The 111,905-nt window shown below is 39.1% G+C and overlaps 1 protein-coding gene across 4 annotated transcripts; it reads left to right on the top strand.

The window, feature by feature from the left end:
* The first annotated feature begins 829 nt into the window (after positions 1-829).
* Positions 830-92,772, top strand: YAP1 (Yes1 associated transcriptional regulator). 4 transcript variants are annotated; one of them, XM_074169125.1, is made up of 9 exons: positions 830-1,150; positions 4,018-4,265; positions 49,313-49,428; positions 57,483-57,596; positions 70,787-70,968; positions 72,489-72,536; positions 83,269-83,399; positions 88,431-88,543; positions 89,157-92,772. In XM_074169125.1, exons 1-9 carry the CDS (start codon positions 830-832, stop codon positions 89,393-89,395), a joined length of 1,512 nt encoding a protein of 503 aa, XP_074025226.1. In that variant the 3' UTR covers positions 89,396-92,772. The 4 variants fall into 4 exon arrangements, with proteins under 4 accessions (XP_074025226.1, XP_074025147.1, XP_074000334.1 ...); XM_074169046.1 differs by having other exon boundaries at positions 70,787-70,980; XM_074144233.1 differs by lacking the exon at positions 72,489-72,536.
* The last annotated feature ends 19,133 nt before the right edge of the window (positions 92,773-111,905 follow it).

The raw sequence follows: 111,905 nt of genomic DNA, 5'->3' as shown, positions 1-111,905 counted from the left end.
AGGCCGCCCCGCCACCGCCAGGTGAGGCGAGGGCAAAAGGGCCGGCGGGCCGGGCCCGGCCTCCTCCTCGCACCGGGAAGGGCCGGGCCCCACCGCCGCCCCGGCTGCGGCAGTGGACTGCGGGGGTGTCCCGGACGAGGCCCCTCAGGCCCCGCGGGTGGGGGCGCAGCCGCTGCCCGGCGGGGGGCGGGGAGCGCGGCCGCGGCCGCCTGGAAGTCGGGATACAAGTTCGGGGAGGGAAAAATAAAAGTTCTGGTTGGCGCCGCCGCTCCATAGCAGGCGAAGGCGGGCGGGCGGGAGTCGGGAGAGGTGCGGGCGGGCGCGCAAAGGAGGGTCGGGGGGAACGGCGAGCCGAGGCGTGAGGCGACTGGGGGCCGCGCGCAGTGGGGGGTCGAAGGGGATCGGGTACCCCCAGCGCCGGGCGCCCCTGGAGCGGGAGGCGGTGCGGGCGGGCGCAGACAGGAGAGCTGCGCGGCGCAGGCTGCCTGGGTCGGATACGGTGCGGGCGGGCTCAGAAGGGGCGGGGCCGGCGGCGGAGAGTGATTCGGGCGGGCGTAACTCCGAACTTTTGTTTGGAGTGTTGTGTGAGTTAGTTTCCGCCGCCGGGACAGAGGCGCCGGCCGGGCTGGGCCGGGCTCGGGGAAGCGCCGCACGGTCAGAGTTGTTTTGCCAGTTGCTGCGGCCGGGTCGGTTTCCCTGCCGAGGGGCGAGAAGCACCGGCGACAGCAGGACGAGCCGCGGCCCGGGGAGCGGGGCATGCGGGGCTGGAAATCCGGGCTCTGAGCCGCCGAGCCCCGCCAGGGAAGCGCCGGGGGGTCCCGACGGAGCCATGGATCCCGGGCAGCCTCAACCGCAGCAGCCGCCGCAGGCGACGCAGCCCCCGGCCTCGCAGCAGCCGCCGCCGCAGCAGCCCCCGGGCGCGGTGTCGGGAGCCCCGGCCGGCGCGGCGCAGCCCCCCGGCGCGGGGCCCCCTCCGGCGGGGCACCAGATCGTCCATGTGCGGGGCGACTCGGAGACCGACTTGGAGGCGCTGTTCAACGCCGTGATGAACCCCAAGGGCGCCAACGTGCCCCACACGCTGCCCATGCGGCTTCGGAAACTGCCCGACTCCTTCTTCAAGCCGCCCGAGCCCAAGGCCCACTCCCGCCAGGTGAGGGGGGAGAGGGCGGCAGCGCCGCGGGCGGGCGGGAGGGAGGCGGGGGGCGGCCCGGCCCGGCGCTCCCCCTTCCTCCCTCCCCGCCGCCGCCGTCGAGCTCCTCCCGGGGGAGGCGTGTGGGGGAAGGGGCCGGGGCGGGAATCCGCCCTCCGCGGGGCTGAGCGGGGCGGGGGGCGCCCGGCGGGGGCTGCCGGGGCGCTCGCTGCCTTCCTCGCCTTCCTCCTCTCCCGTCCCCATTTCTTCCCCTGGGGGGGGGGGGGGGGGGGCGCCGCGCGGCCTCTCGCCCCGGGGCGCTGAGGGGAGCCGGCGCCGCGGCGGCCGTTGGCCCCGTCCCCGTCCCCGGCGGGGCCTCGGTCTCCACATCCGCTCCGCGGGGGGACCCGCGGCCGCTCGCTCGGCCTCGCCGGGAAGGCGGAGGGGGGACACGGACGGACTTCAAAAACTTAAGTGAAAACCGGAGGGATTTCGCTCTGGGGTCTGTCGAGGGGGGTAACGAGGGTGTGCCAGACTCCCTCCCCCCGCGTATCAAACAACATGGATGTAGCTCTTCCACCATTTCATCGCTGGGTTGAGTGGGATGAACCCCACCACCCCCCTCACCCCACCCCCCGCACTCTTCAGAAGTTCATTCCCCAGCCGCCCTCCGGCTCCGAGCGCCCGACGGGCAGCGGGGGCAGGGCCGGTGTGTGAGGTGGGACCTCCCGGGGCCGGGGGGTGGGTTGCGGGGCAGGGCCGGCCCGGGGGAGGGGGGGGATGCGGGGCCGGGCGGGGGTGGGGGGGATGCGGGGCCTCCGGCAGCGTTTGGTCGTAGAGCAGGGTGACTTTTGCGCCAAGACCGAAACGTTGGTGCGAATACGACGGAAAGTTAACGTGTAGGCTGCTGCTCCCAATTTTTTTGGAAGGAGGCTGTGCCGACTCGAGTGTTTTATTAAGTAATGAACTTTGTTGCTAAGCTGTAAAAGAGGTTTTATTATTGGCTATTGTCACTTTATCTGTGCAGCCAGTAGGAGTGAAACTCGCTCTGTGTACTGGTGCCTGCTACTCTTGTTGTTAAGGGTCTGTCAACATTTCCATTATTAAACTTCTGTTTTGAAGGATTTATAACTTGGCCTCAGAAGTTTACTCCAGGCTGAACCTTGGCACGTACTCTCTCAGCCTAGGAGTTAATTCATTTTCCAAATACTCGAAAAATCAGTCTGGCCTTCATTTTGCAAGACTGAAAAGAAAATAGAAAGGGGTGGGGCTGAGCTGCTTCTGTAGGTTTGCTGGCTTCTGACTTGCAGACCTTTAATAACATGCTGAAATCCAGCGAGGAATAAGGTTATTATGTATAGTTGTGTAAATCTTATCACAGTTCCGTTGTGCACTAGTGTGAAGTGGGATACATCCAGCTAACACTTGGTGCTGTGTCCTGTTAAATGCAGTATCTGCGGTTAAATAGCTATCGCCTTTGAAATGCACTTAATGTGTGTGACGTTCCTGCAACTTGTACTTTTAAGCTTAACGTTATCTTGCTTGAGTATGTTACTCTTCATTTGTAATGCATATTTAGTCGGATCACCTTGTGCCAGTCGGTGGTTCCTAAAACATAAACTTGGAATCCAGGTAAAGCCAGAGAATCAGTTGCTTCATTGTGGACTGTCTTTTAAAATAAGACTGTTTTCATTTTCGTTTCTGTTTACCTGTCCCACAAAAATATTGTGTTTTAACAAAAAAGGCATTAGGTTTCTGTAATTCTTCCTGCTTCTCAAGAATTAAAATGCCTCAAATTCAGTTGATTTGCAGCTTGCCTGTTTTGTTTAAATGTAAGCTAATTCATTTCCAGTTTAATAGATGAAACTTCCCGTGTGCTTGCACACAGATGTAGTGAAACAGAATTGTCAGTCTCCATAAGAGCATATAAGTGGGAGGCCCCGTGTATGGTGCAATACGTTGTGTAGGGAGGTGTGGCAAGGGCTGATGGTGCATCTTATTACAAGTGCCTATGTTCTTCTGGTGTATCTACAAAATCAACTAATTGGTAAATATCTATAAAAAAAGGTCAATATTACTTTAATCCAGTTTTCAGAGCTGCTTTTTCTGTTTCATGGTGGACACGTATTTACTTGTGACCAAGAAGTTCTGTGTACTTCTGACTGGTTTCATGAGTCATTTCTGATTGACTGGTTCAACAGTTTGCTAAAGCTTTGCTTTGGATAAATCATGAGCAAGACTCTTCATAAGCTTCTGATACTCTTAAAGTGCAGTTTGTGTGTGGGTTAGGAAATTTTGTGTTCAGTCTTGTTGTATAGGGTTTTTATTATGGTTGATTGAAAGGGCTCTTCCTCTGTCAGAGCTCACTGCTGTCAGTTGGCATTTCTTTGTTGCTTTTTTCCTTGTGTAATCCTTTAAACCCCTGCAGAGGGTGTTTGTGTGGGTGTCCTTGCACCCCCACACCCCCATTTCAAAAGGAGAATGGGAAATTAACTCTTCCAGCAGAAAGTGGGTGCGATGGGAATGGGTGGGTGCAGTCCAGTAATGAACCATGCAATACACTGTATGAGGTCTGCTGACCTGCAGGCGTGTCTTTTTCTTAACCCTGCACCAAGGAGTAAAACTTTACTTTTCAAAATAAAACTGAAGTCACTTAGCGCTTACTTATAGTTAATATTTCTTGACTTATACAAGGGCTTTTGTGATGCTAATTAACCAACCTACTTGGAGGCTCTCTTGCACAGTAACAACGGGAAAATAACGAGAACTTTAGAATTACTAACTTTAGAATCTCTTCTGAAAGATTCATTTAAAGTGAAATATCTTTTGACAGCTGCATTTCTGCTGAAATGTAAGAATCTTAATGGGAATAATTTCACTCCTGGCAGGCCAGCACTGATGCAGGGACAGCAGGCGCCCTGACTCCCCAACATGTCCGAGCTCATTCCTCTCCAGCATCGCTGCAGCTGGGAGCCGTTTCTCCAGGGACACTTACACCCTCTGGAGTAGTGACTGGACCTGGGGCTCCATCTTCTCAACATCTCCGCCAGTCTTCATTTGAGATCCCTGATGATGTACCTTTGCCACCAGGTTGGGAGATGGCTAAGACACCATCTGGACAGAGATACTTTCTTAAGTAAGTAAAACTTACTTTCAGTTAGCTGTATCTTTGGTGGGGTTTTTGTTTGGTTTTGTGTGTTTGTTTTGTGGGGTTTTTTTTTGAATTTTAGTAAATTTCATTGTGTTTAAAATAGATATTTTTAAAATATGCTCCTGATTTTAAGTAGGAGATCCTGCCATTCCGGTATTTCTCCCATCGCAACTCTCTGCTGTTTCTGAAAACTGTATAATACTCTGAATGTTTATCCTGTCTTAATCTTAGCTGAAGACTGTTATCCATTATATTGTATACTAAAAATCAGCGAAATGCACATAGTGATTTTTAAACAACGTGACTTTTGGATTTGCTGAATCTTGCCAGAGTTCTCATGCAGGTCAAAATACATTTTAACCTCATTTTTATGATACAGATCTAAAAATACAGAGTAACTTTAGAAACTGTTGTAGTGAGAATATATCAGGAGTTCTTATTCTTTTAATAAGAACAATTGTGTAAGTGTGCAATCAAAACATTTTTGTCTGCTCTCTACTCATGAGGAAATTAATCTATGTGATTGCAGCATTTGGGTCTGTAACTCTTAACTCATCCACATTCCCTGCAGTGAAAGGGAAATTGCAGAATGTGTAACATTGTTTCTTGTTCCTACAACTTGTAGCTTTTTCACACAGTGAAATTGGTATCACCTTTTCTGTAACTGAAGGGAGGTTACACATGCCAGCCATCCGACACCTAATCCATCAGGGAGCATTTGCTTTTGTGCTGCGTAGTTTTCTAAAACAGCAGGAGCTTATCCTTCTTTCCGAAAGTGTGCCCACCAAGACGCATAATTGGCCCTCAAAGATTTTGACTGTATTTTGAACATTTTATTTAACTGCAAGTCTCTAAATAACTATTATATGTTATTTTCAGGGCTGGGAGAGGGGAGGGGCAGCACAGTGTGTTGTTTATGCAAAACTTGTTTCAGCCAAGAAAAACATCTTTATCCCTACCTTTCTTGCTAAAACATTGTCATTAATATGTGCATTTGATAGAAGTAGTTGATTTTGTAGCTTCGGGAACAAATCTACATTGTCCACAAGAAAAATGGAACTTGCAGAACTTCTTAAAACTGTTCCTTGTTCCTATAGCAATGATGTTTCCACACAGAGAAATTAGCCAAAAAGAGGCTACAGGAGTTGTCTGACATTATTTGAGCCTAAAGGTTACTTTTTTAAAACAATCATTCTGTATTAGGAATGCAAAAATGAGCATTAGCTATAGATCCTGAAGATGTGATATTTTCTTTGGTGAAGTTTAACAAATCGGCATATTCTAGAATGTGAACTCTTCAGTGGGAACAAATAGAAATTTTTTGGAACTGTGTAAGTTTATGCCATTTGAGAACTGTAGCTCATTGGACCTTGAGGAAAGCACAGGCTGAGTTTTGAAATGAAAAGCAAACTTTGTTTTGACTCTGCTAGTGAGAGCTCTTAAAGAGCAGCTTATGAAATGTGAAAAATAGATATTTGATTTTTAAGTTTTACTGTCGGAAGTGTTTGGTTTTGATAATGCTGTACATTTTGCAGAAAATAAAACTGTTTAAGAGATGCAAAATGTTTTCATACTCTTATAATAGATTTTTTTTTAAATTATGCTCATTCAGGTGAAATCAGAGTGAAAGATTTGTTCGTGGAAAGCTTTTCTGCAGTTTCATTATTACCACAAAAAATCTTTTCCTTTTTTTTTTTTTTCCTGCAAGTTTTTTTGTCCTTTCTTGGTGTCCTGGTATCCATTTCAAAGGGTCAGGTTTCAGCAAGAACAATAAAGAGCCTGAGACTGGAAAGTACACACAAGTCTGGCAAACTCATCTGCATGAGCAAGATCGTTTGTTCTCAAGCAGACATCCAAAGTAAATGATTGAAAGAGCTGCTAGCTGTGAAGGATGTGTCTTGAAGGGGAAAGGAGTGGAAACAAACCAGGTTGTTAGGAAGAAAAATAAAGGCTGTACTTTTTGAACCTCTCCCTGCTGGGTCACATGCTGACCTTGGGAGATTTTAAACAGCTTAATGGGCTGTTTTCTTTTGGCTTTCCTTGGGTGATGGTGTGGTATGGGAGAGTCTAATGAGGACAGTTCTGAAGGCTCTGTTCACACTTGAAGAACATTTGTTATTCCTAAAATGTTGTTTTAATACTATCTACAGGTGAGATCCACCAACTTCATTGGAGTTCGTGAAGACTTGTGAAAAAAACACTTCAAGCACTAGCAAAATGTTTGCATTGTATGTTAGGAAATCCAAAGAAATCTTAGAATTATTTTTGAATAGCAACTTTGTATTTCAGAAGCTTTTTTCAGTGTTGAGTGATAAGTTCTATCTCGTACTTACAGCCCATTAAAACTCACATCTTGTCTATACCTTAAACATTTGCTGGAAGTGTGAGTACTAAGATTCCTGGTGCTAAATACATTTAATGTGGTTCCTTCTACCATATGCAGATTTTTGGTGTCTATTCAAAGTATTCAGCTTTTTTGTTGGATTGGCTGCATTGCTCTTTCTTTCCATTTGCTCTGTTCTGTAGCCACTCCATGAACAGTCTGGTAATCAGGCTCTAGAAAGATCTTTGCAGAATAGGTAACACTATTAGATTTTTTCCAGATGTCAGTAAGCCTTATGGTTATAGTTATCATAATATACTACGGTGCAAACAGAATAATATAAAATTGAGTACCGTACTTAATACAGTCCGGAACACAGTCACTTTCACTAATCAATGAGTCAAGCACTGTAAAGGTAGTAGTTTGCACAAAGAAATGAAAATAGTGTGTGTGGGAGAGAAAATACCTGTCTGTATATATAGATAGATGCACAGAGTTATTTGGCCAGGTATTTTATATATGCACTGCACATTTATCCATGCATACTAAAGGAAGGTTAAAGTGGCAGCTTAGGGTCTGAACCAGAACTACTCTTGTAAATTTGTCTGTCGTCTAGATAAATGGACCCCTTTATGTGTGAATGCCCAACATATGATTTGCTAGAGTTCCACTCATAAGCGTTCATCGCACTGTTATGAGTAGGACTCCCGAGTATAATTTTCCGTTAGAGAAAATGCAGATAATTTTGGTCTGTGAGTTCAGACATATTTGCTATACAGCTGGTAAAACTAATACTACTTTTTACTGAAACAGCTACTTAAACAGAACTCAGAAGACTTGCCTGGTTAGTAAGTGGTCATGTCTGAGTCATCTCAGCATTGCTTTGGCCCATTCTGAAACAGGCAGTAGCGAGGACTGGCGTGGTTTGTGTGGCGATGTCAACTGCAGTGCTTTTTAACCGCTTCCTGTTAGCCAGCTGCTGGTTGACATTGCAGTGAACTACGGAGAAAGATAGGAGATCGCTCTCTAGGCAAAAGATAATATGCCGTGGGAGCAGCAGACAACAACTTGCAGAAAGAAAAAATAAGTTTTTCTCATTCTTAGAATTCCTTTTGTATCGTTTTAACTTAGCATTATGCTTTTTCTTCTTACAAAACTTGTGTAATACCACTTCTCGTTTCATAGTGTGAGGAAAAGTTAACTGATTGTCTAGCAAATAAGTCTTGTAATTATTTTTTCCTACAGGAAGTAGTTCTTGCAAGCAGTTTATCAACAACTTCCTATTTTTTTTCTGTGAAGTGTTGAATGACTTCCTGAAGGAGGCCAAGGTGGTTTTCATTAGTATCTGTGGGTGTGTTTGAGGTGTTTACCCATCTGGCAGAAACCTTAAAAATGGATGGCTGATACACATTTCCTATACATAGGATACAGATATATGGCTTTGGATGTTATGAAACCAAACTGTTTTAAGATAACAGGGAAGTTTGTAGCTATGCTCCCCCCCCGCCCCATCACATGTGAAAGTATTCAGCAACGCTGTTAGATTTCTCTTGCATCCCGTTTTTGTCCCTGACTGAGGAACCACCCACTACACCAGTATCATCTGCTTTCCTCCTCCTCCTCTCCTTCTCACCCCACCAAATTAATCTTAGTCTTCCAGGACAGAAGATGTTTATTGGAAAAACTGCTGCCACATTTGTATATTTTATTGAATACCTTAATTTACTAGAGAAATGTGCATTCAGAATAATCAGATAATGTGAGTCCTTGTGTTTATGGCTCTATCGTTCAGGCTAGTTTGTCATTAAAAGAGCTGTATTGTTGGAAACTAAAACTGCAACTACTGCTTTGGATGGGTTTGTCCACTTCTCATGCTTTTTATACTAAAAAGCAGTTGAAGATGTTTCTGCTTGCTAAATTATATTTACTATATATATTATATATATGTCAAATTAATATCATTTTTATAGTGATGATTTCTGAGTGTTCATGAGAATATACATAAGATCAATGATCTAAAAAAAAAGCAAGGAAATTTGTGCAGGGAAAAATGGGTACTCAGTTTCAGAACAGAGCTGAAGGAAAGAAATACTAGTTAAAACACTTCTGAACTAAAGCATGCTGTGTTTTGGCAACTTCAGAATTTTTTATTTTTTTGTTTGTCTTGGAAGACAGTCATAGTACTACAAAGCGTGTATCTTCCCTTCTACCCCTTACTTGAAGAGTCCTGCGAAAGAACGATGATACAAACTATTTTGAATTTGCAGTTGTACTAAAGATTTCTGTGTCTTTAAAAGGGCAGAGGAAGAATAAGGGCAAAGCTGCCTTATTTGTGTTCACTCTGAGACTGAGATGGGAGGATGAAAGTACATCTTCAGCCCTCTGAACTGGGAGAACTTGCAGCCAACTTAGTGGGTGGGCATCAGTGAAAGCAATGGCAGTCGGTGCTTGGCTTGTGTTTAGTTTTGTTTTGCATAAGAAAAATTGCAAACGATGATATCCACACATTCAGTACACTGCCATACAAGGTGATTTTACAAGACTATTCCAAAACCAGTTTAATATATGTGATTTCAGGTAAACCAAAAACATGCCTTGTGTTTTCTCTAATGTATTTTCCTTTTGTTTCTAAGCATATTGGCACTTATTATCTTCAGAAGAAAATAGCACTAGGGAAAAATATAGGATCTGGGGCAGTTAATTTGAATATTAACTTACAACTATCTCTGATGATTTTATTTCCCCTCCCTTCCCCTTTTTCTTTAAATCGGTTGTTGATCTGTACCTTTCTTCCTCCCACAGGTTTTGCCTTTCAATATATCTCTCATAAAAATTATTTTTGTGCTTTGTAGTGTCTGACTTGGTACCTATTGAAATCTTTCCATAAACTCTAAAGAGGGCTGGATTAAACCTCTACTGAGAGCTTCAAATACTGTAGGGAAGCATAGGCCGGCTGTAGAAAGTACAATGTGAATAAAATTCTTAGAAATCTAAATAGGATCTGAATATACGTGCAATGGAGAGAGAAAGCAGTAGCATACTCAGAAAAATAAGGTTGTATTAATGCGATGTTCGTTAAGGAAGAAACATACAGTTATTTCAAGTAGCAAACATATAACTAAACCTTTCAACTTCCCTTATGGAATTGGTCAAAATTATTTCTGCTTTAGCTGTTGAGAACACTGGTGTGGTTTTGGTTTATGTGCTTTAAATGCCTAATACCGTTTTATAGCAATGCTTGAGATTGATTTTATCTTACTGTGGTCTGAAAACTTCGTATGATGTTGAAAGCTATAATTGTAACTGAGATCTTTGTTAACTAACCTTTTATAATGAGAAATCTTAGAGTCTCTGTGATCAGTAATAAGAAGAGGCTTCTGATGCAGGCTTACGGAATTTCACGTTTTAAAAAGATGCTTCTGCAATTCTGCTTGTTAAAGATTTTGTCGTGTTATATTTGGTTAAAAGTAGTAGTGTCAAGCTCTGTGGGAGCAATTACATTGCTATGGAACCACTTCTGTTTTCTCAGGTCCTGACCTCTTCTAAAGACAAACAAGAATTTGATATAAATCAAGAGGAGTGTCTTCTGGACTCTCTTATCCTTTTGCCTTTCTTCTGTGTGTCGAAGATGGCAAAGAATTATAGTTGTGTTTTTTTTTTTAGTACTCGTCTGGTTTGTAGCATAGGGTAATCTGTAACCCATCAGTCACATCATGGAAATTTCTACTTGATAGAAATCAGTAAAATAATAAGAGGATATTAATTTGAAAGTTCCCATGAAAGTTAAGACAGGCACTATCCCACCAGTTTTTGCAAAAAATACTTCTAATGGGTAAAATGCAATTGAACTGATCGGTGACCTATGTGGGTAAAATCATACCTACTTTTACAAGATTAATCTCTTAGCTTTCCTTTTCTGGAAATAAAGAAAAAAACACAGTAGCTTTAAAATTCCAAATATAAAACCTCCATTTATAGTTTGCTCAGTTTCCCTCTGCAATTGTGGCACAACAGCTGCAAATTTTTAAAAGCTGACACAGAACAAGTAAAGTAGATTTTTCAGTTAGTTTATGCGTTTTTACAGTAGGCTTACAGAGAAAGTAACTTATTAGCACTGGGAATGCTGAAATATTTAACTGTGGGACCTAAGTTGAGTCACATGTGAAATTAAAAAGCAAAGTTCCTAGTTTGCTCCTGAGGAAACATTTTCCTGTATCAGACATAAGCAGTTACTGGGTGATGCCCAGGAGAGCAAGATGTGTTACTCAGGGTTGAGATACAAGATCCTAACTGTTAAAACTAGTCTGATATTGACTACAAGCAGTTTCTTTCAGGCTCTTGATTAAGACTGGACACCTCCCCTGGCAGCCAACCAAGGGGGGGAAAAACCCAAACAAACAAAAAAACACACAAAAAAACCCCACCAAAAAACCAAAAATGAGGTAAACAGCTATAGAGAGCTGTCAACCAAAACTAGAGATGTTTCTCTTCTTTTTATATGTGGCCAGGCCACTGCATGTGTTTATCTTTGTAGCTGGGAACAAATTCAGATGATGTAATTAGATTTAGCTTAACCTTTTGAAACTGATAGCTGCTCAGTTCTCCTGTTAATTTTGTGTCCTTGTATCTTTATAAATACCAACATATTTGCATTTATTGTTTATACAGTCCAAGCATACATATGCAGTAAAACTCATTTATGGTGGAACTCGTTGTCTTTCACTATTTGTGTAAACACTGTTCCCTCTTTCAAGATGTGTTTTTTTCTTTTTTTTTTTTTTCTTTCTCCCCCCCCCCCCCCCCCCCCCCTCCCCCAACCAAACTGAGCTTGATTATGTCAAACCTAATATTCAAATGACTCGGTTTCTCTTGTAAATTCTAAAGAAAATTTCACTTGGTGGAATGCAGGAAATTTACAGGAGATTTCTGTGAGTAGCAAGTGCCCCTATGACATGGTCAAGACACCATGTAGTTGACCCAAGAGAAAGCCAGAATTGTCTATAGGGGAAATCTGACAGCCTGGGGGTTAGCATAATGTGAAACAAAATTCTTGGGAGGAGACTGTGTATTGGAATGTTAACAGATAGATGCCACGTAATGGCAGGAATTACTCTCACAAACAGCTTGATAAACCTGTATTGGGAAATTTACCAGCTAAATTATATATTTTTTTTTTTTTGGTTAAGCATTTAAATAGGAATCTAGAGCATGGGAGAAATTTGTCTTTATTTTGAAAATGGTATCTAATAGCTATTTTTTGGTAAATAAAACTGGACTTTTATTTTGAGAACAGGAGTTTTTGAAAGGTGTGACTAAGCCGTGTCGCTGTTTCGTGGCCTCCTGAAGTGCTTCTTAGAGTCTGTTTTCTGGGATTCACTCTGCGGGTGTTTTATTTGGCTTTTAACTAAGTTACTTCAGGCTGTATTTCAGGCAAGTATTGCTAGGCTTTCTAAATTGCTGGTTAAGTCAAGCTAATAATATAAAGCTGCCTTGTAAAGTAAGACTTTTACCAGTATACTGCCTGTCAGTCACGCCAGTTGCTAAGGAAACAAAGCTGTCTTGAAAACAGTCTTGGACTTTGCTTTAATTTCACTAATGAGACTTTGCTGTGTCATAGTGAAAGATCAGATCCCTTTTGTTGAGTCTCTGACATGCTGTTTGGTAACTTAGATCAGTGTTAGTGGTTAAGTTTAGTTATTGATTATTACATTGAGGTTGTGAAGCAGGGTTTTTTTCTGCTGAACTGTTTTATAGGAAAGTCAAGTAAAGGTCATTTGCTATTGCTGGTTTATCTCCAGTGGGTTCTGATTATGGAGAGCTTTGTTAGAAGTCTGTCTGTACTACGCAAGTTATTTAAATAGTGTTACTGCTTTAAGGATGCCTTCCCCTTCCTGATTACTTGTTGTAACTGAAATGCTAAGTAAACTTCTTGCCTTTTCCAGATATGTTGTAAAATTAGATGCTTATGATGTAATGAAACATTGTCTGAAAGCAAACAAGTATAGGTTGTATGGACAAAATGCATTTCTTTGGGTAAAGGAAAAAAACGAACGCAGGTATGTTTTCTCCTAGGATCTCACTTTTTTTTAAAATTTTTTGTTCCTATTTGAAAAGCTTGGTTGGCAAGTCCTCTGCAGTGAATTTCATTCCAACATTTATATAGTCTCTTTAGAATGGTGAGAAATAGAGTAAAAGACAAATTTCTTTCCGTATTTACTATCTATGCTGATGGTATAGTTAATATAGTTGGTAGATCTAAATATCCAATGCACATGTAATTCAGTGGTGATTTTTATGTTTTTATTTAGAAAACCTTCGTCATTGTCAGAGTAACCAGCTTTGCATGAGTTAAGGATATGACATGAGATAGCCTTTTTTTATATGTCAGACCATTTTAAGTGCATTACAAAGAAAAGATGAAAGGACTTGGAAGGATGTTCTGTGCCCAACTTTTTGTATATTTGTGAAAAAATGTGTTTGTAGAAAAAAAGTAATACTGTGCTTTAATTGGAGTTTAGGTGTCCATTGACTTCTGTGCTGATCTCTGGGTCAGGATGAATTATACTTGTTGAACAATAAAAAGTTTTAAATACTTCCAGTCTTCATGAAAACAGTGAATAGCACATTCCATGGTTACAGGGCTTTGTATGCATGAGCCTGACTGAGCTAAAACTGCCTGCGTTCTAGTTTGTATATGGATAGATTTTTGAGAGCTTTTTGTTACGCTGCTGTTAATATAATTATACATACGTTATCATCAGTGTAGAGCTGCATTTCATTTTCCTGCCTTTTGTCCCTAAACGCATGTACACTTAGTTTCCATCTGTGTATGTCACTTATTTAACACTTGAACTGAAGTAAGCGTTCCCTTTCATAACTGGACTTTAAGGTTTTAACTTTTTATGGGAATCTTATTCTGAAACTATTCTAAAGCAGACCTAAGATATCAGGACCAAATAATTACCAGGTAACAGAGGACAGGAACTTTTTCAGATTTGTAGTATTAGGAGAACTGTTATAATCTGTATGCTTGTGAGGGGGGGTTCTCTCTTTCTGTTTTTTTTTATTACCAAAATGACTAATAACTGGAAAAAATCTATTGGATATTTCACAATATCCTGATAATTTAGTCCCTGGCTAGGCATAAGGAAGAGAAAATGTGAAACAGACCTTACCATAAACAGTTAGTTAAGAATTAACATTTTAGCATCCCTATTAACAAGGTCAAAGGAAGTCTTAATTACATTCTTTTAAAAAACAGTTTGCAATTCAAATTCGTGCCCATTTTTTATTATGCTGTTAGATGGGTCTTGACATGATCAGCTTTGTAGTATAGAGGTTTTTTGAGGAACTTGAACAGTTCGTTGTTTTCTTAATGAATTAAATGTCAGTTCTACGTGGTAATGTCTCCAGGAAAAATCAATCTTAATTCAGTTTCATATTTGTGGTACCCGTTTTCCAACTTCTGGTTTTAAGGTTGCACGGGAATAGTGAGGGGGGGAAGCAAAAGGGGAACTTTTTTTTCTTCTAGTGCAACTATTTGTGTGGGTTTTGCTCAGGGCTACAATTTTAATCCTGTTTATGCTGTGATGGTGAGCAACTCGGAGATTGCGTGTGAACTTTAATTGATTCCTCCCCTCTGCAGTCCTGTTGGAGTAGGAGTATAGACCCTGCTCTGTGCCCAGTTTTTCCCTTTTAAAATGGTCTCTGTTGAACCAAAGAGGAGAGGATTTAAAGGATTTCTTAAGGACTGTCTAAGCCAAGGTAACAGCTAACTTACCAAAACGTTGAGGGAGTTGCAATAAAGTGAAAATTGCTGGTTTTTGAATGGTTAAATTTTATGTCAATAAATTTATGGGAAGGAGTCTTTTATACTTGCAAGAAGCCACTGAGCTCTTGTTTTGTGCAGGCAGAGCTAGTTTGTTTGTATGGGCTTTCTTTGAAATACAGGAGATCCTTGTGCTGATTCTTCTTGCTTTGCCAGGATCTGCACATAATTTGCCTATAACTTTGTAAATTTTTTTATATGAAAGATACAAGCAAACTTAGAATTTTGCTAATGCATGTTATTTTTACTGCATAACTAACTGAAATAACTAGATTCTCTCCAGTTTCTACAGATTGTCATTTGATTTGATATTTGATCGTTATTGCCCTTACCTGCAGTTGTGATACGAAGTTACGGGAGCTTAGAATACTAACCATTCAGTTACATACCCACTGTTGATTAAAATATCCCAGCCCCACCTACCATATGTAGGTAGATATGCATATACTTTGTCTCTCTTCATTTAGTCAAATTGCAAGATAGACCTTCTGTAAAAGAAGTAGATGTACATGTTCTTTTATTGCATAGGATGCTGTCAGTTTTTGACTTCCAGCTGAAAATCTTTTGTCTGTTTTGCGAGCTGCAGAAAAATAAGATGCAAATTCTTGTAAGCAATTACTTTATCAAACTCATGAGTCCAAAAAGAAAAAGGTTTTATTAAGCAAAGATCCACAGACTGCAGTGCAGTAGCAACTGGTACTGGCGCGTTGTGCTTCATCAAACAGTCTTTTCATTTGCACGTCATTAGGACTAGTAGCTTTTCATTTAGGTTAGTATATCACTTGCATACTGTTCGAGACAGTATTTCTGCTAAAGAAAAAACCATTTATTTGTCAAAGCTATTAGGCTGTTTAGCCCAGTGTTTTAGATCAGCTGAGAATTTCCTAGCTGTTATCCCTCTAGTGGATCCTACCAAGCCAATATTTGGCTTTTGGTGGATGTAGCAAGGCTGAACTGCAGAATTGGATAATAATGCTCTCTTGCTTCATATAGGTATCTTTGTGTGTAGTACATCTAAGGTATACTTATAGTGGTTAGGTGAAGGAAAAAATTTGGAAGATGATGTGTTGTTAAAGTGGAGATAGAAATTAGGTATATTGGCAGTAGGGAGGCAGTAGAAGTAGTTATACTGTTCTTCCTAAGGTTTAATCAGCTGTTCTTGATAAGATGTTCAGTTTTAAAACATAGCAACTGCTTGCCCTGCCAGCTTTGCCCTTGTAAGAGAGCTTGTGAGCAGCATCTCTATAAACTATCCGTATTGATTCAAACCAAGTGCCTGTCCAGACCAATATCTTGTTGCCAGTGGTGGTCGTGAGCAAATATCTTGGAAAGACAAAGAACAGGGCAAGCATATGTGATATTTTCTCCGAGAAGTCTCCCAGCTCCCAACTGTCCTTGGAGACTTGTGTTGCCTCCCGTTGAGGCCATAGAAACTTTCGGCATCTGCTGCGTCCTTTGGCAAGGAGTCTCACTGGTGGTCTGTCCACTGCATGAGGAAGCGCCTTTGTTCTGTTTTAAGCTTGGCTCCCGTCAGCTTCATTCAGTGGTGCCCAGTTCTTATTTTGGAAGTGACAATGAACAGTTGATGCGTATTGGTTCTGCTCGAGATTGGTATCTTTTCATCTGGAAATTATCTCTTTTGAAACTTGAGGAGTCTTAACCTGCTGGATCTTACTGGGATAGAAGCTTTTCCTGCAGCCTTTCTGTAAGCGTTTTCCAATTTTTATTGTTCTTCAGATGAAAGGTTAAGAATGTTTTACAATATTCACCATTCTGAACCTTTTGTCTAAAAAAAAGATCAGGTAAAAAAACTCAGTTTATTCCTTCTGCTGCTTGTCCTTTCATTCTTTTTTTTATTTTTATTTTTTTTTTTAATTCAGTTATTTGCAGTTGACCAAGAGTAAATTTGTGTCATTGGGAGACTTTGTGATGCTGCTGCTCTTTTTCTTGCAGAGATCTAGTCTATAGACCCCTGTGGAAGTTGAGCAAGAGCCTACCTCTGGTACAAAAGCTGCTGATTATTCCTCCCTCCTGGTTTTGGTGGTGTTTGGTTTTTTTGGTGTTTGGTTTTTTTTTTTTTTCTTTTTTAAATTTTTTACCAGTAACTGTTCATGTCGTATCAGGACCTATCCTTATCCTGTAGCTGCATGTTTTTGTTTTTTTTAAACACTTGCTATTCCTAATCGGATCTTCCTTATTGGTTTCTGAAACTTAATGCCTGCTATGATTGAAGTTGAATCTTCCATATGAACTTTGGGATGCAAATACTTCTGTTGGTGCATTCACCTTGAAAGGGAAAGGTCTTCTGCACTTGCTTCCGGCTTCTGTCTGGGAGCTGCTCCAACAAAATGGAAGTATGCTGGTGATAAAATGATGTTGTGATGCCATTAAAAAAAAATCCAAGTGAGATATATTTTTAGAATAAAATATCTACTGGGTGATACTACACACATATGTAGGTTTTTACTTGAATGAATATGTCATTAGAGAAGTAAGCAGTGCCAGGGTATTTGGAAGACAGGTTATGTTTCTTCATATGCCTGGTTCCAGCAGTGCTGAAAGAATGTCAATCTCACCCTTGTTTTGGAATTGTCATTTCATGTTCTATTTTTAAGCTTAGCTACAAAATAGCTTTTGTCAATACTATGCCTTACCACCTAGCATCTCAGTACCATATACTGAACACCATATTTTTCTGTGTCATGCACTGTGTCCACATATCAGTTCAGTAACCAAAAGAAAAGTATTGCCTCTCCAAATTTGTGAGTTTAAGACTGTCAGCCAGGTGTAACTGGTGATTTTGTGATATTGAATATGTTGTTTCAAATGTGGCATTCAGTAAATAATCGGATAATAAGGGACAATTGTCTTGAGTCCTAAAAAAACTTGAGTGGTTCTGGTGGAAGCTTTCTTCTCCCAGCAGCGAAGGTTGCTTAAATCTGCATAGGAGCTTCAGGATTGTTAGGATATTAAGTTGGCTGGAAAAGTTGAAGAGCCATGAATTTACCAGGTGATCTAGACATGGTTGGTTTTTGTTGTTTTTTTGTTTTGGTTTGGTGTGGTGTTGTGTCCCCCTCCCCCTCCAAAGTTCACAAACACAGCCATTGGTGTCCTTATTATCTAGCCAACCTAGTATTTAGTGAAGGTTGGTCATCCACCCAGCCTTCTGCTGAAGGCACGAATGTTGTCAATGCTAAATCGGGTCAGAAGTGAGTGTTTAGCCAAGTCTGGAAAACCTCCAAGGATGGAGATCGTACAGCCTCTGTTCCTTCTCTTAATGTGCTCCTTCAGAAAATGGTTCTCTGCAGCAGAGCAAAACATGTAGTGCAACTCCTGATGGACAGTTTACATTACTTTATCCTTTTTAAATGGGCTGTAGTTTCTCTTCTAGCCAAGAAAATGAAATGTCATACTTTTGATAGGATTTTCTTAGGATTAAGGAATAAAAAAAGGCAATTAAGAAGCACTCCCTCAGTCTGCTTCGTATACATAAGATAGTCATGTGTGGTGTCATCCCACGTCCCATCTTATATCAAATAAAATGTCCAAATGTACTCTATGGTCTCGTGTGTGTTCAGTAACTCATACAGGGACTTGCCTTCCTGGAATGCCTGGTTGATGTATATCTGTTTTCCTAGGTTATTGCTTACTGTTGTGATCATATTTATGCAATTCATTTCAACTTGCTTGAAGCTCTGACGGGTTACTAGATGTGTGATACAATCGCATTTCAGCTAGCACATGACATGGCTTCTTTAATGATCTATATGCTGTATGTTAAGTCATAATGGCAGAGAGTCCTATTCAAAATAGAAGAAATTGCTGCTTGTCTATGAAATCATCCCCCATACTTGTACTTTTGGTGTTCTGTAATTATACAGTTCTGTAATTATGTAATTCTCTGCAATGCAAAACGATATTGTTACCATTTTGTGTGGACAAATAGGTGGATTCTACATTACTTTATCCTGGGCAGCTTCAGACAGGATTTGATGCGTTTTTTACTGTCTGCAATAAATATATTTTAGATTTAACTGCAGCCTGTTTTTACCCTTTCTTACCCTGTGACTTACTCAAATAATATTTTGATCAATCTTATAATGTCTGAGTTGAATGTTAAAACTGCATTTACAGGAGAGACGATGTAAATATTTTTTACAAACGGGATTGAAATGTTACTTTTTAATTCTTGAATCAAGTTTTTAAGCAGTATTGTTCTGTTCCTAGTTGCAGACAATTCAATTGTGAATATTAAACGGAGTCATTCCAAGAGTAAGCCAGTAATAAGGCATAACATTTATTCTTGTCTTCCTTGAATCTGGATTCTGTTAGGAACCTCCAGAAAAGCGGTCCTTTTGGGTTTTCAGTTAATCTCTACCCACATCCTAGCAGCTATGGTGGTGCTCAACAAAATTAGCTGTTCTTAATCTAAAATTCAGAGAGCTGATTGACTGCAGTCCTCAAGATAATTAGCTTTAAAAGTGTACAAAATTCCACTCTTTAAAATTGTATTTTGAGATATTTGGTTAAAAAACAAACAAAAAACCCCCAGAAAACCAAAAAAACCCACCCCAGAAAGCTTGTGCTTGAGTTCCTGTAGATATGCGATCAGTGTTTTCTTCTGTTGTTAAATTTGCATTCCCATGTTGTTTACTCCATTCAATGAAATCTGTGCTTCTGTAATCTGAAACATGGTGTAAGATGGTCTATTTCATTGTCTTTAACAGAAAATGTTACTCTTCTGCTAGGAATATGTGGTATATCATTGGGGGGCAGGAAGTGGTACAGATAAGTCGGTGTAACAAATCATTGGTTTGGAGTGTTTTGGGGTTTTTTTGGTCAGGGTGGTGTTTGTTGGGGTTTTTGGTTGTTAGTAAATAAAACCATGCATTAATATATATAGCTTAATATGAACTTCAAAAACAGCAAATAAAGTAATGGGGAAAAGCAGTTCTTAATGAGCCATATGGAGGAAAAAAAAGTTAAAAATCATTGGTGTTTGTCTGGCTTGTAAACTGAAATTGAAGAAGTTTTATTGCAGACATCTGTGTAGAGTTACCACCTTCCTTTTGCACAGACACTGAACTAGGGTGACACAATGGTTGTTCTTCCAATCCCACCAACATACATCTTAGTTACTTTGGGCTGGCAATTAAAAAAAAAAAAAAGAAAAAGAAAATAAAAAGAAAAACCACATACTTTAATGCTGCATAAGTATAATACTTGGCTGTGGTCCAGTATGTGTTCGGTGGCTGGTACTCCAAGGTCTGAGCTTGGCTTTAAAAAGTTCTAACAAAATGTGTAAACCTGGCTTTGCTGCAGTTACAAACTTGATATGTGAACTAAATTCAGCTGAAGTCAGCAAGGTGTGTGTGTGTGGTGGTTTTGTGGTTGGTTTTATTTGGATGGTTCTTTTTTTTTTTTTGGTTTTGTTTTGGTTTTGGGGTTTTTTGTTTGGTTTTAGTTTTTTTAATTAAAAAAAAAAAAATCTTGAGCGTTGAATTGAGCTGTTAGCCAGTATGGTCTGTTATCATATTGTGGATAAAATGCTAACAAAACTGTTTTTAACCAAACTTTGTTGCCTTTGTATAGAATCTTTTTTTTCATTGTGATTTATCAGAATGAAAAAACTAGCTAAACTGGAAGATCTGAAATACTGTGAGTTTTGGGAAGACCATTGGGAGGAAGACAGCTTGGATTTTTGTCACTGCATATAAGTGTTTAATTTTTAAGCTTCCAAGTGCTCAACAGAGTTTCTGCCTGTTCAAACCTTTAACAGGGTTTAAAATCTGCACAAAATCAATACCTTAGTGTAGACAACTTTTAATGAGGGATCAGAATATTAATTTTAGTTTCTTACAAATGTAGATTTTGTACACTTGGTATTCAAAACTTACTACAAGAAAAACATACTGAGCTCAACTAATGACTGACCTACGAGTGATTTTTAATATTCCCATGACAATCTTCTCAGTAATAGCATGTTAAAAATAAGATGGAGAAATAAAACATTTTTACAAGAGCAGAGTGGCTTAGATCTAAAGTGAGGTATTAATATTCTGAGTTGTTCTATTGTTAAGTGGGATATTTAATACTGAAACTAGTGTACTTGGGCAGCACAACTCTTAAGTAGTGGGTCTGTTGTGACTCTGTTACTGGTCCAGGTAAAAACAGAATATGTACTTGTCTGTCCTCTAAAATTTTGTAAGTACACCTGTGCAAGCGAAAATCTCAGATGTTCTGATATTCTGCATTAGTAGAATAAATGATAAGAAGTGAAAGCTTTATTAAGAAAAGGGTAATCATGTAATTTTGTTCATAACTGTATCCACACCAGAGTTTTGGGTTTTGGTGACTTCTTGTTGTTGGTTCTGGATTGTTTTTTTGGTTTTTTTTTGTTGTTTTTTTTTTTTTTTGAACAGCTTGCAAGGAAGTTTTTGAAGAACAGCTACCAGCAAAATTGTAGAGCAAAGTACAAACTCATACAGTAGGTACTATGAGGGAGGGCTTTTAAGGAAAGTGATATAGAAAGGAACTGAAAAATAACGCTTCATTTCTCCCCTGGGTTGAAGCAAAGTTGTTCCACAAAAGCAATAGAACAGGTAATGATTTAGCTTAGCTTTAAATAGTAATGACACTTTGAAATGTTAATCGCATGCCTATACAGTACAGTGTGTTATGCTTTTCAGTGACAAAACTAGCACACTACTGCTTTATTTCCTGTAGTCAAGTTAGGCTTGATAGAGAATTCTAAGAGGAGGGATAGGCTTGTTTTGTGCTGTGTTTTTTGCTCAGGAAATACAGGTGGCTGTTTCGTTTGCCAGAGGCAAAGCAGGATGATGAAGAATCCTGAATGTCTGACCAACAGGAGTTGATGTGGGGAAACAAGAAAACAAGAAACATGTAGGTGCAGGTCTGCTAGTAAAGGAATTTGTCAGGGTTTATTCTTGGAGGGACTGATACTAACAAAGAATTCAAGCCTGTACCATTGTCTGTTTCAGATATTCTGCTAGACACTTAAAAGTGGGAATAAACTGCAATATCTTACAAACTTTCTAAAGTTCAATGCTTTTTTAAAAATTTATTATTCTCTGTTCCTTATGTAAATAGTTACTGTAGTTATGGTTCATCTCAAACACCAGCATAAAAAATGAAGCTGTTCCTTGCTACGCACAGCTTCTTTTTGATTTATGACTTGTTCTTCCAGTTGACCAGCTTGGTTTAAGTGCTGTGCTGTGTAAAACTAAAGTAAACTTTGAATGCTTTAATTAACTTTCCTACTATATGATGATAGAGCAAATAGTTTTGGTGTATGTGTTCATTACAGAAAGATGTATTCAGCTTGTCTGTGAACATTTTATTTGCCAGTATCAGATACATAAATCGAAAGGTATACAATTTTATTTTAACCAGAAGTCAGAATTACAACACAAAAACACAATTTAAGAAATAAATGTCATTAAAATTCTCCATGTTCAGTAGAGAATTTCAATGACTGACACATCCGTGGAATGAAAAGGTATAACATATTAGATATTTTGTGTAAATCCAGTCAAGGACTTTGTATAGCATGAAATTTCTGTTCTTTCAAAGTAGAAATTATCAGGTGTGCCTGAGATCTAAAGGTTGTAGTTCTGATTCTGGATTTTTTTTTTTTAAATTTGAAGTTATTTAATGTATTTTTAACAGTCTTTACAGAGTAACTTCATGCAGCTTAGCCAGTTTGACAAAAATCATAAAGCGCGGGAAGAAATACTATTTCTGAGTTATGTGCTTTTTTTATACTCTCAGTTGTGACCTCTTTTTTCATTCTAGTAGCACAAGATGTGCCATTGGTGGTAATGTCACCCAGTAACAACAGGAGAGAGACAGTAAAAATTAATGACTTTAATTTCCTTTTTCAGTACTGCTCTATATCAAGATGCAAGCTCTTTGATTGTACAGTTAATTGAAGCCAATTTACAGGTTTTAGAGACTGAATACTTCCTTCTTTAGTGAATGATTTGGTATTAAATTAAGATTGATTACCAGAAGTCTAGCACTTTAACTCTTTATTCAATCTGCTTCTACTTGGTGAATCCATTTTAATTCCAAGGTTATGTTTTGCTTCATTCCGAGAAACATACTGGGAACTGAGTAGCACAGTCAGGCTTCTCCTTAAAGAAAAGGGGAAGGATCAAGAGGATAAATTTCTTTAATCAATGGTTATAGCATGCTGTTCAGGGGCAACCAGTAGATTTCTATTGATTGTGGCAATTCAACAACTTCTTATAAGGAAAGCCTGTGTGCTTAACATCTTCATTTTTGGTTTGGCTTTGACTTCTCTGAATAAGTCCATTAGTAGTTATTTGCTGGGCAAATATGTCAGTGGCATAGAAGAAACTAGCAGTTAAGATTGCAAAGCTCAAAGTTGTGGTAGGTTTGATTCTAAAAATAATTACATAATACACAATTCCGTTGTTTGTGGATGTGTGCGTGGTCTTCTGTCTGTTAAGCTGTTTAAATAGAGTTCATACTAAACTTCATGTTCTGTGATGTTGCAAGCCTTAGAACCTTTCCACTGGTTTTGCGAATCAAAATCACACAACTTGGAGTTCAACCTGCTGTTGTTTTTACTAGTTCATCAGATTTTAGTTTGCACAAACAAGTCCAACCTGGCTAAAAAATTCAAGTGGTGCCCTTTTATTTAAACAGATGTGCCTTCCAGCAACAGCAAGAAAATTTGGAAACAGTAGAGATGGCTGTCACCTAATGTGACCTTCTTGATAAAGGCCAGATAATGTCATCTTTAAATTTCATTGTTGACAATATGTACATTTATTCTTATGGAATACTGTTCTACTTAAATGTTTACTTGCAGTGAAGTAATGCAAAGACCATGCAGGAGAAACCAAAGATTATTTCTGCATGAAAAAGGGATAGGATTTGGCAATTAATTTCTCCTGTGAGAGACCAGGCAGAATATTTGATTTGTTTTATTAGAGAAATTTTCCATAGTTATTAGTAATGGAAAATAGATGGAAATAATGTTTAATGTTAACTCCTCTCTGTTGAAGGTATAAACTTACTATTGCTTTTAGTGCTAGAATGCTTTGGAGAACTGAGTCTACTGAAATATGGACACCACTTTATTCATTTATTTATTTATTAAAAAAAGCTTGAATGCTCCTATGGAAGTGAGATTTAAAATTCCTCTTCTTCAATATGGTCAGAGAACATGTGGCAGATAAAAGTGAGTCCCTGCAATCTGTAAAGACAGCAGCTTGCATATTGACTTTACTTTTCAAAGTCAAAGGAGTCTATCCAGACACATTGTAAAGCAGATTTTTAATTGACATATAAAAATTGAAACTTCCCACCTTCTTGGGAAGTTAATTAGACAGTCATGTTTTATTAATTAATAACATTTAAACCAAATTTGAGTTAGTTCACAGCTGTTTGTGGTAGAGAGAGGCAGTGGATTAAATTTGAGGCCTAGTTTTCTTGACAGGGATTTCATAACATTTCCCACACAGTACTTTACTTGTCTCAGCCTTCGGATAAATATGTGTCTAGATTTCTGCGGCTTCAGTAATTGCCTGTTTGTTTGCTGAAGCTCTGGTTGTAACTTCCTTTAGCGAGACCTTTCAAATTTGAGAGGTGGGTAATGCAGTGGATTGTAAGAATAAAAGCTGCACTTGTATTTTTGTTGTTGTTGTTGTTTTTTTGTTTTATCCAGGTTTGATGATCAGTAAATGTAATTGAAGATCAGCACCTTATGACACTTTGGCAATGGTTATAACTATTTAAGAGATAATACACTAAAAGCATGTATCAGCTCTTTGAAAAGAGGACAGATGTGTGCCGATTCTTGAAAGTGAAGCTGGGACTGCTGTTTAAAAGGAAATTTGGTTCTCTTGTGGTTATGCCAGCCTGATAGGCACATAATGTTCCTTTCTTCTCGAGGGAAGCAGAGGAAAACAATCATATGAAGACATGTTTTAACAGTGTCTTGCTCAGCACAACAGTGTTTAGCCATGTTTTGAAGCATTCTGGGAAGTAAGGGCTTGGGCATTATCTATGAGGCCGAATGATGAGAAACTTTGAATAAGTGGTGTGGGGAAATACGTGCTACATACTGAAATTATTGTAAAACTTATTACTGCCCGAGGGTACACTTCACAACAAAAGCATTAATTAAAAGCAGTATTATCCTGGCAAGACATGGAGAACAAGATCTGTTCTTGTAACAGAAGCATAATTGCAGTCTTGTCAAAATATCATTAGACCCTGTGGCAATTGAAAGAACATCTTTCCAACATGGCTTGGCTTTTTGGAGTCCATTTTTTGTGCTTTAAGTAATTTAGTAGTTTTCTATCTACAACTTTTTTAATTTTTGCAGTCAGGTTGAATAAAAGGTGTTTTTGTGAAGATGAGAAAAAAGTGAAACAAATGGGACCAGATGCCCTTCAGCATGTTATTAAAGGAAGTAATGAATTGGTTTTGCGAAGCTGTTTTATCCTCCTACAGTATAAACCTGACGGCTGCTTGGTATGGAAAACTAGAAGGAGATTCATTATAGAGGAAAGACATAATGGTTGTTAATTTAACCCTCCTTTGTTTTAGAAGGCTGTTTTCAACTTGAGTTAATAAAGTGCGAGATATGGCAGACTATCTGAAAAAGGTTTTTATCAGCAGTGTGCTGGATACAACATGCTCAGCAATGTCATTCATGATTCTTGTATTCAAGAAATGTTGCAGGTATTTGAATACATCCTTTTGAAGGCTGTCTTCACAGTGAGACATCGCCATTTAAAAGGGGAAGATGGTTTTTGTTGCTCAGTGCTGACCTGTTGAGATACTAGCAACAAAAAGAGTGAGTCAAATATGATCTCTATTATTTTAACTATAAAAATTTGAAATGTAAACTCATTAAACAACTAGTCTGTACAGAAAAATATATGTACATCCATATATGGATGTCTTTAATCTTTAGCTTGACTTTTAGCCTCTGTGTTTGTGGTAACTTCTGGGTGTTTGTGTGGTTTATAAACATTTAGACCAGCTGATCACAATTGACTTTCAGCTTCTTAAAGAACTCAAGTGCCCTTATCAGAGTTGCTTGGGGGTATTATGAAGACTTCAGTTCTGCTGGTCACTTACATCTGGCAATAGTTTGAGGTGGCACAGTTTAATTATTTTTATTTCTTTATTTGTTATTGTTTCCTAAAGCTGCTCAAGAGGTTTTGAGATTTAATAGTGTTGTTCTCTATGGTGTTTCTTTTCATCAAATTTGGAGGAGGCAGGAGGCATATTAAAAAAACAAAATTTCTTGGTCGATTCTAAGATCTTGAACTTCAGCTTTCTGGAGGCAGTTATAGAAGAGATTGAGCCAGTTTTCTGTTTTAAATAAATAGCAATTGAAACACTTGAATTCCTAAAACATAGCAGTTATTTTGATAGTTGGTGTGCAAATGTTGAAAAACTTATGTTCCGTTTCACTGTTGAGGTACTTCATGAAACTTGTTTACTGTGCAAAACTTCGTATCTTCTGATATCTTTTTTTTTTCCTAAATATGCTTTTTTTCCCTGAAGGAATGTTTCATCAATGTAAATAAAAAGTAGTCTGCAGGAATGGGTGATTCAGTCTGCCTGCAGCATTCACGGTAATCTTTGTTTAAATTAGTTCTTAATTGACAACTTCTCAGACTTTAAACTAATTAGAAGTAGATTTCTTACTTCCCAGGAGTAAGGTTTTGGGAAGAACTTGAAACAAATACTTCATAAGGTGGCTTAGTCAAAATCTAGTACAATGTGAGAGCCACTGCTCCATGCATCGTGTGGTGTATATTGGTGTCATGAATCTGTTTCCAGGCTTTTTCTTCCTTAGTCCCTTCTGTCTTAGATGTCTGAAATAGGAACTTTTAAGAACCATCTAGTTCCCGTGTTCTTTAAAATGCTTGGACTTTCTGATGACTTGGTTTGCGTATGGATATGTGAATTTTAGTGGTAGTCAATATAGTAGCTACCCAAATACATACTCTGTGTGTGTGTGTGTACGGGTGTGTGTATTTTGAAGTTTTCTGGTTTTGGAACAGCTAAGAAAATAAAATGCATAAAAGCTTTCATGGTTTAGAAACTGTAGCCTGTAGGAAAAGATTAGTCTTGACAATGCAGCATTGTCTATTGAGTCAATTAAGCATGTAGGTTTAGCGAGCTTGGGAACAAGTTCCAGCATGTGACATTATAAATAGCACTCTCACATAACAAATGTAGGCTTAGTAAGTGGGCCATAATTTCCCCTGCCACTTTACCAGGTTGTTTTGAGTCAAGTGTACTGATGCAGAATTTGAGTCTTTCTGATGCCTGTCTTGGGGTACTACTGCTACGTGCTCAGGGAGTGTTGGGTCAAAATAAGGCTAAGTTGGTCAAAGTGGTGGCTCTCCTCTTAGTTTCTTGGGCACGTGGTGTTTTGGTTTTTTTTTTTTTCCTGTTTATCCATATGTAGAAATGGAACCTTGTGGCCCGATGACTCAAAAATCCTTAAGAGTAGTGGTGAATCTCTAATCTGTCCCAGTTCTCATTAGCTTGAATACATTCTGAACACCTAATCCTTTGGTCTAGCAGAAAGTAATAACATTTGGAAGAAATAAATGCCTATATATATTGTCATAGCTCTGTTCCCTTAATACATCACCCTCCAAGCTAAAGTCAGCATTCTCTGAGGCAGTAGTTTTCAAAAGACAATCAGTGACGAGGGGGTTGCCCTTTAGATGCAAGTTTAACATTGCGGCAAATTAAAGGATTCCTTCTCTGCAGCATGCAGCAAATGGGGGAAACCTTGTATCTGTAGTAGCTTGTGCCTTTTACATCAGACCTAGCTTCATTGCTGGCCAGCACATTTTGTTTTGTCTTCTGGATTTGGACTTGGCTTTGTACTAGAACAACCTTTTCCCCCCTCTCCTAATCCTGTTGTATTTAGTGGAGTATTACTAGGACTGGGTCTCCTTCAGCATGAACTCCAGGTCAGATTTCTTTTTGCATTTGTGGTAATGGAAAGGCAACAGAAATTCCGGCAGCTTTCATTGCAAGACTCCTGATTTCAGGTTGTGTTTTTAATGTGCTTAAATAGATTTCCCAGTTGGAAAGATGAAACTATGTAATCTCTTGTAAAATAGTATATTGCAGTGTTAAGCGCTGCCAACTTTGCCTTGTCTCCTCCCTACACCACTAGAAGAAGTCTCAGCAACTTTTGGTGGACTGTAACAATTATGATCCCTGTTAAAAATGAATGTCTTGTTATAAAGAAAACATGTGTGCTTTTAGCCTTGATTGAAAGTATAGCTCTCATCAGCTTTTCCAATAGTTGTACAACAAACATACAAGAGCAGTGTGGTCAACTGGCATAATTTACTTTAAAAACAATTAAATTGTATTTTTGGCAACTTTAGGGAAATCATATTCCAAGTTCTGAAATCTTGTGCATTTCAAAAGGACGACATCCACCTTTTAGACCATCCAAGTCAGTGGTTTCCAATGTGGGGTGCATGCATCCCAGATGGTGTACAAGACACTGGAGTGAGGGTAGAAAATGGTTTTTGTACTGCTAATAAATAAAAGTAATAAAATAGTGTTTAGTTCATATTTTTTACTTTCTATTTTTATGTATGTTTTATAATGTACATTATATATTATGTAGTACATGTATATAATTTATAAATATACATACATTGGGCGTGCATACTGAAAAATGTATTACTGATGGGGTTCGTGGTCAAAAAAGTTTGGAGAGTACGATTTTAAGCTACCTCATAACAAGTATTTTGGCATTTGTGGTTTTGCTGGGCTCTTTGTCCTGCTTCCCTTTCCTATTGGAAAACCTCTGTATATTTTTAAAACATTGGGAACAAAGCACTTTGCGCTTTTGTTTTTAGTTCAGGTTTGCCTGTTTGGTTGTACGTTGAGGTTGTCTCTTGTGAACAATTAAATTGTGGTAAGATTGCTTTGATTCAATTGTTCTGGTGTCAAAAATTTTTGGAGCTGCATTTTTATATGATGTCAGAATTGAAATTTCCAAGAAATACTGGCCACTTTAAAACATCACAATGTTAGATTTGTTGGTGTTTATAGGCCGAATACAAAAAATAAAGCCTGTCATAGTTGAGGCTAAAAATCCAGCTTTGGAAGTCAGAAGTGATATTTGATGGGTTGAGCTATCCGTATTGCTGAAACAGGAATTGTTAAACTGCCTGATTTTGATGTGCGTCCATGTTTTTGTCCTTGTTCTTCTCCTTTCATGTTCTGAGTGATCAATGTAATTTTTTGTTAATTTAGAAATTGTGAGCTTATTGACCTGTTGGTTACATTGTAAGTCATAACACTAAAAGAAACTGAGGTACCTAATGAAATGTTTAAGCTTTTTGCCATATGTGAAACTCTTTTCAGTGCAAATTTTGAGAAAGATGGGTGTTCAGGCTGTTTTTAGTAATTTTCCTGTAAGTTTAACTTGCTTAAAAAAAGGCAGTAGCTCTGGGCATCTTTCTGCTGTGCAGTTCAGGATTGATGTCAGCCATTTGGTACTACATCCACTTGATGGATTCTTGTATTGCTTGAGTCTTGTATCAGGGAATTACACAGCATCTTCTTAAAAAATGTTTTTTTTGAAGGGGGGTGCTTTCCCAAGCTGTCTTGGAAGTTCCTTCTGCATTACATACACTGTAACCAGCCCCTTCTTTCTGCTGTATCCGTTCCTTGGCCCAGTTGTGTCATCACTGAAGAATTACAGCAATCTGAACCTTTAACATAAAAACTTACAAAACCATAGTGCTAAACTTTAGCCTTCTCCCATGTTCCAGGTTTGGATGCGGTCTTGGTCTTGCTGCTCATGGAGGGGGTTTTGTTCATTTATTAGTGTCTTCTATTGGTTTTGATACTCTCAGCTATTTTAAGCATTTTTTGTTTTGGTATTTTCCTTCCTTTTAGCTGTGGTGTCTGTAAGAATATAGGAGCTGTGGCAAGGTGATGTCGCTCCAACTTTTCCAGATGCTGAGTTTAATTCCTTAGATAGGAGTGGGTTAATGTAGTCATGAAGTACGTACATCTCAGAAAGTGTGATTACATCAGCAGAGCCCCCTAGTGTGGATTCAGTAGGTGAGGGTTAAAGGAAGTCATTTGCCTTGTATTTGTATCATCTGAATAGCAAAGACAAGGCCAGAACTGCCTTAATCTTGGCACAACCATGGGAGACATTTTGCCTGCACAGCAACATCAGCCAGAAGGATAAGAATTTTTGTCCCATACCAAGGTGGTCAAAGCCGTGCCTTCTAGCAAAATAGCAGGTGTTACTGACTCAGTTCTTTCTCCTCATGGGTTTTATTGTCATGGCAAGTTTGAAAGATAAGTGATCTGTTGGCATTGTAAATGTTTCAAGTAATTTGGTGACCGTGTCTTCTGCTGGCCAGAACATTGTGCACCCGGTGTTTCTGTGGGACCTGAGGAGGGTTGGGTTTGGTAGCTGTTAGGTCTGCTGGCCTTTGCAGCAACCCCCGAAGAGATTTGAGAAATGTGGTAAGGTTTTCAGGCATTTCAGGCAGAAATGCTATCTCTGATTATCTCTGATTTTTTTTTTAAAAAAAAAAAGAGGGCAAGTGTTGGTCATAAAAGCTTTCCTGCAAAAGAGGCATTTGTTACTATGTTCTTGTGCTTTTTTTAAAAAAGTTTCTGCAATAAATATTAATGATGATCGGGTGCAGTTCTTCCCTATATATACCTTTTGCTATTTGTTACAGTATGATTATTGCACAGATTTCTCCCTGCTCTCCTGATGCTTCTGCATTTGAATCTGAACTGGTAGGTGAAATGCTTCTGAAGACCCCTTGAGGTGTCTGTACCTTTTATAAATTTTTACAGGTGAATAGATCAAAGTAACTGGGTCAAAATCCCATTTACACTTCTATGCTTTTATATGAAGTATGATATTCCCTCTTCCTTAATGATGTATTTTATTGTTTTCAGCTTTGTTTCCTTAGGATTCTGGCATTGACAGTCATTTATTGCTGTCTCCCAGTAGAGAGGGTTTGTTTTCCTAGATATTTTGTGAACAAAGGTGACTGGGTAGGAAGAGGAAGCCTGTTGATTCCTCCTATGAAGAAAAAGCTGTAGCATGAGCTTCTCTGTTACTGGATATTGTTAAATCTTGAGAGTACTTAAATTGAAATACCTAGTTAGTGGGGCTGTACAACTTGACTACTTCTGGAAGTACTTTTGACTCCTGCTGACATAATGAACTCAAAACAGCTGCAGAGGTGGGTTCAGCATCAAACACACTGATGGCTGGGTTTTAATTGGTTTCACCTGTCCAAACATATGGGTGATGGCACTAGAGGCAGAACTTGACACCTACAGTTATATAGAGAGGAAAGAACCTGGCTTGACTTTCAGGGTGGTAAGAAAGATTTTTTTTTTTTTTTTTTTTTTTTTTTTTTTTTGGTGTGTGTGTGTGTAGTGCTCAGTTTTATTTGCGAAGTAATATGAAATTGTGCCCCTAAAATACGAAGGTTCAAAAAGCTCCTTCTTCAGTATAAAGAACTTATGCTACTTGCCCCTACTTGGCCCGACGATTAATCTGTTTTCTAGGAGTAAATGCTTCAAATTGGCTAGAGCTTTCAGTGTACACACTACAGGTCAAATTTTTATGTTTAAGAAAAACCTAAATAGTTGTGGATTGGTGGGTTTGAATTTATAGAAGATGGGGAGTGTATTTAACCAACCATCTGAAATGCAATGATTTTTTTGCTGGATATTCCAAGATATTTTTATGACCTAACTTTAGGATCTACAAGTAATTGGGACTGATGCCTATAGATAAGCTTTTGTATGTTCTCTAAGATTTTAAATATGTCTCTGGTGTGATACTGCTCAGGAGCTGGAAGGTGCTACAAATCTGAATCCTGATTAGTTGGCTTCATTTCAGTCTTCATTAAGAGGGTGTGACCTGTGGGTTCCAGTTGATTAAATCCAGGGATGGGGCAAGTAAACATCTTAAGAAATAACTTTTTCCAGACCAAGGCAGACCAGTATGCCTTTGTTTGTATTCTTTTTTTCCTCTTGAATTTTTGTTAAGGGGGGAGTGTATGCTGAAATTTTTGAGTTTTCCAGAGAGAAATTTTTCAGGCTGCTCAAACAAGTAGAACTTCTGAGTGTTTTTTGACTGTGTCTCCATAGAAATTCTTTCCTCCCCCACCACGTTCTTTCATATTTAGTTTCCATAACCAGTGCACTATTGTGAAGGAGGGGAAATGCAGGGTAACTGCGGGGAAGCCAGCCAATCACTCCAGCATCAGAGCAGACTCCAGGGCTTGTGGAGCTAACCTTTGTGACCTTCACAAGGGGCCTCTCCGAGGAGAGCCATTTTTCCTGCCTTGTAATGGTAAAGAAAAAACTTGGCAACTCCTTTGATCAGCAAAGCAAAAACAAGGAGAGCAAGGAGCAAATGGGCAGCTTTGTGCACAAAACTGCCAAGTCAGTGCTGGCTTTCTCTGTGCCGAGAACAGCATTTACCACCTTACGTAGGATACATGCACGCTTCCGTAGGGCCTTGGGATAGTTGTTGCGTAGTTTTAGAAAATCCATCTCTTCAAAACTAAGGGAAAATGTTGGTTGTTACCAGTTACGGTGAAGTGAAAGTGTTTCATCTAATGATTTGCAATGGGAGAGTGAGGGAACTCTTCCTTGCTTATTTTCGTAGGCAAGATTTTCAAAAGAGAAAATTGCACAAGACTTTTAAAAGTAATTCTAGCATCGAGAAGGGGACGTTTCTTGTGTGCAGCTGGCATATATTTTTTGCTGTAAAACTTATTGCTTTGCAGCTTTTGATGATGTTTTTTCTGTTTCTCAATCGATGCCTACAATGTGTTTCAGATGCTTAATAGAAGGAACAGTGGTTTTGCTTTGCGTGTATGTAAAGTGGGGTTTTTTTTGACTTGAACAGACTTTGGTTTAAATCTGTACTTATATTGGGAAAAATTTATATCAGTTTTTAGCTTTTCCTTCGTTGTTCTTACTGTTCTTCAGCTGCTGATCTTCAAATGCAGCTGTCTCCTTCTGTTACAGTTCCTAGTCTCTCTCTGGTAAGTTGTGGTTCTCCTCTGTGATAGTATTCTGCTTAGCAAATTGAGTTAATTCTTCCACCTGAGCTGAGGTGCTCTATATCCTTCTCTGCCTGAGAGTAGGAGAGGGTTCATGGTGTTTTTATTCAGTGCTTCTTTCCATTCCAATGAGAGTCTGCCTCCCAGTTTAATCTCCCAGACCAATATATTTCTGTCCAGTGAACTTGACAATTCGTTCAGTCTCAGCAAGAATTCTTCCTGTGGTTTGTAAACTTGCAGATTTCAACCTCCTTCCTTGGCTACTTCAGCTTCTTGTCATGAAGCTTGGCTCCTTAGGAGATGTTGATATTACCAAATTGCCAGATTCCTCTGCAAGTCATGTTTCTTCTTTTAGACTTCCACTATTCACTTTCTTTTGATGTTTCATCCTTTCCTCTGCCACTCCCTAATTAATCACTCCTGGTACTGTGCTGAAGTGGTTCACAGTGTTTTTCTTCTTTCTTACATGACTGAAAATAAATAATCAGCTCCACAGTTATGCAGCCAGATTAACCGTGTTTTCAGATCTGCATTGTTTTGGTGTGTAGTGCCTTTCAGTTTTATGAAAGTGCAGAAACTTAAATGAGTTTCATGATCTCACAAAATAGCTACAGGTTTTCAGTAATTAAAAAGTTTGTTAGATCCTTGCATGGTTCCAGATAGGATGCAAATCAGTTTCCCATGGGCATGATTGATTTTTGTGCAAACTGTTCTTCAGCAGCTTGCACCTGCAGGACATCCATTGCTCCAACATATGCAGTAATTTTCAGATATGATGCTTGGCATCTGATGAAGATGTCCAGGAAATTGATTTGCTTGAAGTCCCTCATAACCGGTGAATTTCTAAGTAGGTTGTAGCAGAGTGACTCCATCCACAGAGTCACTTCTCTTGTGTGCACTGATAGCGTGATGCTGTCTCACTGCAGTTACTGCATTTAAGGGTGAAATCCAACATTTGCCTACTACCTCCCTTGTTGGTTGCATTGACAAAATCAGCTTGGAGCAGCTCCTGGCCTGTTCTGTGAGCAGGAAGTGTGTGCCCCCAGGTCCCCCTCCTCCTCTCTCATGTTGAAGCAGCGTTGCAGCAGTAGCTCCCAGCCGGCTCTGTGCCTGCTCCAGCGCAGAAGGTGGTATTTGGCTGCTGGGATGGTGCTTGCTGTCCAAGCAGCTGCTCCCTCTAGTTGGGTAGGCGAGTTACCAGACAGGCTGCTAGATCACAGGACTACTGCAATGAAGGTCCGTTTAGTTAGTCGAATAACACTGCAGTCCTGAAGAGCTCAGGATATTAAGTAGTCAAGTCAGAAATGAATGAGAAATGGAGTACAAAGCCTTGGGGACTCTGAAATAGAACCACACAACTTCAGGGCCTAGGCCACTTTCTCAGTTTCATACTCGATATTTTGTCCATCTCCTGCAGCGTATTCTTTGCCCTTGTTATTACGCTATCACATTTTGTTGTTCTTGATATACATTAAAATGCAACTAGGTTTCACATAGATAAGAATATGATATGGTCAGATCTGTAATGGTCCTTTCACTTCTCATTTGAAGATAAACATTTTATAAGAATTTTTTGAAGAAATAGACTTCTGAAAATATATTTAAAGGATAACAAGGTATCAGAGAAGAGTGGCTAGAAGATATAATGTGCCCATTTATAGAACTAGAGTCTAGATCTAGATATCTAGGAATAGATTTATTTCTTTTTAATGTACAGTTTACTTTTAAAAGGTTTTGAGATAAAGTTTAAAACTATGACCTTTGTAGTGATATAAAGTGATTGCAGAATAAATTTTAGAGATAATACTAAGCAGTGCATGTTTGCTACTGAACTTTGAGTGATAAATTCTGGACGGAAGTTGCTGGGCAAGTACCTGGAATTATAAAGTGTTAAACCACAGCTCAGAAAACATTAGCTAAGTGAACGTTTACTTTTTTGGTTTATTCAAGCCTCTCAGTTCAAAACTAAGAAGCTGAGAACTGAAGAGCAGAGTGTTTTTTTCCCTTCTTCTGTAATTCTGAATCCAAAACCCATGTGAAAAAATGACGGCAGTTTTAAAAAGCTTTCCGTACGTGGTGACTAGAAGCATTTGATTCAGATCACTAAATACAGATCAGACATTTTATAAGAATGTTGAGAATTACTGGAGCAGGGCAGACCAAAGGGATTATATTAGCTCAGTGTTAGGTTTTTTCAAGCTAATTCCAGATGAATATGAAGGAATATTAATTAAAAAAAAAAAAGGGGGGTTTCATTCTCCTATCATATCCTCCTTGTTTTGCCTGCAGGTACTGGTTTATATCTTCTGATTACAATCTAGACCACTGAGTTGAAAGGGGAAGAGTGGCTAAATTCTGAAGTTTGCAGTGACAGCGAGTCCTTGCGATGGAGCCCTGTTGTAACTGTGTGTTCATTTGCAGTTCCCGCAGTTTGTCCCAGCAGGTGTATGTCCGGTGGCCTGTATAAAAGCTTGTTTTGTGAGAAGTTGACATGGAATTGGGATGGATATTGTTCCATTAACTCTCTTCTCTAATTTACTACTTACAATTCAGAAAAGTTGTGTCCTGTTACTCAGCTGTGTACATATTGGCACTTCTGAGGACCAGTAGCAGTGTATCTTCCAAACACAGGTTATGAAACAAACACCTTTTGTCTCCAGAATTGTATATGCTACCTACTGGATGAGCCAAACCCCACGCAAAGAGGAAAAACCTTAACAACCTTCAGAGTTTGTGCTTACAATTGTGTTTGGATTGAAGTGTTTAAAACAATTTTGGCTGCCTGGTTGGTGGGCAAAAGTAGCCCTGTAGAATGGTGATAAGAATAATTTTGGCTATAGAAAACCTGTCTTATAGAAGAGATTAAAGGAACTCAGTTTTTCCAAGAGTTCAAAGTGACTTGATACTGATTGAAAAAGCTTCTTCACCATCAAGAGAATTTCTAAAACAGTCTGTCAATTTTGCAAGCAAAAAAAGGAAAAGCTGGAAGTTGATAATGGCAGCATTGGAGCTGAAAGGGAGTGGAGGAAAGGGATGGGTCGTAGGGAAGTGCTGACTAATGGTCAGCAAACACTGTAAGGGAGCTCTTGTGTTAAGAGCTGGCCTCATTTCCTAAAAGGAAAATAAACCCCATACTGTTCAAACACAAAATTCGGATTGGTGAAGTCTCTAAGATGCATTATTGGAAAGGGGGGAGGGACTTTGCTGGAAGAAGAGCTTGATTATAGTGAAGTTCCTAGCCATTAAAAAAGACACACAACTAACTTCTGGTGTGACCTGTGTTCTGATCTCTTATCTGGGTAGGATGTATTCATATCTTTATTGTATTAGGGAGGCCTGTCACTTAGTAAGCATGATTTTTAAATGCTAGACATATATTTTATGAGTACATGTGTTTTAAAAATATATACCAATAAGTAAATATAATGTTTTTCTTCCTTCTCCCACTGCAGCAACACCAATTTCCCACCCCCACCCCTCCCCAGTGGCTGAATCCTGATTTTGACAAGCAGTAGATGAAGACTGCAGGGATTCTAAATTTGGAATTAACTTGTACTAAGTTAACTTAAAATTATCACCTTATTTAGGATTTATTGGAACTTCAGCTCTTATTATGAATCTCCCGCAAAAATTTAGTGAAAGTTGGAGAACTGTGATTTTTTTCTCTTTTTCTTTTTTGTGATCTGTTTTGCATCTAAGAGTAGGGTTGAACAGTTTCTAAATAAATACTATGTTTATTGATAAAACATGGTAGCTGCTAATTTTGGCAAAGACTAAACTGTTACGTATTTCTAAATGAAATTTGTACTTTAAGAACGGTTAATAATTTAAATGATGTGCTTTTAAAAAAAATCCTGTGCTTAACACATTTTATAATCGCTATTTTTAATTCCCTCTATGCCAAAAGATATTTGGAAAGCAAATCAAATGCATAAAAGCTAGGCACTGGTATTTATTATGTTGATTTAATGGAATAAATTGAAACTTAACACCTCTTTTAAATAATACATGGGTCTTTTTTGTTTGTTTGTAGAAAGAGAGACGCATTTGTTTTGCTGCTGGTGATTTCACTGTCAAACTTTTAAGTTTCTCTGTTACTTCTCCAAATTCTTGATAATAAAACAGAAATGAAAATTTCCATTTGATAACTTCTGAAACTTGCAGTGAAATTTGAATTCAAAATTAGTTTTACTTTGCATTATTTACTTAACAATGGGCTCCTGAAATAATTTTTAAACTGATGATCTTAAACTCTGTGTGACAGTTGAAGGAAAATGTAGAACCTTGAAAACGCTCAGGCTGAAAACATATTTTTAGGTCACTTTTAAAAATAAATAATAGCTATTATATTTAAGTATACTATGCATTTAATTATTATAGCTATCATTTTAAATGATGTAATCTAAGTAGCTTAATCTCTTCTCATGCTTTTGCTCTGTATTGTCTTTCCCACCCTAGGTAAAATGGGTAAATAAAAATAGCTTTTCAAAGCATACCCTTTAGACAACGTGTTGTACCTGGGTGCTGAGAAATCTGGTGCTTCTGGTGCACTGAAGCTTGGGAAATTTGTCTCTGGGGAGCTGAAGTGTGGAGGATGAAAAAGATTAATTTGCTGGCGAAAAATAGAGTATGCAAGATTGCCTAGAGTTGGCTGCTCACAAGTTGGTAGCTCAAGTACTGACTCAGGCAGCAACTTGCTGTTGGAAGATTTTTGGTTTTGTTTTACGTGGCAATCTGCAAAGTCTTCGGGGATGTGAATAATTGCCTCTAACCCCAGCAGCAGTGTTTGTCTGAACTGTAGAAGTTAAAAGCTCTCACTGAGACATGGTCATAAGGAGGAGTCAAAAAGGGATGAAAAATACTGTAATGCAGGAAGTGGAAGTGAAAAAGGGAAAAAAAAAAAAGAAGAAAACATAAAAACATGTAAGTATAGAGAAAGGAAACAGGAGGTTTGTTTTTTTTTCTACGCTGCAGTCTCAAATGAGGGAAAAGATTGTCTGTAAGACTATTTGTATAACTAAACTGAGAACTTGTCAACAGCTGATCTGATTGAAAGTGTGAAGTGTCAGTTCTGAAGCATACATTTAAAATAGTTATCAATATTAATAATTTTAATGGCAAGAAAACCAGATTCACTTATCTTTGTATCAGAAAGCTATGCATTTGTTTCCAGTAGGTCCTACCTAGTGGTTTCTTAGAGTCAGCTCATCCCATCAAGGCCATCTGGGAGTGATCATTGTCTGAACACTCAAGCAACCAGTTTGAACCGCCCTCTGAGACTTCCTACTTAGAGCAATAAGGAAACAACCTAAAGAATCTTTTTATCTTAATATTTTGTTTTCCTTGGTGGTGGTTACCCTCGGGTTATTCAACAAGATTGCTAGGAACCCCCTTTAGATACTAAGGCAGCTGCCTATAGCAGCTTTATTGCAGCATGCTTAGGCAAGCCTTTCTGACTTGAAAACCTTCAAGTAACCAAAAATAAGGTATATAGAAAGGGGTGTAAAATTGCCTGGCTCCCGTTCATGCAAAGAGGCATTTGATTTCCCTCTTGCTTTCTTTGTCTCCTTTCAAGAGCTAACTATGGAGAGAGAGAAGTGAGATAGAATCTCAGAGATAAAAGTGGTAATGTATTCTATGGCCCATCACTTCTGAAAATCATCTGGCCTTCTCTTAATGTGAACGTTATTGTTTGTGTAATCTTGGCTTTAGTGTTACAGAAGACAAAATGGTTGCATCTTGAGGTCTTCTCTGTGTTTGCGAAGCAGGGGCGTAGGAGGGTATCTGTAAAGTTAAATGAATCCAGTAATTTCACTTAAAATAGCAGTGGAGGCAGTTCTTCCTTTAGATTTGCCCTCCTTGGTGTTATATATCATTATCTCCTTAATTTTAAATGAAAGAAAGGAAGATGAATTCTGAGTATGCTAAGTGGTCTGGCCACAGGAAGCAAAATTCTTACTGTTGGGGGCAGGGTGGAGAGAAGGGGGAGGTTTTCCTTGAATATAGTGTCTTTGTCTGCTGTGGAACCAAAGAGGGCAAGTTTAAATAAATCTGGTGATACAGAATGTGATCACAGCATTTAGTCCTTTATGGAGTTTGGGAAGGATTGAACTAGTACAAGGACTGTAAGAGCAAGGACTTTTCTTCTTTGTCCCTGTAATACTGCTGTTTCTTACAGTTTTCAAAGTAATGGAAAGAGCTCTGGAAATGAAAATGTCCTCATTCTCTCTCTCTTTTTTTTTCTTCTCTGAAACTCAGAAAATAATATAAGTTTGGGAAATCCACAGAGGAATCCAAGAATCGTATTTTGAGGCTCAATTTAAAATATCTAAGTGTTGTGATACTAGCCCTATTTTTCTAGATGAGCTCCTTGAGTGCAGGGTGGGAAGAGGGACAGAAGGAAAAGGAATAATAAAAGCAAAAATAAGCTTGTTATTATTTCAATTTTTAAGCGGTGCTACCTTGGGAAACCTTTGAACATCATGTCATGCCTCTGTCTCTTCTATTAGTCATGCATGTATGGTTAGACTGCTTACTGGTCACCATCCAGTTTAACATTATACACCGAAGTGGGGACCTTGCTGTGAGCGCTTTCCTAAGAAGGGCAGTGCTGTTCTGCAACTCCAAAACAGCAAGATGTTTATAATCAGAACAGTAAGCTTAGTATGAAGTCCTTGGCGTGTGTATTGTGCGCTGTCTGCACGCGGGCCGGTGCTAATGAAGGCTGCCTTTGAATACCTTAATGTTAAATACTGTATTTTATGTAAACTCCATTACATGTATCAGTGTCTATGGCTTTATGGGCCATGCTTTCAGGACTTTCTGGTAGTTCTCAGTGTCTTGCAAGATGCAACTACTTTAGGAATAAATTCCAGAGGGGTTTGTAGAAGAACTCGCCTGACTTTTAGTAACTGTGTGCAAAATCTATTTCTGCCCCAAATGGACTTTGATCAGAGACATTTAAGTTCCCCTTACCTCTGTTCTAGTTCAGATTCAAGCCATTAATTTGCTGAATGAATTTCTGTGCCTGAGATTGTAATTATATAGCATAGCATATATGGTTCTATTTTATACTTTGATTAAGGGACTAGAGCTCTGACAGGCTCTCTTCCCACCTGGTCAACAGGATGCTCATGCCCACCGTTCTCACACGTTTTGCTTGTGTTCTGTCTTCTCAAAGTGAATGAAATCACAGCTGTGGCACAACACATGGATTGCACACTGAACAATTGCACATTGATTTTAAGGAACGCTTTTGCAAGCTGAAAGCAGGATAGAGCTGTCTGTTGTCATCAGGATGCTCTCTGTCATCATATGCCTGTGGTATGGTTTGGTGAGGCCATCATCAGTAGCATAGATGGAGTAGTCCAACACAAGCTTTGTTTGGTTCATGCATAAAGACCTGTCAAGCAGAAGAAAGACTATGGAAGATTCAAAAATACAACCATATAATGTATTGCAGCAATATTCAGAAACTTTTATCTACCTTTCTCATTCTTTGAGGTAATTAGGCCATGGCTGGAGACATTACTGTCCTTTAGAGACAAACTCTGTTAGGAATTCCAGGGGTTTTTTCCTGACATTTTTTGGAAACTGTCAGATTGAAAAGCTACGAATTTTACTGCTGTGTGCTTATATATATATTAGGCTGTAATAATCCTGAAACCTAAGGAAATACTGGAAGCTAATGTAGAGAGAAGTGGAAACAACAGTGCTTTCCCAAGCAATGGGTGGAATATCACCTCTCAGCAGATGAGATTTTCATTGCTGTGTGACCAACAGCTTTTCCTTTTGTTGGATTTGTTATTTACAAAGACGGTTGGAAAGTCCTCAAAGGATCTTGGGCCATTTTAAGCGTGTCTTCTTGTTTAATAGTGGTTCAAATGTAGGGAAGTGTTTATGGAGGACGGAACTGGGGGTAGAGATAATTGCTAACAGAGCTGTCTTATTTCCCCTTCAGGCTTTTCTCTTTACTGTTGCTGCTTCGAATTGAAATTTGTGTCGTCTCAAACAATGTATTAATGCTACTTAAGGTATAAATCTAACTTTGTTACACCATTTGCAAGTCTGTAATGCCTAATTAAAAATGGCCCATATAGCTGAAGACTTAGTTTCATGTTTTAATCTTTTTGAGTTCTTGAAATCCCCTGAATAGGGTAGAAAAAAGGGTGCACAAAAAATGTCACAGATTCTACCCTCGGGCAAAGCTGAATCTACTCCATTGTGTGTAATATCCTAAGAGCATCGTCAGCCATAACCCAAAAATCTCTGCATGCTCCGCTCCAGTTTTTGGGAGTGGTAATTGCAGCAGTTCATGCCAGGGCTGTTTCTACTCTAAACTTTTTCTTTCATCCCACGGCTCAACTGAACTGTGGAAAATTCACCTGTGGGGTCTCCAAGCCCATCTGCTGTGTCAGGCTGAACTTGCCTTCTAGCTACTGATGCCCTTCTTAGAAATTTGCATCTAGTGCTGTTGAATTAGTAGATACTGTTGCTTTCACAGCTGTCCTACTGTCAGCGCACCACATTTGTGATTCTCCTGAAGCAATTAGGCCTCTGCAAAGTAGATATTCTGGTTTCTTCTCTGCCTGCTAGAATGACATATAGGTGGGTATCTTGCAGGTAGCCTACATTGCCTATGCATAGGATGAGTTTATGTAAGATTTGGCAAAGGGGTTACTTTGAAGTTGATATTTATTTTTTTTTTTTAGATAATTTGTGATATTTTCAAGAGCAGAAATACTCAGTTTCTCCTAGTGTCGCCAGGAGAAGTAACTTTCAGTATATACATCTAGTCTTGATGTACTAAAATGTACTGGTGATAGCTCTGAAATAATTCAATAATGGCATTTATGAGGAGAAACTTACTGTGGTCATTATTCATCTAATCTTTAAAGTTCTTAGATGAAAAGAACTAAAAAGGGAAAACCTTTAAGAAGCTATGCATTATGTAGATTGAGGAAACCAGCTGGTTAGGAAGACAAAGGGAAAATGAAAGAATAGAATCTGTAGCTCAGTCATTTAAGGTAAAACAGTCATAGGCGACACGCTTGTCGATGAAGCAGTTCACGTTTGAGATATATTGAAAGTTGAAATTTCATACCAAGTGAAATAATTAGGCTTAGCTTCATTTGTGCACTTGTTTGTGTTACTTTCCTATCCATTCCCAATACAAAAAGTACACAATGCCAAGTCAACAATTTTGGTAGGTCTGTCATGATGTGGTCAGTGGTGTGTTTTCCTTTTAATAAAATAGCATTTCCAGTGAATTCCTAAAATAGTCCCAAAAATCTGAAAACCAGAATTCAAGTTAGTCATCTCAACTTCACTAGAGACTGGAAATAATTTTCTCACAGATGTAAAATACAAGTCTTGTCGACATTGTAAAACACAAGCATTACTTTATTGAGAGATGCTTGTCTAGTTTTTTTTATGGTGATGTTTTTATACTGAAGAACAACTTGTCTTTCTAAATGTTTGTGACTATTTTTTTTGAAATGTTCTTCTATGAAGAATCATGTCCAAATGCAAAGAGAAGTGACAGGTAACTTATTCTGCCTTGTTTGCGTTCTTTTCTGTGTAAATCTGTCGTCTTCAGTTTTTTGCTGTTACAGAAATTTCATATAGTATGATCATCTGGTACCTGAGCTTGAAATATCTGTTCACTATCTCTTTCTTTTCTTCCTAATGGCACATTTCTATTACACATCTTAGTAAAATAATTTGGCAATTTCTGACCTGCTTATGATAATAATAATAATAATAATAATACCTTTTCTGAAAAGATCCTTTTTTGTGAAAGTTCTCATTACAGATGATGTAGCAGATGTGCACAGTATATAAGATGACTTTATGCTAATAAAGGCAAAAAAGGGGAAGAAATAATCTTGGTTTTGTAATGACCTGAAAATTCTGTTATATGGATGAAGTCCTCAACGTAACTTGAACAGTGTTCCTACCAACAGGGACACTGTAGTTGCAATAAATACTACAGAATATCAAAACTGAAGGCCTCTTAGATAAGCCTTTCTTGAAGGATTTAAGTAATTTTTTCGGTGTTGTGTGTTCATTTCTGATGTGGCTTTCAACAATGCCGTTCACGTCTTTTCAGTGCAGTAACTGGAGTAAAAACATGAAGGTGTATCACACCTTGTACAAGGATAGATCAGTTCTCTGGTTTTAGGAATGATTTTACTTAATTATTCTATTAGCATCTAAAGGTTATTTTCAATAAAATATTTTTCTGGCTGAATGGCAGTGTTGTGGATTGACCGGGTTGGCCAATGACAAGACGACAGATGCTCTTCCCCACCTCTCTCTCCAGGGAGAGAAAGGAGAGAGATAAAGCGATTTATGAGTTTAGAAGAAACTAAACTACTTTAATGAAATATTAGTAATAAAATAAAAAGGAAATAATGACATAGATATATACAAGACTGTATTGAGTTCCCAGGTAGACATCACCAGCTGGCACTGGGGAAGTCCCAGACTGGACTCGGCGACAGACAGGAACTGGGTTCCAGATCTGGCTTCAGGAATGCACGGATCAGGATCAAAGGCAGAAGAATAGGCAGGTTCCTCCTCAGACATTGGCCATTGAAGAAAGAGGCGGACCCTTTGATCCCTCAGCTTTTATACTGAGCATGGGGCAGATGGGATGCAATACCCTGTTGGTCAGTTTAGGGTCACCTGTCATGTGCATACTTCCCCACAGATGCAACCCCTTCACAGGGTAAACAACCAACTCAGCTGATCCTGGTTGCCACAGCAACAAGTATAAGCAGGAGCCTATGTCACTGAACAGAAAGTTGTCTCGGTTCTGCCCCAGACCAGGACAGGCAGAGCTCAGAGGGTTGTGATCAGCAGCACAGAGTCTGTTTGGAGGCCTGTAGCTAATGATGTTCCCCAGGGGTCAGTACTGGGTCCAGTCTTGTTCAACATGTTCATCAATGACCTGGATGAGGGGACCGAGTGTACCCTCAGCAAGTCTGCTGATGACACAAAACTATGAGGAGTTGCTGACACACCAGAAGGCTGTGTTGCCGTTCAGTGAGACCTGGACAGGCTGGAGAGTTGGGTGGAGAGGAACCTAATGAGGTGTTCAACAAAGGCAACCTCCCACACCTAGGGAGAAATAACCCCATGCACCAGAATGGGTTAGGGGCTGACCTGCTGGAAAGCAGCTCTGCAGTCCTGCAGTCAGGACCTGGAAGTCTTGGTGGACAAGCTGACCATAAACCAGCAATGTGCCCTTGTGGCCAACAAGGCCGATGGTCTGCCGGGGTGCATTGAAAAGAGAGTGGTCAACAGGTCAAGGGAGGTCATCCTCCCCCTCTACTCTGCCCTGGTGAGGCTGCATCTGGAGTACCGTGTCCAGTTCTGGGCTCCCTATTTCAAGAATGACAGGGAACTACTGGAGAGAGTCCAGTGAAGGGCTACAAAGATAATCAAGGGCCAGGAGTACCTCTCTTACAAGGAAAGGCTGAGAGACCTGTGTCTGTTTAGGCTGGAGAAGAGAAGACTGAGGGGGGACAGAGCACTCATGAATGCTTTTAAATATCTAAAGGGTGGGTGTCCAGAGGATGGGGCTAGTCTTTTTTCACTGGTGCCCAGCAACAGGACAAGGGGCAACAGGTACAAACTGGAACAACAGGAAGTTCTGTTGGAACATGAGGAAAAAAATCTTTACTTTGAGGGTGGCAGAGCACTAGAACAGGCTGCCCAGAGAGGTTGTGGAGTCTCCTCTGGAGACATTTAAAACCCACCTGAACACGATCCTGTGCAACTTGCTCTAGGTAAAAACCTGCTTTGGCAGGAGGGTTGGACTAGGTGATCTCCAGAGGTCCTTTCCAAACCCTACCATTCTGTGAGGATTTTTTTTTTGTTGTTTTTGTTTTGTTTTGTTTCTGGATCTCCTGCTTCTTTTCTGTTGTACTTTAAAAGAACCCAAACAACAATCAACCAAACCAGCCCCCCCCACCACTCTCCACACCCCCAACCCCCAGCCCAACCACAAACTACCAGCTCTTTAGAATTAGGTTAGAAATTAAATCTGACAAATATTCAGGCATATGATAGTGTTTAATGGCAGTAAATATTTCTTTCAATTAGAAATTGTGATTCTTAGTAACTGCAGAAATGCTTTTTGCGTGCATGAAATAAGAACATTTTTCTTTAAAGTTGTCCTTGTCAATATGCAAATAATTTGTATGTGACTGTAAAATTTGGGGACGGGTTGGGAGAGGCAGCTTGATTCTCTTCATAATGTGTAGCATATTGAAAGTGCTTTTTGGTGGGGGGTGGTATGGCTTGGAACAGTCTCTCTTCTTCATACCAGAATTGACAAGTGTGCTAACAAACATTTAGCATGTTCAGGGTGTTTTAGCTTTGTTTTTCTAAGGCCTGTTACTGTAGACCTGTATTCGTAGTACAGTCTAAGTTGATTTCCTTAGTTTATACAATATTTGTCCACTTTAACAAAGATTTGCTTCACCTAGACATAAATGAACTATAATGGACAGTGTCAGATAGCCAGCTATTGGATTTGAGAATTTATTCGATGAAGTAAAATGTCTTATGTTCCTTCATTGTCCTAGAGATGTTGATTTTAATTCCAAAACTGTTTACTCATTTTGTTCTATGCACACAATACAGAGCTGTGATTCTAGTTCATGAGTTGGTAGAATTTAAGTTTTAATTTTATAGTACTGTACTAAATACAATGGCTGATTTATGGGTTTCATTGATTTGACATTATTTGATATAATGTGTGAAATTTTTTTAAAAACTTTGAGGTTGACAGTAGTGCTTTATCAAGATGTGCCTCAACTCATGCAAAATAGAAGATGTTGAATGTAAGGATTGGGGCAGTTGTCACGTAATGCAGCTACTATGGAAAAAAAATCTGTTTAGTGCAGGGAAAGATAACTTAGTATTGGTATCAGAGTTCTTGTGTCCATTTAGACCTTTCCTGTGCTGCTATTCAAAACAGAGGGAAAGATCTTTACATGTGGAGAATGTCCTGTTTCCATACTTAAATCGATAATGAGAAATAGCTAGTGTTTTTAGTAAGTTACCCTGCTGCACACGCTGCAGATTTTGGAACAAAATGAAGACCTATATCCATTCCTGTAGTACTAGGATTTATATAAACATTTCATCCATGTAAGTGGGGGTTTACCTGCTTTGTATTCCATAAGCTGATGAGCACGATTTGGAAGTTGTGGAAAAGAACTGATCTATTGTGATGTGGTTTGGGTGGTTTCTTAGTATATAGCATTCAAAAACTGGGGACATGGAACAGGTAAGATACATGTAAGGACTGTGGTTTGAAGGGGGTTAAAGGATTTGAGGGAAGGTGTGGGGGGGAATGGGTATGTAGGTCAGGAAGCACAGAGCTGAGTGGGAGGGCTCAAAGTTTACCTTATTGAACCACCCTTATGATTAGTATGATTTTAATGTAATCAGCTTGTTTTGAGACTTTTCTTTGGCTCTTTGTTCTTAGAAAACTACTGATTAGAGTTTAGTTGGTAAAGTAAGGAACATCAAGTGATCCTCAGCTTGGGAAAAGTTGGAAGCTTCTGCTGCCTAAAATAGCTATCCATGTTAACAGCTCCATATGAACATTACTTATACTCCACATGATATGCTTAAGCATTCTTGAGGAATCGATAATGCTGTCTTTGTGCTCAGAATTGGAGGTACTTCTAAAATTGCTTCTTCTGTAGTCTATCTGTCTATCCCATATTCAGATATCTTTGGAAAAGCTGATGAATGTTGCTTCAGTGTGTTCTTACAGTTAACTGCAAAAATGGTTCTGTAATGCAGTGAGACAACCTTTTTCCTTCTGTTTCTTACTCTACACTCAAATAGTATATAAAACCAAAGGCTATAAAGTATGTACCTCAGGTAGACATTTTATAAGTTCATGGATTTTTATAGGAGTTAAATAGAAATAAATGAACGTGTAATCATGGGTGCAGCAGTGTTTTCCCAGTTTCCACTTTTCCCAGAACTGAGCTGTGCAAATATAACAAATCAGAAATAGAGGGGAGGAGTAGCACATGCTGGTACTGTAATTTAAACACATAGTCAGTGAAGCATTACTGTGCAGTGTTTTTACATCTGTATTATCTTTACCTGCTTTCATTGCTTTGCAAAATTGACCAGCAGAAAAGTGAAAAAAATGTTCTCCAGTATGAAGGTTTATGTATATTCCAGTATATATGGGGCAGTCTTTACTATGTTGTACCCTGATTTATAAATAAATAGGCTAAAAAGGAAATAAAGAGGACTGCTTCATGTGGCATGTTTCTCAGTGGAGCTGACTATTGGAAAACAAATACAACCAAAGATCCAGTGTGCTTTAATAGTACCTGTATTAAATGAGCTGTATCGTGAAAGCTAACTTGGCAGTGACACCGTTTTAATTAACACTGTAGTAACAGGGTAGTTCCTGTACACAAGGGAGACTGGCAGTAGTTGTCACATGCAGACAAACTAGAGCTTTGTTTACTATTATGTGTTTGTACAGATAACATTTCTGCCTATTTTGTCACCCTGCTACAGTGTGTCTATAACTCTTTGACCTGGAATTGTTTGTGTGCATGTTTAGAGAGGGTAAAATATCCGTATCGTAAAACAAAACTTATATAAGTCACTTCACATTGCCTTCTACCTTATAATAGAAAGTCCCTTTAATGGTTAGAATGTGATAAATATACTTCTGCATAAACGGTTATCTTGGTGACTACTGCTCCATTTTACGATCTTCTGAATTCATATCTGTTCATTCTCACTTGTTTGAAATGATGTAGTTACAAAATTTAGTATTTTGGGGGGCAATCCCAACTTCTTGAACATCAAAGAACATGTTAAAAACATTTACCAATTCAGTGGAGCCCCATTTTTATTAATTGGAGTCAAGGGTTACGTTAGTAAGTTTCTAGGCATAGCAATTAGTTGCTTAGGGCAGGGAGAAAATAATACTCGGTTTTGTTTGTCCAGTTTGACCTATGACGAGGTCTTAATTTATGAGCAGACCTCTTGGATGTTGTGGTCATGCAAATACATAAATAAAGTTTGGGATTCATCTCTTCTAATGTCAGTGTATTTGACCTAGTTAACTTAGGTTCCCTTCTTGAAGGAGAAAATAGGCCTGATTCACCTTCAATATGTTCCTTAAATTGATCAAATGAATTACATGCCAACAGTGCTTATTTATGTTCCTTTCTTGTTGGTGGAGATATCAGTGTCCATGAAGATACTAGTGTTGAGGTGACCAAATCTGAATCCCTTTAGAATGTCTAAAATAATACAGTACCAACTCCTAAGCTTGAATATGCTTTAAAATCAGAGAAACTGTGAATTAAGAACAGTTGCTGCACAATTATTATTTAATCCCAACAAAAAGATGGAAATTTACAGCCTGTTTGATAGTTCAGCACAAATACACATTGATCCACCAAGATATATGAAAGATGCAAGGCAAGACATAGATACAAAGCAGAGGTATGAGTTGAAGTACCTAGTTTTGAACTGAGATCACCAGTAGAATTTGTATTGTTGCTTTAAATAATGTGGTTTTGCTGAAGTAAATGAAGATGGGCATTCCATGTAATCCAGGAAAAGGTAAGGATTATTAATGTAAGGAAAGAATGGTACCAAGTTAATGAAGTGCTGGATTCTAATTGATAACAATACTATTTGAAGATGAGTTTTAATTGATATCAACTCTAAATGAATCAGTAACAAACTTTGTTGTCAAAGCTTGGTGTTTTAGTTTTATTTTTGGTGCACTAGTTTTATTTTTGTCCACATGTACTTCTGGGAACAATGCTGCTTAATGGCACCAAGATAATGTTGATGCTTTTTATGAATAGCCTGCATTTGTTATTCATTAGCAAACCATGCTAATCACATATTCGGAAGGTGAAGTAATCATTCATTACACTTTTGTATTTTCATTGAATTGAATACTTTTGTGAATGACAGTGCTGAATGTACTTTCCAGTTTTTTCAAAACAAATAAATCTAAGCTCCCAAAGTTTTGTAATGATGTTCTGCAGAGCGCTGGTTGAGTTACTGACAGTCCAACTGTCCTCAGCTTTTCCCATGAAGATGAAAGGCAGCTGCACATCATTTTTATATTACTGCTCTAGTGTGACTGGTTACTTAAATTACCATGGAGAGACTGTTCAGTTGTCAGTGGTGAGGGGAGTAGTCCATCAAATAATCTGAGGATGTGGTCTGTGCGCAGAAAGTTTGGGAACACTGGTGATTACTCGCTAGCAAGTTCATTACAGCTCCCCAGGCACTGGGTATGAACTCATCATGCCAAGCTACTGGACAGTGCTTGAGATTCCAGACATAACTGGCTTGGTCTGAAAGACTCTGAGGTCACATTTGAAAATGACAAGTAACTAATCAACGAGAAACCTAAGAGAATGCTTAGTTCAAGGGTATGACATCTAGTTATAGAACAACAGTCTAGGTGATGATATTCACGTTGAGCCTTGTCTGACCATTGCTCTAGCTCTGATCACTACAGCTGTTCGTTAGGAAAGTGCTGGTGGCCAGGGTAAGGGTTTGAAGATCTGACATACCATGATGCTTGGAAAGAATCCAAACAATTCTTGCTTGGTTCTGAATGTGGCTGTTGTTGGCAGGCTTAAGCTTTTGTTGTTAAACTTTCTGTGCTAGCAGGTCATTGCTGTGAATGCATGACTGTCCTAACTCCCGCTTTCTTTTGTCATAGTCACATTGATCAAACAACAACATGGCAAGATCCTAGGAAGGCCATGCTTTCCCAGATGAATGTTACAGCTCCCACCAGTCCTTCTGTGCAGCAGAACATCATGAACTCGGCATCAGGTAAGCAAAATTTATACTTACGAAAAACTCCATACAAATGAAGATGCCACTGGCAACTTCAATTTAGGGGGAGGGAGTCCAAATCTCAGAAATGTCCTTCTAGTTACCCTGGTTTTAACCTTTGAGTTTGTTGATGCCTGATACATCACGCAAGAGGCTGATCCTCAAGGTAAGAGAATTTGTATATTTGTGATATCAACAGAAAGTATCCTGTAGTTCTTTGGTTTGTGTTTTCATTTTTTCAAATGGATGATGTAAACATTTAAAGCAGCAGAATTTCTGTCTAATTTCTTCTGACTGACAATGCTGTTAAATGGATGGAGACCAGAATTTCCATTAAATTATCGTCAATTTACATTAAAGCTATTGGGCTTCTGCAGTGTTCTTCTGCCTCTGCTTGCTCACTTACTAGACTTGGTGTACTCCCATTCATTTACGTTTCCTACATTTGTTATGAACATCTCATTTTTTCTGACTTCCCTAAATGAATAAAGCAAACACTTGGAAAATCTTGTTTGGAAGCAGAGACGTTTTGGTTTTCCTCTTATTTTCCTATCATTTCCAAAGTCCTGTACTGTGATGATTATTCCTCTAGCTGAGGAAGACTTGGTATCTTTTCCTGCAATATAGAATTGTTTTTCAACTAGTCTGTGGAGGTCATCACTAGACAGCAGTAAAGTGTGCTTGTTCTTGCTCTAGTTATGTTTTCAGAGCGCTCTTGTCCTGATGGTGCAGAGAGAAACCAGATAAATTTGGGGCCGTGCTAGTTTGACTGCTGCGCTCTTCCCTATGCTTTGTCATCTTCTGTCTGTTGCTGAGGTTCATGTTTTATTTATTTTCTCCCAGTCTGATTCTATTTTGTGTATGTCTGCTGTTCCTGTATTTCACAAAGGTTATTCTCTGGTGCTGCTTTTTGTTGTCCGTTTAGACAGCTTTGCTTCCTGCTGCAGTTCATATGCTGCAGACAATACGGAAAGATCAACAGGCATGACCGAACTGTGCTGTTCATGGCTGAGTACTAGAGGGGAAGCTCATCAAATTTTTTTGCCGGCTAGGCCAGGAGGTTGAATTATCCTGAAACCAATTAGAGTTCTGTTCAAGTTCAGGAAGTCACGATTCAGAGCAATTAAGGTCTCAGGCTCTGATGTGAAAATATATCTATGATTATTTTTTCTGTAAGTATATGCCAGGAAGCCTGCAGCAATAGGGATGTTTTTGCAGGGACACTTGTGAAGAACAGGGAATAGGAGAAAGGAAACAATTCCCTCGGTCTGTCTTGCCTTTTGGTTTATCTTGTTTGTGCTAAAACTAGATACTTGCTGTTTGAATATTGACATAAATTCTGTGTTTCAAGATAACTCCTCCAACACTCTGTTGTACCAAGAATTAATAGGAAAAAATATTGATAGTGAAGTAGGATTCACTTTATGTTCTTAGAAAGAAATGAAGGGTCCTTAGCAAAAAAAAAAAAAAAAAAAGGTTAATTGTAGTGGGTAAAAATCTAAAAGACAATCTACCAATCAGTACATGAGGATTATTTTTAAAAGAAAACCAAGAATTTAGCGTAATTGATGTAAGTGTGTGAGCAAGTGATCCTGTATAGATACTGTTGCTCATGCAATAAAGAAGAGTGGAGACGTTTAAGTGGGTTGTCTTGTGACTTGAGAAAGCACTTACTTGAACACAAGTTCAGTGAAAGTTTATTTATAATTTCACAGATGGTACTGTATTGAATATAAATTTTTTCCCCCACCACTCTGAACTTGATAAAGCGTATGAAGAAATCAGAACTTCTGTGTATATTGAGTTATGTGTTTACGTGGCATTGCCTTTTTTAAGTTTAAATCAGTTGAGATAGTATGACAGAACTGACTCTCTGGATGCACGTGCTTACTTTTACTTGCATTTAACAAAAGTCTGTTTTGAATTAAATAATACTGAACCTGCATTTATTGGATATGATTCTGTTTCTGATGCCTGATTTGGCAGATCTTTTACATACTAACTTTAAATTATAAATATATATTTGTTTTTACTAAGGTCTCTTATATCTGATTCAGTTACTTTTTGCTACTGAGTTCATGGTAACTTATGCTTCCTTGGTGGCCTCATAAAGAATGAGAGAAATGGAAAAATCAAGTAACTATGTACCGCTTCAGCACAGTGGAACTCAAATCTGAGTGCTAACATCGTAAATATAAGACTACTCAACGTTCTAATTTGGATGTTCATCCTCAAGAACTGGGAAATAAAGTTGAGACCTTTAAGACACAAGTTTCCTGTTATGAAATATTGCTGGCAATGAAACGTGCCCTTGTGCTTTGAGAGCCTTTCATGAAAGATATTGGGAAAACCCAAGTGTAAGTATTGTGACAGCTGGAGGTCAGTGACTTGCGAAAAAAACCGTCTGAAATGCCACAGGGGAGAATGTTTTCCTTTCTGTACTGTTCATCCTTGTATAGCGCTGAGTAATTGTAGCCCTTATTCAGAAGTTAGTGACCAAGTTTTAGTATATTTAATTACAGACTGCCATAGGAGCCTGTGAGTAAAGTTGCTGCAGTAAAACCTAAGTCAGGAGATTTTTAGGAGCTGTCTTGAAAGCCATTAGAACATTTTGCTGTTTTGCCAGAATTGGAATTCTAGCCACTAGCTGGAATTAAGAACAGGAAAAGAAACTGAAGAGGGAGAGAGAGAAGAGAACTCGGAAAATTTCTGTCTGCATATTGAAGATAAAGCTGTTGTCTTTTCTGGATAAATAGGATAAGTGGAGCTCAGGGAAAATGGGAAGAAAGCAAAACTGGAAGGTGTGGTAAGGGTGAAGGCAAGTCAAAAGAATGTTTAAATAAAAACAGGAAAGATGTAGTTTAGCATGAGGTTGAGATTTTGAGGTTATTTTTCTTATGAAATCCCACCTCTTGGGGCAGCTAAGGTGGGATGAGAATCCAGGTATCCTGCTGCAAGTTATGTTTCTTTAAGAAATCTAATAAGCATCTGAACCAGCTTCATCTGTTCCTGGCATGATTTTGTGAATGAAATATTTTGAGTGTTAGCGTGCATGCTTTACAGGAGGGCATATGAAAAGTGAGGATTTTTTCACCCTGCTTGTTTTGATTCTTTGATATATTTTTTTTTTTTGTCTCAGTCTTGCTGAACTTAGCTTGCTACATGCAATCAACTAAAATGGTTTGAGCTATATGTATGCAGAGAAACACAGTGCTCTATTAGATGGCATTTGTTGGTTAATCTTCTGTGAGATAGGATTGCATCTTCGCATCAAGAATGGAAAGAAAACAAGTCTGTTACTTCTAAATATGCAACATGTATATAAAAATTAGTCTTGACTGTTTTGTGTGTATGTTTCTAACGATTTTTTCCCTAAAGGTATTACAGGAAAAAACTATGTTCTACTGTACTGATTTAAAAAAAAAGAAAATAAGATAGTAATAATGATACGTTGTTCTGAGGAGCCTGTCCTATACATTTCTTATCAAGATAAAGTTACAAATTTGAAAGTAAACAATGCCTGTTTCTTATACAATTACAGTTGATATAACGGAGATGGGATAATAATTGTATTTATACACTTGCATTCTTCAGATACTTCCCAAATTATGCTTAACAGCGCTGCTTACTTCAGCCTCTTCTGCTTGTGCATAGGCACTAGATGATTAGCTCTGGAGCAGATTTACTTGTCTTTGTCTTCTTTCGTCTTCCCGCTTCCCTTGCAGTTTTTAATTGGGCTCCCCGGTGAAAGTTTAATTTGGTGTAATTCTGTTGCCTCCTAGGGAGAGGCTGTAGTGCCATGTTAAAGGTTGGTAGGAAAACGGATACTTGAATTCCTAACTCCTGAGGGGTTTTTTCCCTCTTGTGGGCAGGAGGGTAGGGAGAAATAGGCCAGTAACTAAAACAAGTTCTAGCTCTTATGTTAGATTCTTGCTTCAGTTGCATATTCCTCTTCTATGTAACCAGTCATACTACAAATTCTGCTTTGTGTACGATTAATGCTAGGTATGATCTATTGTGAAACTGGAGTTTCTAAGTATCTTAATGACAGTAGTGTTTGTTTCTTTTTTCGTCTCCAAAAAATGCCTCTTTTTTAATGGTGTCTTTTTGTAAGTTTTACTGATTCAACAGAATAAAGGTGGACTTTAGGTAAATTTTGTAGACTTGGACATAATTTTAAAAAGTTTTGGAATCAAAGTGACAGTGATTGAAGGGAGGAGGATAAGAAAGGTTCCTGGAGATCAGTGTTTGTATTAGGTGATACCAGCTGTTGAACATAGGTGTTCTAGTTCCTAGGTTCTCCATGTATATTCCTATAATATATACAGCTGACCTCTAATATTCATTAACCTTGTGATAAAGTATGGCTTTATTTGCATTTATTTGACAATTAAATATCAGAAACTGTAGGGACTTGCAAGATTTACTCTGTATCCCAGCATAGCTTGAATCTATACTACTTTTTCTTCTTTTGTTGCTCATTCTTTTGCTTTCTATCTGCCAGCAGTGAGCTCTGCTTTGCAAAAATGGTATATTGAGAAACTAGAAACTCAAAAAAATAGAGACATGCACCAAAGAGACATGCACACATACTTTTAAAATTACATGTATCTATGTTAAGTTATATAAATATTAGTACATTATATAAATATTTAGTAGAGAGGTATGTTTTATCACTATTTCTGTAAGAATGGCTTACGTTTGGAAATTGGAATCTATTTTTTGGATAACCTTGTCTTTAAAAGTACCACAGTAAAATGTGAGTTTCCTTGAAGGGTTGTGTCTCCCTGTGCAAATTATTTTATAGAATTGTAAGCTTATAGTTGTGGTTGTATTCAATTAACCCAGGAGGCATCCAACAGAATTAGTAGGAGACCATGCCACAGGGATTTTGTTGGTGCTGAATGTTTACTAAGGTTCAAGGGAAGACTGGAAAAGTACTTGAAAAAGAGATCCTTTGGCACCTAGTAAGCAGACAGAATCTGGCTCAAGAAGTCACCTGACGTACTTGGAGCCCCTATGCTTTTTGGGTCTGTATGTGGATTGTATTCAGTGCTTTGTTTAAAAGTTTAGACAGTGTGACAGTCACTAAATGGGCTGCTATCAGCAATGACATCTGTCCGTCACCCCAGGCTTGGTGCCTTGGCTAAATGGACTTTTGGTTAGACCCAGCATGGCTGGTTTTGTATAACACAGGCTACAGTAACTATGGACATTTTGGTGGGAAGGTCTGAATAGCAGTGATATAGAGTTTTTATAACTTAAGTCACTTAAAAACATAAGCTAATGCTGGGAATTCTGTTCCTATTGAGCCTTTTGGGGGAAGAAAAGGGACGTGTAATTGCACAAGAATTTTCCTAGATGCTCTAAGTGAATGTGTCTGCTATTCGTAACCATAGTTTTCCATTTTTCCTCTGTTACTTGCCCCTCTAATACAGAGTTTGTCAGGCAGCCAGTTACAAAATCAGACTTGACAGTCTTCTGGTTTCACAACTGCTCACAAAACCAAATAGGAATTACAGAAAGCAGTACTAATCAATTTTTGCACTACCATGTCAACATGTAAGCACGACAGTAGAAACACAAGAGCAGCTTACTGGCCAAGGAAGAAAGCAACATCATGATTAATGCCAAAAGTTTCTAGATTCTGCAGCTGTTGATAGCACTTAGCAAGGAAGACTTGCTACTATGAGCAAGGTGAGCAGACAGACCTTTCCTGTCCACAGCTGTGTATTTTATTTAGAAAGACAACCTTGCCCAGGTATGTCGCTAGTAAGCTAGTTCTCGTCAGATCACTGGCTCTAATAAGCAGTATTCTTCCACCAGGTAGGTGGACTGATCAGCTCCTGGCATCCTGCTTCAAAGGCATTTTGTTCTTATTTGCTACAAAGGAACATGTTGGACCAGTATACACTTCACTCAGCATTCAGCAGGACTGACACCCCAAGGCTAGTTTTGTTTTTCCTAGAGCCAGCTGGGTTTTTTTGGCTTTGCAGTTCAAAAGAGAATTTCTTGCTGAGTTTCATCTCCAAGGGATGTGTGGCTTAGAAGGACTCTCAGGAGAATGGTAGCAAGAAGGTCTGTCCACATGGCGTGGGTGTTGACTAAGCAGTCAAGGAACATTTTTGGTTCTTCATTGGCTTCTCTGCTTGGATGATGTGGGGCACGTCACTGTGCTACTGTGCCCCAGTTTTATAAAAATAGCATCTCACTGATTAGCTGGCTGGTCTTTGGGTATGGTAACCAAGTACAGGGTTCTTTGCACTTGAGCTTTCAATTCTGCATTGGAAGACCTGTTACACTGTGGATATGTCAGGATGTAGGAATGTTTTGCAGTGTTGTTGCTCTTTCTTGCCTGTTCTGTTCACCAGCCTCTGATAAAAGCTGAGGTACTCATTACTTGGATGTGGCTTTCAAAGGTTGTGAGGATGAAGGGTGGGAAGGAAATGTCCAACGGTTAGATCACTGGTTTTCCTCACTTGAAAACCTGTAGCTCTAATGGTGGACTAGTGAGGTGGCTACAGAAAGGCAGAGTTTTCTGAGCCAAAATGAAAGAGTTTAAATTAGAAATGTAGTTTGCAGGGCATCTTCAAAACCTTTCTACACACACACACACCATCCTCCTCCCAAGCTTTAGACAATGAATTCTTCAACAGGAACATGACTTCAGGACAAAATGACAGGCCAAAAGCTAATGTACTTTGAATGTGGGCGTAGTAGGTACTTCAGGAATTTATCAGGCGCACACACCACATTTTTGTGTGTATATCTGGATCTCATCTGTGAAGTTATGATGTTTGTGCATGTTTAATGTATCTTACATTATACAGAATGGACTGTTAGTCCAGGTCTAACAGCCAAATGGCTTTTGCTAGTGTATTTCTGTATTATGCTGAGGAAGAGTGGAAGAAGAGGTTGAAATACGATGGCTTCCTGCAGCAGGTCTTGTTCTAATTTCTTTTACATTCTTAATATTTGCAGTGGATCTTTTACCATATCATCTTAGGATTGTACTTAAATCTAAAGAAATACAGGCAAGATCTTCCTGTATCTAATTTAGATGTTTTTAAAAGTCCTTATCTATGTGAGTGTAAGAATTCAAAAACGTACATTTGTAAAGCACCTGCCAGATAAGATCAGATGAATGTAACTTTAAGAATAGTTTTCAGACTAAGCAAAATACAGATAAACGTACGTGATCATATAGAGATGGGAATGAATGGTTTATGAACTGTATAGTGATGACGGTGGTTTTCTCAAAAGCCACTATTTGGAACACAAGGGAAACACACCTCAAGATTCTGTGTTCAGACTTTAGCTCTGGACTCCAGAACACCATTACCTACCTCCCTTTTACTTACCATTTCCTAACTGTAGGTTTCCCTGCTTGTGCCTTCCTGCTCATAGAGGCGTAGCACTGCTCTTCGTAGCACCGTGTCTATGTCTGCTGCTGGTGTTCTCTTACCTTTGCTTTTTCATTGCTTGTTTGCTTCCTGTTCTTCAGGTTTGTGTTTTTGCTTGCTTATTAAGCCTCTAATGCTTTCACAGAAAGTTATGGTATGAGGCAAAGGAGAAATGAGTTTTGTTACTTTTTTTAATTGTTTGTGAAAGGTAGGGGAATATTCCAGGATCTCTTCAGTGTTACCTTGCTGCTGCTGGGCCTTAATTACTAGATGAACTTTCCCACAAAAGGTAGAATATCTCTCTGCTTATTCTTTTTCCTGGTGCTCGTGCTGGTTTCATTCTGGCAGGCTTGACTTATTGCTGGTTTTTTACTATAATGCTATAGCAAAAGGAAGTGTCAAAAGCATATGAAAGGATGCAAACAAGTTATAAAATTAAACTCCAAATCCTAAATCAAAATGATAGAAGTGCTTTCTGTTCTTTGATTTCCCACCCGCCACTTCTTTGCCCTTATCCCAGAAATGTTAGACATGAGCTTGAAACTCTTCATGTACTGTTATATATGTAAAATGTCGGAATTTTTTTTAGATCAATTTCAGCTGGAGCAAACAAGAGCCCGCCATCAACTCCTTCCTTCTATATTGCAGGCCCACTCCCCGATGGATGGGAACAAGCTATGACCCAGGATGGAGAAATTTACTACATAAACCATAAGAACAAGACCACATCTTGGCTAGACCCAAGGCTTGACCCACGCTTTGGTAAAAGTTCATCTCACTTCAGAATATTTGATTCGCTTCAGTTCACTCAGCTTTAATTTTGCAGGCATATTTTGAAAACTTTTTAGAGTGCGATTAAAATATATTTTAATTTGAATTATAGAGACCTTATTTAAATCATTATATATAAAAAAAGATAAAAAGGATTAGCATATATCCTGTAGGAGTGTATGTCACCAAAGTTTCTAATGCTAGGGGTTGGGATTTTGCCATATGAACCACAGAGTTTCCAAAATTGGTGGCATTCAGAAACCTAGAGACAGTTTCAGCCAAACACACTCTTCCCTTTAAAATTGCAAAACTTCATGACAGAAGAATCTTTTAATTCCCAAACAAATATTTACTTTCCTTTGCACTATCCTTAAGAGGGCATTGTTCAAATAATAGTTTATGCTGTTTAAATACACTTGAAACATATACCAGCTTATAATTCCAGCTTGTCACAGTGATGATCATGACAAAACTTTCTGTTTTAAACAATATGGACAGAAATTATTAGTTCTGTTGTTTCTGTTTTAATAATCTCTTTGTGGGGTGAAGTCTATGTAATACTGGAAATAGAAACAGTAACTTAAGTTAGGGACCACAAGGTCTAGATTTAAAAATTTAACAAAATAAAACTGATATGTTTTGTAATGGTTTGAATCTATGAAAAGCAGAGCTGCAAACATTTCAATAAAACATTGGCACTGATGACTATGAATAGCAATAGCATATAATATTAAGAGGCTCTAAACTACTTTGTTATGTTGTCCAAGTGATTATTCTGATGTATTTAAGGTAGTATTACAACTTTAGTTTGGTATAAAGCCATGACCTGTGTGTGTGAGCTTTATTAGCTGCATTAATGTGGTCTTGATTTGTTTTCCCAATAACTTACTATTTTCAACTCCTTTGGATTTTAGTTATTTTTCCAGAGCCATGGAAAAAACAGTAGGGGTAAAAGAAAAAAAAAAAAGAAGAGATCATTGCGGTTTTTCAGGCTTTAGTTTTGGACTGGGTGCAACTAAATGAAAACAGTGTGCAGATCACTGAGTAGGTCAGGCTGAGGGGATACAAAGCCTTTGAAGCTTTACAGGGGTTGACCTAACAACAACTGTGGGCCCCTTTTGGGAGAGGCATTAACTCCATGAATGCCATATAAACACACAGCTGCAAAACTCAACAGTCGCTCTTCTGTTTGGTTTTTCTGAAATGGCTGATAGGAATTTCAGCATTTCTGTTCAGTAGGCTCCAGTGCTTACTTTAAACATCCGCTTGCCCTCATGGAGAAGACCAGATTGTCACCCTTTGTTTATAAACTGCTCACCAGTTTGTAGACAGGTTGAACCACTGTGCAACTTGAGCCCAAAGGTGGGGCGTATATTGAAGGTTGTCAGCTTTGGCAAGTGTCGGTGCTGACTTTTAACACCAGCCAGGGTTGCAGACCTGTTTGCGTGTTGCAAGAGGAGTGTGTGGGTAATTTGCAACTTTACAATTACTTAATATGTGAATAAGGCTGAAAAGGAAGCAGTCGTTTTGAAAATCAGTGTTGCCTTTTGCAGTTAAGAGGCAGGTCAATTATATTTACTTAAGTCATCTTGCAGGGTATGTATTTTGCTTTTCTTTGTATTACTTTATAATTTCCAATGATGAGCTGGAAGTAAAAAGGAGTGTGGAAAAGGCTTTAATTGACAGGTTGTGAGTAAGATGAATCTTGTTTCTCAGGACTATTTTGTACTCCTGTAAATAGTGTGGTCTAACTGTAAGGGCAAAAAAGCTACTTGTCTTGCGCATACTGAAACTCCATCAAATGTTAAGGCTGTGCAGTTAAAGAAGTTAGAAATGTCCAAAAGTCTGCATAAGGGTTTCTTGCTGCATAGCTTCCCTTTTTGGGCCCACTGTGTATGTGTATCCCAGACAGGCTTGAGTACATGCCAAGGCTCTTTATTTTGTGGTCGGACTTTTAATCTGTTCCAGACCTTTTCAGTCAAAGAGCTCAAGTGTAACAGAAAGGGGCAGGAAAGGAAAAAAAAATATATAAAAAAAAAAAAAGGCATGTGGGCTCTTCTGATCTAGAGTGACGGCAAATAGAGACAAGCTGCTAGCTGCAGTTGAGCTTGAAGGAGTTTTCCTTGAAATCTGAAGTTGTACACATTGTATTGTGGTTTATGTTTTTATCATTTGAGCCAAGAAAATACAAAATCTTGTTCCTGTTGCTTTCTCGCTTGTGACCTCCTTAAGTCACTCCAGTAAAGAAGAAAAAAATCTGCTTGACAGAGCTAACTCACTAAGCCTTGCATTTATTTATCATATGGAGATCCTCAACAAATATGTGCTGTGACCCTAAATAGCATGTGAATGACTCAGAAGTTTACCTTTGTGTGTTTAATACGGGTTGAAAATTCTGCTCAGTTTTTCCCCCTGAGGATCAACATACTCTTTTTTCTATCACTGTGTTTTAATATAAGGGCTTGGTTTTCACTATTTTTGACTACTAACACTTTAAGAAGCAATCCTAGGTGAATTCATCTTTGTAATGTTGAAGCTTTTGATTATTACAGTGATACTAATGTTGATTGAAAATGAAGGAGGAATTAATTTCTTCCTTGATACTGCCACTTTCACCAATCTGAAGAACCATTGAAAACTAAAGTTGTTGAATGGAATGTGCAAACATACTCTTCTGTTCCAGTATTTAGAAACAGAAGGTTTGAAGAGTCTTTGCCCTTATTGCTTCTGAATTCCCAGGTTCCAGGGAGACAGCCCTCATGTCTCTGTATGTTCCTCATCAGATGGAAGCTTTGTATTCATCTTTATTTTCTTTAGTAGGTGTGCATATACCTCTTTATTTATTCTTTTTTTTTTTTGTTCTTAAGTACTACTGGGAATTTTCCATTAATGTGGCTAGAAAAGAGGGAGGCAGGAGAATCAGTTTGAAGAAATGGTTTTAGGCGGACACACCTACTGACTGACTTGGTGGGGAATTTGGGTATTGCATTCATGCTTTTAAACAGAAAAATAAAAGGATGCAGTTAATATGGATTCTTTGCTGGAGCAGGCTTTTAATACTAATGCATCAGATAAGAGTCCCTGTCGGAATACCCTGCTGTGGAGTAGGCTGGGTCTAAAACCTGAGTGCTCCAAGTTGAAGATAAGAACTTTGTTCCAAGGCTCAGATCTAACGTCTTTGAAGTGGGCTTGAGGTCTTCGGCTACACCACTTAAATGGCAGCGAAGTCTTCTTGTGGCTCAGATGTTGATCCTCCAGGTCTACGTTTTTGACTTTAGAGCAGTTTTGCATTAGGAGAATTCACAGACTTTAAAATCTAGGGAAGAACTAAGTATGAAATGAGGGTCTTCTCATGCCAAGCACGGACAATCATAAAAGATGACATGGAATCAAAGGAATGGGGATGGGAGGGGGGTCCTTAGGCCTGTGTCAGCAGGATTCTTTGTCTAGTGGAGCATCTGGTACAAACATGCTGTCCTACCTTCTCGGTGCCTTTGCAGGCCTTGTAGTAAGGGGCTTCAAATTACTTGTTGTTGTATTTTAAGAAGGTTATATCTTTAAGAGAATTGAACTCTCTGGTTGAGCTTGTGTTTTGGACTGTTTTGTCTCTTACTAGCTTCGGCTATTGTCCCTTGGTCCTTCTTCACAGATCCTGCTGTTTTTCTTAAGCCTTCCAGATAAGTTAATGTTTTCTTGATAGTCAAAGAACGTCTGGGTAGGAAGCAGGTCAGCTATGCATTCTGTGGCTGGAGTTAGTGAAGTAGAAGAACATCTGCTTTTTCTATAAAATTAAATTTCCTAGAACCAGTTGAAGTTTGGAATCGTTCAACTTTATTAGTACAAGTTTCCAAGAATTGGCTTTTGTATCAAAGACCATTAAATGGATTTCAATTGTTATTTCAGTTTGCAGGTGATAGGACTGGTTTTTTGAAATGCAGCTAAAAATACTTTACCTTTTGAGAATACTTAATTTGTGAAATTCAAAGATGAGGTGAAGTGGGAAAATACCAGAAACTGGCAGTTGATTTCTCTGTCTCTATTGGGTTAATGTATGTTGTGTTTAAACAGTAGTACTCCATTAGAGTAGTGAGACAAGTCTGTCTGCAGGAATTGGAGTAAAACAAGATACTGTTTCAGTTTTCTTGTTATTTTATTCCAGACTTCAGTTTTATAGGTTGTTACGAGTAATCATAGCAGTGTTACAGACGCCCAGTCTTTTTCCTCCTTTTCTGTCAAATGTTGGAGCTGCCATATAGGGTATGAAGCAAAAGATGTGACTTCAGATTGAAATAATTGCCACGACTTTATTTTCATCACTCCAACTTAGAGATTGTGTTAATGTTTTTTGAAGTTCTATATGAATTTTGGATGAGGGAGAAGTCAAGACAGTGTTTAATATTGTTATGGAAGGTGCCAAGGGGCTCTGTGTACAGTAGCTGCTTGAACTACACAAGTAGGAAAAGGAATAAAAGCAATGATAAATATAGGAGCATAGAGAATGCACATCAGGATTTTCTGCTTCCTTTTTTCTGTAATGTAAGAACATGATACATTTGAAACAATGAAGAGGAGTTGTTCAGAAAGACTGAAGTAGAGCACATCTGTAGATTTCATTGAACCATGTATTTATCATTTCCATAAAAAAACCCAACCAACCACACAGCAAACTTGAAATGCACTTAAAAGCTTAAGCTTGGAGCATCTGCTAATTTTTAAGTATCAGAAATTAAAAGGAAGTATTCCATGGTGTTGCTTTCTTATTCCTTACTGGTCTAGCACTTTGTTTAATGTGTTTCTTCGAATTTTGTTTGTAGGAGCCTTGCCAGAGGCAGATTTGTGGGCAAGATAGAACTAGAACCCTAGACTGGAAAACTTTCTTTTGACTTTTGTCTGGTCAAAAAAAAGCCCAGACCTTATGTCTGGTCATAGTGGCACTTCAGATTTTTTAAGTTCCAGATCTGCCTTCCGTTTTTGCACAAAAGCAGAGCATGAGCCACAGTTGGGTTTGATGTGCAGGTGCAATGGTATATCCTCTTTACATGTGCTCTAAACCAAAGTGGATTTGACTTATCTGTAAGGTCTATTGGTATTAGATTTTTCTCTTCCTTGTTTCTGTTTTTCTAGAAGAACTGTTTCAGGAGATCGCTTAGGATGGGGAAGACTTCTGTATTTTGGTATGTGTGTCAGAGAACGCGTACAGATGGAGCAGCATCAGTTTTCAGTGAACTAATGAACTTGTGGCAAAGTGGGCTCGTTGCAAATCTGCAGAGGCAGATAAAATGTCACTGGTAAGCATCCCTTTGTAATAGGAGATGCTGCCCTTACAGTAGTGACAATAAATGCTTATTAGTTGTTCATCATCATATCAGAAAGTAAAATCTTGCTTTGTTTGAAAGCAGGATGTGTTTAGACCACTGAACAAGAGTTCACTGAAGAAATAGTTAAATCTGTCCACAAGTATTGTGTAAGAATGCAGTTATCTACTTTAAGTAGAATATGTGTATGGTAATAAAAAGGGGGAAAAAAAACCACCCTCTTTTTCTGAGGATTTATCAGGGCAGTAGGTTCACATAAGTTTATACCTGGTTTGGGTTTTGTTTTGTTTTCAGAATAATTCCGTTTGAGAAAGGAGATTTGTTGGTAATGGTGCCTTTATGCCAGTAAAAATAATTCGTGCTTCCAGTGTTGTGCTAGAACAGCTGTGATGGTGAAAGAAAATTGCGCTCCTGATGCAGGCACTTTTTCCACCCTATCCTTCTAACACCACAGTTTGCGTGTCTCTTTTAATGAGCATACTATGTTAAAAATTGAAGGTGCATCGTTTTGAACACATCATTCATTATCTGTAATCTAAATATATACACACACAATAATTATATACTCTATATCTAATCATATAATCTAAAATTCAAAGAAGCATCTGCTTTTTTCCTCCATGAATTCAATCACGTTGAAACATGATTTCAGTTTCTTATGTAAAGAAAACAATTTTGCTCTATTTCTTGACATACTGTTGATTTGTTTTTTTAAAATTACAGTAGTTTTTAGTGGCTTTTGTAATTCTTGTTTAATCATTTCTAATGGGCTTATGACAAAGAACAAAAAAGTGCAGGTGTGCGCATCCATATACACAGGATTTGTTTCCCCTCAAATAAATGGAAGGAAACCTGCATTAAAAAAAAAAAAAAAACCAAACAAAAACATAGTATTTTATAAGAAATTATACAGAAGCTTGTCTTTTGGCTTAATTAACTCGGGAAGTATTATGTGGTGACTAAGCAGTGAAACTGTTTGCAGCTGATACCCTTATGTAGATTCTTTGCTGATTAAACTTTGGTCTAAAATGCTGACTGGCTTTGATTAAATATATTTTACCAGATATTTGGTGGACAGGCAGAGGGCCTCGAGAGCTCTGAGTCCTGAACTTTCTGTAGTCTTCAGTGTTTCATACATACATGTTAAACTTAAATGAAATTACACTTTCAAAATGAAAACTTATTTCTTGTTAAAGAACGGAAAATGTTTTGTTTTATATGCGTGCACTGAGCAGCAGTTTCTTACAGCTGTTTACAGTACTGCTGAATCTCATTTATGTTTGCTTTACTGGCTGGCCAGAATATTTCAGTTCTTCTAAAACTGGTATATATGGAGCAGAAGTGCTTTATAAATATTGCTATTGACTTCTGTGGGGGGAAAAAAAAAGGTTAGATCCATGAACAACTGCAACAGCATTTTACTCCAGTTTAGTTTCCAGTGTGTTAAGAATCTGTCTGTGGGTGCTATAGAATCTTAGTGGTGGTCAGTCAATCCAGCTGTTGCACCTCTGCATTTTAGGCTACAGACAGACTTTTAAAAACAGTGGCAGCTTTATCAAAGAAAACAATCAGCAGGTGGTACAGTGATAGAAGAACAAAGAGGAAAATATTAATTTCATTTGAACACAGGTAATTGATAAATGCAGAGTAATCAATCTGTAGTTTGGACATGCTTCTGTAATAGATAGTATTTTCATTGGATATATCTTTTTTTTACCAAGCTCAGGAGTGTGTGAATATTTCTTTGTACCTGACTAAGACACTAAGATTTGTTTGTACACTTAAGACAGCAAAATGACCCTGGAGAACAGTCTGTTTCAGGTTTCCCCCTTACGCGAAGCTCCAGGATTCTCAGATTAATTGGAGACTGAAAACAATGGAATATTTTTATTGTGCTAATATTTAGGTGGTTTTATAACAGCAGCATTATGAAACTGCAACTGGGATTTCCTTAAAGTAACATAGCAATGCATTATAAAGAATGCAGTCCAGAAACATGACTTGTATCCTGATTAAACAACAAATGGTTGTACCAAGTCTCTCTAAAAAAGCCACTTGGAACAAGTTTTTATTACTTCCGAGAGTCATTCTTTCAAATCCTGCTGGTATTTTTTTTTTCTTCAGAGCTCTTTTCAATTTAATCAAAGGGGATTTTTTGCCTTTGTTGCAGTGCTGCAAACTAGCACCATTCAAAAACCTGGCTGTAGCCAAAAAATGATGCACAAAAACTGGCTGGTTTCCAAATGAAGCTGAAGGGGACAAGTACTCTTTTTCAGTTCCCTCAATGAAAACATTGATTCTTATTATTAAGAACAGTAAGTTACAGTATGCTGGGATCCTGACCTTTTTTGTTGGTGTTTGTTCAAATAAATACGTCTCTAAATTTGCAGATTAAAATTAGCTTTAGTTTTGAAGGTTGAAATTATAAATACAAAAGAAAAAACATCAAACATTCAGCTGTGTCTGCTCTACAGCAATCTTTGCATGGAATTCTGTGTAGGGGAAAGGTACTGTGTTACTGCAGACGGTCACTGCCCTGGGATGTCTGATTTAAATTGGCATAGGAACTTGGAACAGAATTAGCCTTTTATGTTTGAGTTGTTAACAATCTGCTGGCCTTTTCTCTTCAGCACCAATGACTGGTAATTGTTTCTCTCTCTTGGTTTGTTTTAGAGTGGGGTTGTTGGTTTTTTTGGTGGTTTTTTTTCGGAGGGGGGGTTGGCTTGTTTGTTTGGTTTGGGTTTTTTTTTTCCTTTTTTTCCTCCACTAAGGATGTAGGCAGCAGTCTGAACTTCTTACAGTAACTGTCAAGTGTTATCTGCTGCAGTACAGAACAGGCATTTTGCTGCTGAGTTTGAACAGTAGAACGTTTAATGTGTAACATTTGAAGACCACTAATTCTCTGTTCTCAAAAGCATATTGCAGCTATTACAATTGACTGTATTCTGCAGATTGTGAAGCTGAGCCATTTTATAGGATGGCAGGATCTTTTCTTTTTTTTTTTTTAATTGTCTTAAGTTGCCCGTGTTTTTTAACTTGTCTGCCCCTCCTCCTCCTCCCTCAAATCCCCCTTTTCTAGAACAAAGACTTGTGTGTTCCTTCTCTGCCTGTGAGGTCTCTGCAGCCTCCACTGTGTGGGTGCAGAGCCCCTTATTTAAAAGCTTTCCATACTCATGGAAGGTAAGGAACAGGATGCATCAGAAAACTGCTAAGTCCTAACTCTGGTAGATAAGTGAAGCTCTTTGCCTTTGAACTCAAAATACTTAAAAAGAGCTCTGCATGTCAGGATCATCACAAACCTATGAGGTGTGGAAGAAATGGAACGTGCTTATCTGAGATCATAGTGATAAGCGTATTCTTTACAGTGCAGATTTCTGCAGACATGTCCTCAGTAATGGAGAATTGAGAATTTAAACCACAAAACCAACGCAAAACCAAAACAAAAAACCCAAATGAACAACAAAAAAACCTTTAAAACCTTCTAGTTTTTTTCCTGTCACTCAAACAAGGCGTGTTCTCCCTCTTTTCATGAAATCTTAAGTTGGAATTACAGAAAATTACATTCTTCTTTCTGTTTCCCTTGAAGATAGTACACTTGTGTAATCAGCCAAGATAGCTGAAAATCCTTCAGTGTTACTACTGTTGTTTTTTTCCTCTGGTTCTTGGGTATGTTGTTAAGTCAGTAAAATTCAGTTAGCAGTATCTTCTTTTAATGTCTGAATGTTTAGTTTAATTTTACAGTTAAAAATAGTTCCCTTACACGATAAACATCTCCATGGTCTGTTCTGAGGGCAGTTTAAAATCTTGTCAATTTGAAGTCTTTTGCACTTGCATTCTTGAAACAATAAAATGCTTAGAAAAATCCTTTTGATGAATACCTAAATAAGAATTTAGATTTTTAGGTTCAGTTTCTGAAGAGTTACCAAATCCTATAATTAAATTTTCCTCCAGTATTGATGAATATTAAGTATACACCGAATTTTCAATATCTTATTATATTCCTGTTTTAGATACACATTACTTGTATACATTGCTTTCAAAATAGAAATTAGAAGGCATTTCAGGGATCTAGGATGAGGGAATAAAATGAAAAACACCAGACAAACATGATGTGTTTCTTACGGTTTTAATTGCAAAGCCAGTAGGTGAGAATAATGGAGTAAACTGTGATCCGAGAGAACTGGAATAATCATAGAATCATAGAATGGTTAGAGTTTGAAGGGACCTTAAAGATCATCGAGTTCCAACCCCCCTGCCATGGGCAGGGACACCTCCACTAGACCAGGTTGCTCAAAGCCCCGTCCAGCCTGGCCTTGAACACTTCTAGGGATGGGGCATCCACAACTTCCCTGGGCAACCTGTTCCAGTGCTTCACCACCCTCACAGGAAAGAATTTCCTCCTAATATCTAATCTAAATCTCCCCTCTTCCAATTTAAAACCAATTTAAAACCTTGTCCTGTCACTACATCTCCTGACAAAGAGTCCCTCTCCGGCTCTCCTGTAGGCTCCCCAGATATTGGAAGGCTGCTATGAGGTCTCCCCGGAGCCTTCTCTTCTCCAGGCTGAACAACCCCAGCTCTCTCAGTCTGTCTTCATAGGGGAGGTGCTCCATCCCTCTGATCATCTTTGTGGCCCTGCGCTGGACCTGTTCCAACAGGTCCATGTCCTTGCTGTGTTGAGGACTCCAAAGCTGGACACAGTACTCCAGGTGGGGTCTCACGAGCGCAGAGTAGAGGGGCAGCATCACCTCCCGCGACCTGCTGGCCACACTTCTCTTGATGCAGCCCAGGATGCGGTTGGCTTTCTGGGCTGCCAGTGCACATTGCTGGCTCATGTTGAGCTTCTCATCCACGAGCACTCCCAAGTCCTTCTCCTCAGGGCTGCTCTCCAGCCATTCTCCGCCCAACCTGTATTTGTGCCTGGGATTGCCACATCCCAGGTGCAGGACCCTGCATTTGGCCTGGTTGAACTTCATGCAGTTAATGCAAGCAGCTGTCGGAAAGATACAGGTATATAAAATATGAAGAACTTGTCATGAGAAGGAAATTATTTCCAAAGCTGCATAGTAGTGGAAAAGGGACCTAGGGAAGTGATACTTGCACGGTGCATGCAGGAAAAACAGATTCATAACATGAATCTGCAGTGATACTGAATTTAAGTGTTTAACTAAGGTTAGAAACGGTTAAATTCTTGATGAGGTTATCTGTAACATGACTTGGCTGGGAACTGCATGAGGCAGGGACTCCAAAACTGTCATTTTAGCATTGGAAACAAGACCATATAGGCAGCCTTTTTAACCTAAAGATAATTGACACTCTTCGGCTTTGGGTACTTAAAAGCAAACTACCTAGCTTGTTAAAATTAACTTAGATGTGCTTATTTCAGGTGATTGTAATTTTATAACCTTTGTCCCTCTTTACTCTCCACTGTAATTGACGTTCCATCTTATTTAATAACAGGGTTTGAATCCTGGAACTTCTGAAGGGTAGCACAGACTTCTGCTTGAGTTGCAGAATTAGCTAACAGCAAGAGAAGGCTGGTTTCTGTTGTCCCCTACTAACTCCTTTATTATCTGCTTTTAAGGTGGAAGAGGGTAAGACATAAAAAGCAAAAGGCATGGTCCTGGTTCCAGACTTGATAGAATTCTGAGTAAAAAGAGAGAAAGGACGAGATCTGTTCCCCACTCCAGCAGTGTCACGTCCAGCTTGGCTGCAGCTGCTAGGTGGGCTGCCTTTCTTTTGCATTGCTCTTTTTAGCTTCAACTTCATCCTAATTTGGTAAATGTAGATAGTCCAATTGCTGTCAGTCGTTCAGCAGAGATCGCCCACTGGAGGTCCTGGAGCTTGTAATCACAGTTCACTGGTCGCATCCTGGCAGGACAGTTGTTGATGCTGCTGAAACTTCTGCTTAACAGTTTCTGGTCTTGGGGCATATGAACCTTCTGTGGCTGTTCAGCAGAGGAACAAGCTGTCCTGTCTCTTCTATTGCTGGCCTAGGGATCACAGCTTATGTCACAAAGCTGGTTGATTGGATTATCCTGGTCACCTTCGTCCTGAATCATAGAATCATCTAGGTTGGGATCATCGAGTCCAACCATCTACCCTACTCTACAAAGTTCTTCCCTACACCATATCCCCCAACACCATATCTAAGTGACTCTTAAACTGATCCAAGGATGGTGACTCAACCACCTGAAGTTCAGTTTTGATGGTGAAGTGGTGCTGGATGTCTTGTAAGATCAGCTGCTTGATTTTAAGCTTTAATCCACAGCAATGTCATCAAGCTATTTGACACTTCATTTTATTTTGACTTGACTTGTGAAAATGTGACCCACCTGTCCGTTATAGACTATTTACTTTGTGCTGATCCTATGGAATAGTTGAAAGGGTAGACTTGAGAGTTAAGTCTGTAACTGGTTGTGACTTTTTCTTCTCTGTTCTGAAGCAACAGCCGTTTTTATTGCTAATATGAGATAAATGTAGTTAGACTTTCTTGGAATAGAAGAAAAGCACTACTGTACTTTAAGTTGAACACTCAAAAGACAGTGGAGACTTAATGACTTTTCAGAGAAAAGATGATGCAGATTCTTTATGAGACAATTCTCCTTTCTTATGATAGTTAGAAGTGCTAGTGTTCCAGGAATCCTCTATAGATGATGAAAACATTAATCCAAACTAATACAACAGATGGTTTTCTTTCCACCAAATCAGCCTGTCATCCTAAAAGAAGCACACTCCCTTTTTTCTCTTAGTTCCCATAAACCGTAATCCTCATTCCCAGGGAAAAAAAAATAAAAATCCATACCACTCTCCCTTCACTGCTTCAGCAAATGCATTCTGCAGCATATTGTGAATGTTATTCAGGCTGTTCCAGACAAGAAGATAGAGAGCTAATTCCAAAACTGAAAGCCTCTGAAAATAGTGCCCTTGTAATGCATTTAGCTTTTCCCAGCCCTCTGTTTCACTATGGGAACTCCAGTGCCTTTGTTGACTTTAACTATACTGGTCTCATGTGGAGGAAAAGTCAGGCTTGTCAAGTCGATGCATCCCAGTCATGACTTATTTTATAAAACAAAATTGTCTTAGGTCTCGCTTTTATGGGGGAAGGGAAGATGGGTTCTCACTGTGCATTAGGCATTCAAGACAACACTCTTTCTTCTCTACACCCCAGAAAAGATGCATCACATACTTATGTGGGGTAAAAGAAAACTGAGCACCGTCAAAATGTTTCCTATTGCGATGGCAGTATTTTTGGCTGTGTAATTCATCTGCCACTTCTGTACCAGCTCTAATTTTGCATGTCAAGATGCCTTAAATGGAGTCTGTAACACTCAAAACTCAATGTGACAAGGATGTGAATGATTGTTGCATGACCTGTACCACATTGGGAAGAATGGTGGCCTTTAACCAAATGTAGTTTGATGTCAGTGAGGTAATCTGTTTGGTCATTCTGTGTGTTCTCAAGTTTAATGATTATGAGAATTCACATGAATAAGAAAAGTGATTTTGTAATATTTGTGTCTAAATTGAGAATAGTTCATTAGGAAGAAGAAAGAGATCCTTCTAATTAAACTTGAAGTATTTTACTACAGCTTTGGAATTTTTCACCAACTTAACAGGTTTAACCGTTTTCAGAAGCTTTTAGAACAGTATGTACTCTAAAACTGTTGCATTGATTTCGCAGGAGTAACACATGGGAGCATACATTTCACACTCTGAACACCATTGCAGCTGCATGTTTTGTACTGTTGTGGCTTGTGATTTTATTTTACAATGTTTTTAATACATGCCTTCTAAGGACAATGCTTTCCTTGCATGTATTTGTTTGAATTTCATTTTTAAATGTTTATTGTTTTGGTTCCTTAGCCATGAATCAGCGAATCAGCCAAAGTGCTCCAGTGAAACAGCCACCCCCTCTGGCTCCTCAGAGTCCCCAAGGTGGTGTGATGGGTGGAAGTAGCTCCAATCAGCAACAACAGATGAGACTTCAGCAGCTACAGATGGAGAAGGAACGGCTGAGACTGAAGCATCAAGAACTGCTTCGGCAGGTGAGGCCACAGGTTAGACACCTACTTCCACTATTTTTTTTGTATGTTATGTTTTGTTTTGACTAAGTTGTTGTTTCAGTGAGTCTTAAAGACTGGTGACTGTACAAAAAACTTTGAGATCTAAAAAAGTCTGAATTCATCCTGTTATCGGTATCAGCTTAATAGTGAAAGCGTCTGACTTACAGACTGACAGATTTTGCTTTCCTCCCTCATTCCTCTCCCTAACAAAACTCTCCAAGAACAGGCTTCTTTAGTGTTACGATGACATCATGCACTGTTGTTCTGATTGGATATTCCTCTTGAGAATATCTTTCATATTCATTGAGCTCTGAGTCATGCAAAAAGACAAGAAGTTGGTTCCCACAGCTGCTTTTGTTCTCCCTTTTAAGTGGAGGAAAGTCTTTCACTTTCAGAACCTGTCACAGTCTGTAGGATTTCTAAGTACTTCTAAAGTTTATGTAAGATGAATCGAGGAGACACCTTGTTGCTAAAATCTTATCTGTTGTTAAACAGTGGAGTGGAGCATGGAACAACTGAATCACTCATGCTGCATTTTGGACCTGTGGTTTTCATGTGCTGAAGAATTTCAAACTTCATAATTAGGCTGCAAGCTATTCCTTCTAGTGTTTTTCTACTCTGTGTAGCAAATGTTCAAGTGTAGGACTGGACATTGGAATCTCTGGATTTCTAATTCGGGCTTGACTTCCATTTGACTTTAAGCCTTCTGCTTCGATTTTTCTATCTGAACGTTTTTAGAATTACTACCATCTGTGTTAGATACTTAGGATGTTCCTTGTTTTTTTTGACACTGTCAGAGAAATCACTAATTGTTTCTTTGAGGAAAACCTTCTAAAAATCTTACCCTGTTCCCTTTTCACTTTGGGTGATGGGCTTTGTATCAGTAGAGGATAATATCTTAATGTCCTCAAAGACAGCTTTTCTCTTTCTTCATCACCTGCAGTATTCTGTCCTGGAATCTGACTCCCGTTATCCCCTTTGTAGTCAAGGCCTGTTTTGTAGGAATCTTCAGCATCTCTTGGTGTAAGATGGGTCATCTTTACAGCCGTTACTTTTTATAGTACTCTAGGTAAGAATACACTGCAAAGGTGGCATCAGGACTTTCTCTCCGCTTAAGCACCTGGGCTTCTGCTGTTCCTGCTTTGCTATTAATCCACCAACAAACATTTTACCCTGTGCTAGCATGCTTCTAGGTAGGCCTTCTAATTGTCTTCTTGCCTCAGTTGTCATTGAGAACCTGACTAACTTTGGACCAGGTGACAGACAATTCCCTTCATGTTGTTCTCCCTGGTCGTTAAGCTTATCTGTCAATTATGCATCCTTGGTAAACCTGTGAGTTCTGTTTCACTGTGTCATGATTTTCATAGTCTCTTAACTCCCTTACCCTGTCACATCTGGCCTGTCTTGGGGGCTTGATACTACAAGATGGTGTTTATAAGACAGCCTGCATAAGCAAACCATGCAGCTAAAGTAATTTTTATCCATCTTATTTTTACTCTTAGGCATTGCGGAATATCAATCCCAGCACAGCAAATTCTCCAAAACATCAGGTAGGCTCTTAACTGATGTTTCAGCATAATTAGAAAAATGAAAGCATTAAGTTAGGCTAGCAGAGAGACTTTTTGCTATATAAAGGCATTCTAAAAAAGAAAAACTCAAACCAACAAAAAACGCCCCCCACCAACCAAAAAAAACCAAGCTCTGCCATACACATTTTTTAACTGCTTCTCTGGTCATGACCCTCACATTGTTTTTAAGAGTGCTGCATTACCACAACTTGATATCAATTTTTAAAAGCAAATGAGGAATTCATTGCACGTTTTTCTGCATTGAAACAACCTTCTTGTTTAGCATTCTTGAGGATACTGCCGTTCCAGTCCTGATGTCATCAAGATATGTATTTAAAGCAAACCTCCTATTATATCTAAGGTAGTAGTTTGTGACTTTTAAGTACTGTTCATATGAATGTTATCAGTTTGTTTAAACAGGTATGATCTTGAAGAAGGATATCTGTAATCAGTTAATAAGTCGTCACTTGAAATATTTATGATTTTTAAGCATGTACAGTGTAACAGAATTATTTAATGGATTAGACTAACAAAGTAATTGCCATGGGGATATGATATGTAATTTTTTCCATTTTGACATTTAATAACTGGCTTCTGCACAAATACATTTTCTGTATAGGAAGCAACAATTCTGAAAAGCCTCCCAAGCTCAAACTGAAAGAAAATTGGTCAAAATGTGAAGCATAATAAACAGTTTAATGTGGACTTCTTTTAGGCTCTTAAGAAGTTGAATATGGAATGAAACTCTGAAAGAGTGCATTTATGGATATATTCAGAGAGCTTCTTGCTTGCGATTGCTAACAGTATTCTTAATCTATCGGTTCTTAAGACAATATTTATATTGGCTTGTATTCTTTGTTGTTTTTCTAAGAAAAACACTATGCACACTACGTAAGAAAAACAGAATAAAAGAAAGTATCCTGGTTTGGAAGCCAGGAGTACTGGTGTGCCATTACATTCTGAAGAGTACCACAAAATTTGTACCTTACTAGTTCTCCCGAGATCATCTTCAGAATAGAAACCTCAGACCTTAGAAACAGTAGTGACATCCTGGAAAAAAATACTTTCTCGTTTGGCAACATCAGTACAACTCTAAACCAGAAGGATTTTAATTAAGATGTAATAATTTAATTCATTTCCAGAGCATTAATCTCATAATGATCTTGTTTATCAATATTAGATCCTATTATGAAGAAGGAGAAAAAATTTCTGTAAGAATTGTGGGTATACAAGGGAATAAACAGAGAAGCATGCTCCTCCACACCAGTTGGAAACACCTTATCTTTGGCCACAATTAGGATATTCAGAAGGGATGTTTTTCTTGCTGAATGCCAAAAGTGTATTCTTGGATTCCTGAAGCCCTGTCATACAGTTGTTTGCTCATCCACAGTAATTTCTTCCTGTTGTCAACTCAGAAATATGCCGCAAATGGCGAACTTTGGGATCAGTTTCATACTTAATAAGACCAGATTTTTTGAACTTCTTGAAATTCTGGCTTAAAACACTGAAACGCTGATAAAAACTCAAAGGGACCTTATTGATAATTCATAAAGTGTGGATGTAGTGTTCACTCTGGAATGGGAAATGATGAAAGGATTTATGTAAAAATCAGGATTCCAGTTAGATTTAAACTGGCTTTGTACCAGGCTCACGTGCCTGAGATCAGTTTTATTAATCTGCACTTGCTAATGAGTCAACCTGTGTTTGAGGTATCTGGTGGATAGAAAAGTAGGCAATTATGTCAACTTAAAAGTTCTGTAATACTAGATTATTCACGTTGTATCATCTAAATGTATTTTCTGTGTTTTCATGTGTCACTTCAAAAATGTAGTGAGGAGCCACATGTGGAAGCAGATGCTTAGAGAACTGCTTCTGGAAATTGTTGTCTAAATCCTTCTTGAGGCCTTGTACTACAGAGGCAAATGTTGTCTATCTTCTCTAGTGATGCTATTGTTGAATTCCCAATCTATACATCCTATCGGGTCACAGTCAAACTAGTCAATCTGTGAAAAATCTGTAGAAAGAATAAACATTTCTTTCATCAACTTTTTCTTTTTGACAGATCTGTTCTTTCCTTTGTGCATAGAATTAATGAAGTTTAGAGAAATTATCTGCTTTCATAATGATAAAGCTGCGCTTGGGGGAAGAATAATACCTGCTTTTTCTAAATTTTAGATGTTCTTTTAAGGAATACTGAAAATAAAATCTTCTAATGTTCAATGCTCTTAATTCTAGGAGGACTAAGTCTATTTTAGAGAAGGATTGTCAAGGTCTTCCTTTCGTAAAGAAATTATACTGCATCAGTGTTCTTGAAGCTTGCCTCTAATGAAGTATCTCTTTTATTTAGATAACCTGAGACATGTTTCTTTACTTTTAACTGGATCTCTGAGCTTTTCTTAGTCACAGAATCAAATTGGTTGGAAGGGACTGGTGGAGGTCATCTAGTTCAACATCCTGCATCCAGCCCAACCTCCTCTTCCTTCCTGACATTTGTGTCCGTATAACCTGGATACAGTGCCATGGTTGTATTGATGTCTTGGGCGAACATTGTGTCCTTGTGGTTTTTATCACCATGATACTGTAGTATCCTGTAGTGACACTAGTGCTCAATGTGTTACATGTGGAGGCCTTAGCACTTAAATACCTCCTGGTAAGATTAAACAATTGCTCAGCTTCATCTTTTGTTGCAAGTACTTTTTGTTTGAATGAGGGTGTATTTAGTTATAATTTTAAAAATACCAAAGGTATTTGAAGCAAAAATTATAACTTCCATATTTACTATGCATAAACGAGCTATTTGATACATCCAGGGAATTTGAAAACGCCAAGCATCTGACCAGTTACTTAAGGTCATCATCATCAGTTATCTGTGAACACCTTAAAAATGTCTACTTGTCTTAAATAAGAGATTGACTTGACTTTCTTTCTATCCCCAGTAGCTCTCCTTCATTTCCCTGCATTTAGCATCTGGTTGTCAACAATATCTCACCTAAAGTAGCTGTCAGTCAATTTTTGTATCAGTCATAAGATTGGCTAGTCGTTAGGTAACGGATTTCTTGCTTTCCAGTATACGACGGAAAGAGAGGCAAATAATGTTGAGGTACTGATAGCATTATTCTTGGATGTGGTGCAGACTACTTTATTGTTCCAAGACTGAAAGATTTCTTACTTGTCTGCAACTAATATTAGTATTTGCTCGTAAGATCCATAAACTACACAGTTGTTTTCATGATAGGTTCTTCTTTCTTGGTAGTTCTACGTACCTGGAATGTGCTCTTTGTTCATTGTCTCCATTTTTTTGTCATCCTTATTTTATGAAGTACCTCTCATATTCTCTGTCCTGTTGCCCTGCACTTATTTCTTACCAACTTCTTTTCCCATGATTCCATAAAAGTTCATTTTAGTTGGTGTTTGACACCTTTCATCAGATTAGTCGAGAAGATTTCCAGTGTTTCCAGGAAAGCAATCATTTCCTAGGATGCTAGTATTATTTTTCAATAAAAGATTTTTTTTCAGTCACTTTGTATGTACACCAAAACTCTGTTACTGTCAGATTTGTGACATCTAGAAAGCAAGGAAAGCATCATTAAAAACTCTTGAAATCACATGATGTTAGTGAAGCTGGAAGTTTTACTGACGGCCTAGGGTTTGTTTGGTTTGTTGGGTTTTTTCCCCCTTCCCTGTAATATGTCTTTCAATAACAAGATATACTTGTGTTCAAATCTTAGTGGAAATGGTGGGCAATAGTTATTTTAGTTTCTTGGTGAATCCAAAACAGTGCTGTCCCTTGAATCTCTTGTTTCCCATCCCCTCTGTGTGTTATCTGAAGCTGACCTAGATTAACAAGATAAATGACTTGTCTTGGTTTCATCAAGGGTGTTTGTGTTTGAGGGGGCTCGGTGTTGGGGTTTTTTTGTTGTTATTGTTGTGGTTTTTTTTTTTTTAACAGAGATAAGGTACTGAAGCCAGCCATTTGGTCCTTGAACCTGGTGGTTTTGACCACTGGTACACACAAAGATTTTTGAAAATTACGTTTACTAGGTGCAGGACAAAACTAACAAATGTGCAGCAAATTCATAGCTGTTTTGTGCCCCTTGGTTTTAATTTGCCTTACTGCTCTATATTTGGTAGGGCAAATGGTCTGTGATATGTCTTATTCTGGTGAGATCCATTATGTGTGAAGTTTTGAGGAGAGCTAACGCTCAGTGACGTTTTTCCAACAAAGTTTTGTTTTTTTTTTTTCCCATTTAAAATTTTTGCTTCTGATTGAACTTTTTTTAATCAATAGTCACAAATAATACCTGAAACTTTTCATTTTAGTGAAAGTAAATATTGTATCCCTTCTTTTTTGTGTTTTACTTACTTGATAGTTCTTTTTATTAATACTAAGGTTTGCTTTGTCCCTTGTGGTTTAAGTTTAGATGTTTCTTTTGCACAATGAACAGAAATTGTTGCTGATTTCTTACTCTGCAAAATCAATAGCAAAATATTACTGGAAAACTGTCACACAGATAAGGGAGCTGAGCAGCATGTACAATATCGTAAGTAACTTAAAGATTCCAAATAGGCAGAAATCAGTTTTATATATGTTTATCTCAGTTTTCATTGAACTGTTGATATGTTATTGTTAACAGGGATATTTTACTTCATTAGGTAACAAACTGTTGTTATTCACTGGACTATCTTCCAAAAATTTTTGTAATTAATGAACTGACATCTTTAGTCTGTGGCAATTAATTCAGCACGTAATAAATGTTAGCATATTGCCCCTGATACAGACATCTGTTTGTAGGAAAGCGCTTGTATTTCAAATAGCTAAAGGCTAATTCAGATAATCTGTCAAGTACCTGTCCTTTACTCTGCATCAGTTGCACAGAGCTCGGTTAAAGTGTACCATGAGGCTTACAGGTCAGGCAGCACACCTATGCAGTGCCATGAATTTAGAAATCAATTTGGGAGAAGATTTAACCAGTTGTCTAGAGCCATCCTAAACTGGGGTGAAGGTTGCAGCCAGGGGGTTGTGTCGCATTTTTTAAGCAAAATATTTGCTTCTTAATAAAGTGACTTCTGAGAGGTGTGGTAGATGTGTTCTGGCAAACTGAACTGCAGCAGTTTAAGACATTAAACTCAGCTGTCTGCCAGAGATTTCCTTAATAATAAGACAGCAGAACAGGATGTGTCAAACATTTTTTCATAATCTCGTAGCTGAAGCATCAGTGTGGCTACAGGTGTAGACCCACAGGGGTGAAGAGATCAAGACACACCTTCTTCCGTGCGGACTAACAAACTCTGGTTCTTCTAAGTGCTGTTAAATAAAACGGAAAGTTTTGTCAAAGCATCGAGGATTTCAGCTTAGAGTTGGATGTCCTGTAGAAATTATGGAGATATTCCTTGACCTAATTATTATTAAGTCTTTGGTATTTCTGATGAGCAAGCAGTACAGTATGGTACTACTTTAAATACTGCCTTGAAAATGCAAGCATGATTGGACTTAAATAGTCAAGCATTATTGAAAGGGTGTCCTGTGTGGCTGGATTTGGAGGGGAAAGGTGTGTTGGCTGCCATCAAAATATACCAAATGTGGAATTCGGCTAGTTTAACTGCAAATGCAACATAGCTGTTGTTCAGCCATCTTGGGAACTTAAGCATTTTAATGTTCTTTGGTTTGTGAAATAGTGTAGCTTCATTCCTTACTGAAAGCCGTAGATCTCAGTGAAACTTTAGTTACTAGTTTGTGTGGCAAGAATTGCTGTGGAGTTGGAGTTTCACACTCTGTTGGTTTGGTTTTCTAGCATCGGTCGCTAGAAGTTACACAGTAGGAAAGATACTTGTATTACGTGAGTAACTTGAAAATTCAGAAGCTCTGATTCCACTTGCAGCACCTAAGATTTACTGATTAACAAAATAATTTTATTGCTTGCTTGTGAATGTAGATCTTTATGGGTAAATACCCTGTGTAAAAGTCTATAGAGTAAATCAAATTTCCATTCCTTGCCTTTATCTGTTTATGTCCCTAAATGCTTCAGGACACGCTTTGTGTCTGTATAGGAATTGTAGCTCACTGCGGTGGGTTTCCTGGAGTCACTGGTGCTGCTTGCAGTTGCAGAACTTAATCTCAGAAGTGCTGCTAAAGCAATCCCTCAGCAGAAGATAGGAGGTACGTTGACCTGAGTACAAGATGGCCATGAATAACAGCTTTCATTAGAAGCAAACAAAAATTGGTAGAGGGAGGCAATCCAGCTCTGCATGGCCTTCGTGCTGACTCGTACCTGCCTTGCTGGTCCTCTGGGACAGCTGGGCTGGGCAGGGATACTACTGGAGCCATGGGCAGGTAGATGGCAAGAGGAGTGTGAAGCAGTGGCACAGCAAAGGACTGCAAAACCAGACGAGAAGCCAGGCTTCATGTACCAACATCTGTTCCAATTTCTGGTGCCTTATCTGTGCTCACAATGCTCTGCATAGCATTGAGTTTTTTGCCAAGTGTATACATTACAATTAATTATCACTCTATCAGTATCACCTCTTAAATTAATTTTGCTGGTTTTCACGATTGCAACACTGAATGATTTATGTTTCCCCCTTACTCCTCACTAATTGCATAACCCCTCATTACTGAATTCATTTGTCTTCATCTGTCCACGTGTTTTCCCTGTTTCTTTTGTACATATGCTGTAACTTTGTGGCCCTCAAACAAGAGTATAAATACTTAGTCTAAAGAAATAACTGGTGCTCTAAGTCTGCCCGCAAGTGTCATGGTCTTCTCTGTCCCGTAACACTTCTCTCCCATCCCGGTGAAGCCTGTGGAATCGTTTGATAGCTGAGCAGTGTTTGGGGGCAGAAATGTTACAGCTGGCACTTCTAAAGTAAATTTACCAAAAATCACCAATTATAAGGGTATATCTATCAATTCAAGTTGAGTAGCATATCATATGTTTAAAACGGTAAGAACATGATACGTGAGTTGCATGGAGTCTTTTACCTTTCCTCAAAAGCTCAATGAAGATAAAAATGCTCTGAAAAGAGTAACTTCATAAAGTTAATTTTGACGTGGTGTGAATGACCAGGAGCTTCGTGTAAAACTTAATCTGTATGCAATTATGAACAAAAAATGGGTAAGGTCAGCCAGATAAATTATACAATGCTGACCTTGTTTTTAAAATTACTTTGCTAAGGAGATGACAAATAATTTTAATCTATGTAATAATCAAAATTCAGCTTTTGTGTTAACAATAGGAATGCTAAGCTTTTATTTTCCCAGAGGTACTTAAAAAAAGTTTGACATATTTACAAAAATAAGATGAGATCAAGTTATAGAAATCTAAGCCAGGATTTTGTCATGGTTTTATTTTTGCCTCCAGACTTGAAGTACTTCTAATAAAGGATATATTTTAAAGAATGAACTAAAAGCTTAGAGTTCACATTGCTCTGTTTGGAGCTAGAAGAGGCTTGTACACTCCCATACATTTTTTAAGTATAGGAAACACAACTTTTTTTATTGAAAATCAGTTTTATAAGGAAGAAGAAATGAAAAGACATTCTTCAAGCAACACAACTTCAGCTTCCATTACATGCACCTTTTAGGAAAAATGGTCTTAATACACTCTTTAGAGCTTGTAGAAAACTTCGCTTATCTTATGGAATGATTAAAAATTGCTGTGTATTTGTTTCTGAATAGCTCGTCTTTTTTGGTAATTCCTTTCTCTTTCCGACTCCCAGATTGACATAAATTTATTACTTGAATGCGTAATGGAATAACATTCTTTCTAGGGTGAAGTGCTGTACTTCTGCCTCTTGAGTAAGTAGCAGTAATGCTACGTCTAAATAGTTAAAAATAGTTGTAGTTTTTCACTTTTAGCAATGTTGTTGTTGAAACAAGGATACAAGTATTACTAATATTTAAAAGACTTATTTCACTATGTTGTCCATGCTAAAGAATAGGCAAAATACAGTTCTCTCTCCTGGTTTAATATATGTCTTTTTAGTTGGGCCTTCAGTGAAATGTGATTTTTCTGTTTTAGCTGGCTAGTATCTGAGCTACATTAATTTTTACCATACTATTTAAGCTCATATACCGATGAAACTTCAATATGTCCTATCCTCTAAGGATTTAGAAAATACAAAGGTAACTTTCCCGTTTTCCCAAATTGCTTATCCCTTTGTAATGACTTTTTTTCTTAAGGTACAGAAGAGACGTGTGTGAGTTTTTTCTTTCCTGGTGTATGGATTTCTCTTCTCTCTTTCTCTTGGGTTTAGGTTTTTTGTTTGCTTTTTTGTTTGGGTGTTGTTTTTTTTTTCTTTTTTTTTTAAATACTGCATCAGGAGACAAGGCAGCTCTGATTGGAAAGACCAGGCCTACCACACAATGAGGCTTAATGTCACTTGAGTGCTTTATATACGGAAATGACTGCGTGTTGGGTTTGCTTTGTCATCACTCTTTGGGACACTGGTGTGTGATTAAGCTTTTTCCACAGGCTGCTGGCACTTCTGGTCCCTCCTCATTTTCCTAGTCAGGGACTGCAGCCCAAGGAAATAAAAATGCAATGCACAGATCAAAGCAAGAGGGAAGGGGGAAAGGACAGAGCATTCTTGCCACAGCCAGGTAGTTGTAGCTCCATAAGAGCAGAGCTGTGCTCTCGGGGTGGAGAAGGAAGGTGTGATGTATTCCAGGTATGAACCCAAGGCTGAAAAGATTCTGGAGGCAGTGGAGCAAAATCAAGTGATTTTTTTTCATTATTATTATTTTACCTTCCTCCTTTTTCATTGGACAAATAACCAGGTAGAACTAGTTAAAAGCAGCTATATCACATGAAAGCAGTTTCTCAGAGAAGGGAAGGCTCAGGTGACATCTGAAGAATTCTGGTCTTCAGGGGAGGGGCATAAATTGTGATGTGAGGGAGCTGTTCTGGAGCCATCTCTAGGGTGGCAGCTCTAAGAGCCTTTACGTTCTTCAGGTCACCATTTGGGAAGCATTTCAGGAAAGAAAACCGTTTGGGGTTTTTTTGGTGTTTTGTTTTTTTTTTTAATGGATTGAGTCCACCTGTATATCAGCCTTCTTGTCTCAAGGCTGATGTGACTTAACAGAAGTTTGTAAACTTAGCTGTGAAGTAAGACCTCATTATATAGTCTTTGTGCTTGGTTTTATTACATAAGCAAATGAAAATCATATGGATAAGCCTATAGAAATGATTAAAAGGTGCCTAACATCCTGTGATCTGAAAATGAGGAGGAGGAGTATTATTACTATTTATTAGAACAGTGGCTAAGTAAGCAGGGCAGTGAGCAGAGGACTGGATTTACTTGGAGTAGGCAACTGGGTGTGATGAACACAGAAACCAGTGGTATGTTTGTATACTTTCTGCCAAGGTCTAATCAGCTGGAGTAAGAAAACCTTCTAGTACAAGACAGGAAACTTGGTATTAAAGGAATATGTAGAATGATAATCCACAGGAAGCATATGCACATTAGAAAAGGGAAAGAACCAAAAGTCAGTTGGTACGGAAGCATTCAATATTTGGAACCATCTGCTGAAAAATAAAATAACCCCAGACTTTTTTTTTTTTTTTTAAAGAAATTGCTTTGAAGAAGAATTGGAGAAAGATTATTTTTATATATTAAAAGTCTATAGTAGTCCTTAGGCTCATAATTGAGAATGGATGAAGACGTCTCCTTTTACAAATGAGAAATATTGAGCACTGTCAAGACTAATAAAATTGGCTTTGCCAGAGATTAGCTTTCCAGTCGCAGCCTGGAAATCACAGACTACTAATAATGGTTATAAGATAGCCAGTAAATTTCTTTACCAGTCTCTACATTAACCAAGCACGGACTTGGTGAACCATTAATGATGTTCTAGGAGAGTTGAAGAAGATTATTGTATTTTTCACATGTGCAACTCATGGATTATCTGTTTAAAAAGCGAGAGGGGGGGCACTGGAAGTTACATAAAATGCAGTTTATCCCCACCCACCTTTAATTTTGTGCATTTTATGCTAAAATTTATTTTCATTAAATAGCAATGACAAGCTTTATGGACGGATTGATTCAAGTTGGCACACAGTCAGATGCACAAAAATATAGCTCTAATCTAGGTTTGTAACTTCAAAAGTGCAGTGTCGTAGTTTTGCTAAGAAATTGCTAGGGATTTAAAGAGCTTTGAGGTTTACTTATGGGACAGATCACTGATATGATCAACCAGAAATGTCAAAATGCATGCCTGAAACAGGAGGATTGAATGGGAACTTGTAGGGAAAGACAGTAAACTTTGCTTAATGAAGCAAGTGAGGTAAAAAGGAAACCAGGGACTAAATCAGAACTTAAAAGAAATAGAGTGAAAAGTGCTAGTCAGCAGAGCTAGACAGATGTATCTCAGGGCTCAGATAGTGTTAACAATTCTTTTTTTGATCTTAAGAATAGATTTAGCAAAAGGATATTGAAGTGAACTAGAAACTTTTTATGCAAACATATGGATATTTATATCCATAAATACATTTACAGTGAAGTCTCTGTAATACTGGGCTTTGACTGGTGGAACTTTCATTATCATTGAAGCCAGTAAAAATTCTTGCTTTGTCTTCAGAAACTTAATTTAATTTAAATCTTGTAACTGGAAACAGCAAAAGCATCAATTCCTCAAATGTCATGTGTTTATGTATCTGAAAAAAATGCATTCAAGTGCCTAATATGATCTTTCTTTCTTCTCCTCCCCCTGTTCTAGGAATTGGCTCTCCGTAGCCAGCTTCCAACAATGGAACAAGACGGTGGATCTCAAAATCCTGTGTCATCTCCTGGAATGTCTCAGGAACTGAGAACAATGACTACAAATAGTTCTGATCCCTTTCTTAACAGGTTTGTGGGAGTAACTGCTAGAAGGAAAAAAATTGATTTAAAATTCTGTTTAGTACATGTAATAGTTTATTTTGAACATCTGTCTGTGCCAAAAGCCACAGCTGTAAATGAATCTTTCCTTAAATGGCAAGTCTAGTAAAAGTTGAGGATTAAAAGCTGTCTCCTGTGGGAGGAAGTAGTCTGTTCAGACTTGTAGGAAGGTTTTTTATTCAAAGTCATAACATGTTTGCCTCTGCATAATCTGTTGACTAACAGTCATTTCAAATTACTGACTCAGAAGAATTTGTGAATAGCTTGCTATGAGATCAAATGAACTGTGAGGCACATTTAGGACTGCACCTTGAGGTTCATTTTAAGGTTTCTCCGTTCACCCCTTCCCTCCACTTCAGGTATTTAATTTAGCAGTATTTTTACTCTGTTAATGTTAGGTCTGCAAATAGTGGCATGTTTCATTTTAAATGCTGTATTATTTTGAAGTGGGTCTTTTAATTCAAGATTTAGAATTTAACAGTATAGACTAGTCTTTTTCATACAACTTTTTTCTTAATCCCTCTGAGTTGGCGTGGTTTGTTGATTGGTTGGGGTTTTTTTTTCCCAACTTGCGAATGCTTCATACTAACCATTTCAACTTAGGAGAAACTGTTGCAGCATGAGATAATTCATATCTGTATTATTTGCTTAGCATGCTGTAAAGACAAGATGAAAATGGTAAAACAATCAAATCTCCAAGCCACATAAGCTTTTAATTGATGGAGTAAAAATCTGCTAACGTTCCAGCAGTATCAAGTAATTGATCTTAAGTTGGAGTAGTTAATTTTTAGTTCCTCATGGGGCTATATTTGGTCAGCATTCTAAGCTGATACCGACTAAGTATCCCGTACCATAAAAGAGAAAAATGATGTATTCTGCCAGAGTTAATCACTACTTTTTTGCATTACCTTGAAATGTTAACCTAACTTTAGGATGCTTACTCTAAGTGCCCATGTAGTATAACAATATGCTTGTCCTTCTCTAATGGTACAATATTATACTCAAATGGAAAATCCCATTAAGTTCATCTTGATTCTTTCAATGTAAGCCTTAACTTCCATGGTTTTTGGGACCAATACAGTTTCAAATATGCTCTTAAGGTAGGAAGTCCACATCATGATAGAATTGGCATAATTTTGGAGTAGGGCAATGCCATAATTTTAGATACTGAAAACTATTTAAATCTTTTTAAACCTTTGCTGCAATTATAAATCCAAATCCCTTCCCATATTCTTTTAAATAACTTAACGTTGCTGATATCTCACACTTAGGCTCTTCATCCCTAAAGATGTAGTCATTGCATGTAACTTTTCCAGTTATTGATATTCCATCAGCTTAGTTTATCTCATTTTCTGCCTTTTTCAGAAGACTTTTCTGTTATTTCATGTACTCTATCCTCACTGTAATGCTCAAAATTAGTAAAGTTCAGTGGAGATGGTGCAAGCACACACCCTCCATCTTGCCAGTGAAATCTGTTGTCATTTATATAGTTTAGGTTATATAAATGACATCTGTTGCTCTTAAGCTTTTTCTCCTACTGTGTGAAGGATTGTCTGTGTTACTGTTGTGTGTGCTGCTGTGAGAGTGGGAGAAGAGGTTCTGTCTCAAGGTACACAATGCTTTGTACGTATTGGAGAAAACCAATTTAAAAAACAAAAAGGGTCTTGCACATGGAGAAGAATAGTGGTGATAGTTGTGTGTTATTCAACTCACTAAGAAAGTAAGAGGTATTTCCAGGTTTTGGGTAAGCCCTTCAGGAAGGCTTTTCTCCTACAGAGACAAATCTGATTAGAAAACTTCATTATTTTTTTTAGATGGAGGGATTGTCCTCCATGGAATTCATCCTGGGATCTGGTGTGAGCCTTAGCTGTACTGGTCCTGTCCTAAGGAATAAAAAAGGACAAGAAATCTTAAAACTGACCTGCTTTCCTATGAGAAGCCTCTGTAAATAGATGATGGCCCTGATGTGTTATAGTAACATACTAGCTTGAATTTTCTCAAAGGCTGTTGCCATCATACATTGAGCCCAGGTATATTTTGAAATTTGTTATTAATTGATGTAGAATCCTCCCATCTTCAAAACAGTTTTTCTGACCTGAAAAAAAAACATCTGCAGGTTTCAAATGGCCATGGCAGTGGACTAATGCAGTTTATCCGTTGTGAGTCTACACACATGACATATAAAATAATGGATATTTACCTTTAATTAGAAACAGGAAAATAGCTAGAGAGGGCAAATTCATGTTGTTTGTAATTTTTTGGCAGGTTGATAATTAGCAAGGACTATTTGCTGTAAAGTGCATGAAGATACTACCTGCAAATATGTTTAACTGGGCTTTTTTTTGGTCACCCTTACTCGACACAAAATGCTGAAAATCTGTACCTGTCCTGAGTTCAGAATACCTTAATTTGCATTTTGGTCTGAGCATTGTCCCCTTCTAGGTAATTTTATGTACGTCATCACACTTAATTCTATCATATGGGAAAGGGATTTTTAAAATGTGGACATGCATTGCTATCTCTGAATTAGGCACAAGAGTTTTGCCCTAAAGATCTCCTTGATGTCCCTTATTTTAAAGTTCAGACTTGGAGAAATGCTTCTTTCTGTCTTTATGGGGTATATATAAGTTCCTGGTGAGACAGTCCTCCTAATTTTAGGTACCAAAGTTGGATATCCAAAGTTGAGGTAGTTGAATAGTTTCCACTGCCTACATAACAAAAACATCCAAAACACCTTAGAAAATAATTGCTACATTGGAGCAATTTGAGAAAATGCACAGTAGTGTTTCCATTTATGTAGTCAATCTTCTGCCTGGTGTCTTCAATACTTAACTGTCATTGGGGTAGATTTTATTTTTTTAATGGGACATCCAGCAAGGCAGACTTTATTAGACTATTTCACCTTTCGGTTTGCCACTCTGTTTATATATTTTTGTCTATTAGGTTTATATAGGTAGTGACAGTAATTCTCAGTTTAACTGCTAAATTGGGATTTCTTCTTTCGTATACACATATTTTAACAAGTAATACTTGAAGAAGCATCCATTCTATTTTGGGTAATGCAGTTTAGTTGCATGCAGTAATTTTGGGTGGTGTGACTACTAAATGAAGAAATCCTTGTTGAAGAAAGAGGAAATGTGTATTAAAGAGTGATTTGAAGAGAAGGGCTGGATATTCCAAGTAGGAGAGCAGCAGCCAAAAAGCCTTCTCAACTGGAGTGATTCAGTTCAGCATAGTCTCAGTTCTGTTTTTAGTATTGTGTGCCACAAAGTAAACTAGCATTTTTTTCCACGGAAGTTTTAAATAGCTTAATAATTGAGATTGTTATCAAATGTGTGGTGATACTATTTTTAAATCAATCTAAAAAAAAAGAAAAAGAAATGTTTATAACTTATAAAGAAATATTAGGTTTCTTTACTGTATGGCAGAGATGTCTTTGTGAAATCTAATATATATTTATGGCTGATGGCATTCTACTTGCATCTAATGTTGAATAGCTGTTCAACCATCCTCTGTTTGGTGGTTCAAACTTGACAAAAAGGCATACGCTATATATTTCATATGCACATTATGAGAAGGATCAGTATGTCTTCAAATGCTCATTTGAACAGAGTGTCAAGTTGATCTTCATTTATTATTCAAGCTGGAAAATCAGTAAGGATTCTCAGTGAATGCTACCACAACCTGAAGAAATACAGATTTTTTTGAAAGTATTTTGTGAAGCTTGGATATTAGGAGATGCAGGGAGAGGGAGGTAATGGTATATTTCTACAGCTGCTTATGCAGGCCATAGCTCCTGCCAGAAAACCTGCTCCTGCTTATGCCTCCTCTCCATGGGTCTCAGTTCACTGCAGGAACCTGCTCCAGCCTAGGCTCTCCATGGACTGCAGCTTCCTTCAGGACATGTCCAACTGTAGCAGTGTGGGGTCCTCCATAGGCTGCAGGGTGGATATCTGTTCCACCATGGTCCTTCATGGGCTGCAGGGGGACAACCTGTGTCACCATGATCTTCTCAATGGGCTGCAGGGGAATCTCTGCTTTGGTACCTGGAGCACCTCCTCCTCCTCCTTCACTGACCTTGGTGTCTGCAGGGCAGATACCACCACTGTCACTGACGGGTTCAGCTTTGGGTGGCAGCAGGACCCTTTTGGAGCCAGCTGTGTCTGACATGGGGTCAGCTCCTGGTGTCCTCTCACAGAGGCCATCCCTGCAGCCCCCTTGCTACCAAAACCTTGCGATGTAAGCTCAATACACTGGCCTACTTGCCCCACGCCCCATCCCAAATTTCCCAGCGCAGCTTTCTTGGTCTTGCTCGCTCCATTGGCAGTAAGGTGGCAGTACGAAGGCGAATGCATGTAAGGCCCCGTGCAGTCACTGTTTAATTGACTGTTCTGTCAACAGGATCATTCTGAACAGGGTCTGTTTACAGGACGGCTTCTGTGCCAGGATTTGATTTATATGAGGGGGCTCTCTTGCCATGACGGGACCGGACTAGTAGTAATGCAACAGTGGGAAACCACTGAAGAATCACTAAAGGAGTTCCAACTATAGCTCCTACCTATAACAGCAGTGACTTAAAAATACACTTCAGTGGGAAGTTAGTAGTTAGAAATATTTTTTTTTATCCTTATGGAAGTGTGACAGGGTACACCATTATTATTTTATTTCTTTTATAAACATTAGGGACTGTCTGTGAGATGCTTCCAATGGGTTTTACCTATGGGTGGATGTGAAAAGTTTAAAACCATGCAGAACACAGGTAGGCGGTTTTTTTAAAGCTGCTTAAGTATGCTCTCATCAAGTTAAATTGAATCTAAATAATATGGTTTTAATTGGAAGAGGTCTGCATAAAATAAACCCAGGTGTCTCACACAGACAAAGGCTTCAGTTTTTCATTAGAATAGAGAATTTCTCATTACAGCAATGTTTTCAAAACCAAGCATTTATTTTAATTTCTTCAGTACCCTACCCTCATTTTTTGCTCCCTTTCTTCTGTTACAGTGGCACATATCACTCCAGAGATGAAAGCACAGACAGCGGACTCAGCATGAGCAGTTATAGTGTCCCCAGAACCCCCGATGACTTCCTGAACAGTGTTGATGAGATGGATACAGGTCTGTTTTTGTGTACATCCTTAATGCATGTTTTCCATATATACTTGTGTCCATTTGCAATGAAAACAAGCAACACTGAGAAGCTGTGATACTTTTTGCTTTAGTTTTCTACCTCATTCTATTTCTGTAATAGAAACATTACAAGTATGTTTTTTGGAAATCTAACTATAATCAACTCTATTGGGAGGATGGGGGATTGCTAATAAATAGTATCATTCCTATTGTTATATGGAATTTGAGTGTCCATTTGCTTTTTTAAGTAATATAGTTCGCTAAAAGCTAAGAAGTGTACCTCATCCGGTGTTGCTTATACTGCTCCAAAACAATGTTTGACTCAGTATTGTGTCTTTCCTTTAAGCGTAAAAATGGCAACAGGCTAAATGACATCAAAGGTCTGTAGAGATTTGGGTCAGTAGGTGAAAAGGTTGAAACAGGCACGTTCATTGTACATCTGCATGCAGTCATCTTTGAGTTTTGTGATGAATTTCTATGAATCATAACACTTGTATGATGCAAGAGATACAGGATTAGCCTTTAACCAGTTGTCCTGATAAAATGTGGGTTTGGTACTTCCTGTATATTTAATATCCATCCTTCTTTGTGTTATAACTAGGTGACAGTATCAGCCAAAGTAATATACCGTCCCATCAGAACCGTTTCCCAGACTACCTTGAAGCCATTCCAGGGACAAATGTGGACCTTGGGACACTGGAAGGAGATGGGATGAATATAGAAGGAGAAGAACTGATGCCAAGTCTGCAAGAGGCTTTGAGCTCTGACATCCTTAATGACATGGAATCTGTCTTGGCAGCCACCAAGCTAGATAAAGAGAGTTTTCTTACTTGGTTATAGGGGCCTCAGGGAGACTGAATTCTAAATCTGTGAAGGATCTAAGGAGAATAGGACATCTGTATCTGAAGTTCAGAACAAGCCAGTGTGGCACACTTTGGCTTGTGTTCAGAAAAAGTAAATGAACAAATATTCAACAAGATTCTTTCATTTTTCTCTTCCTTGTCCATCGCTGCTGTTATATATTGCTGACTTTTTTTCACAGTTGACTCTGAAGAACAGACATCTTCTTGATCTTTTTCTATTGCTGTTGCAACTACTGTTCAAGGGGGGTGGGGAGGGATGATGAGCCTATTTGGATGACGAATGCCATTCCTTTTGTCCTAGTGTTTGCTTGCATATCATTTTATCTAAGTACTCAGATTTGAGAGTTAATTTCTGCATGTCACTGCTTGTAGTTTGCTCAGCTAGTTGTCTTCTGCTGCCTGTGGCAAGTGGTAAAACAAGACATACTGGGGTGACAAGCCAAAAATGATGTATCTGGTCAAAAGAAGTCAATACTGATTTGGAGATACGACTTAAAGGAGGGCTGAAGACTGTTTGGCATTAAGTGTTTCTACTAGTAGCTCTTTTCATTAGTCACAAAGTGCTCTCGTTCATATTTTATGTTATTAGTAAATCATGAGTCATTTTACATAGAAACATATATGAACTTTGATTGTTGCCACATATTCTAGCCTAACTTTTGTTTGTCAAAAATAGTTTGATTATTTTTGTTAGTTGGTTTAACTGTAGTTGTAGGATGGGAAGTAATTATAGGTGTTCTTTTTTTTTAAATAGTGAAATCTAAGGGTTTTTTCTGATTTCACATAGTCTTATTTAAATCTGAATTGTCTGCTTTTTTTATACTTAAAACATGCCTAATGTAGCCTGATAAGCTAGTGAGTACATAAACCAGTATGTTTTGCCTGTAATTTTTTTATTTTTTTAAAAGGCTAGCTTTGAATGTAATCATTAGAATTCATGACCAGTGGCTTATTTTTCATGTTTATTTGCAAGATTTTCAATTAGAATCTGATTGCAGCAATGTAAAAGTTAGAATCCTCAGTGTCGTATGTACAATTTTTAAATGTGTTTTAAGGTAGCAGAAACTATTTTAAAATCTCAGTTGTATCTAATCTCTCCTGGTTTTCAGTTTTGATATCTAAGCGAGTTTAGATTTTTAAATCCTTAATGGGAAAAAACTATGAAAAGTTTCTCCTAAGTTAGCATGGAAAAAGTCTGAACTATTAATATCACTCATAAGTTGCAATGAAAAGGCTAGAACACCAAAAAAAAAAATCCTCAAGAAAAACTCATAAGTGTAGTAGTTATCAAATTCTGTTTGGTGAAAAATAAGCCCTGGACACTATATGTAGAAGAATGTAAAGATATGTGTTAGATGGTGACGTGAGCAGGTAATGAAGTGTATATTAGTAGTAGAGCTTAGCATGGGGTAGAGGTGAGTATGAATTATCTTTATTTTAACAGGAAAAGATGTATCACTAAGTTGTCTGCAGGTGTTGACACAGTTTCCAAAGAGTATTTTTAAATGAACAAAATGAGCATGAATCAAACTTTCAGTATAAGCTATGAAGTTTTGCGGGGCTTTTTTTTTTTTTCTGATGAAAAATAGTGTCACCCGTTAACACCTCTATAATTAAGGGCCTGTCACCATTCTCAACATGAGCCTTTATTTTCAAGGGTGTATAAACATGACTATAAAGATACTGTAAGTATGAAATAGTTTTGAAAAAAATCTCAGCTAGCAGGGACTTCTCCTGGGGAGAGATTTTGGGGTTTTTTTGTTTTGCATTTTTTTAAAGACATTGATTATTTTTCAATTTAAGAATGAATCAGCAAAACAAACCCCCATATTATTATTATCATCTGGATTCTTTTATGCTTCAGAAATACTTCTGGTTTAGGATAATGTAATGAATTAAAATTCTGAACCAAGTCTCGTTTTAAAAACTGAAGCAGCAGAGACAGATTTGAAATTTGCCACTATAAATGTACGCTTACTACTTTACATAAGGATATTAGTGTTTGAAATACACAAAATTTGTTTGTGGCTTGTTATGGAATACAGGCAGGTTTTAAAATACCAATTTTCAAAACACATCCATAATGATAAATATGTTCTGCTACACCAATAATTCAGCGATTAATAGGCCACTTATATTGTGCAATGACACAGTAGCTCCTAAAGCAGTATATTGTGTCCAAGTTAGGGATTTTAGTAGCATTTTTACAATTTCGTTATGAATTCTTCTCTCTTCTTCCCTTCAGGAAAAAAAGACACTAAGCTGTTATAACTTGAATGGTCTGACGTAAATCCACAACAGCAAGGAAATTCAGAGTTATTTCAGTTGTCTTCCACAGTTGTATCCAGGTATAACAGCACACACGATGCACTGAGTGCAAACTCCAGATAGGCTGTACCTCGCTACGACAGGGATGAGTACAGAACAAATTTTCTTTCCTTGCTTTTGTGTGTTTGTCACAGCTTTAATATTTGAATGTTTTCTTCTCATTGTAGAAACACTAAATGGCTTATACTGTATTTGGGTAGCACTGCTTAGGGTAGATACTGACAAACTGGGAATCCTTGAACTGCTCTAACATTAATTCTGTTTTGTGATACTTATTTTAATTGATTTTAATACATTTCCGTTCTCTCATTTATTAGGAAACATACCATAGAGTTGCTGTACTGTTGGCAATCAACATTAATTTGGATTTTTTGTTTTTTAATTCTACAAATGCATTGTTTGATGAAGTGGTTAAAAATGTTTGAAATGCGAAAGTGTTTTGCGTAGTATTTTATACTGATGTATATATTGAAACAGAAATCATTGTAATAATTGTAATAGCTTTTAGTTATAAATACACTACATGCAGACAGATGGGGCTGTACAGTACTGTGCTGTTCAACACCTGGGCAGGGCTACTGCTTGGAAACAGGTTGCAGTGTCAGTAAACCATATGGATCAAATATTGTACCATTCAGTGTTGGCGCTCACCAATGCAAAAGGAGAAGAGACGATTTCAACGTGATTAACACTACATAGCTTTCACACATCTGGTAAATTAGTACTAAAGTGACCTTTTCACTTACAAGCATGTTTTTTTTTTATACAAATTAACAGGTGTGCCTGTGTAAAATAATTTGTTTTCTGTATCTTGGAAAAAATACTCTCCACATTTAGAATATGTTGTATGTTAGAGAACTCTTAAATGCACCCTTGTCAAAAATTATATATATTAGTTACCAATGTTACTTTTAGATATGAGCATGACTGTAAGTTAGGTACTTAAGTACGTTCTGTTACATTATTTTTCTTTATGTAATACTTTTTCAGTTGTTTTATTTGGTATAAATATATACTTTGTGCTTAAACATCTTTGTTTGTTTTTAACATTCGGTAGTATGTAAAGATACTGATTTCCTTCAGTAAGATGGATGCATTGAATTGTTGGAATTCCTGTTGTGGTATGTCTGTTTTCGTCCCCCTTGTCACAGCTTTTGTAGCCATAAACTCCAGTCCTGCAAACGTTGTGTACGAGCTCACCTAAGGGACAAAGGAGACCCACTGAAGTCAGTGAAGGGTTAACGTTAACATACACATCTCCGTGTTTGCAGTAAGTGCAGAGACAGTGACTCTACTGAGCCTCATACAGTCTGTGTAAATCAACACGTTAATTGATACGGTGCTACAGTGAGAGCCGGTAGCAGAAGGTCCGTTATCTGCTATAAGAAAGCATCCTCTTTTTGCAGATGTGCTCGCAATGTTCAGGATCTTCCCACATAGGAGATAAATTTTTGGCTAACTCTAAGTTTATACGATAATTTGTGTTAGACTATCAATAAAGACACACTATTTTCATTTCCAAGTTTTGAGTTATGAATTGTGAAATACATAATGACGTCCCTTGAAAGTGTCTGAAGATCTTAGTTTTAAAAATCTTGACAGGATTCATTAATTTTGGCCTTCTGTAAAACAAATTGAAAGGTGTGTTTTTAATGCAATGCAAGTCGCGATGGCTGAAGTCATACGCTATTTGCTTTTTAGCAGTTGCAGAATTACGACTGTCCAGCACTGAAATGCCTCAACCCTGTGAAATGCAGTGCAGCTGTGGGTTTCCTTAGTCCAGGGCTCGATGCTTCTATATCAGTGTCTTTTACTTGTGATTTCACAGCTTTACTCACTCAGATCCTTTACATTTAAATGGAACCTTGCACCTGGGAGTAGAAAGCCAGTGCCAGGGCTTGACACAGCACCGATTTTACTTGCGGATATCACTCTCTCCCATTTGTAAGGTGGTGATACGTTGCAGTAGTTGGAAGTATGAGTGACCTTCTGAGGCAGCCCTAAATAGACTGTGCTCCAGCAAAGCAGGATATCTGCTCCAGGTGTTCCAGGCTCACTTGGCAATTCTTTTTGAAATGTTTTCAAAGCTTAGTTAAAAATAAAAAGTATTGGTTTCAGTAAGCAAGAAAAAGTATGCTTCCAAGGAAGCTCAAAGTCTTCCCTCTGTTAATGTGCAAGTGATCAGCAAAAAAAAAAGGCATTTTTCACCTATGATAATTAACAAAATAATTCTTTGAGATCAGGCTATGCTCTGTCTAGCACTTCCTGTCCTGGAGGTTCATTTGGTGATAAAGTAGGGCCATTGATTCTGTTTACAGCATCGGCGCCCGTAGTTTATATGCTCCTGTTGAAGAGTAAATGTGTTTTTCACCCCTTGTCATCACCACTTGTTATTGCTAACAATAGTTATGCACACCCTCTAAATTTAGATGTCATCAAAGTAGGAAGACATCTGTACAGCATGACAACTCTTGGCTGACATGAAATGGTAAAACCAACACAAACCGAAGAAACAAATTGTCTTTGGAATATAGGGTAGAGCTTTGTACCCACTACCCTATCCAGTGCTAAATGTCTCTTAAACAAAAAAGCCAGTATGTTTTTCTCCAAAGAGAGGAAACGTTGAATAAGAAACATATAAATGCCAGTACATCTCACAAAGCTGCCTTACTTTTTTTTTTTTTGAAAACGCATGATTTTTACTTTTCCTGACATACTCCTCTCTTTAATGCCAAGGTTGTTACACTGAATGCTACTAATGTAGGCTGGTGTTGACTGGTGTTATTTTCTCTATATGGGAATTAAGTTGGTCACTCTGTTTATAGTATTTTTCTATATTAAACTGGCTCGTATTAGAACATGAGAGGCAAAGTAATTTTATTGGATTTCCCTGTCTTTTTATTAACAAGTGACTTTAAAAAAAGGGGGGGGGAAGTCAGGAGGGAGCAGCACAGGAGGCTTTTTCTTCAACATTATGCAGCAGCAAAATAGAGCTCCATAAAAATGTCATGTTATATCTCACCTAAAATGCCCTTTCTCCTTCTCCCATATACGTTCCTTCTGAGCTAGTCTAGTGTGTTTTAAATTATTTATTGTATTTACCATCTGTGAGCTTTGCTTGCCTGGCACCTAAAGACTGGGACAGTAGCGCCTGGTGCTGTTAGGTCCCCAAAGGAGTGCAGAGTTCCTCCTCTCCAGAGCCCGGCTCTCATCCTGTGTGAAGCCTGTAGTGTAAGGCAGAAATCACAGCCTGACTCCAAACAAGCTACACAACTACTGTAGCAGGATGGTTATTGGCAAGCATGGTTTTTTGAACGATGGTGGATTCCTGTTCTGGTTTGACTTCCTGGAGACTGGGAAAGTTCAGCTTTCCTGTTTCGTTACCTTGATTTCTGCAGGCAGTTGTCATAGCAGAGGCACAGAGTCCTCCCCGTGCTGGTGCCACCATGGCGGCTGGAGGACTCCTAGCCAGTGCTTCAACCTGGTGTGAACAGTGATTTTTTTTTTTTTTTTTTGTTAAAGCTTTCACTCCCAGTTTCATCGCTAGATGTGCAAATACAATTGTCTCAGCTCTCTTGACTGACAAGTGATGCTTTTCAGACTTCACTAAGCAATAGAATCCATTCATACCCATCATCTGCTGTTGAAGAGTGTGACCCGGAGGCCTCTGACAAGTCCAGCTGTAATTCTGAACTTTCAAAGTCTACAGTTAAAACAAGGTACTGGTCGTGTGGGTGTATGACAAAATTCCAGACCTACATTTCTAAGAAATTCCATGATTTAGGTGGTGACATCTCACAGAAAATAGCAGTAACTGAGATGCCTTCTGGTTAGACCAGTGGCCTTCAGCCTGTGGTCTGCAGGCTGCAGTGGGCTGTGGATGTCCATTTAGACCAAGGAGTTGCCAGCAAAAGCAAAGCCAGTGTGGCAGCCATACGCTTTCTGTACAGGAGAGATTCAGACTGATGCCCAGAAAAGTTCCAGTGCCTGCAAAAGGTGACAACTGCTGGACTTGTTAAAGCTCTGCTGCAGCCTGTAAGGGCAACGAAGCTGGTGAGGGGTCTGGAGCACAAGTCTTACGAAGAGAGGCTGAGGGAGCTGGGGTTGTTCAGTCTGGGGAAGAGGAGACTGAGGGGAGACCTTATCGCTCTCTACAAGTACCTGAAAGGAGGCTGTAGAGAGGCGGGGGTCGGTCTCTTCTCCCAAGTTACAGATGATAGGACAAGAGGCAATGGCCTCAAGTTGCACCAGGGGAAGTTCAGGTTAGATATTAGGAAATATTTCTTTACTGAAAGGGTTGTCAGGCATTGGAATGGGCTGCCCAGGGAGGTGGTTGAGGCACCATCCCTGGAGGTATTCAAGAGAGGAGTTGACATAGTGCTTGGGAATATGGATTAGTGTTGGGTGGTGTGGTGGTGTGTGTGTGGGTTGCGTGTGTGGTGGTTTTGGTTTTGTTTTTTTGTGTTGTTTTTTGGTTTTTTTTTGGTGTTTTTTTTTTTTTTTTTTCATTGGTTGGACTAGATGATCTTAAAAGGTCCCTTCCAACCTCTGTGATTCTGTGATTCTGTGATCTGCCACCACCTTCTTCCCTGCCCACCAGCGATTCTAACAACTGCTTTAAAGCCCTGGCTTTTAGGTTTATATACACCATTATGTAAAACTGTGTGGCGTCCTTCATGTCTTAATTTTGGCTTTTCACTAAGACATGACTCTCCTTCTAAAGGTCTTTGCTCCTGTAAGCAGCCTTTCAGGATCTTTCTCAAATGCAGGATTAAAATAGCCATGTGAGCAGGCACTAATCTTCTGGGAAAGCAGAGCTTACAAGGAGAAATACTCCAGAGTCTTCCCTAAAAGCGTGTTTATTGTTAGACACTGAAACATGTACCTGGTTCCAGTTCAAAATAGCAAGAGAGACGAAGATCATTCCTCTGAGCATTCTCTGCATTCTTACTGAAGTAGCAAGGAGTTTGATCCACAGGCATTTAACTCGGTCCTTTAAGGAACTTGAATTATATTTGGTAATCTTTATTATGGATATAGATTCCTCTAAGAATTGTCTGAGTGTGATACGCACCAACAGGTCACTGAGAAACAGAAGTTTCTCTTTGCAGCTTAGCGGCAAGAATGCTAGAAACCCTGTCAGCCAGTTGTATCAGTGTCTGAGTTGTTATCCATGTGCCCACCCTGGCTTGGGAAATCAGCTGGTTTTACATGAAAATCCATGATTGCGGTAAGGCTCAGGTTCCTTACAACCGTGATCTCCGCCGGTGAAGCTTACTGTTGTGATACCTGGATTTTGCTTTATGGTCACCTTGAAATTAAAGTGGCGAAGTCTGGTGAGATCCATGAAAGCAGGAAGGAAATTTGCGCTGCCGCAGGAGGCCAGAGTTTCTCACCTGCTTTTAGAACTGTCTCGCTTCTAACGAAGTGAAGACATCTGGTGGACTCGTCTCTGTGTGGTGACTGGTTTCACGTTTGCTTGCATTTCATTTTTAACGTCACTAACTTCTAACATATGGTCATGTTACTGAAGTGAGTGCATTGGTGACAACTGAAACAAAAAAAAAAAGAATTTTTTATTATTATTATTTTAAGTGCACTGGAGCTGGGTATGCGTTGCCCTGGATAAAGAGGACTCCCACCTTGCAGTGGCTCATCTGACTGCCAAGCTTTTAAGGGAGGCATTTCAACTACCATTTCCCAGGAGAGCTGTGTGGCAAGGTTTTACTTGCCTAGGGAGCATTGAGATGTTAATGTTTGCGAAACGCTTTGAGGGTAAAGCCTTATTTAAGAGCTTCCTGTTCATTTATTCTCCAAGCCGTGCTATTTTTGGGATCTTTTACTAAGTGGCGTCACCAAGAAGTGCACTTTTTGCAATGTAGTACAGGGTATGTATCTGATTCTACCAGCTTAAACCCAGGAATTACAGAAAGGAGTTATGTTGGTGCATATCAAATGATAGTTTCCACTGGCGTGTGGACACCCAGCAGGAAGGGTGAGACGGTTCAAGTTAGCCCTCCTCTGCTGCTCACCAAAGTTAACTTGAATTACCTCGTCTTTGCTGGAAGACAAGAGTGCACAAACATTTACCGCTGGCAGATTAATGTGCGCCTGTTCTTCCTTCTCTGGAAACTTTTCTGCCTGAGGCCTTAGGGTTTTAGCTATTTTTCAGATTTATCTTTCCTGTTGAGCTTTATCCAGTCGTCTTTCTGGGAAGCCAAAGTAATCTTTTAGGTGTAAAAGTACATTGATTAATTATGAACATGAAGGGGGGAAAAATCTTGCATCATTGTGCGCATGTACACATAGAGTAATGCTGCATGCATTTGTGTATGTATCTATATATAGACACACTATATATAAACATGAATTTCCTGCCTAAAGACAGCTCAGGTTCTCATGAGCATTGTGATATTTGATCTAGGCTCATATGGGAAAAAACCAATAGGAGTGCCATCCCAGTTATAAAGTCTGTATGGTTGTTGCTTCTTTTTAAATCTTCAGGTTTTTAGGTGTGACATAGGAGCATTTCAATCACGAACCCAAGATGAATAATGAGAGAGAACATGAATGCACACGTTACTCAGCTATGCTGCCTCCCAAGAAACCAGCCTCAAGTAGTTACAGCACCCATATGCTCATTAGTTTAGCTTTTTGGGACTTAAAGGCACCTTGAACAAAAAAAAACCCAACAAAACAAACCCCAAACCCAAAGAGGTGGGGTAAGAAGATGAGTTGCCCATCACCCTCCTCCTCTGCGAGTGCATCTGTCGCTTTTAGCCTGGGACAGGAAGGCAGTTGGCTTCAGATAAGATTTGTCTAAGATGAAGTTAGGGGCCCCTTACCACAAAAAAGACATTGAGGTGCTGGAGCGGGTCCAGAGAAGGGCAACAAAGCTGGTGAGGGGTCTGGAGCACAAGTCTTATGAGGAGAGGCTGAGGGAGCTGGGGTTGCTCAGCCTAGAGAAAAGGAGGCTGAGGGGAGACCTTATTGCTGTCGACAACTACCTGAAAGGAGGCTGTAGAGAGGCGGGGGTCGGTCTCTTCTCCCAAATCACAGGCGACAGGACTAGAGGAAACAGCCTCAAGTTGCGCCAGGGGAGGTTCAGGTTGGATATTAGGAAGAATTTTTACACTGAAAGGGTTATCAAGCATTGGAATGGGCTGCCCAGGGAAGTGGTTGAGGCACCATCCCTGGAGGTATTCAAAAGACGGGTTGACATGGTGCTGGGGGACATGGTTTAGTGATGTTTTTTTGTCAGAGTTAGGTTGATGGTTGGACTAGATGATCTTGAAGGTCCCTTCCAACCTAGATGATTCCATGATTCTAAGTTTACCTTGAAGTTTAATACATAATCCGTGCTATGCATCTTGGCATATGCACATTCTGTAACCGCATGGTCATATTTGTGCATACACAACTGCAGAGCTGTGTATGTGCAGCTGAAGAGATGGAGAACTGGAACATTATGGAGCAAAATGTTTACTCATGGCAGGGATTAAACCCCTAATGGGTGCCTAATATAACCGAGTGCCATGTTCCACTGATACATAGCACATGCTGTGCTGCTTGCATGAGTTATTCTTTTTAAATTGAGATTAAGAAGTTTTTGGATTTACTTCCCCATCCTCAAGAGCTCGTGACAGTTGCTGGGGTTTCTTTTGTTTTTGAAGATTTAAGCTGCCTCCATGGGTGGGCCTAGACTGTTTTAAAATGTATTAACATGTGGATTGATTCTACACTTGAGTGTAAGTATTTCTGTGCTATGACTTTTGTTGCTAGGTATTTCTTTGGTAGAGCAGAAGCACTGGAATATAAGATGACAAGCTGATGTCCAGACATTTGAAGCCATTCAGGATGCTTTTGAAGTCGGAAGTCTTTGACCTCAGGTTTTGAATCAGCCCTTTGGACTGTGTGCTGTGCCTGCACAGGACCTAGTTTGCTACTGGAACAAAGAGGAGACTTTTATATCCCATAATAGGCAAACTGAGTGCTCTGACTGCTCCCAGCACTGACTCCGGTGACCTCTCTCTTAGTCTTGTCTTTTTTTTCCATTGTGTCATCTGTATAAATGTATGATATGCTTTCCGTGTTATTCAAATACTCAGGTCTCATCAGGAATGTTTTCATTTTATGCATTTATATGTATTAATACATTTGCATATATTTGTGAATTGTATTTAGAAACACACACACAAAATTCAGAGGGGCTCCGAGTGTGCTATAAGACAAGATCAGACAGTGAAGTGTTTGGAGAATAAATGGAGGCAGACTGATAAAGACAGATACACAAATATATACTCAGAAATAGTCAGCTACAAGAACTGAAGATTAGGACCTGGTAGCTCAGTAGATAAAATTGCTTTTATGACTCAGGAGAACATCACAAAATGGATTTATCTGTCAGGTTTTTTGCTGTTATAAAAAGAAAAGCATGTGCTCTCATGAGATGCACAAATACAACAGCCACAGAGCAATTCTAGGCTGGTTCGTATCAGTGAGCAGCCAGAGTGCTGGCCACCCTCTTGGGTACAGCATTTGATAAAAGACGTAGCCTGAAGATGGTCCAGAGGAGAGCGATGATGATGAGGAAAGTGTGAGAGACGAAGAGTACAGTAGTTGGACTGTTTATCGAGAAAAAAGGTGATTGAATTAATAAAGATGATCTTCAAGAAAAAAGCAGCTGCTATGAAGAATCTATTGTCCGTGGTGCACAGGACAAGAAGTCATCAGGTTGCATTGCAGTAAGGTTGTCCTAATCTAAGTTTACCTTCTTTTACTCTTCTGGTGCCTTGTTGGGGTGCCCGAGGAGGCTGTAGTAGCTCTGTCATGGGATAATTCAAAGAACAAGTTAGAAATCTCAGAAATGGGATAGAGCTGCCCCAGCCTCAGGGTGGCTGGGTGGTCTAGCTGACCTCTGAGGTCCGCTCCTGGGCATCGCCTCAAAGAACTGGGGTCACTGTTAGAGCTTGAGCTTGAGTTAGAAAATGCAGGTTCCTAGAGTTTCAAGATCGTCTGACCCCTTCCATCTTTGGTTCAACTAGTAACCCCTGTTGCTCCTGTAATTTGTTGTTAGTGAAGGTAAACACCTCAGAAACATACAGTTTTGACTCTACGAGGATCTACCACTCCTTCTGGTAATTCTTCCCAATGGACAATCACACCTTACTTGCTATTTTTTTTTGGTTTCCAAACATTGTTTTGGTTTTGTGTTTTTTTTTTTTCCTCTGCTTAAGAAGTCCTTGAGTACCTGCTCTTTCGTTCTATTGAAAATATTTTCATGCTTTAAGCTCGACTGCTTTAATAAACTGGACACAATGTTTCCACTGTGGTAAAGGGTGCTTTAGTGCTATCTGTCTTCTAACTAAATGTACTGCATGTGTTCAATTTGTCTGTGAATTAACCCAGCTAGTCGAGTTTGAGTGTGGCCAAGATACAATAGATTGAGCACAGCTCCCACTTAGTAGGAGAAAAACCTCCTGCGGAGAAGTAAAATCATCCTGAAAATCATCCAGCCTTTGTGGAAAAGATGTATTTTTGGCTGAAACTCTAAGGGAACTACTGATGAGCTTGAAGCTGAGCCCAGATACCAGTCTTGGCAAAAACAAAAGCAACAAACTGGGTAAGAGGGGAAAAATTCCATCAGAAGAAGTGTGTGGTCTTTTCTAATGGAACAGTCTTTTGCACATTCTCCGGTGCAGAACAGTGTAGTAAAATGATGGCCTGCAGACTTATACATCATTTGTTTACTGGTATGTATCTCCCTTTAGGGAGTGGCGTATTTCCCATCCTCTTCACCTCAAAACTTTCTCCTTACGATATTTTTTTTTTTTTTTTTTTCCTACTGAGGAAGGTCTTCCTTGTAGTTGACTTTCTGCTGCTTGCAATTCTCCCCTTGGATAAATAAGCTTCATGAGACTTGAAAGAGAATTTTTTTGGAATGTAAACCTGTTTGGGACTCTGGAGCAATTTCAGTAAGTTAAGATGAAATGCTCTTGCGTTTGGCTCAGGGTCATGAAATAATTCACTGTACTTATTGCCAAGCAAGGACTGTTTTCCTGGCTAAATTCCAACCTGGCCCATGTGCCCACCTAAATTCCTCCTGTGTGTTTGAATAGAGGAGATGATAGTCTTCACTTGCCTCTTTCAAACGCCTGTGCCCCATCTGGGCCTGCCTTCCGCAGTGCCTGTTCCACGGGTGGGTCGGCGATAACTCCTATTATGTAAAATACTTCAGGCTCCCTCAGGATGAGGGGTGCTCACTGCATGCAAGTCACTTCTCATTTTGCTCAGAGCCTGCCAGTTCTGCCTGAGCTGGAGACACGCACGACCTGTTCTGACTTTTCCAAAACAGATTTTAATGTGTACTAAACCCATTTGCCAGCGCTGCTGTGCTGCCTTTTTTGTTTCTAAATTTACCCTGTTGCACAGCTGATTAGGGAGACAGGAAGCAATATATCTTGAAGCTTTCAGGAGCCAGCCCCTCCCAGAAGATGTACTTCAGTGAACTAAGTGTACAGCGAACAACACGCAAGAGGTGGAGTTTCAAGCCCAGGCACGCCAATTTAGGTGATACCATCAAAGAGTTTGTCACTTCCTTCAGAAGTTTGCTAGCATTTTAATTTTTCCCCTCAAATGGTTTTATTTTAAAATGCAGGCAAGATAGTGTTGCTGCTTCTCTCTGCCCCGCGTCGAAGGGACGGGACTTCAGGGAGTTTGGGATCAGCAGTGCCAGCACTGGAGTAGGTGAAGCCGCCTTTTGGTGAGCGTAAACTAGAGCTTTGGAGCTGGGAGTGGGTTTTGTTCGTCTCCCTTATCTTTTTGGCAAATGCCTGAAGAAGTATTGTCTCTCCCTCTTCTATTTTTGGATGGAGGGATGGGAACACTTTGCTCCCTTCAAGTGGTATTTGAGTCCAGTTAGCAGAGAACCCCTTAGCACACCTGTGCTTCCCTCTGCGCAAAAAAACCACACCACCTTTCTGAGGTTACTAACTGTGTGACACCCAGCTGCACCTGAGGCCAGCAGTGCACCAGTTCTCATCATTCCTCGATATGGAAAATGAGAGATTAAAAATACGGTCATTTTATCCAAGCAAGCTTTTCTAGTTTGCTTCGCGTGGAAAGGCAAACGGCGAAACTGGGAATTTGACACTTCTGACTAGTGAGGTAGTCACCCGTGAGCGGATGGGCAGGAGTAACACACAGGATCACAAGCCAAACCCTGAGCTGTAACAGAGCAGAGACTTCTGGCAAACCTCCTCCCTTCACGTGCCTCACCTGTGAAATGGGTATAGTTAACTTGCCGCTATAAAGATCACTTGCCTGATCAAGTAATTTCAAGGGTTATTTTTGCCTTTGCTAGCAAGTCATTCTTGAAAGGCGTTCACACATATTGGTGTAGTTTTTAGCTCTACTTTTATTTCCTGAAAATGCAAAAACCTGGCCCAGAAAGTCTTCCCTGGGAGCCAAGGTGCATTTGGCCTGCTGTTCTCCAGAGGTATTTCGAGTGCCTTCTCTTGGAGCTGAGCTCGCCAATGGTGTCACCTTTGTAGGCTTGGCAACACTTGCATCTGCCACAAAACTCTGGCACTCCAGAAAACTGCCCTGGCAAGCCTGGCATGCCTTGTCTGTGCTGCTGGGTGCCCGGACTCTGGGGTGCTTTAGGTACTGCGTAGCTTTTTCTATGAAAAGCAGGAGTAAAATGCTACTAAATCAAATCACAACTGTAGAAATGAATTATCACAGGTAGTACAGTCCCAGGAAAATTCTCCCTAGGATGTTCTTCAACTGCATTTGCTGTTCAGTGTAAACCTGTTAATGCCATTTTTGTCTAGTGAAACAAGGGTAACAGAAATCTGTAGTCAGTCTTAGTACTGAAAAAAATGGTTGCAAAGGTGCAAGTGTTTACTTGGGTAGTCATGCTCAGCACAATTACATCAATGAGAGCACAGTCATTCATCTGTTATTTCCCATGAATTTTACTAATCCTGTAAAGCTACCTTAAAATGTTCTTGCTGAGAGGTAAGTTGCTTGATTCATCCATTCAGTAGGTGTGTGGAATCTCCATGTCACCTACAAATAAATCATTAAGTTACTTTTGCAGTGACTCTTCAGTGGAGGGTGTGATAACCAGGTGTCAGAAATATACATAAATCCCATTCCCAGGGTTTAGTTCAGTTATCAAAGCATGACTATACCTAAAACTTAAGGAACACTGAATTAAGTGCATCCTTCCAGAATATGGATAGATAAAAGCAAACAGAGAGCAGCTAATCCAGCATCCTTTTGGACAGGTGTTGCTGTGCCATAAATTGCAAGTTAATAATGCAATTGCTGGTTTAGGTCCTATTTTATTTTTTCTGTCTGGGGAAAAAAAAATTTACTTTGAAGCACAGCTGAAGGGGAGTAGGAGGTGCATCCTCTAAAAGTGGTTTCTCCATTTAGCTGGATTTTTTTCCCACTGATTTATAGCAGTAATTCACTTAAATCTATTACTTTCAAGTTGTTATTTGGTTTTGGCCTTAAATAATGTAAGAGAACAGCTGTAGTTGATACCAGCAGAGCTCCCTCTCAGCAGACCTCGAGCTGTCCCCCTGCCAGTGCAGCCATGGGGTTTCGTGTGGCTGAGTGAATCACCCTGATCCTAAACATGCAAATTATACTTGTCTGCTACAAATTTAAATAAGCTCAGTGCTCTGCACAGCATAAGAGCCGTGACAAGGAACTCTAAATGTTGCTTCCAGCCTAAAGTAAATCACAGATCTGCGTATGGGACCTCCAACAGAGTCCAGTTTTGCTTGATGAACACTTCCATGTTTTTAGCCTTCCCTTTGCCGGGTAAATTCCACCTTTGCATTGAAAGGTCTGGGACTAATTGAAAAGTAATTGAAACTTGAATATAAGAAGTTGCACCTAAACATGAGGAGGAACTTCTTTACTTTGAGGGTGGCAGAGCACTGGAACAGGCTGCCCAGAGAGGTGGTGGAGTCTCTGTCTCTGGAGACTTTCAAAACCCGCCTGGACACGTTCCTGTGCAACCTGCTCTAGGTGGACCTGCTTTGGCAGGGGGGTTGGACTAGATGATCTCCAGAGGTCCCTTCCAACCCCACATGATTCTATAATCCAAATGCTACAATGCTGGTCTGTTTCGAATCACCCGTGTTCCTGCCAGTGTGCCAGATACTCCAACAGCCCTCTGTGCATTGTGGTCCCCTCAGCAGAGACCCCCTCAAAACACAGGGAACTATATATAAAAGCCTGGGATCTCCTCTTCCACCAGTGATTTCAGTGACTCGGGCCCCAGCATCCTTGTCCGAGAAATACCTTGGAAACCGACACATTACTGGATCCTGTGATGATGGGATTAACCCATTAAATCCAGTAACAACAGCGATCCGCCCAAAAAGCTGGTCTTCTGGGGCAGTGGTATATCTGGGCAAGGGATATATACATATATATATATATATTTTTTTTTTTTTTTTAAGATATCCATATCTTAACTATACAGCTTTAGGGTTATCATAGCTTTAGGAAGATTTGAAAAGAAGTGTGTGCTGAGACATTTAGCTTGATGGGTTTGGATAAGCCACCAACTAACTCCTGCTGGGGAGATGGTCCTTATGACACTAGTGCTGTTGAAATTGGCTGAGGGGGTTGCTCTCCAGCTGAAGCTGACTTTTGTTATTTTGTAGCATTTCTGTGAATAGCAGCTCTTAAATTCACGCTGTCTGGGGGAGAGAGTTCATAAACATCAGCCTTGGGGTGAATTTTGCTTTGTTACCAGCTGGGATAATCTTTGTTACTCGTTGATGGACAGAAAAAGCCAAGACTTCACCTCTTATCCTTCACAATAAATGAACGGTCTACAAATTATAACCAATTTTTTTTTCCCCTCTGCTTTTTTGCCCTTCGCATTTTTTGTTCTGGCCTCGATCTGGTGCTTTTTCCAAACCAAAGAATTTTGGAACAGATGCAGCCAGTCCTATCTGAAGCAGTAGCCTTTCCCCTCCTTATCCCAAACAGAATGGCCCCTCAACCTACCTTTATGGAAAATTGAGATAAATAAAAACTGCCTCCCAGGAAGGAAGAAAATACTTGACAACCAGTTTTTAAAGATACGGTGTTTGCACCAGCTGTTTACATAAAAAAGGGAAAGGAAATCCTACATAGCAGCATTAGCTAATGCATCCACCAAACCATGGAATCCCAGGTCAATAAGACAACCCCAACTGCAATTCAGAAATTTCGGGGCTTTTCAGAGGAGTATTGGTAGCAATCACACTAATTTTGAAAGGGTAGTACATCAGCATGGACCCAATATCTGCAGCCTGAAAATCTTCTTGCTGATGTTTTGAAAACCAGAAGAGAACCGCATCAAAGATTACATTAAATTGTGTGCTTGAATGATATCTTTATCAGGTGTGAAGGAAATATGTTTCTTGGGTTTGTTTAAAAATTTCATTATTCAACCAAAATTCTCTTATGCTCAGCTTTCGAGCTGATTATGTCTTAAGCTGAGGAATTTCCTTTGTCCTTAGTCCTTTGCCTCCTAAAATTAATCTAGCCATAATAGTCAATTGGGAATGTCCATTTCTCAATGCTTAATTGCATCATAAATGCCCAATGTCAAATGTTTGTAAAGGCCAGATCACAAACAGAAGAAAATCTATATAAGGCATCAAAAAAAAAAATCCCAGCTCAGTATAAACCTGAATAGTGTTTATGATCCTGAAATAACTTTTTAAAGAGTCAGAGCAAAGCAGATTTTTTTTTTTTTTAGCTTAAGATTTCCCGGATCTTAATATATTTTATTTCTGTTAAATTTAACTTTATCTTCATTATTTTTAGGTTTTGTTTGCTTTGGAATGATTCTAGTATTCTAAGCTATTTTTATTTTGTTCATGGTGCATACTTACAAATTTAATGTGGTCACTTTAGGGTTCTTTTTAATTGTTAAAACTTTCATGCCACCAGTGTTGAAGCAGCAAAAGGATGTGTCATGTGTAGTGGTATAAAGAAAAGCATCAGCCTTCCAGATCATCTCATTTTTTAATGATAGATTAACCAAATCTTTGGTAATTGTATTTTTTTCTACAGTAGTAAATAAAGAAGAAATCTCTCTGGCAGCTTAAATTGGATCTTCAGCTGCTGGATCCCCAGAAGTGGGCTCAGTTTTCTCCTTCGCTCCCGTTGTTAGTTCATATATGAAGAAGAAGGAGGGAATGAACTGCTGGAGAGCATTTGGAGACCTGTTCCCCTCCCAGCTCCCAGGCAAACCACCGCCTGCCCATAGACAAAGGGGAGAAAAAGCCTTTGAAAGCAGCTTGGAAGGTGGGCGATGTGCACTAAGGAGTAATATTCCTCCATTTCAGTGAGTCAATGCTGAGATGCCATGAAGAGTTACCGTGCTTGGTGTTGCTACAGGTACACGCTGAGGGGAACCGGCAGAGCTTTCACGTGATGCTTCTGCACAGGGGCCTTCAGACTCTTGGCTACGTGACGTGCCCGTTGCAGCTCTTGTTGGGCACCATGTCACCTATTAAACCACCCGGCTGAAAGAGAAATGCGCAAGAGATGGTAAAACGTCCTCCGTCAGCCTCCAGAGTAGCTGTTGCTGAATGTGACCCTGCACCCCAAGAGCCTCATCTCCCTGTGGAAATTTTCAGGAGACCTTGAAAAGTTTCAATAGTTTTTCATATCTTTGTAAGAACCACTGCTCCAGTCATCATGAGAGGTGCAACAGCTCCATTTTAAACTAAGCAAAGAAGATTTGCAGTATGAAAAATCAGATTGACTGAAACTTTGGCACTCTGACAACACTTGGGACTTGAATGGAATTAAAAAATAAGTAGATTTAGTACCGTGTCGGCAATGAAAGCCTTACCTCAGGATTATTTGGTTTATGATTTGTCCCACACAAAGAGCTCTGTTAAGGTTGCCAAGCGAGGAGTCATGGGAATGGCAGATTGAAGGCTGCCAGGCAATCCTACCCTGCCTTCTTATATACATTATTTATGTTTATTCATTGTAATATAGTCTTCAAATAAATATGGCTACAAATCATCTTCCCTACAGAAGCACATAATGAAAATATTCAGTGAATGAGCAACCAACCTATTTTATGTAAAATGAGCTTGGAGACAAGATTAATTTTTGAAAGATGATGTTACCTCAGATTTTCTTGTTTCATTGCTCAATGCAAATATTTTTTAGATTTTCTGTTCTAAAACTTTGAAAACAACTGTTCAGGATCAACTGAAAAAAATTGTAGTTAGATATATTTATCTATATATCTTTGCACGTTGAATTTTTGTTTCTGAATTTTGTTTCATACTTAAACACATTATTTTTCCTCTAGGAACAGCAGCACTTCCCAGAGCAAAGCTCTGCCGAGGCAGGTAGCCCATCGCCAGCCGCGGCCAGCAGGAGAGAGGCTGTAAGCACAGGAAAACTCACGGCCTTTGAAGTCCATGGAAGGACTATCACAGACCACTCTGTAAGTATGGTGTTGAAGCCCTGAGTGCTCTCCTGATGGGTGGTAAGCATTTCAGTATTCGCTACATCACGTGGCAAAGAGTTACACAGTTCTTTGCCTAATTAACTGTCGCGCAAATAGCCATTCCACCTTACCTGCCTTGAACCTGGTCCCTGCTAATTTCATTTGATGTCATCCGATTTTTGTATCAGAAAAGAGGGAGAGGAGTTGTTCTTTTTCTTCCTACAACTTTTAATATTTGTATTTAATCTTTTTCTTCTTACTCCTCTCTATTTTTGAGGTGAAAAACTGTAGCTTGTGAAACTGGTCCCAAACCTCCATGCCCTTGTAGCCCTTCTTTGAACCTTTCAATTTCTACACTACCATTTTCAATGGCGAAAACTGCCCAGAGATTTCCAGACATGAGCCTGTCCTGGATTTCTCCAGTGCATAATATTGTCATCTCCTCTGTTCTCCAGTCTCTATAACTTTCAACCCATTCTGGTCAAGCTGATCAAACTGGAACATGATGACCTTAACAAAAGATATCACTTAAATGTATTCTAAACAACGCCTAGCTGAAACCAGTACTTTCTAGGAACAAGGATGGAACTGGTGGAAAAAGCATTCCCTTATTCCTGCTTTCCAATAACGCTTACAGCTGGGACATTTCTGAGCCCAGATGTGTTATGAATTTGAGATCCAAGCTCTTACCACTAGGTGGTATTGTATCGTATTGTATTGTATTGCATTGTATTGTATTGCATTGTTGTGTGCTGAAGGCATCAATCAGCCAAGGGTGCTGCTGCTGCTGAGCCACCCCTCACTGGGCAAGCTCATAAGGCAGAACACTCCCCTGGAAACTTGAAATGCTGATTTGAAGGAAAATAAAGATCATCACTGAGCATGAATGAAAAAATAAGGGTAAATATGCAATGTTGTTTGAGGTACAATCATCTCAACAAACTCTATAAGTCAACAAGGGACATATCTAAACTGAGCTAATCCTTACAGTGAGTATCTAAACCGATCTAATCCACTTACAGTGATTAGAGAAATAACGGTGCTTTTGGGACAGCCAAAGTAAATGTCTAAGCTGAATTAGATCAACAGTGCCCTAAAAGTGTCCGTTTATCAGGAAAGTGATGCTCACTTGGTCGGATGTGAGTGTCTAAGGTCAGCTGGGAGGGACCTCGGCCCTTGGCACCGAGTTGACTCTGCCTAGGAAAGACAAGGAAGCGATGTGCTGCTTTGCTGGTGAGGTCTCTGCGTCCAGCTCCCCTCGCATGGAGAGGAGGCAGCAGCTGGAGAAAGGGCTCAGTATGACACTGGGAAATAGACCCTGGAGACTTGGCAGCACCAGGGGTGAGGGAGTTGTTGTAGAAATAGTCATTTAGGATGATAGGGCTAAATCTGAAGGTGAGCAGGGTCACTGGTGATACGGAGATGACTGGGACATGAGGGTATAGAGGCTACAGAATAACAAGGTTAATGCAAGAGCTAGAAGGGCTCCAGGGTGTTGTTACTGGGGTTGAGTTGGGAGGATGCTGGGGTATTCAAAAGATGCTGGGGCTAAGAGGCCTTGACGGATAACAGTGGCTGGGGACAATGGTATTGGGAAGATGATGAGGTGCAGAATGAGGATGTGCTGGCGTGACTGGGGCAGAGGTTTAGTTTTATGGCGACTGAAAATATTGGGGTGAGAAGCTGGTGGGGGTGTGAGGGGAGACTGGCTGTTGTCTTGGCTGGGGAAGAAAGAGATCATTAGGACATACGAGTGAGGATACGGTTAATGGCCATTGCCTCTTGCCTTTCTTCAGGTTCTTCCTCTGTAGCTGCTTTGTGTTACACTTCAGGGCCTGCAGCAACACGCGGTATTAGGGCCTTTTATCATCTTTCTGCAGCCCAGCCTGGCGACAGCTGCTCTTTCTTCCCCCCGCCAAGCAGCAACGAAGGGAGGACAGACAGCTAGTCTGGCCGAGCACCATGTCTCACTTCTCATCTCCCCCACAGCATCAGAGCAGAGTGTGCATGACAGATGGCAGAGAAGTCTGCCCTGATCCCAAGCTGAGGTGCTCCACCAAGGAGAAGTGCTAATGCGTCTCCCTGCTGGACAATCGAAGCTTTAGACCTAACCAAGGCACAGGAGTATCAAGTTTTCTGCCAGTGCAGGAAACCCTGCAAGCAGGATGAACTGCAAGTACCAGTAAAAGTGCTGGTAAAAGGGGAAGGGGGTGACCTCAGCTTTGCTCTGGGAAGGATGTGGTAGCTATCACCAAGATGTTATTCTTCCTTCTCCCTTCCATTTTCCTTCCTTCTCCTCCTGACCACCCTGCTCCTCTTGTCCTGCCAGTCACCCCACTTCAGGCTGGGGTGCTAGTATTTACCTTTCCAGTTCTGTATGTCATCACAGTTTTATTCTCACTGGTTTGTAATCAAGTGGCTTTTTACCTTGCTAACTCAGCCCCGCTTCCCTGCTCCCACCTACCACCAGCCTGGATGCCCAGGGGCAGGCGCTGGATGCAGGCAGGGTCCAGCTCTGCTGCCTGCTGGGACGGTCCCACCAGGGCCAGGAAGCTGACAGGAGACACAGTGTGCCCCGTGCTGACACTGCCCTCCGCAAATTCATCTGCGGAGCTGACAAGTCTCTGCTGAAGTACGTGAGCTGAGACTTTTTAAAAACACATTTATAACTTGGCTACGTCTTCTGGCATTGGGGTGACCTCCCCCTCTTTTGCCAGATTTCAAGCTCTTGCTCAAATGAACGGTTGCCTAATCTTGCCCTGAAAACCACAGAACCATTTTTACTGAAACTGCCCTCCCCTTTCCTCCTCCTAAAAGAAAATGGAGGGTGAAAGAATCAGCCTGAGGCCAAGACTTGGCAGAAGACATTTCAGCCTGGATGAGTAACATCTCACAAACTTACCAGCAACTGAAAGCAGGATGTTATAATGAGAACTGTCAGGCGGTGGTAATTACAAGCAGCGCTACCAACTCTATCTGCAATGTGCATCACCCAGAAAAGGAGGGAAGTGCATAAATGGTAAAGATAATTTTACGTAACCTGAAGAATTGGATGCATGCCTCGGAGTGTCTGTTTCTCATCCTACTTCATCTATCGTTAACTTCCCTTCATTGCTTCTCACTGCTCTTCTTCCTCTGCAGTTCCTGCCATCTGGAACAGCGCTCTTGTATTCTTCTGTCGACTCTCTAATGTCAGTTTTTGGTGAAATACATATCTGGGATCCCTTGTCTCTTGCTCTTACTTTTCTTCTCATTCTGCTAATATTAATCTCTGAAATGGTTTACTCAGAATCTTTGGGGTTTGTTTTAACAAGGATTATAAAAAGGATGTAAATCTACAAACATATGTGATCCTGAATACATTAGCATTAATGATACTGACTTTCACTAGACGATTTATGTAAAGATATTTCCTGATCATGAACTTAAATTAGAAGCAGCCAAAAAATCTATGTGCAAAAGCCAGGGGCATCTCAGATTAGCTCTATCTTAAAAAGACATCTTTAGTAAAATCTATTCTATTCCCAAATCAGAAATATTAATAGATGCTTCATTTCACTCAGTACCTATTTTAAAATGATTTTTTAAACTGCTGGTGTTGCAAAAGATCTCCCTGGGAGAAGCAAGGATGAAGTATTAACTTACAGTTTAGCATAAATGA

The sequence above is a fragment of the Numenius arquata genome, chromosome 1, assembly GCF_964106895.1.
Source record: "Numenius arquata chromosome 1, bNumArq3.hap1.1, whole genome shotgun sequence".
Classification (NCBI taxonomy): domain Eukaryota; kingdom Metazoa; phylum Chordata; class Aves; order Charadriiformes; family Scolopacidae; genus Numenius; species Numenius arquata.
Note: the sequence above shows the minus strand (reverse complement) of the source record. Positions and strands in the feature narration are given on the sequence as shown.

What these genes read in the sequence shown, in the direction of transcription:
- YAP1 (XM_074169046.1), top strand. Translation starts at nt 830, where the DNA reads ATGGATCCCGGGCAGCCTCAACCGCAGCAGCCGCCGCAGGCGACGCAG. An exon ending in CCAAGGCCCACTCCCGCCAG is followed by an intron (nt 1,151 to 4,017) that starts GTGAGGGGGGAG and finishes CACTCCTGGCAG; the next exon opens with GCCAGCACTGATGCAGGGAC. An exon ending in TCTGATCCCTTTCTTAACAG is followed by an intron (nt 83,400 to 88,430) that starts GTTTGTGGGAGT and finishes CTTCTGTTACAG; the next exon opens with TGGCACATATCACTCCAGAG.